At 26.8% G+C, this 112,471-nt stretch overlaps 9 protein-coding genes across 15 annotated transcripts; 6 read left to right on the plus strand and 3 right to left on the minus strand.

The window, feature by feature from the left end:
* The first annotated feature begins 5,404 nt into the window (after window positions 1–5,404).
* Window positions 5,405–14,305, plus strand: LOC113552778. 2 transcript variants are annotated; one of them, XM_026955702.1, is made up of 14 exons: window positions 5,405–5,457; window positions 5,555–5,675; window positions 9,541–9,803; window positions 10,163–10,414; window positions 10,504–10,656; window positions 10,735–10,860; window positions 11,312–11,540; window positions 11,643–11,773; window positions 12,116–12,358; window positions 12,569–12,818; window positions 12,899–13,108; window positions 13,174–13,321; window positions 13,447–13,543; window positions 13,626–14,147. In XM_026955702.1, exons 2-14 carry the CDS (start codon window positions 5,615–5,617, stop codon window positions 14,145–14,147), a joined length of 2,685 nt encoding a protein of 894 aa, XP_026811503.1. In that variant the 5' UTR covers window positions 5,405–5,457; window positions 5,555–5,614. The 2 variants fall into 2 exon arrangements, with proteins under 2 accessions (XP_026811503.1, XP_026811504.1); XM_026955703.1 differs by lacking the exon at window positions 5,405–5,457 and having other exon boundaries at window positions 5,615–5,675; window positions 13,626–14,305.
* A 2,552-nt stretch (window positions 14,306–16,857) lies between these two features.
* LOC113552465 lies at window positions 16,858–19,829 on the plus strand. Its single transcript, XM_026955343.1, has 3 exons — window positions 16,858–16,915; window positions 18,122–18,346; window positions 19,615–19,829. Exons 1-3 carry the CDS (start codon window positions 16,858–16,860, stop codon window positions 19,827–19,829), a joined length of 498 nt encoding a protein of 165 aa, XP_026811144.1.
* Window positions 19,830–20,549: 720 nt separating this feature from the next.
* Window positions 20,550–25,002, minus strand: LOC113554294 (fidgetin-like protein 1). 4 transcript variants are annotated; one of them, XM_026958061.1, is made up of 14 exons: window positions 24,899–25,002; window positions 24,341–24,510; window positions 24,034–24,170; window positions 23,491–23,703; window positions 23,339–23,423; window positions 23,140–23,257; window positions 22,939–23,069; window positions 22,634–22,808; window positions 22,463–22,571; window positions 22,278–22,395; window positions 22,103–22,217; window positions 21,083–21,211; window positions 20,827–21,018; window positions 20,550–20,765 (listed from the first exon to the last, which is right to left on the minus strand). In XM_026958061.1, exons 1-14 carry the CDS (start codon window positions 24,905–24,907, stop codon window positions 20,631–20,633), a joined length of 1,836 nt encoding a protein of 611 aa, XP_026813862.1. In that variant the 5' UTR covers window positions 24,908–25,002; the 3' UTR covers window positions 20,550–20,630. The 4 variants fall into 4 exon arrangements, with proteins under 4 accessions (XP_026813862.1, XP_026813864.1, XP_026813863.1 ...); XM_026958063.1 differs by having other exon boundaries at window positions 24,842–24,980; XM_026958062.1 differs by lacking the exon at window positions 24,899–25,002 and having other exon boundaries at window positions 24,341–24,830.
* Window positions 25,003–25,069: 67 nt separating this feature from the next.
* Window positions 25,070–43,925, plus strand: LOC113554292 (protein O-GlcNAcase-like). 3 transcript variants are annotated; one of them, XM_026958058.1, is made up of 15 exons: window positions 25,092–25,590; window positions 28,477–28,528; window positions 35,391–35,724; window positions 35,787–35,949; window positions 36,034–36,315; window positions 37,271–37,767; window positions 37,834–37,919; window positions 37,991–38,171; window positions 39,661–39,835; window positions 39,898–39,951; window positions 40,460–40,545; window positions 41,982–42,181; window positions 42,240–42,435; window positions 43,304–43,472; window positions 43,562–43,925. In XM_026958058.1, exons 1-15 carry the CDS (start codon window positions 25,533–25,535, stop codon window positions 43,696–43,698), a joined length of 2,670 nt encoding a protein of 889 aa, XP_026813859.1. In that variant the 5' UTR covers window positions 25,092–25,532; the 3' UTR covers window positions 43,699–43,925. The 3 variants fall into 3 exon arrangements, with proteins under 3 accessions (XP_026813861.1, XP_026813860.1, XP_026813859.1); XM_026958059.1 differs by lacking the exons at window positions 41,982–42,181; window positions 42,240–42,435; window positions 43,304–43,472; window positions 43,562–43,925 and adding an exon at window positions 40,031–40,074 and having other exon boundaries at window positions 25,085–25,590; window positions 40,460–40,546; XM_026958060.1 differs by lacking the exons at window positions 35,391–35,724; window positions 35,787–35,949; window positions 36,034–36,315; ... (8 more) ...; window positions 43,304–43,472; window positions 43,562–43,925 and having other exon boundaries at window positions 25,070–25,590; window positions 28,477–30,938.
* A 3,115-nt stretch (window positions 43,926–47,040) lies between these two features.
* On the plus strand, window positions 47,041–52,057 carry LOC113554567 (gustatory receptor for sugar taste 43a-like). The gene is made up of 6 exons (XM_026958466.1): window positions 47,041–47,207; window positions 47,631–47,717; window positions 48,014–48,263; window positions 51,617–51,685; window positions 51,763–51,852; window positions 51,929–52,057. The coding sequence occupies exons 1-6, from the start codon at window positions 47,059–47,061 to the stop codon at window positions 51,989–51,991; spliced, it is 708 nt and encodes a 235-aa protein (XP_026814267.1). The 5' UTR covers window positions 47,041–47,058; the 3' UTR covers window positions 51,992–52,057.
* A 3,409-nt stretch (window positions 52,058–55,466) lies between these two features.
* LOC113554649 lies at window positions 55,467–59,701 on the plus strand. The gene is made up of 4 exons (XM_026958590.1): window positions 55,467–56,490; window positions 58,053–58,121; window positions 59,289–59,378; window positions 59,565–59,701. The coding sequence occupies exons 1-4, from the start codon at window positions 55,510–55,512 to the stop codon at window positions 59,625–59,627; spliced, it is 1,203 nt and encodes a 400-aa protein (XP_026814391.1). The 5' UTR covers window positions 55,467–55,509; the 3' UTR covers window positions 59,628–59,701.
* A 4,375-nt stretch (window positions 59,702–64,076) lies between these two features.
* LOC113551128 (negative elongation factor A-like) lies at window positions 64,077–67,326 on the plus strand. The gene is made up of 11 exons (XM_026953172.1): window positions 64,077–64,227; window positions 64,295–64,529; window positions 64,592–64,775; window positions 64,858–64,943; window positions 65,469–65,634; window positions 65,706–65,885; window positions 65,947–66,171; window positions 66,478–66,548; window positions 66,712–66,813; window positions 66,886–66,985; window positions 67,052–67,326. Exons 2-11 carry the CDS (start codon window positions 64,320–64,322, stop codon window positions 67,297–67,299), a joined length of 1,572 nt encoding a protein of 523 aa, XP_026808973.1. The 5' UTR covers window positions 64,077–64,227; window positions 64,295–64,319; the 3' UTR covers window positions 67,300–67,326.
* Window positions 67,327–67,470: 144 nt separating this feature from the next.
* Window positions 67,471–85,134, minus strand: LOC113551127 (tyrocidine synthase 3). Its single transcript, XM_026953171.1, has 17 exons — window positions 84,919–85,134; window positions 79,024–79,167; window positions 78,271–78,552; window positions 77,657–77,830; window positions 74,990–75,222; window positions 74,149–74,247; window positions 73,314–73,521; window positions 72,764–72,931; window positions 72,380–72,588; window positions 71,656–71,757; window positions 71,466–71,550; window positions 70,815–71,030; window positions 69,361–69,517; window positions 68,274–68,399; window positions 68,052–68,192; window positions 67,806–67,989; window positions 67,471–67,698 (listed from the first exon to the last, which is right to left on the minus strand). Exons 2-17 carry the CDS (start codon window positions 79,154–79,156, stop codon window positions 67,558–67,560), a joined length of 2,658 nt encoding a protein of 885 aa, XP_026808972.1. The 5' UTR covers window positions 79,157–79,167; window positions 84,919–85,134; the 3' UTR covers window positions 67,471–67,557.
* An 18,467-nt stretch (window positions 85,135–103,601) lies between these two features.
* Window positions 103,602–106,861, minus strand: LOC113553800. The gene is made up of 9 exons (XM_026957334.1): window positions 106,802–106,861; window positions 106,502–106,724; window positions 106,333–106,440; window positions 105,956–106,113; window positions 105,680–105,872; window positions 104,884–105,082; window positions 104,560–104,674; window positions 104,209–104,502; window positions 103,602–104,128 (listed from the first exon to the last, which is right to left on the minus strand). Exons 1-9 carry the CDS (start codon window positions 106,805–106,807, stop codon window positions 103,664–103,666), a joined length of 1,761 nt encoding a protein of 586 aa, XP_026813135.1. The 5' UTR covers window positions 106,808–106,861; the 3' UTR covers window positions 103,602–103,663.
* Between the last annotated feature and the right edge of the window lie 5,610 nt (window positions 106,862–112,471).

Consider the following 112,471-nt stretch of genomic DNA (forward strand, 5'->3'; position numbering starts at 1 on the left):
ATAATTTATAATTAAAGGTATTCGTATGCCCAGGCACGGATCTAGAAGAGGGTGCTAGGGTGTTATAGAACTATTAGAACCCCACTTGGGATGTTGCGTCCAGGAAAATAAATACTTTACACAACATGTATTTATCAGTAGGGTAGGCACATTTCTAAACAAAATTGGTACTAAAAAAACCAATACACACCAAAGCACATTAATTTTAAGGACTAAAAAATAGGTAGGTACCTATAACATAGGCATATATATATATACTGAAATACTGAGTGTCTTGTGAGAATTTACCATAGGTGTGCGCACGGGGGATTCTGGGTGTGATGCCTGGGCACCCCCGAGATGTAATTGGGGCCCTAAAATTTAAGTTCTATAGCATTTATATGGGTCCGTATTTTAATGTTACTAGAATAAAAATGATATTTTTTCTAAAATATGTTGTAAAAAATTATGTTTTGAGATAAAAAAAAATTATATAACTTAAAATATTTTTAATTTGCGTGGTAAAACTTATTATTATTATAACAGCTAAATGTTATTATGACTACAAAAGTAAAAATAATAAATAAAAAATATTGCAATTATCATAAAAATAGATTTTAGATCCAACTATCTAATGAAATATTATATAACTTGGTACTAGTAATACTACTGATTAATATATGATATAATTTAAGTAATGTTTATTCAGACGTTAGAATTTATTACAATATGTACATGTCTTGTTAAGAGAGGGCCCAAATTCAGAAATGGGCCCAAAAAAATTGTAGGCACCCCCTAAATTCAGGTCTGCGCACGCCTATAGGATTTATCCATTGCGATATCTCCTGCAATAAAAGATATATCATAATTCTGGGTTTTTAATAAGATTCACAAGGACAACAACTACAAATATTTCATGTTTTAATTTATTTTAATGTTTTGGTAAAAAAAGTTAAAAAATATGGTTTTTTATTTAATTATTTTCAAAAACATTGAAGATACCCACTTTGTAGAGTTCATTTTTTGAAAATATTAATATTTCAACATTTTAATTTCATTCAACTCCTGATTTTTAATATTTTTTCTAGTTTCGAAAAAAATTGCGAATAGTGGTACCAATACATCAAACATATGACCCGCGTGCTTGTACGGTCGGCGAACGCTTTCAGTGTAATTCACAGTTTTTCTCGAAACTAGAAAAAATATTGAAAATCAGAAGATTAATGAAATAAAAATGATGAAACGTCTATGTTTTCAGACAAATTAACACTATAAAATGGCTATCTTCAATTTTTTGAAAATAATTAAATAAAAAAATATATATTTTTAACTGTTTTACCAAACCATTAAAATAAATTAAAACATGAAATATTTGTAGTTCTTGTCCCTGTGAATTTTATTAAAAAATAAAAATTATGATATCTCTATTATTTCAGGAGATATTGCAATGGATAAATCCTCACTGGACATTCTGTATATTTAGGTACTTAGATTGAATCGTAGACATATTAATTTAGTTAATTTAATTAATATATATGGTATAGAATATATTCATAGTATTCATACCACTACACAAGGGTAATTAATAAATCCAGAAGTAATTCAATGGGGGGGGGGGGAGGAAGAGACTATTTCTCAAATTATGAAGTTACAAAGGGTGAAGGTCTTCCAAGGTAATTTTTTTTCAATGCCGCAATGTAATTTGACACTTAACATCACAATTCACAGGGACAATGCAGAAAATTAGAAATGTATTGTAATTAATTAATCATATTATTATGATAGGTATTTAAATTATAGATATTTTATTGAGATTTGCATTCGGGTTTATGCAATATGTTATAACTAAAAATGATTTTAATGATTTAATGAACTTAAATTGTTCAATTTTGGTCTAAATTGTTTGAATCAGACTTATTTTCGTGCAGGATTATTTATTATCCATTTATTTGGTTATTGTTTATATTTAGTTTAGAAATTGTATAAATTTTATTATAATATATTAATATAGCTACCTATTAAAGTATTAAACGAGTAACAATAGTTTTCCACTTCCATATTATTGTTATTAAATTCTATTCATATGCAAAAAAATATTTGAATAGAACAATTATAGATTTGACTGTCAACTATTGAGTTTAATAATACTTATAATTTATTAATATAAAACTATCACACTTATTATAGATATTATTATTTTATACCGCTTATACTGTTATTACATTCATATTCAGTAATGAATTCAAATTTCAGAGATATAATGTTATATAAACAAGACACACACACACAAAAAAAAAAAAATTAACATATTGAAATACTTCAAATTAAAATCCAATAATTTAAAAAATGTGATATCCATGTATAACTTACCTTAGATAGCTTAATAATGAAATTGTCCATAATAAAATTAATTAATTAAATATATCAGTAAACATAAATTACTTTCGTAGTTAATTAATTACCAACCCATTTTAAATTTTTTACTAATGAACTTTAAATATGGAAATTTTCAGGGGTTGAAAATTTATACTCCTGGATTATATTTTGAGGCAAGTGCAAACCCTTACGACCACTAAATTACGCCACTGGACTCATCGATGATCGATCGTTTATATAGATAAGCCGTGTGAATTGGTTTAATTTAAAATTTAAATGTATAATATACGTACATGGAAACATAGTTAGGTATTTATTGTTTCGTGGACGTAATGCGCAAGCGGTCCCCACGACGTCGTCGATTTAAACTTGAAAAAAAAAGGTATTTATTGTTAAAACATGGGTAATTAGTTTTAAATTTATGTATTTTATGGCTGTATTTTACTTTTTTCGTGACAAATGATAATTTGGATACATATTATTCGATATAATATAATACATATATATATATATATATATACCTATTTAGGCGCCTATATTGTGTAGATAAATATTACATAGGTAGCTATTAGAAAATAGATAGATAGATACCTATTTAATATTTTGGTACCTTTATAATAATATTATATGGCTCATAATAATGATTACAATATGATACGAGTATTCAGTTAATGTATCTAATTCTTATATAGTTATAGTTTATTTATGTATATTGTATACAAGGGGTAAAACAATAAATTTGTTTGTTCATCGCCGATCGATCATCTAACTCACACGTCATACTAAACCCATGCTAGTATGACGATAATTATAGTATTTAATTGATTGGTGCATTTCCGAAAAGTACTTGGCACTTGTAAGTTGCCAGACCCGGAAAGCCCGCGTAAATGTATTTTTAACAATATCGATCTACTATTCATGGGCGAAACGCAGAAAGTAGGTACCTGTTTTTTTTTTGAAAATAAAAACTTATTAATTTTTTAACAATAGCCAAAGATTTATACAAGTAACAAAAACTCAGCAGTATTATTAAATAAATAATTGCGTACAGGTACCCTTCACGAGTGACGACCCTATACCCGTATATATTCCTATATTACCCATATCTTGTACGAATTGTGGTGGGAAGGGGGTACTTTATATGTTACTTTATACTTAGTACTTTATAAGTCAGTGCAGTACCATATGGTTAAGCCTTCATAGCTTATTATAAATCATGTAATTTTTTACGAAATTAAATATTTTTAACTGTTATACTTAGAAAAACTTACGGTCTATAACTTTTATTTGTAACTTAATTACATTTTTTTTTATAAAAATGTTTAATTTGTGTTTTACTTTTTTTTGGAAAAATACGGATTTACCCCAAGTGTGAGGTAAATTCGTATGTACCCTGGAGCAAAATCTTGTGAGGATAAAATTGTTGTACAAAAACATAGTTCATCATATCTATTGGAAAATTATCAATTTGTATTGGACTTTCATTTAATTAATTTATAAAGTATGACAAAATATAAAACAACATTTAAAATATCAAGTAGTAGGTAGTCAAATATTATGTATATTTTCAACTTTGTTAATTAAAAATTTACCTAAACAATATTTTTAATCTTTCAAAATGCTAACAAATTATCAACACAATTTAATACAATTAAAATGTTTGGTTAAATTGAACCATAGCAATAGTTAAAATATAAATGTGCTAAAACCATATATGGTGTATAACTATACGATTTTGCCCCACAAGGCTTTTAAAAGAAATAGAGCTTTAGATGAAACATTAAGTAAATAAATGAATGAATCTAAACTACAAATGTAAATTACACTTAATTAGCTATTGAATAATAATAAAAACACGCCTGTACAATTTTTTCATTTGAAAATTCAGTCTTTTAGATTTTGATAATATTTTAGTAAACTAGTTTAAAAACGTTGGTCATATTTTTTTTAAAAACGTGATGACAAAACACGTGCATTATTATATTCAATAAATAAACAAAAAACATTTCAAATTGGTGTATTCAATTTATGTCCACATCATGATAACAATTATTGATAATATTCCGATTATACGATTTTGCCCCACATACGGTAATACCCCGCTTTCCCATATATAAATATTTTAGTGTACCCATTCTAATTATAGGTATATATTAACATATTATCTTAATCCATCAGATTTTTAAATCTACAGGTACGTGCATTTCCTCTTTACACTTTGCATCCCACTGGCCACTTTGAATAGTTTTCTAATTCAAGCCCATATACTCCCTTAGCACATACACCCCATACATCATATGAATGTATTATGAATATGATGTATATTGTATACGACATACGAAAGTTTGGTCGTCGAAATGGATCCACGACAAAGGGCCGTAAAATCCGAGTGACTGCCGGTCCGCAGTATAATAAAGCGTGTGGCGTGTAACGTGCGATCAGTCGATAAAAGTTTGAGTAAAGGTCCGCGAGGTTGCGCCCCTACTGCGCGAGGGTGAATATACCCCAAAAGGAAAAGTTACTCACACACATAATACGTGCACATAGGGGTTGGGAATATGCTCTCTGACGTCCGTCGCGGCGGCGTCCATTCATATTATCCTGCAGTCGTGATGTAGCGTTCGCGTGTGCTGCTGATATGTCCATAATATACGCGTCAATTTATTTTGTTTTTTTTTTATTACTTGTGCAATATAATAAATAATAATTATACTTAAACATATAAATGTATAGCATAGGTACAGCAGTAAATTACCCATGTGCTTTTTTCACTCTACCACTGGTTATATACACGTTATCGAAATGTGTATAAAAAACATGCATAATATTATATCGTATTATGTGTGAAACGAGAAGACTAATATTTTAGTGCAATATCTAGGTTTAAAAAAATTATAGCTCCTATTCTCAATCATAGGTTAATTTTCTATGAAATGTTAAATGTGTAGTATTTTTTATTGTCTATATCGCACTACGAGTAATAATTAATTCATAATAAATCACTAATAATAATATATAATTAATTCCGTCAATCTGAATATATAATGTAGTTTTTTTTCTTAAAATAAATAATTAATTATTTGGTTTTAATTTGAATTAATAGTAAGTATAATTTATAACTTCAACGATTTATCAACTATTAAAAAATATGTGGACAATATTATATTTATTTTATAAATATTTTTCTATTGTATTTTAGAACGATGTTCTACACAATTTTATGAGAAATGTTTGATTAAATAATTGTGAAAAGTAAAACATGATTGATCCTGGAATCACATTTTTCAACACTTTTTATGTCACTTCCTGTCTAACCATCGGTAAGTACGAACCATATTCACGTACATATAATATTTATAAGTCATTGTTCAGTCTTTGTTGATTTTTTTTATTGAGATACCTACCTATAATGTTTTAAAATTAATTATGTTCTTCTAAAATAAACAATTAAAAACATTTTATTTTAGCAGTGATAAATCTGTTTTTAGAAAAGTAAACAATCATTAGTGTTAGGTAATGTCAGTTTAAAATAAAGTATTTAAACGTTGCAATAAGCAAACAAAACGAATAGGCGCCCTCTTGAGACATTATTATGTATGTAGAGTACGTAGGTACATATACATAGAATATTGTTTATACAGTCAGTTGTTGTTTAATATGTGCATAAGTCAACATAGAGCTCGCATGTATTATATTTATATAAAAATGACTGGGACTTCCATTTCCATACTTCCATTCATCTTAATGGAGTTTTACTATACTTAAGAGTTAAGATGTTAGGGGGACATGAAGCAATACAATCAATATTTACACTAGGTTCATGTTAAATTGACCTTAGTAGCTACAAAAAAAAACCTAAAATACATTTAACACGCAACATTAGTTGTTATGAGTTCGTGACCATTATACGATATAATATATATGTATAGAATATATATACATACAGTGTACATTTAAAGAATAGGTATTACAATTTATTATTTCGATTTTTGGAGTAATATATATCGATATCCGTCATCTACGCGTATTATAATAGTTAAGTACTTATATAATACGTATATAAAGTACGCGTATATAAGTACATTGCAGGCTATCCGTATTATCTATATGGATGTTTATTTATTTAGCTAAACGTATTACAGTTTGGTAGTGTTAAAATAATTATTATTTAAATTTAAATTCAATTACATGAACATTTTTTTAGTTTTAAACAAACAAATATTTTGTTAAATGTATATAAATCGTTATTTTAACAATCTATCTCTTCATCTCTTTTATAACTGTTATAATTGTTATTAATTGAAAAATTGAAAATAAAGAATGTATAATGTATATAATATGAGTTCTAAATGTTCTAATACTAACCATAGGTACACCCTATAAAAACATAAATTTATATGTATATAAATACACTATACACTTATATATACTCACCTAAGTTATTATAGTTATTCCATACATTTTATGTTCAAGTACATACACTTAAATTATAATATAATATATTCTAACATAAATGTTTCTAATTTTAAGTTGAATATAATGTTAATTTTACATACAATTAGGTTACGAATTAAATTTTTGAAATTAACTAAAAATATTTAACGAAACATAAACTATAATATTTCATTATTATATAAAAATGCGTGTTAAACATATTAACTTACACATAAATACTGTATATCTAAGTAGTAAGTATAGGCACAAAATATTATATTTATATTCAAGCCTCAGGGTTTACAGTTTTCTCATTAAATAGTAGCCTAATAAACATTTCACAAAAAATCACGTAAAAACTTAATGAAATAATTATTTACAATTTTTACTTAAATATTTAAAAAAATAAATACGTAATTATTAAAATGACAAAATAGATGTATATCATACTTTCATATTTATAATTAAATTATAGTACTTTTAGACAGTAAAATATTATCTACCGATACTCACAAAGTAAAATGATAGTACTTATATCCATTACCGTCTGCCTGTCTGTATGTAGTCAAATTATTTTCCTAATTAAAATTAAAATTGATAAGTACTTACTCATTAATACCTCTTAAGTAATTTTATGCAGAAATTATAAAATATAGATCCATATAGACATTATTAGGTAATATAGATTTAATGATTTTAATAAAATTTTCATATTTTTGTAATATATAAGCGAAATTTAAGATATTATAATTTCATTAGTTTTTGTTCGATATTTTTAATTTATTTTATCAATACATTTGTCGTATTAGATAAATTTATTTTATTTTTATTTGGTTTTGATACTACCAAGTTAGTACTTACTAAATAATTTTATTTTTATCTACATCAACTTTTAGCTATTATCACTCACGATTTGTTACTCTTATTTTTAAATACATTCACGTATAACTTTATTTTTAAATCCAAATATATTCTGTTTCAATATGTAGTTAAGCTTTATCTATGCTTAGGCATGATATATGATAAAACATAAATACTCTTTACGACTTTACGAGTAGGTAACCAAACTTGTGGTCGAGTATATAATATGCTAAATATTTATATAATAGATAGTTGATAATTTTACTATTTTTACGTAAATTTCTTTATAAAAAAATGCTGCTTCCTTAAAATCTAACACTATAGATAAGGGTATATTGTGTTTAGGACACTCTACTTCTTAAAAATATTACTTTATATATTTTTGATGATCGATAATTATTTAATACTTAAACGACTTAATCACCCTCTTTTAAACTGTAATTTAATATTACTGTTGTCCCTCGAACATAAACTCTTACACAGTTGATTTTCTTATATTATACTATCAATTTATTATTTAAAAACTATGCATCTACCTATTATGCAGGAGAAATTGAATTATATAACAATATTATTTTTAAGGTTTCTTATATAAAAATCAATGTTAAGACTTAACTCAAACAAATCATAAATATAATAAGTAAGTAGAATATAAATATTTGGAGAACATATCAAATATAATATATATATACTGGGAAGTGAGTAATTATTAATGACTATACAATATTAAATATACAAATATAGTACTAATTAAGTAATGTTACCATAGGTATTTATTATTATTTATGTACATATTAGAAATTTGTTGGTACCATAATCCATGGACATTTAATTTGAATAAACCTTTATCCATTATAAGTTATAACTAGAAATTATTTAAATGTTTATACCAACTTAAGAACTTAATTGAAACAAATTCACGTATACAAATAATATTAAAACGTAAGTTTTATTTCAAATTGACTAGATGTTGTCATAATAGGTTAGGTAATAATTATCATTAATCTGGGTCAGTTGTTTTTAGCCGGCGTGTCTCAAGCTTTTAAAAGTTTTTTTTATAATAATTATTTTATAAAAAAATTAAAATAAGTCATAGAATAATAAAATATAAATTAATTAATATTAAAATTGTGTAATAAAGTAAAATTTTGTTTATCCAATTTTGATGTAAACAATTAAATAATTCTAAAAAAAATGTTTTTTGTCGAAGAAAAAATATTGTATGTACTGTGAAAATTTTGTGAAGAGCAGTGTGTCGTATTAAAAAAGGTTAAAAACTACTGATCTAAACGTAACCGAAAAACATTTTTTGGGAGGGTAGTTAAAAAAATATGCGATAGTCAGGTGCCAGAAATAATTAATATAAATAATATAATACAAGTTTATTTGCTGTTTTACTCGATTTCGTTAAATATAATTATCCGAGATATTGGTTTGTAATTAAACATAATTTACGACTTGTGTTTATACACATTTTAAAATATCTTATACGTTCATAATAGTATAATGAATTATAATAATATATTAGGTACACATTTACACCTAGCCTAGATGCTTATAGGTTATAACGTATAAGTATTTATTTATAAATGTACAAATATAACTTATAACTATAGATAGTTTTATTTTATTAATTGTATAATTCTACAAAAAACACCGTAACAACAATAAGTTAGATGACTTCGTCAGAAAGTTTAAAAAAAATAATAATAATGATAATTAATAGTTAATAGTGAATAGCTGACTGGCTATATTGATTAAAAAATATTATTCTCCGTACATCAAGATCAAATTCTTAAAAATAAGTTTAGATTATATTTGAATCAATATATTGTTACGATTATTATAATCCTGTGAACTATTAATGATAGTTTTTTTTTTAAATTTTAGTATGTGTAATAGCTCAAGAATGGTTAAACGTAACATCTAACTATACAGCGTTAATGGGTGACCTCAATATCGACATATTGGAGCCAGGTATTGCTGTGCAGCTGTATGAAGCCAAAAATGACAATTACACATTAATGGGTACAATACCTATCGATAAGAATTGGCAAAATGTTACCATACATTGTGGCGTTATCACTAAAGGGGGGCACTATATAATTCAATTAATTTCTAATGACACCACTGAGGATGATGACATAATTCAAGTAAGTAGACTATATTTTATGATGATAAAAATATATTTTAACACGTACCTAGCCTAAAATTAATATAGCGTCGAAATTAGTGTAATTTGAAAACATTTCTGTTGTAATTGTAGCATTAATATAATGAATATTGTATTATAAAAATAATATATTTTAGTATTTTACTTCAGATTGTGTTTTAACATTGATTAAATTTAATCAATGGTTTTAAATTAAAATTATTTTGCCCCTTCTTCCTTTGTCTTGCGGTTAGACTGATACTATAATATGTCTATTTAACAGCTAAAAGTTCAATTTTGTATAATAGCGAATGAATAAAATAAAATGTGCGTAATTACAATATGAATAAATTATTATAGAACGGACAAACAGTTGAACTCGACGTCCGATGGCCGAAAGCCAGTTTATCATTCGAACCAAAACGGATTACTACTTACCCAGACCCGTGGAAACAAGTCGTAATCATAATGAAATTTGAAGGGCCTCAATGTGAACCTGCCGTTGGGTCTGCTGTGCCCATGCTTTGGCTCGACTTGATGTACTGTGGTCTATCTGCCAATGCGTGCAAGAACGTCTCCAGAGAGTCGTCCCGCGGTTCTATGGAACATTTGGTATGCGTGCATACTATATTGATCGGCTTAAATAATTTGACCACAAATTCAACGGATGTATATACGAGCTTGTTGTTTTTTTGTTGCAGATTGTTCATTCTGAACAAATTCGTGGTTACCCGAGATTTAGGAAAATATTTTTAAAATGCGATGTTTTCGGTATCGCCGGTTTTTACACGGCGGTATTAAGGCCACCCAAACGCAGGGCAGCCTTCACCCACATCATGGACGGGCAGTTAGAGGTAGGCATTTTTATAAAATAATATCTTTACTACAATAATATTATTTGTTTAATTAACTCTATTTTGCTTAAAAATAAGGTTGTTCCGAGCAATGAATTCTCCTTGAACGTACACGGGAAATCGATATTCCCTTGTGATAACCTCGGTGGTGGTGTTCCCGTGATGTTTCACTACCCATCGTGTATCTTGCCAACGTCAGACAAAGTAATAAATTTAATTCGTTCTCTAGTGTATACAATTAAAGAAGTCGAGTATTTATTTTTAGCATACCTAGTCAAAGGTTTTTTCTCCCATACATACAAACTAAATACATTATATAAACAAACTGTAAATATCTACTCTCTTAAAATCTTTTGAAAATCTTCCAAGTATATATAATTTCTTGGTCTGGTATTGTAAATATATTTTAACTTTTGAATAAAGTTTATTCAAAACTGATTCAAGTTAAAAATTTGTTCATATCGCATTAATGGTTGTGTTTTATTTGAATTACATTTTCTATATGTTTTAACAATATTATATTATTATAAGTTTTAAAAAACTTTATTATCAGAAAAATTGATTATTTTTGCTTAAAATATTTTCAAATTTAATTTTTTTAAACGTTGATAAGTATTAAAATTTAAAATATTAAAAAATGTTTGAATTTCCATAGATCAGACTATTTGGTCGACAACGCGAAGATGTGTCTACACTGTTACCACCTACCAAATTGCATTACGTATCTGAGCATCGAATAGTTAAAGGCCGTCATAACGTGTACTTCGATTGCGAATTGTTCTCAGAAAAATATATTGAATATTGTTTCGTCTATGTCAATCAAGCTATAAACAGAGCGTATACAAACATCAACACCAACTGTGTGCCGACATTACCAATTACTGGTATGCTACACTAATGATTAATAATTGCATAATAAATAATAGTAATAAGTAATAACATAAATTAATAAATCGAGTAAAATATTTAAACACGTGATCGACTAGATGATGATTCTGGACAATGGAGTAAATGGAGTGAATGGTCACCGTGTTCGACTACGTGTTACGGAGGAACTAGAAATAGATACAGGACTTGTGACTCGCCCCCGCCAAAATATGGAGCCAAATTTTGTCAAGTAGGTGCAGAATTGTAAATTACACATTTGCACATTTGACACATTTAAGTTTAATTTTCTATCAAAGTTATTTATATATGAATTGTGAATACTTATGTACATCGTATACTAATAATATCATACCGATAATTTTAAGAAAAATGGTTATAATAATGGAATCATACTAGAATATATAAATTTACTATGTGGTTAAACATCTATTTTATTTATCACATGTTTATTATGTTAACTCAACTATGAAAATTATTAAAAAATCGTATATCATGTAAATATCATTAAACGGTATAATAATGAATAGGTATACATTAAAAAATAGATTAAAACATTAAATATTGATCTTAGGGTTCATCGTTACAAACCGAACCATGTGGTGAAAAACAAATGTCTGGCAATGAATGTGGCAAAATTGAACATCAAATTCAAAAATACAATAATACACCAACTACCGGTTTTTTGCCTACATATGTCAGTGATGAACTAGGTACTGAATGTCGATGTGGATGCGTTATTCACATGTCTAAAGCTACTCGAACATTATCTGCCACGACGAAAGGATGTCCTGGACGATCGTTTTGGTTAATAAAAGTATGATTAATATTATTTGATATTTTAAATTTTAATGGTGTTCGACTCTTATAATAACATTTTTTTACATGAATATAATGCGGATATGCCATATATGGAGCGATTTTTAGTTATCGTTGTTTTCTCAATTATATACCGTTTATTGTTTTTTGGCTATACATTAACGTTTTATATAATTTTTTTACTAAACTATTAATATATTAAATTTAGGCTGAAGACAAAACTACTATACAATTTGATTTCATTCGACTGTTTTTATCATGTTCGAACCAATGGATTAAACTTCGCGATGGCGACTCGACAGCTTCTAACCTTTTAGCACATTTAGAAGGCACTCCAGATTCTACAAATCCTATTATGTCAACTGGATCATACCTATTGGTAGAATTTTTTTCAAGTATAACTGTACTATCAAATGGGGATTGCTTTGGAGGATTTTTCGCTCAAATAAATCGCATTGGTTAGTTTAAAAAAAATGTTTGATATTATTTTTATATCCAAATGTTATAATATATAAATATATTTTATTTGTTCTCACAGGATTTAATAACGGGTCTTTACCAAATTCAAGCCATGTAGAATTCAATAACAACTTTATTTATTTAATGTCAGATATTGATTCATTTTTAGCTACAATTTCAGCAATTTTATTATTTTTGCTAGTAACTTGTATGTGTTTTTCCTTGCAATTCGCTGAACGTAAACACAAATACCATAAAGCTATTACTACAATGGACAAACATTCTAATAGTACGTAAATAAATTATTAAATATTTTTCGCCACAATACTATATAATATAAATGTTTATTTTTAGTGGGTTCAACTTGCAGTATGTTGAACGATAATGAATGTATGGCATCAACTACCACGTTACAATCACATGTACCACCAATTCTAGAAATTTTGGAAATTGATGAAAACCAAAATGATGCGGTTGAAGGAGAAACAATTTCTGTGACTGGGTAAATTTTATAGTTAATTTTTTATATTTTATATTGCTATTATCGAATATATATATTATTTTTAATAATATATGAGTATACCTACTTATTTCTAATAATGGAAAATTACACATGATTTTATGTAGAAGTGAAACAGTACCAGAAAATATAGTCACATGTTCATCAACAATAGATCAGTGTACACCTTTTGTATCTCAAACGTCGTTATCTTCAAGGAAAATTGTTCGTATTGATATTATATTTTTTGAAACAATTATAAATAATAAATATTATATGATTGAAATTTTTCTTAATTTTTATTTAGATAACTCAGTCGACATCAACTTTGAACGACCGTCCAAAAAGTCATAGACAAAATCCGTTGACTAGTAGTACGGATTCGAGCATTCACGGCCATGATGTGTCAGACTTAGAAATGGATTACTACGATTATAATGTTCAAAACACAAACAGTATGCCTGGATCTTACATAGGAATGGACCCGGCTTATTGCTTATGGATACCTCCTTTATCGAACAAAAGTCCCGGCGATTACTATGAAAGTATGGAAATGTCCATTTTGGATATAAAAAACGATAAGTGCAAAAAAAATTGCGAAATTAGCAATAAATACAATAATAGGTTGTCTGCCGATAGTGAATCGACGTTAGTTAGCGAAGACTGTGTTTCATTAAAAACGCTAACATCGTCACCAAAAGCGTGTTTTTCTAAAAATAAACAAAAGTCTGAGTATATAAATGATTCGAGTATCAAGTTTGTTGACGAAGATGACGGAGTTGATACAAAAGACGTTTATATAGATAATAAAGCAGCCTATATGCATTAAATTTCGCTTATAAAAACCTTTGAAGTTGAATTTTATACAACTATATATGTACATTGTACTTAAATAAGTTATTTTAATAATTGAGTTTCGAAAATATATCTTTTATTGTACATTATAATTTTGATTTTAGAAGAACTACCTAGTTGTTTTCTGTAGTAATAATATTTTTTTTACAATAAATAGATCAATAAATTATTGTCTTAGTGACCTTAGTGTTAAAAATATTTAAATGTATAAAATATTATCGTAAAGTTGAAAACGAACAAATATTTTATAAAGAAATTTTTAAACTATTTTTTATATTAGTTAATACTATTTTGGAAAGTCATTTAATTTTTAATGATATATTATGTAATTTTGACTGATAATTAAAAATTTTAAAAGCTACAAAAACTGGAATATTTATAACAATTATAGATACCTATTTTTAATTTTTAAAACAATCGTTATTCGATAAGATAAATAGCTATATTTTTGATAATTACGTTATCCGATTATTAAAAATTAAAATTAAATAAATATGTCTAGTTACACTGTATAGTGGCGTTGACATGAAGATTAGTTTTTATTTTTTTTTAGTTTACAATCTATAATATATTAACGGCCAGGGTATGAGTGTTATTATGAGGGTAATTGGTGTACCTATGGTTTTTTATTTCAGCAGTTGTATGCAAACTGCAGAGGTGTCGATGTCAGTTTCAAATGGTAAAATAAAAATAAAATACAATTTTAGATAAATATCAGGGCACTACCTATCTCTATTTTTTTCTCAAATAGACCTTATAGTTCTTATAATGAAGTAGCGCTTGAACTTTTGTGTATATTATTAGGTCGTTATCGTTGCTGTTTTTTTGATGATCAAATTGGACTCTTATTCGTTTATTATTTACCTACTATAAATGTCTATAGAAGTTGATTGCGAATTGGAATATTTTTTTTTAGATATACCTACCTGTACAAAATTTAGGGGAAAATTGTAAATTCCTATAAAAGGTAATCTCCTACATGTACACTATTTGACTTCCTACGACACATGATATATTATTAACTTCCATACAAACTTTTATTAAAAAAGTTTTTAGTTTGATTGTAATGTCTAATATAAAAATAACGAATGATTAACAATTAAATAATAAATTATAACAGTGGCGTAAATTGGGCTAAATTGTTAGGGTTGCAATCAGTTTCTAGGTTGGACAGACTTGTGGGGGCTTTGCCCCCTAAAATATTTTATTTTATTCTAGATTTAACATTACAAGTACATAAATTCAACAGATCTATTTTAACCTTAAACACATATTGTATCTATTGGTAATTAGTATATATTGTGAATATACGCCATAAATAGGGTATATAATACTTACTTTCAATAAAATAAAATTTTGACTTTAAGTTAAGGTAGTGTTAAACAAAATATCCTTAAGAGAATGTTAGCGCACTGTTTGTTTTCTCTCTCTAGCCCATGCGCAATATAGACAAAACGAATTTACATAGTCTGAGTAGAACTCGTTCAATTTTGGTTCTAGAGTAAATATACCTATTATAAAATTAAATTTTGATAATATTTCTGAGTATAAGACGATAAGTTTTTTCATTATTCCCAATATAACGTTAATTATATAGTTTAGAAATAGCTATAAATTACAACATTTTTAAATAACCTTTAACCTTTCAAAATTTTAATTTTTTTTATAAAAACTCATCGTCTTGTACTCAGAAATATTGTCGAAATTTAATTTTATAATAGGTATATTTATTCTAAAAACCTAAATTGAGCGAGTTCTACTCAGACTGCGCAAATGCGTTTTGTCTGTTGCGCGTGGGCTAGAGAGAGAAAACAAACCGTGCGCTGACATCCTCTGAAATAGGTATTTAATGATATTAAATTAATATAAATTTAATTTCAATAAATTGTAAATTAATACTAAACATATGATATGAAATTAATTATTAACTATATTGATCGTTTTCTTTAAAAAGGCTAACATTTATCTCAACATTTGTATTAATATTTTTCTAATAATCAGGTACAACAATTAATACCAAAATAATAAAAAAATATTTACAAAAATAAATTTAATTTGCTCAATAATATAATATTAACTTAATAATTAATATAAAAGTTAAATTACAGATCAAAAATAAACCGTTTTATTCGTCAAAATTGTAGTTTTAATATAATATTAGACTCGAGTCGGCTGATCACAATAAATATACATATTGATATAATAATAATTCCAGTGCTTCAAAACAAAGTTAAACATTGGTTCTCAAAATATAAATTAGTTAATTTATTATTATATTGATATTTCAATTTTTTGAAAACTGAAATCGTGATTTTTTGGAGTCGCAAAAAGATACTCTTGCGACCCTATGATATTTTCAAGGGTTGCAAGTGCGACCCCTAGTTTACGCCACTGAATTATAATAATAATAATTATTAAATAATAAGACATTTCTAGACAACATAAAACCAATTTGTTTTTATATGTAAAAGTAAACGATTACCTGATCATCATTTCAGTAACTCTATGGCAATTACAATTTAAATATTGCTTTGTTGCCGCACTGCAGTAATTCCGATGTTCGGGCTCATTCTCGTTCGGAAATAGTTTTTGTTTGTAAATTTGTAAATCTCTCTTACATTTGATGTATTGTGCATTTTATTAACTATTATATTTAATTAAAAACGTGTAAAAATTCATTCACGATGGATAGAAAAATAATTGACTCAATGTTTTATGGAAATGTAAATTACCATCATGAAGGTACATATAATCTACTAATATTAATGACTAATGAGTAATGAATAATGACTATATATATATAATATAATATATTACTTGCTATACATAGTATATCCGATTTTTTAAAGAAGGTATATAGGTATTTTAAGTATTAGATACACTAAGTAGTACCCAGTACTTAATTTCACTGATAATATATCGTTAAATAGTTATAATTTATAAATTAGAATTTCTAAAAAAATTACAAATTGTATTTATTTTGTTTTTAAAAATTGCTGGGATTTAACAATAAACATTAATTGTTAAAGATTTAAAAGTGGCCATAAAGTCAATGGATTTCGTTTTTTTTCTTAAATAGGTGGAGTGGACACTCGTCTTGATGAATTATTATGAAAATATCTTACACTGAAATTAATGCTATATGTTTAGCTTTTTTTTATAGTATGTAAAAAACAATTAATGAAATTTCACAAGAAAAAGCTAAAAATGGTAACAATCGCAATTGGTGAAGTGGCGATTTCGAACCTGATTTTAAAAACAAAATAACTCAATTTAAAGCAATAGGTAGTTACATCAGTAAAAAAATTTCCGATTAAAATTGAACTTTGTATTTACAAATGTTGAAATAGTAATAAGAAATGTATTTCATTGCCATGATTCAATGCAGTGGAGAAAGCATTGTTTTCAATTTAAAAAAAGTGATGGAAGATGTAAGAACAATAGACCTAAGAATATTTCGTTAATCTATTTATTTAATAAATACATGACACAAAAATATGTCATAATTTACCTCGATGGCTATATAGAAGTTTGATCTACAAAATGTGAACAGGAAGAGTTTTATTTATAAATTTGCAGACTTGCAGCATTAAAAAAAGCAAGAAAGAAATTTACTCAATATTAAAAAAAAAAATGTTATATTTTAATTAATATAACTTCCTTATTTAATATTTTGGCGACAAGTTAAAAAGTAACAAAAGGTGGATAATATAATCTGTCCTTGGACGAAAAATTAGTTAACACAGCAATGTGTGTATAGTTAAACAATCTCTGTAATTTTCCTATGCAATTAAAGTAGTTTAAATAAGTATAGTTAAACCTTTGTCTATTTAGATATAAATATATAAAATATAAAATACTGTAGCCCATCCTATATTTCATTTTTTATGTGAATAGATTGACCTTGTATAACATTTTAGTTGTACTTATATTTATATTGTAATTCAGGTTCGTTTGAGGTGCATCTTATAAAAAAAAATAGTACTAATATCCCAGACTGTTGTGGATTTAATATGAATATTGGCACTAACATAGCACTCGTGAATACATGGTGGCCTGCAGATAACTACAATCTATTAAAGCTATTAAAAAAGGATGACATAAAGTGTTTAAAATCATGGTATATTAAAAAAAAAAAGATTTTAGTATCTTTTGAATCATTAAACATTAGTGGTAAGTAAACTATTATATATTTTTTTAGCAAATTGTATTAAAACAAAACATTGTAACCTGTAGGTAAATCTACATTTTCAACTATAAAATAATTTATTAATTCTGGAATTTTCACAAATTTTAAATTTAAAACGGTTTAAAAATATTGTGCCAAGTATTTTCGATATTTATAATTGCTATGAAAGCAAGCTTATGAGGGATCAGCTTTGTATATCAATGAAATTTAGTCAATTTGGATATTTTTCTCATAGTAGGTACAGGGATATTATTCATTATTGCCAATTTGTAATACTACATTTTTTATATTATGATGACGAAGATAAGACTAGACAAAATTAATAAAATTTAAACATACATTGTATGAACTATAGCAGGAGTTAACAATTAATTTATATTGAAGTCTGGAAGATTGAAATAATAAATAAATGAAGCTCAAAAATTGAGATATTTTTAGGTCCAACTTTCTGTCTTCTGTGATCAGTCTGTTGCTGAATGTTATGTTATATGGCTAAAAAAAAGTAGATAGTTGAAATAACTTATTCATGAGTTTAATAATTTAACAACCTATATAATTGAAATTCTAATTTCAAAATAGTTATTTCAGAATCTAATATCTAAAAAGTTAAGCAAGTGGGTACTTTGTAGTACATATTAGGCGTCTAGTGGAACTTGTCATTGAATAAATCACTTTAATGGATTTTATTATTTAAATTCAATGATAGCCCATTGTATACAATAAAAATAGTTCAAATCTAAATTTTAGTAACCATAATTAATTATTTTAATAATAATATTGGATCTGCCATCTGCATAAAAATTCCCATTTATCCTTTATTTTGTGTTTGTTTTTCCCGATAAAAGGAGTAATAATATATTATAAATAGTTATTCAATTGGCTTAATATACAACTATTCTCTTGTGTAATATGTACTGTTAATACATTATACAGTACCATTACACAATACACTATAATCTATACTTTATAGTATATTATTCACTTATCTTATCATCATACAATGAACATTGAACATTTTAAATGGATTTAAAATTAATCCGTTGTCATCATGATTATATAGGTATGAAGGTTAATAAAATTGATTTAATATTTATTAAATATGTTAAACTGATAAAATAAAAAGCAGATATCTAAATGTATTTTTTAGTACAAAATTATAATATAACATATTAATTAATAATTTTTATATTTATTAAATGGTTAGATTAAAATAATTCATATTTAAATATTATCTATTTATATAATCATTTAGGTTATTTGTGTGATCAAAAAAATACAACAATTTCTGGAAAAATACATAATGCCGGTTTTATTAAAAAAATAATTAAAAAAGATTTAATCAAAACAACAAATGGCATATACCATTTAGTTTCACCACCAGCTGAACCAAAAACTAAAATAAATGAAAAATTTTATACATTTTGGATGATAACTGGAGGATTTCCCAAGAAATTTAAGGAATTGTAAAAACTTCAATAAATTTATTTTAATTAAATATTATATTATTATTATTATTTATATATATTTTAATATTTATTTTTATTTTGATACATTGGTTAGAATTTATTACGTAATACAATTTTATAGATTATATTTATATATACAACGTAAAAATTAAAAGTACTTAAAATTATCGAAAAGTAATGTGAAGTAATTACCTATATAACTTTTAATTTATTTATTCAAGCATAATGTATACTCAATTTATCATAGTAAACATATATTTTGCTACACATAGATTAAGATAAAATTTATCTAGGTTGGTAGTGCTAAGAGAAGTAGGTATTTATATGAGTGTTTAGGCTTTAAGTTAAAGCAACTCCTGTTCTGTATAAATTAAAACGAAGGTTAGTTATTTTTTGTTTAAATAATAAAATAAAATACTTAGTTCATATTATGCTATTAATTAGTAGTGCTAAATAAAAGATTATTTAGATAAACATAATACTTAAACCAAAACGTGAATATAATTATTCATTAATATTTCTCCCTTCCTCTCAGAACATTTCTCATCAACTATGATAGTTTAACATTCTAAATCACTTCTTCAATATCTTCAAACAGTCACATAACATGCTTATTATTTAATATTACATTATTTATTATTTTATATATGTATATTTGAATGTTCAATTAATGTTATCCTACCTTAATATATAAAATTATTAAAACACAAGTTTGAAAATCTCATAGCAAAAAAAAATATTATTTTTTGATTATTAAAATATTGATAAACATTAATTAATTTAGCTACATTTAACTATCTGCCTAGACACGACATCCAGTATCACTACACCCAAATTTTTCATTCCATATCACATAATGGTTTAAATCTTCAGAAGATACACTAGGCATGACAATCTTTAATGCAGAAAGAAAATCTTGTAAATTAATTGGACGTACCTATTAATATACATAAATATTATAAAGGCTGAGTTTTAGAATTAGATTTAAATAAACTTACTTGATCGGCTTCAATTTTATTAATCATATCAAACGTCATTGATCGGATAGGTCCAAGAGATGCTTCTTGGCACAGACTTTTCATATCAGCACCAGAATAACCATTGCTCAGAGAAGCAATTTTTTCTAAGTCATCATCAGATAGAATATGGTTTTCAGAATCCACTAACTTTTTAATAATGTCTTTTCTAGCCTATAATAAAATTAAGCAAAATTTAAGCATTATTATTTTTTTTATAAATATTTGAATTAATTACTTGTAGATCGGGCAATCTAATATAAAGTTTTTTTACAAGTCTTCTTCTGGCAGCTTCATCTAATTCTTGGGGTCTATTTGTAGCACCAATTATTAATATTCTATCATCATCACTTGTACCAGCTCCATCCTATAGTATTTTAAACACTGAGATTAGGGTAAAAATTAAATTACATATAATAGAATATAGTATTGACATATTATACAAATTAATTATGAGCAATTATTGATATAAGCTATGTCTTGTGTCTGTTAAAATAATAATGTACATAGTTGTGACTGATATGTATGTTATACTTTCCTCAGTATATAACTCAGAATTTTCATACTTCTCCCATAATTTTATAAATTTTGATTTGATCAACATAAAATATTTATATTTAAAAATTAAAATTTATTTATATTATGTAAACTTTTAATTTTTTTAAATTTACAGTTTGTTTTATATATTGATATTCCTAAAAAAAAAAAAAAAATAAAATAAAATATTTATTTTATTTTGGAAAAAATAGAATCTATATTTGTAATAAGAGTTTATGATAAACTGATAACATATATATAAAAAATTAACAGAGAACAATTCACTTGATAATTAGTTTTTTCCTTTGGCATCTGACATTTAAATTTATACATATATTTATATTTTTTGATACTAGTGTTGCATTTTGTATTTTTAAGGTAACAGGGAGGATTTTTTGACAACATGAATAATGATAATTTTTTTATGAGTCTGTTTGAATGATTTTAGAGACAGTTGTGGAAATTTTTATAGATATATGGCAGACTGATAAACTGTAGGCATGTTGAGATCCTTATGAGTTATGGATAGTTTCATTAGAAAAGTAATGAGCAGCATTAGTATGAAGCAAAGAAATTTATTAATGTTTAAAATCTTGGCAGCATTCCAATGTTCAATTTCGTAGGACTACATTTTGATCCAGGATTTGTAAATTATTAGTTTAGAGTGTAGGTTAGTTTTTAGAAGCATAAATAGATAAAAACATAAAACAGATGTTCATACTAGTTGAATAAGAAACTCAGTTTTAATTTTTCTAGAACTATCATGTTCTTGTTCGCTTCTCTGACATAATAATGAATCAATTTCATCAATAAAAATAACTGCAGGTTGATGACATCTATTCAAAAAAAAAAAAAATTATAAGTTTTTTTATTGTTTTATTTAAAAAATATAATACCTGGCTACTGCAAATAAAGCTCTTACAGATTTCTCCCCTTCTCCAATCCATTTAGATGTAATGGTTGATGCACTTATACTGAAAAATGTTGAGTTGGACTGAGAAGCGATACATTTTCCTAATGTATACACACCAAATTAAAAAAAAAAAAAAAAATATATTTTAGTAAATAATAATTACAATACCAATTAAAGTTTTTCCAGTGCCAGGTGGACCAAATAGTAATATGCCTTTAGGGGGTCTTCGAATTCCCTTGAAGATATCTGGTCTTAAAAGAGGCCAAATTACAGATTCCTTATAAACCAAAATGTATAATTAAACAAAATTAATTAAAATAAATATTACGCATGATATACTTGAATAGTATTTTTAGCAAATTGTAATCCAGAAATATCATCCCAGGTTATTAGATTTTTGCATTCAATTATTTCATTTCTAATCATTTCAACCATTCTAGGATCAATATTTTTTAAATATGGATTTTCATCAATAATTGTTGATTCATTTCTTACTTCATCTTTTCTCTGAAAACTAAAGAAAAAAGTTATATGATACAACTTAATATAACATCTTGTAGCATTTTTTTTTATATATAAAATATTACTGCTATACACTGTACAATATGTTTTGTTAAGAATAAATATAAGCATTGATAATTTACTTTTGATTATCAGTAGACGGATTGACAAATTTGCTAATAACACTACGGGATTTATTCACACCCAGTGATTTTTTAATTAATGTTTCTGAAGTATTAGAATTAACATTGTTTTGTTTTTTAACTTGAATATGCTAGAAATTAAAAATTGATTAAAATTTAATTTCTATATATCTAAGTAATATTTATTATTATTTAACTTGCCAATTCGGTTTTTGCAGTATGAAAGCCATTAAATTGGGATTGATTACTATAGGAAGGTTCTTCACATTTATTTTTTATGCTTGGGTGTATGTGTGGAGGTAAATCTTCATCATATTTACTAGTATTATAAATATATATTTTAATAAAATGTTTAAGTATAAACATATTTACTATGTGGTACATGAATTTCATAAAATACCTTCTTTTTCTATTATTAATAGGCTGAATTGTAATAGGTGTCTTATTAAATGTTTTATGATCATCAATCTGAAATGTCTGAGTAGCTAAAAAAATATATATTATTTAAAAATGAATTATACTAAAAAATATAATGTAATATGGGATTATTACTTGATTCATTTTTAAATGAATTTGTATGAATAATATGATTATTAGACATATTTGTATTTTGAGTAACATTGTTATTTTTTGGAAAATTCAAGTAAAATTCTTTGCTTGGTTCAATCTTACAATTATGGAGATCTGGACATTTAATTGATTTCTTAAAATCATCAACAGGTTTTATTACATCAAACTTGGTCTTCATTTTCCAATTTTTTGCTTCTGTATAAAAAATGTATGAAAAAATATTTAGTAAATAGTTTGGAATAAATCCACTTAAATAGATTATTTTAAAGTTTACAAAAGAACAATTGCCTTAACCGCCCAAGTACAAAGTGTAGTGTAATAATATATAAAAAAAAAACTATGTGCTAACCATAGTGCTAGTATTTGTATTAACATATTTTAATTCTGAATATAGTTATTTATAATAATATGTACACTTAGTATGATAAATTACAATAAATTTTAAAAGTAATTTATTTACATTTTTCCAAAAAATTAAAAAAAAAACTAATAAATATAAAGTATAAAGTTTATTTAGGTACATACGGTTAGATCTTTTTAAAGTCAAAGATAATGTATCAATAGCTGATATAAAATTATTGACAACATTTTTATTGTCAATAAGATTTGAGTAAGATTTTAATTCAGATCGCATGTGGCTCCATATCCAATCAGTTTCTTTTCTTAAAAATCAAAAATATAATTAAACAAATTCATATATTTATAAATTTATATAGGTTCAAACATTAAACTGAATATTATTTATCAACATAAAAATTTAATGTTATAAGTATAACTGACGTATGTTTATGTATATATTAAATATGCACATTTCTCATGTAAAAGCACTTACAAAGAGTTGGCCAAAGAATATGCTTGATACAAACATTTTCTTTTTGAAATGGCTGTTTTCAAATCGTTGTTTAGGTCTTCTTCAAACTTGCTGTGCAAATAAACATCTCTAAATTTGTTTGTCGTTTCATTTACGTCATCGGACATGATGTTCACGATCTCGCTACAAGTCTGAACAGTAAGTGGAAAATTTGTAAGCTCTAAATGGCACGTCTGACAGGTGTAAATAAATATAAATTACGGATAATGGGTATTCAAAAATTAAAATAATTAGCTTATTAGTTAATTGTTATCAAGAACCATCGTCTTCGCAAATTTCGCAAATAGAAACTTTAATCACAGTTAGCATAATAACACACCATACTAATATATTATAAAGCAAGGCTATCAGAGTAATGGCTTTAGATACAGTTAGTACACATAAAGACATTCGATGTCACAGATATAGATAAATATAGATCTTTTCTAGTATTGCGAGTAGAAAATACCACTTTTATCTTACATTTTTTTTAAAGACATCTATGGCATATTGGCGGGAAATTCATATTATTATTATTACTATTATCATCAATGATTTGGTTGGATCCGTTGAGTTGGCAGTGACGGTTAGGCGGCCTCAGTGGTGCCATTCTGCCGGCGAAATGCGTGGGGACATTGTTTCTATTTTCAATTTTCATTGTTTCATAGCAGCTCCCTAACATCAACTACTCGGAGTGCGTCATTCTGACAGTGTTGTTATTATAGCAGTTGTCCGTGGTTGCCGACAACGTCTTACTGCCGAGTGGTATTTTTTACAACTACACTGTCTACCGCGGTGTACTAGTGTACCACTACTTCTACTACCGTCGATCGCCGCTGACCCTACAACTACTGACTACTACCATTACTTCGGTGTATTGCGTAATCCTCGTGTTCGACTGCTCGTGGGTCTTTGGAAGTGTTCGTGTGTGGTGCAAGGAAGAAAACGATAATAATTAACAAATAATATATTAAATTAATTCGCACGAAAAACGCCGTGCGTTAAGGATCCAGCTGCTGCCACTGAAGAGTGTTCTTTCGTCAGGCGAACTACGCGGAGGAGGACTACGATCAGGACGAGGAGGAAGACGACAACGAAGTTCGAACGCCGCGGCAACTGCAGCTCTACCGGCGGAGCACCTCTACTCGACAACTTACTATACACACTTGCCAAGATGGCTGACAATTGCTGCGTTTCGCAGAATGACAATTTTATTTGTGGTGTTGTTGAAGGTACGTTTTTAGTCTTTTTTTCTTTATTTAACACTTGGCGGGTGCTTTCGTCATTGCGTGCGAGACCGGGCCCTCCGGTGTCGCGCGATTGTCATAATAATATAATGTTAATCGGTATTAGTGGTATTATGCTATTACGTCGTCGAATATTTGACTTAGCGCGCGTGTGTTTGTGTTTGTGTGATTAGTGTATACCGTGTGGTAGTGCCTTTATAGGATACAGATACAGCAAACTCTTGTCATCGGTATGACTATATTATACGAGTTGAGCAGTTAAGCTACCTGAACTCTAAAAGAAGTTATGGCGCTCGGCGACATCCCTGGCCCCCTCCCCTCTTCGAGATTTTGATCGCCCGGCTCGTAGTTGTTTCCCGACGGTCTATGATATCGATTTCGGGAGGATATAAATCATAGAAATACCTAGTATAGTTATGTAATTGACCTGAAAAATATTTACGTTATTACTTATTATTGTTACTTTGATCAACGTTTAGCGTTTTCTGTTTTTTTTTTAACGTGTTCAGGTATGAGACTGCGAAAATAAAAGCAATCAACCGATTAATGATTTCACAGACAGTCATTGTATTGTGATTGAGTGATTGTTTAGTTGTTTTCTTGTTGGCTTTCTCATAAAATGTGTTTTTTTGTCATAACTAATTTTTTTTATTCATATTTTATTAACATATCTAACCTATAAAAATTGTAACCTAACACATCTGCACACAGGTTCTATTTATTTATGCAACTGAATAAACAGTTGGAAGTTCACACAAACTACAAATTCAGTTAATGTGCTCAAATGTTTGCAGATAAAAAATTTGAAAAATATAAATTGATTGCCTGTAGAGTAGTTTTATATTTTAGGACAAGGGTCGCCAACCTCCTCAAACAAGTGAGCTACATTAAAAATTTTAAGTCCCTAGTGATTGGCATAGAGAAGAATTTAGGTCTTCAGGAATAGATTTGTTTGATAAGCAAAAAAAAAAAAGGTCCAAGCTTTAAAGAATAATTATTTGAGAATATTTTACATCATCCGATTTTTTTATTACGCAATCAACCGATAGTAATAAAATTAATCGACCAATATTACTAGAAATATTGACCAGTTGATCGCGATCAATTGGTTGGTGACTTGTAGGAAGTACTATTGGTTATTTTTAGTAGCAGTATTAAAATAAGTAAGCATACAGGGCCTGGCAATAAAATTTCTATTTCAAAAATTAGTTATAATTTACAAAGATACCGAAAAATATCAAATACTGTGCAATTTTAAATTGCATGGTTAAATACTATTGCATGAGACCGAACTTCAAATTTATTTAATGAATAGTTTTATTGGACAGACGTGTTTGGGTTACATATATCGTACAACAGAAATATATTGGTATTAAACATGATACCAAGATTTTTGTAGAAGTTTAAGCTTATCACAGAAAAAGTACTATAAGGTCTATGGTAACAATGTACTACTAATACGTACATGTGATAACTGGAAAATTATCAAATGATTAAAATTTAGAGTCGAAATCGACCCATTAGTTTAATGAGTTGGTAATCAATATTTTAACGGCCTAATAAAACTATTTAACGTTTAAAAATTGTTTAACGAATGAATACAATTTTAATCGTTAGGGCGTTCATGTTACATGGCATATGAGTATGTGTGATAAATGGCGTCCGTCCTTCATTGTTGACACATTGATAAGATCCAAAATACGGAAGGATTTTTTGCTTAATCCTATTAGGTATAATTGTACATACTCAAGATTTCTGTAATACATTTTGAACCATTATGGAAAAATATATATTTAATAAGTGTTTTTAGGCTAAAATATAATGTTCAATTTAAATGGATGTTGTGAACAAAATGTATCCATAAGATAGTGTGAACTATCATAATGAATTTATTAAACTAATAATATGGACTAATTACTATTTACTATGAATCAATATAGTCAATATTAATAAAATAAAGTACCATAACATTGTTTTATTATTAATAATAGTGTAGCTATCACTAAAAAAACAAGGATTTTTTATGTAATAAATTGTTGCCAACATTAATTATACTTTATTTGGAATTTTTTCATCATTAAATTTAGATTTTTTGGTTTGATTTCAAAATTATTTTTAGCTTTGGCTATTTTCTTTTGCATTTTACTTCAGTGTTCAATCTATTTGAATACATTATTTATTATAATAACTTATTCTAAAACCTATAATTCTTGGTTTGTTCTAAACATTTTATGTAATAATATAATGTTATGTTGATTATCAAATTATAATTTAACACATTTAAATTCAATTCATATAATGTTATGACAATTTCTTATTTTTATTTTTTTGTCAAAATCTGTAATATAAAATCTATTTTAAATTTGTAATTGATAAAACTTCAAAAATTGTATTTTTTAGTTCTTTCTCATGTATTTTTAAACATCATTCTGGCATTAGTATCTGCTGTCACATATGTTTATCAGATGTTTTGTTTTTAGTGCCAAAACATAATTCTTTTATAATATTTTTCAATTTTAAACCTATCATATTATACCATACATATTATATTTTTAAAGTTAATTAATTAAATATTGTTTAATCTTGAACTGAGGGTGTTTGTTTTCATACTAATTCCCCTTGATTATTAACCAATATTAAAAAGTAAAGTATAGAAGTTATGTGATTACAATAATTATGTTTTTATTTATCTTATTTTGTTAACACAAGATGATGTTTGATAGAACCTTAGGTAATTGTTCTTTTTTAATTTTTGAAAATTTGTCAAGATTTAATTTTGTTTAACTTATATTATTTTATATAATATATACTAAGACTAACTAAGTATTTAAGTAGTGTATTTAAAACAAATAACATTTTAATTTGTTTTAGGATTTTATGGAAGACCATGGACTACTGAACAACGTAAAGACTTGTTTCAAAAGTGAGTAGTTTTCCAAGCTGTTTTGTTATAATTCGCTTTGCAAGCTAATTGTGTTTACCTTTATCTTATCTAGTATAAGTAGGTCTACCATAACTCCTTTTTTCATTAGAAATATATACATTTATAAAATTAAGTGATAATTTAGAATAACATTTCTTCAAAACGCTTTTGAAAAACTATAAATTTTAATTTAAATCCTTATGGACAAACAAATCACTAAACTAGTGTCCTTTTAAATTGTTCCTTGGATTTATTGTGAATTTATTAAATTAGATACCTATATATTTAAGTTGCAGTAATTTCTATTTTTAAGAAGTAACATTTGTATATCATACAATCATTTATTAAACTTTGATTTATAAGACAAAAAATGGCTGTTGTTAACATGAATAGTTTAATGAATGGGAAAGACTCACGGTGGCTGCAACTAGAAGTATGTCGTGAATTTCAACGTAATAAATGTTCGCGTAGTGATACAGAATGTAAATTTGCTCATCCAGCTGCTAATGTGGATGTTCAGAATGGCAAAGTAACTGCTTGTTATGATAGCATTAAAGGACGGTGTAATAGAACAAAACCCCCTTGCAAATATTTTCATCCTCCACAACATTTAAAAGATCAACTTTTAATTAATGGAAGAAATCATTTGGCTCTCAAAAATGCCCTAGTACAGCAAATGGGCTTAGTGGCTAATCAACCAATGGTTCCTGGACAAGTTTCTGCTCCCATGCCAAATCCAGCTTATTTAGCTCAGTTACCCAGTACTCAGATTGGAAATGCATTTAACCCCTACTTTAGTCATACTAATCCACTCATGAATCCTTTGTCACAATTTTTTGCTCCTAACCCTAACAACTTGACAATGGCAATGCAACAAACAGTCGTACAACAAAATCTACAACCACCAGAACGTTTAGATATGGATTTAAGTAAAATTTCTCCTTTTTATTACGAGAATTTGTCATTGCCTGGTTTAATGCCTTTTAAAAGGCCTTCAGGCGATAAAGCAGGTTTACCAATGTTTCAACCAAGTGCAGCAGCAGCAGCGTATCAACAACTATTTCAATTTGTCCCACAACAAGCTGACTATCCTCCTACATCATCTGCAGCAGCTTTATCTGTTATGCCAAAACCACAATCTCAGGCAGTAGCGCAGCAACAACAACAACAACAACAAACTCAGCAGTCTATAGCCCCTCAAAAATCCCAGACTCCTGAATTACCTGCAACTCAAACTCAATTACAGTCACAACAACTTGCTGCATTTCATCAATTGCTTGCTATGTCTCCTCAACAACAATTACAACAACAGCAAATACAACAACAACATCTACAACAACAGCAATCGTTACAACAGCAACACCAATCTTTACAACAGCAACACCAATCTTTACAACAGCAACATCAACAACAACAAGCTCAATTAGCTCAAGCTCAAAACCAAGCTCAAGCTCATTTAGTCCAATCACAAGCCCAAGTGCAGAATCAATTACAGGATCCTAATCAACAAGCTCAATTGCAACAACATCAAGCATTTGCCGCAGTATTCAACCAATTGATTGCCATGCGACCGCCACCACCACCATTAGCGTTCCAAGCTCCGCAACTAGCGCCTAATCCAAATTTGATGACATCACCATCTATGAAACAATTTATTGCAGCACAAATACAACATCACATACATAATACTAATCTAAATGGTAATTTAAATCCAGCTGCTATTAATGGTAATATCAATACCAAGAGTGATGAAGAGGTTCAACAACCATTTAAGAAAATGAAAACTGCTTGACAATTTTGGACTTTTCATTCTTAATAATTGATTTTATAGAATCATTGAAATTTTCTTATTAAGGTCAGATTATTGAATCCCAAGATAAATGTTCTTAATTTTTTTGGAACTACATTTTTCTCCCATTAAGCCTGTTAATCCAGGTAAAACATTCTATTTTAAGTATATTAATCCTTATTATTTTGAGTTATTTTAATATTAAGTTATCTTACTTACGCCATCATTAGACTATTTGTGTTTTTAACATTTATTATTAAATTATTATACTTATTTTAATTCTATTGCGCTTAAACTTTACTCTACTCGCTTATAACCAGTTATTGCAATATTTAACCTACCTATATTATTGTTTAATCATTACTATATTATTGTAATTCATAATTATATTTAAACTATTGTATCGTATAGTTCCTTGTATAAGTGCTTTCAAGCCACATTATTTTTTTAAATTAATAACTGCATTTTAATCCGTTAATAATTAGTTTAGTGATTTGAGTCCATTATTGTTTTTACGTGCATTTGCATTTAGCAAATTAAATGTTTGTGTAATTAAGTGATTATGTTAAAATAAATTTTGTAAACTGTAAATCAAATATTATTTTTGAATATGTAGAACATATATGTTCTAATTAATTTTTTACAAATGTTATAAACAATAGATATTAACATTCTATTTTTAATTAAAATTACTAAAAGTATGTTTTTATGTCTTTTATAATCTGTTATAGATTTTGAACTATAATACTGTGTAATTTAAGAATTTTTGAATTGTGATAAAATAGGTATTGCCTTAATCAATGTTATACTTAGATTTAAATCATCTACCTCTTTTTTTTTTTTTTTTTTTTTTTTCACTTAAATAATGTCATTCCAAATTCCAATCCTAATGTAATCTATAGCAACAATAATGTTTCTAATATATTTTTCATACTTATTGTGCATGTGCAATAAATAAAACACTGCTCTGCCAATATAATGCCCACCAAGCTTCCTTTTTTATGGAAACCTTGTGTTTTTTATATATATATATTTACATATATATTTATTAAATACATTTATTTAAACATACTAACTAAATTGTATTATGAACACTGAAAATTTGGGATTGGAGTTAAGCTTGTGTGGAAATATATTAGATTAAATAGTATTTACTGTTAAAAAAGGCTACAAAGCTTTTACTAGCCATTATTTATCTTGGTTATTGGCTATTTTCAAATAAATAAAACATTTATCTAGGCCTACATGTATGTTGCAAATACTTATGGTAGAATTAAGGCTATTTTTCTATAGTAAAATGCTTAAAAAAACATTGTGAATAAAGTAGCTTGTACTTAATAAAGGTGGCATACCTAAGCTAGTCTTATTTTTATTTTTTTATCATCGTGTGTACCTACCCTTGCACTGGCTTCAACTATCTGTTTTTTAGCAAAACTCATACATGAACAAACATATAGCTTCTTTTATTGGTTGTCTCCATAACAAGGGTTGAAGTGTCAATGTTTTGCTACAAGCAGCCTACAACTACCATTATCATTTGCAATGCCTGTCATCTTCGTTTGTTTTAAGCGGACAACCTCTTGTTTGGATTGCTAGGTAGCAATATCTTCACAAAAAAAAAAAAAAAAAAATGAGAGGTCGTTTATTACTGTCTACCCAGCACTTGAGCTATGTTTTGTAAATTGTTTTAAAAATACTAGGCTTTTGAGTTCAAATGACTTGTTTTTATTTGTTTAGTGGTAAGTTGAAATATTGAAATAGTTAAATATATTTCTGATTTCATTATTTAGGCAGTGTTAAAAATGCAATAATTTATTTGTAGATAGCACTGTAAAAAACTCAACAATCTTTTTGTAAGTAAGCCTACATTTTAAATTCTAATTTATTTCTGTTTGCTTTATCATTAGACCTAGAAATAGTTATATTATATTTTGTTTGATATTAAAATGTTTAAAGTCTATTAAATTGTTAAGTAATACTTTTTCTTTTTTTTTTTTTATCAAATAATAAAGACTAAAAATATTTAAATTACGTTTCAATTTCATTACTCTGTACATAGTACTAAGAAAATTTTTAAAACAACAAGTCCATTAAAATCATGAATAAAGTTTTACTTTCTAAATATCAATTATTTTTATATTTATTTATGATACTAAATCTTTAAGATCAAATGCCAGATTTAAATTTTTTTTTGAACCCTAGTGTCAACCCTATATCAAAGTTTTAAAATAATAGATCAAAAACAAATATGCAAAAATCATTAGTTTCTATGCAATGATTATTATTTAATTACTTAATTTTATATATTTAAAGTACTAATAAATGTATTTTCTGTTTTATAAACTAAATTTAGTTGCTTTACTTCTTCAGTATCTATATTCTGTACACCAAATAAAAAATAACTCACAATTTGTCATGCAAAACCACTGCGATTAGGTCACTGGGTTTTGTATACCAATTTAAGGTGTTAATGTGTAATTATCATCGCTTATATAGTAGTATACTCTGCTGCACGGCTGTGCATAACACTAAAATTAAAAATTAAAATACATATAACTTTAAAACTACTTATTTTTGCACAACTCTTTGCATATTTGTACAATCACAAATTTTTTTTAAAAGTTACCCTGTTAAAAATTTAAGCCATATTAAAAAAAAATTATAAATAACTATTGATTTAGGGGTATCTAAACATTTAATATTTTGCCCTAGAAATATACATAATTATTTTCATGGTCACTAATGTTTTATATTTGACAATTTGTAAATTATAATAAATCTTTGAGAACATGCATATTTAAATTTAACCATTAGCAACCACTTAACCTGCTTGTTCTCAAATGTATTTTTTTTTTTTTTACAAAGTATGCATGTATAAGTTACATTTTTCCAAAAATACGTTGTAATTCAAATTTCTATAAATTATGATAGTGACCAAGAAAATAGTCTAGTGTATAATTTTTATTTTTATTAAAAACACATTAAATTATTTTTTAACCCTACCTAGTTATACAAACATATTAAATGTATTGTTATCTTATTATTTTGCATGAATACATGAGAATTAATAAAAGGTAAAATGGATACCTGTATTAGTTTGATATTGTTTATACTATTATGAGACTTCAGAATTATTGACTAAGTATAAATGAAAGAAATAACTTAATTTATTATTAGGTATTGTTTTAAAAAGTTATGCTGATGGCTCTAAACACATTTGAATGGAGTTTTCATCACATTGCAATATATTAATAAATAGTGCATACTATTTTGTGTTCAAAAATTAGGTCAGTTGCTGTGGAAAACTGTTTGAGTAATTTATTTAATATTATGTTTGATTACATTTCTATTAATTTATGTCATAATGTAATCTTTAAGCAGTTATATAATATATTGAATCTAAATATGAAAAAATCAATTTAATTTTTAATACATACTTCTGTACATTACTCAGTAAGTTTTTTTATTTAATGCTCTTATATTAGATAACTGTAAGATCAACATTTTATATTGAAATTAAGTGAGATCAAACCAGATATTTAATCTTTTTACTTATAATTAAAGTGGTATTTTAAAATAATATGGTTAATTTTAAGAATAATATGTTAATTAACCATTTGAGTCAAGTATAATTCTTAATCTTATTTAACAATGTTAATACAGAACAGTAAAGTTGATAATTGTATTTTAAGTATGACTGAAAATTTAAATAAATTAGAAGTATCAAATAATCAATTTAAAATTGATTAAATGTGTATGAGAACAAATAAATATATATTTGCATAAACAACAAATATTTAAACATTTTCATATACATGTGTGTGTGATTTGTGTATTGTAACAACTTGGTTTAAACCAGGTTCTTAAAATGAACACTACTTTTTTGAACGCATGAAAACAATGTTGATTAGTACAGGTAGTTTATTACATTTGATACTAAGTATATTGAAACTACCTTTAATGAATTGTTGACCATCTGCTGCTCTCACTCTTCATTAGAGTATGTATACAAACAATATGTTTGTGCTGTATTTTTACATTGAAAAGTATAATCAGTGTAAGAACAAAAATAAAACTAAAAATGACAGATTGTATGCAAAGAACAATTCATAAACTTATATTGTGTTTTGGTAATAGATTGTATTGTATTCAGTAACTATAAATTGAAGTACAAAATAATTATAACCTTTCTATTGTAGCTAACAAACTTGGTGAAAACTTGTGCATACAGTCTTAACTCAAATGGTTTATCTTATTTTGTGTCTTATTAGCTGAGCATGTTATTCTGGAGTAAAAATGAAAAATATTCACCCAAGTAATATATATATATATATGGCTTTGGCCCGTTTGTGCTACAAAAAAATGTATATTATCAAACCCAGGCTGCTGTTACAAAACTTGTGAATGGATTCAATTCTAACCTGTCACCTCTCACTCGCATCTGCCTCTGTTTCACCCCAGTCTCCAATCCCTATGCACCAATTTCAGCCTGAAACCCTGCGATGTTTTCAATACTATGTATACTTAATACATGCTATGGTGATTGTTGTTTACCGGTTACTATGCTGTTTTCTGGTCGCTAACGGTGGATTAAAAATAAATTAAAATAAAATATATAATGCCTCGCATTTACGAAACGCTATATCTGTGCATTTTTTTTTCGCCGTAATATTGTGACAATTGCAATTAAAAAGTGTTTCATAGTGAAAAAAAATGTAAAAGAGTGTCGCAGACGAACAGTCAACAGACAGCTATGTTATGATTTCATATCATTTTGATAGTAGACTCATGCTGTGCTTAGTTTATAATTTTGTTTTCTTTTATATATATATATAATTTTTTTTATACATTTAATCACCACCTAAATTAACAGTAGCAGAAAAATAATTGGTGCAGATACAAAAAAAATTTTGGGTTGTATTCATTTTATTTAATACGCTTATTTTATATTGCTGTGTTTATATGCTTATTCGTTCAAAATAATTAAATAAATTCAAAGCTTAAATTTAAAAAATTTTTCTTAATATTTTAACATTACTTATATAATTTTTCTATATCAAAATTATATTTTAGGTTAAAAAAATGGGGAGTAGGGTGTTATGTGTATGCGCCCAAAGATGATTACAAACACAGGGCATATTGGAGAGATTTATATACAGTTGAAGAAGCCGAACAATTAGGTGGCTTAATTAGTGCCGCTAGAGACTGTGGTGTTACACTCTATTATGCCTTGTCTCCAGGACTTGACATGACTTATAGTAGTCAAAAAGAAATAGCTACTCTCAAACGAAAATTGGATCAAGTTGCTCAATGTGGTTGCAAAGCTTTTGCTCTATTGTTTGACGATATAGAACCAGATATGTCACCAGCTGATAAGGAAGTGTTTCAGTCATTTGCACATGCTCAGGTAATTTAACAATATTTTTTAAATATTTTATCTTTGGTTAATTAAACATATTCAATTTTTAGGTGTCGATTACCAATGAAATATTTCAGCATTTGGGTCAACCTAAATTTTTAGTGTGTCCAACACAATATTGTTCAGCACGTGCTGTACCAAATGTTCAAAATTCTGATTATTTAAATACTCTGGGCTCTAAGTTGGCACCTCAAATTGACATAATGTGGACCGGTTAGCTTCTGTAAATTGAATCAAAAGTTCAAAGTTAAAAATTGTATGTATGTTCTTTGACTTATTTGTTTATATTTGTTTCAGGACAAAAAGTTATATCTCGTTCATTGACTACTGAATCTATTAGAGAAATCACTGAAGTATTAAGACGACCTCCTGTTATATGGGACAATTTGCATGCTAATGATTATGACCAAAAGCGCGTATTCTTGGGACCATATCAGGGACGTTCTCCAGACTTAATATCACAATTAAGAGGAGTATTGACTAATCCAAACTGTGAATATGGTGCTAACTTTGTAGCTATTCATACGTTAGCTCAATGGAGTAAATGCACTTCTGATCCCCCAACAATCACACATGACAGTGAGTACAAATGTTCATTTCAGTTTTCATTAATTTTAAGGTAACTGATTAAAATAATAGTCAACTATATTGAATTTTAGTAAATTATTTATAATATTTTGTCAATCTATGAAAATTAAAAATAAATATAATGTGTCTTTACTATTTAGTATAAAGTGTAACCAAAGAATTGAGTATTGCATAATTATAATATTTATTGTAATAATTATCTTTGGTATAGTAATTTTTATGAGTTGTTAATATACTATCCACAGTCATAACATAACGATTGTGTATAACTATTCATATACAGTATTTATTTATATATTGTAGTATTTGTCTTCACTATTTAGTATAAAGTGTAACCAAAGAATTGAGTATTACATAATTATAATATTTATTGTAATAATTATCTTTGGTATAGTAATTTTTATGAGTTGTTAATATACTATCCACAGTCATAACATAATGAATGTGTATAACTATTCATGTACAGTATTCATTTATATATTTTAGTATTCAATAAGTTATAGCATAAAATTTGTATTTTCCTTTCACATAAAGTGGTTAATGCACATTTTCTAGTTTGTTGGTATTTAGTTATTTTCTTAGTAAAAAAAAAAAGTGGAAGGAAAAGGAAAGAGATAAGATCTTTAGTACATTATTTTATTTTTTTGCTACTAACTTAAAATTATATTAAATGTTGTAATAATTACAAATTTTATAATTTTTATACTGCACTTAATGCATATAGTTAGTATAATGTATAAACTAATTAAAAGTATTTTTTTTAACTCTTGAGACTTGTATCGAGTTCATAAAAGATATATTAATTCAATATATTTAATGGACCACTAAACCGTTATTTTACTATTGATTTATTAAATAATTAAGGATATTTATGTAACTTGACATTAATATATTCTTAAAGTACTCATAAAATAAATCTGTCTTAACTTATTTTGGTTTTTTTTAGATGAAAGTATGAAATTAGAGACTGAGAGTGATGAAGAAGGTATCATTGATCTTCCAGAGAATATTTACCATTCAAGAAGAGCATTACGTATAGCAATCAAAGAATGGATTCCAGAATTTCGCAGACAGAAACAAGCTCATGGTCCTATCATCAAACCACAACCTACCATATCTATTATGTCTCCTGTGGCCATTCCTCTTGCATCGTTTAACACGTGTATGGCGACCTCAACAACTACTATTACAACATCTACATCTACTGCACCATTATCTTTGTCTACAACTAATAATGTTGAATCAATTTCATCAGCCAGTGTGAATGGTTGTCCTACTAATGTCTTACAAACTGCAGTAGCTGTCACCATGAATCCACCCTTAGTAATAATGAATTCTTTGGTGTCTGAAAGTAAAGTTATCAGCGAGCCTATGGATTGTAACATATCACCAGCACCATCTCCACAGAGTTCAGATACAGCCATGAACACTGATAATGGATCAGTATGTATATTTTGTTTAAACGTGTATGATATTATTTTATCATAACCTTATTTTTAATTGTTTTAGAGTGTTTCAATGCAAGTGGAAACACCTAGTCCTAGTGCAGATATGGTTGTTGATGTGATTCAAGATCAAAAACATTCATACGAAAGGTATAATTGTGTTAGATTATGAATTTATTGATTTATATTACTATTTTATTTAATTATTTTGTCGATATTAGAGATCTAACAGAAGAAGATTTATTGCTAATGTGCGATTTATTTTATTTACCATTTGAACACGGTCCTCAAAGTGTTCAATATTTGACAGAATTTAATTGGCTAAAAAGCAATGCTTATTTGGTTTCCAATGAAAATCTTCGAAAATCAAAAAAAAAAAATTCAACCGACACTAAACCAGAAGTAAGTTTGATATTATTTATTGAATACATTTTAAATTTATTAGTTTTTCTATACAAATTAAATAGGTATAATAATAATAATATTTTTAAAATAACAAATTACTTAAATTAGACTTATAAGTTATGATTATGTATGTATATCAACTTGTATTTGATGGACATTTTTCTTTTTCTTTTCTCTTTCTATAATTAAAAATATGACTTAACAAACATATTATAAAAGTATAAATCTCAGTTACACACTTCCTATATGATAGAACATTTACCAGTTTTCTTTTCTGTCACATAATTGTTGAATTTGTTGCAAAATATAACATAATACAGTAAATTTCTATTACAACAAATACCAATACAACAAAAAATCCCGTTATAACAAAAGTCATAGAAGTCCCCTGTCAAAAAACAAGGCTTATAAAGAGCTTATTTGAATTTTTGTTACAACAAAATTTCCGTTATAATGAAAAAAAAAATTCGGTCCCCTTTTCGTTGTAATGGGCTTTTACTATATGGTAGATCTAATAAACAACAGTCATATATAATTTTACCCAGAAAATACTTAGTAACAGCAATAAAAGAAACAACTTGGTATATAATATATTATAATAAAGAAATAAATAATATAATATTTTAATACTATATACTATAAAAGATTTTACTATTATAATTATTTTAACAGAAAAATTAATTAATAAAGATTTGAATAAAATAAAACTTAATTTTATTTAAATCAAATAATTAGAGTATATTTATTATTAGATCAAGTTACTTTAAGTAAATTGTAATTTAATATTATTTATTATTTGCATAATATATGCATTAAAAATAATTTAGAGAATTTAATTTTTATCTGAAATAAGGGACTACAGTGCTTACACATCAGTTCAAAAATACGAATAGGATGAAATAAATCAAATATAACATACATTTTTTTATTTTATAAATGTTGTTTTGTAAATATCTATATGGGCAGCATATGGATGTGCTCCAACCTGAGTATATTAACATACTATAAACATTAGAATAATAGAAATAATTAATTTAAAAATTTAACTTACTCAACAACATTGAACATCTATTGGACAAATTTTACTGGATTATGTAATGAAAAATTGAATAAATATAGAATTAAATCAAGTTTAATTTACCATAATATGACAATAAGATAAAATTTACATAAAGCAGTAGTTCCTAAAGTGTGTGCTATAGCATCTTAAGTATTCATTCATTATTGTGTCTTTTAGGGGTACCAAAAAATATTACCCGGTTTAATTAATTAAAAATCCATTTGAGAGTGGTGGCTTTCTTATGATTAGATTGGTTTTACTTGGAGGCATTGGAAAACATTATTTGAATGATGGTGTTACAAGTTTTCACTAAATTACATTTTTATTTAATGATATTTGAAGAATTCATACTAATCATATTGTTTTGGAATTTATTTTGTACACAAATTAATTATTTAATTACTTCTGTTTTATGTTTTTTTCCAGATTGAAGAATGGTATGAAAGAGCAAAGAGAATGGATGAATTGACTGAACAAGTAAATGAGCTATTTCAAAGACTGACATTTAGTGCCAATAGAGAACTTGTTCATGATCTGTATCCTTATGTTTGGGATGTTAGGTGTGTTATATCATTACTAAACTTCTATGTTAAATGGCTATGTAAGTAATTAAAGTTTATTGGTTTTTAATATCTTGATGTATTTATATTTACTTAATTCTAGCTGATGGCCACTTTCCACAATCAATCACAAATTATACTCTTGGGTCTTATACATGTAAGTACATTTTAATTAAAATTACCTCAAAGTAGTTAATATTTTTTTCTTTATTAGTAATTTGTTTTATCTTCAATAGAACTCAATATTGGTCAAATAAAACCAACAACTAGTGTTTTCACTGTAAGTTGTATTAGTTAATCCTTTTTATTATTGTTAATATTCTTAACCAGATTGCCTTAAAATGTTAAACTTTTAATTGCTTAAATTTTTTTTGTTTGCCTTTATTTTATTCTCCTCAGAAAATAAATTTGTTTTTGTCGCTTGTTGAAGATTTAGATAATTTTAACTGTCCAATAGTTGTTGGCTTGTATTGAACCAGATTGAGCTTTCTATATTATATTAGCCATATTTTTAGCAATTTATTTTAATGGGATGATTAAATCACGATAATTATAATTTTAATAAATACATATCAATTTTAATTTCTTTAATATAAATTGTTTTTCATGTTTCATTTGAGCTCTGTTCACTATTAGCAATAGTTAAAAACATTTGTAAATTTTAGGGTTTTCAAAAGGTTGGAAAGAAAGCTTTATGAGTGGCGATCAAGAGCCCTGGGTTTTTAGAGGTGGTTTAGTTGCTGATTTACAAGTAAGTTAAACATTAATTTTTATTTTTGTATACAAATAAAGTAAATAACTTGATTATTATTGCCCAGCCACTAAAACGTATACAATTTATTACTCTACCACTAGGCAACCTTATGTCAGCAGTTTTTATCTAAAGTCTAAAATTGAGATATTCATAATCATTTTTTTTTTTGTATCCTTATGATATTCTATACTCTGTTCAGACATAGAGCGCACCGCCTTGGCCGCGGGCAACGCTGCCTGTGGAGGGAATTCATGTGCGAGTTTTGGCCGGTTTTTGTCCGCCGCCCGGTGCGCTCTTAGTCTGGACAGAGTATATATGTAAATTAGTCTAGTATGCGATATATTTTTATAAAAAGGGTTAATATTTATAATTTTTTGATATTATATTTTAATTATATTATACTAACTAGTTGATGTCAATTTATTACTTTGTATTGTGTTTAATTATGATTTAAAGTAATTTTGAAATATTATTGGAAAATAATATTAAGATATAATTTTTACAAAAAGTTATTACAAAAACAACTAAAATGTAAGATTTAAGAATATGCAGACAACTGTTTTATTGATGTGTAATTATTAACTATACTACTACCATTAAGCTAATTATATGTGTTATTATTTTGTATTATTATTTACCATTATTTGAAATTATTATAATAGTATATAACAAGGGTAGTGAACCTATGGTACGCTTGCCAAAGGTGGCACATTGATTAAATTTTAATGGCACATGAAAAATTAAAATTATTAAAAATTATGCTATTTATAAAGTTTTGATTATAACTCTTATAAGAAATTCAAAGAAACAAATTATAACTACAAAAAAAAGGTGTGCCTACTTAATAAAATAATAATATATAATAGGTAAATCTATAACTTTATTTTTATCCTTAGAAAATATAATTTTCTTTGGGCATGTGAACAATATTCAAAATCTTGATTGGAAAAATTTGGCACTTGACCCCAAAAATGTTCACCACCTCTGGTATATAAATATATAAAAAAATATATTATTATAGATGATAATTTTATGGGGGAGGGGGTTATACATTTTATATGGTGCAGCGTTATGGTGATAACAAACAAGTACCAATAATGAAAACAGTTAATATTAAATTATTTAAATATATGTATAGATTAAAATTTTAAGTACAAAGATTCAGTTGTACATATGACAATAAGAATTTAATTTTAATTTTTTCTAAAAGTAACTGAAACAAAATATATTAAATATATTACAATTTTTTAATTTTTGATTGCCCATAAAATAGTATAAAAATAAGTAAAAAATATATAAGTAAAAACGATACCTTCCTGATTTTCTAACTAATTTTAAAGTTATATTAATTATGCTTACAATGTCTTGAGCTATTATAATATTTTACATTATTTAATTACATAAATTAATAAAAAAAATATGTTTATTTTTAGCGGTTAATGCCAGTTGATGCTGGTTCTGATTTATTTATATATAAACCTCCTGATATACCCACAAATAAAATGTATAATGTCCGGCCATATACTTTTGAAGATGAGTCAGCTGTATACAACATTTGCCGGTGTACTTGTTATACTAGTGTTGATGACCATACTATAAATAAATCTGATCTACCTGACTTAATACCTGACAGGTAATATTTTATTTAGTTATAGAAAATTAATTTATATTTAAATTACATTTTCTTTCAGGCTTGTCGGTTCGTATTTGACACTTAGTCCAGAACTTTGTTTTGTCGTTGAAGATAATGGCACTGTTATAGGTTATGCATTAGCTGCTTTAAATGCAAAAGAATTTTATCAAAAATTACAAGTTTCATGGTTACCTGAAATGTGTACTAAATATCCATTAGATAATTCCAGTGAAGAAATACAGTCAGCTTCGCAAGTAAGTTACCATAAAACAGATCTACTACATTAGATTTCTGCTATTATACTAGTGTTTACCTAAATTTAATTCAATTTATTTTTTCAATTAATCATTTGTATTTAATGCATTTTGTTATTATTTCTATATTTTTAAAATATATTATTTTTTTAATGTTGTATATTTTAGTTTGTAAATATAATTAATGTTCAAAATAAAATGTCCATTTCCATGTACTTTATAATTAAAAACGCCACAAATAGCTAACTTTCTTGATTTTTATAAATTTTGTCAAAATTTTAATTTTAAATATTTTAAAAAAAAATATTGTGACTAGATTTTTTTTTTTATTTATTTAAGAAATTTACAACTTATAAAGAGCTTTGATTTTAATTTTCATATATTTCTACCCAGTAAATATATTTAATCAACATTTATAGAATAAAATCTAAAAATAATTAGAAAATTTTATCTGAAATAGAAATTGATAATATAAACATTTCTTGAAAATTTTAATTATCTATTTTTTTTTCAATTGTTTTTACTGTCTCAATAGGTGATAATAAACCGATAAAAAACTTATCATTTTAAAATCAAACAGTTCCTTTTTCACCTCAGAATCTAAAAATAGAATTCTTTTTATATTTTTATACTAAAAACAAGCAATTGAAATAAGTTTTATTTTTACTTAAACTTAAAGCTTAAACTTTAAACCCCCCTACCAATGTTGTTATGGTTAATAGTATTTATATCCTTATTACAATAATTGTTTACTATTTCTAAATTTTTTTTTTTTCATATTTTGTATACCCAGCTAAAGTATATAATTGTTAATCTATGTGTAACTTTAAAAATGTACTATAATATTGTATGTTTATATTTTTTTTAGGAAATCGTAAATTGGTTTCATTCATTTGATTTAAATAAAGAATTACCAGATTCTAATGCTTTGTCTCAACATCAATCAGTTATGACCTATGCAACATTACCTGTGAATAATGATGCATCAGTATCCAAACGATTAATCATTTGTCTTCTAGCAGCATTAAGAGCTAATGGTATTAATATTGCAATTTATATTAGTTTTATTATTTATAAAATTCACTTATTTGGTTTATCATTATTAATTATGTAAATTCTCATATAGGGTCATTTGGTGTTCATGTACCATTAAGAACCAAAGATCAACAAACATTGGAGTTTTACACGAAATTGGGATTTATGGAAATTTCACAAGGGCCTAATCTAAATCCTGGTTTTACATACTTGGGACGTGTTTTTTGAAAATTTTACCGTCTCACATTGCCTGCCAATAAATATTAATTTATTAATGAAAATGCATACATGGTGATACCTTTATAGTAATAATTTTAATTTATTGATGTTAAATACATTATTATACTTGTTATTACTTATTTCAGTAAATTCTTATACATAAAATAGTCCAGTTTAGGTTACCCAATTTTTTGAAGGAAATTTAAATTTTCATGAGCTTTAATATTTTTTTATTATTTCATATTGATTTGTAAGTGTTAACATTACATAATTGATAATTTTATAGATTATCTCATTTTTCATTATTTAATATTTTAGTTATTTTAAGATCTATTACATTTTGTATGTTGTTTTGTATGAAAATAAAATAAAACAAATTTTCTTTTGTATGTGTCAACAATTTAAAAGAATTGTATCTATTTTTCCTTGACAACATTTTTAGGATTAAATATTGTATTTTTGTATAATGGCCCAAAGTATAAAAATTGGTGATTGTAAACACTAACTGGGCATTATATACAATACACATAATATTTGGGTAATGTAAATTATAAATATATTTTTATTTTATTTTTTATTCTAAAATACAACTCGACAAAAAAGGCCATTAGTTAACATGTCTTAAAAATTAATTACAATTATGATAAATTATATAATTATTTGGCTATAAATATTTATTTCCCATATAGCTGATCATTGTATATAATATTAACCGACTGGTATGGTCATTATGTTTAAAATGTATAAGTTTATTTCAGTATCTTATCACCAGACTAGCGGAGTAGTGGACAAACATTTTGCGGGGTAACCCCGTAACACTCAACTCCGCGCAACTAAACTTTAAATACGTATAACTCATAAACTACTCGTCCTAAATTCGATTTTTATGTATCAAAATACTCAAAAAATTATTCTGCTTTGGAATATGAAATTAAAAATCTATGTTTTCATTCAAAAAGTAAAAAACTTAAAAAATTATAAGAATAAAAAATATAATTTTTTAATAAAAACGTTTTTTAACAATTTGAAACTATGTAAAAAAATATTTTAAAAACATTAATACTTTTTGAAATAATGAGTGTTGTTTGATAAAAGAATCACCCTGTATATTTAGGTAAAATTGAATATGACAAAATTTAATACATTTGAAAGAAATTAAAGAATAATAATAATAATAAAAAAAAAAATACAAACATTTCAAATGATTATAAATTATAAAGAAATATAAAATGATATTTTTGAGCTCTGTAATGTGGAAAGGATTGTGCCAATAAATGAAGGTAATCAAATTAAATATTACACACATAATGAAGAACTGTTCCATATTCTGCATGAAACGCATTTATCAGTATGACGTGGGAGAAAGGAACGTGAGCTATTCCTATAACAAGAAATTAGACATACTAGACATTGGACTGATGGTTAATAAAAATAATAAAGAAAAAAAGTTGAGACAATTTGTTGTATTTAAAAAGGTTAAAAAAAGGTTAAGCTCATTATATCTAAAGAAATAAATTCACGTTATCAAATAGACCTGATTGATATGTGACACTTTTTTTTTCTGTGTTATCGAGAACCTAGGGAGGGACTGGTTTTGGTATTGTTTCTCTCTCGGGATGTGTAGGCACTGCCTGATGGTAATTATAAATTTATCTTAGTCTATCATTTAACCAAATTTGTGAACTTACTCATAAAGCTTAAATACTTAACACAACACATAACTCTTAAACTCTTGCTTATGAAATTGTGCATGTGTTATTGGATATTTTTACCATTTTCGATGCTCCAGCCATATAACAAAGTAACAACTGTAGAAAATTCGCAAAAAAGATAGAAGAGGAACCTATATGCACAATTTTGTTTACAATTTGCAAGGAACAGTTTATTAGTATTGATGATGTACATTGTACACCGTAGTATCCTCCATTCTGTTATCACTTAAGGAAATAGCTAGGCATGTTTCCAACTTAAGAGGCTAAGGCTATAACCATTGCTGATAGAATTTTATGCATCTCTAAATACCAAAGTATCAAAATAAATAAATTTATTTTAGTTGTTTATTGATTTAGGTAATTTAATTGTTAAAAATGTTCTAATGTGTAAAATAAAATACGTATTGAAAATAAATATTACATTTAAACCTAATATTATTATTATTATTAAGTTCAGCTTATTAATTTTTTCTGACACTTTCAGTACTGGTCATTGTATACAATGTCTATATAGTACTCTAGTCTATGCATATAATTATTCATATGGCTTGGAAAACTCGGGCTGTATACAACTGCTGGTCAGTGATTACAATGACCATTTTTCCATTTAACTAGGTACCTACTGTTAAGGAATTCATATTTAGATATGCCATTTTATTCATTCTCAATAAGTATATTATATTTTTATTTATACTATTTTCAATTAATTCTTATTTTGCTCCTTATTTAAAACTCTTATTAGTTATTTTCTTGTCATTCTTAATATTTGCTGATGTCATTCATTTCGATTTGATCATTAAAATCGACCTGTATGTTTATTACGATAAGTACCTACCTACTATTTGTCACTTGGACAATTCAAAATATAGAAATATATTTTTTCTTTGTATAAAAGAGTAATAGTTGATATTTAATAAATAGCTAAATTTTAATAAAAGTACGTTATTTCTTATATCCATGTTTTAGTTGAAATTCCTTTGACGTGCGTGTACTAGTATAATGTTTTAATACAAGGCTTGCATAAAAAAAATTAGTATTGTCTATAAGTATGACACCTCCAAGCGTTTATCAATCATTTCGTCAAATTAATATTATATCCCGAATATTTGGTGTCATGCCGTTGAAAATGGTACCAGGAGACCCGATAAGTGGTCCTATTTGTTTAATATCTACATTTGATTACGTGTATTCAGTTGTTTTACTTATTGTAACCATTGCGCATGGGATATTGGCACCGTTTTATGTGTTGCATACAATCATGCCATACGTTTATCAACACTCAATGTTTTCAGTGGAATCAGATGTACGACATCCCATCACTGAGAGTGAGATTCAATCAGAGCTCGACGAAGACGAAATCAGCGAAATGGCTACTGTCATGAAAATCCTTAATCCAATTATGATATCCTTGTCTAGTATTTGTAGCAGATTGGTTGCACTCACTTTTCTTCACCGGAGGTTAAGTGAGTTTATTACTGTTCTACACAACACTGATAGACTGATGGATGTCACCATAAAGTCGAATGTTTCCACTGCAAGCAAAACCTTCATACAAACTCTTGACAAGTATCTGTTATGATATTTTGCCCTGATCGGCATGCCAGTAAATATTTTTTATCTATATACTGTGTCAGTCGCAAATAGCAAGGCCGGTGTCATGTGGTGTGTCCTACTTGCTTTCAATAATCTAGCCTGTTTTAGTACTGACATGCAGTTTATCCGTTGTGCATGCATGTTGCACTATCGTTTTAGAGTTATTAACAAGGAGCTTGAGACATTTGCATCCATATGGCATTTCAAACGTGGGTTAGTACCTATATAATAATAATAATAATAATAATAATAATAATAATAATATTTGTTGATTTTTTAAATTTTTATATTTTTATGAAGTATTAACAAGGGGTTATCTTTTATATGAAATGTGTATTTGTTGTAGGTACTTTGTACAAAAAAAAAAACATTTGAATTTTACCGCGAATCTTTTAAATTTTAAACTAAATACATAGGTACAGACCTTTATTACCACCTCCCGATTAACATTAAGTAAGAAGATAATTGTATACCATGTATCTTTATATATTTGTATACCATTGTGTATTCATGTTTCGTATTTATCATAATTACCAGAAAAAGTGGGTTTATCAATTAGTTACCTATTCACAATTCACTTGGCTGAATTTATTATCATGTATCGTGATAATTAATTAAAAATAGATCATTTTTCAGTGCTTTGGTTGAAAGAAAAAATTGCCAATCATTTTTATGTGAACTATCATACGGCCACAATATATGTGATTCTATCGAAATGTATAGGTAAGCCGGAAGTTTATTAATAAAGCATCATACCTAATAGCCAATAGATATATTAAATTTGTTGACTATCTAACTAAATAAATTATAATACTATCCCTGATTTGACATCTCGTGTAATCTCTTATATATATATATATAGAGAGAGAGAGAGAAATAGCTTAAAAAAATTTCTATTTAAAGATAAAAGAATCAATTTATAGTGCAAACTGCAAAGTATAATTTACCTTTTTCTACTTGTATTCGTATTTTATATAAGAAGATGATTGTTTGACAAGTGTAATATCTGTTTTTCTTAGATATTGTTATGGACAATTTTGCAATATGGTATGCCAATTGAATTCTACGTATCAATTGCATCTTTTGGGATGCATTTCAGCGTGTTTTTTAAAAATACTGTTCAATCTTTATTTTTCTATGTTTGGATATGTTATTGGAACTAATGGTCAAAGAGAACAAGATGAACTAATACGAGCTATATTTTGGAATGTATTTTATGGAATAAGATTCTTGACGATAATTTATGTAGCCAATGCTACGAGTAAACAAGTAAGTTCGACTTGGGCGAGTGATCAATAAGACTTATACTAGGTACTCATCTCCAAACGTGTGACAAATTACCAAGGTCTTTAGCTATTATTATTAAAAAATTTTTACATTTTTAACTTCAAACAGTTGTTAATCTCGTATACAAGATTGACAAATTATTATATTCATTTTCAAGCTTTTTTATCAAGAATAATGTTTTTGACCATTCATTGAAGAAAAATAATCTGACAATTTTAAATACCTATAAACAGTTTAAATTTAGTCTAAATATTTTGAAAATTGTATTAACAATAGAAAAATGATAATATAAGTAATAGTGGAATGTTAAAAGTTTTTTTAGTTAATATTTTTTGAAATAAAATAAAATATTAAAAATCGTTTAATAGAATAGGTATTATTATTTTGCGTTAACTATTCGATGTTATCAATTTTTTTTTATAATTTTTGTAAGGAAATTTATGAACAACCTTGTACATTTTTATTTTCTAAAACAACTTCCTTCTAGGAAGTTTATTAATTTTTCTAGGTTTTTTACTTATTAATAAAATCTAATAATCAATCGGAAAAATATTCAAATATTTCAAATATATATGTATATGATATTATATATTTATTTATTTATAGCCAGGGCTCGGAAGTTCTAGCAAATGCATATTTTTCTTGGTTCGTCCTAGAACATTCAAAGTAAGATACAAATATGTTTCACACTTCTCTGATGTCATACACGAAATTTTATTTTGCTTTTTTTGCATATTTACGGTTTTTACTACTATTTTGCAAATTTAAGGTTTTAAGTGCTATTTTTGGGTATATTTTCACATAAATACATATTATATGAGCTATTTTGCTAATTTGGAGTTATAAATGCTGTCTATGGGCATATTTTTAAAAACTAAATTTAGTTTACCTACCAAACAGCCGCCTACGAATATGTGAACGAAAACAAATTGTTATATTTTAAGACCTTAGACCGTTGTTATCGTTGATTAAACGGACAATTCCGTTCGTTTCCAATAAATTGCTTAATTTTAAAATCGTGTCAATCACATCGTATTATCGCATTATCATTAGATTAGTTGTATTATCGTGCTGCAGTCGTATTCCTGTCGATACCTACCATCATATTCTATGAAAAACATTAAAAATCTGTAAAATTAAATTTATCTTAAATTTCATGTTTAAAAATATTTGTTGAAAATTTTATTTTGCATATTTTGCAGTTTTTAGTGCATAGCGTTAATATTAATGTTTTTATGTGCATATTTAAGCGCTAAAAATTAATTTTTTTTAGTGCTATAATTTCCGAGCCCTGTTTATAGCAAATAGCTTATATGAATAATTGATGAACATTTCAAATCAAATATTTTTGAATTGCAAAAAAATATAAATTCGATTTTGTCGAAAACCAGTTTTGCCTTTGCGTACAAATTCACGTTTTCCCTGTTTTTTTTACTTTTTTCTGATTAATAAGATGTACTTACTGGAATTTTTAGTATAAAACGTGCAAATATAATTGTAAAATCAATAAATTTTCATCGCTTCGCTGAGATGTATAATTAAATACATTTATTAAAGGATTAACATGATGTTGAAATATATTAATCCGATTAAAAATAACTACTTAGGTTATCGTTTTATTATTTTAATTCACAGATTAACAAAATGCAATCATTCGAGAATGTCCATGATTAATTTTTTTTTAGATTTTTTAATATTTATTATTAGTATATTGTTAATTATTATTATATATATTGACCACATTGGCATATGAAAAATTGTACTTATATAATACGTGGGTTCTATATTATGCTATTTATGCTTAGTAGACCTGTCATAATAAAACGCAATCATTAAAATAGAACCTGAAAATCTATCAGTATAGTAGTATACATACACTACGCTTGTTGTACTTATAAAGAAATTCGGTGAAAATGGAGGTAGTGCAGTTGAACGCGCTTGTTTATTTTAATGAGTAAACAAAATAAGTAGCACACAAGTGATTATTAAAATCGTTGTTTATTTTTATTCAAAAACTTTTTTGTACTTATAGGTAAATACAACGGTCGTTATTGTGTCAAGAAGTGAGTAGGTAGGCACTGTATGAACTTGTGTATGAAATTAGAAGTAGTAATAATTAATTGTATTAATATATAGTAATCTATAATAGCTAGGTTGGTATATGGCAAAAGGTGATTGTGGTTGCGATGTTTTATAATATGTTCAACATAAAATATATATTTCAGTAGAATTTTTCTGATAAATATTAAATTATTTTTTCTATCTTGATAATAATTACATGTATGTTCAACTTAATCAGTGTACCGTTGGTCGTGCAGTACATGGTGGACGACTGGTCTCATGTGTTTTAGACATCGTTGATGGTATTGCAGTCCAATATTTGATCGAAAATGATTTCACCAATCGGTGTTTTTTAGTCTACGCGACGTTCCTAGATATTAACGATGATTTAAACCAGTTTAAAACGGAGTACATTGACCGCGACAAATTTCCGTTCTTCAAGAAAGTTGCACATGACCTGTAGCCAAATGCTGCGTCTGTGTCGTAGTTTACTCTAAAGATTATTACTGTCCAAGGGACAAAACACACACGTTGGTCAACATCGTAGAGATTTTAAAAATCAGACATTGGTTAACCCGCGAAGCCGTCATCGTCATGAACTACTTGTTCGGCAATCATTTGGGACTGTCGATACTCTCTTTGAGTGTTCTTGTATTTTTGGACGTATATACTGGCGTGTTTCATTCTTTTGCAGCTAATAACCGCATGGATAATAAAATATTTCGATCGAAGCTGTTATTTTTTGCGCGTGTACTGCAATACTCGTATAGGTTCTGTGTAATAACTATTCTCTCAAATTTAACGATAAAGCAGGTAAAGAAAAATTTATCAGTACCGAAATTATAGGTCTGTAAATAATATAGTATGATGATCATGTCATGGTCGAATAATGATAATTATTATTTATGACGTATGAGATACGTTTGAGCTCAAAATATACTACTGAATGTTGAGTGCTGACTTTGATCTTGAAATTCCTAGATTTATGATCAATATATGTGATTTGAGTGTTAAATAATCAAAGAAAAATCGGAATTTCAAAATATTAAATTATATTAAATTTGACTGTCATTTAAATAAAGTAAACCCTTATATTTGATTACATAATAAACAGTGGTTATGATTGATTTACATCAACTTAGTTTTGTTAAACTATACTATTGTATTACACCAATATTATCCTATAAACAGTATAAACTATATAAGTAATTTTTTTGTTAGAAAATTATTACCGATCATTACCCATAATTTATGAATTAATCATTTTGTTTTAGGCGGTTAATGCAAAAACATTAATAACTGATATAAACAATAGGTATTTAGATACTAGTACACAGGAAGAGGTGAGGATCATAATATAATAATAGCATTTTTTCATTTATTATTAATTTTTATTAATGATCATTGATTAACTTACTAGCTTCAATTATTCTACTCTCAAATATCTAGTCGCTGCATCCAGTTCACTGCTTGTGATTTGTTCACTTTGAATACCCGTCTAATCACTTCAGTAAGTATACTTTTAATTTATATTAAAAACGAGAAGTGTTCTACAAATTATTTGTTTTTTTTTTTTTTTTATATAGGCTATTGCCGCTGGTGCCACATATCTAGTTATTCTAGTGCAATTTCATTCTGGCAAAAATTGAGTTTTTTAGCATTTTGTCTAATCAATTAAGAATTAAAATTAAACGTGTTTGATTTATGTAGACGAGCATAATTTAAATATTTAATCAAGATTATATATTATAATTTATAGACAATATATATTTATTATAACTAGGAAAGGTATAATTTTATTCTAGGTACCTATTTGATTCTTTATTCACCTATTTGATGATAGGAAAAAAGATAACCATTAGGCGATATTTGATATAGGTATAAAATAATAGGTATGTAGACTGTAGAGGCCTTTTGCATACGTAAGCATTAATGATTAAAAAATAAAATCTCAATCATATAATTATGTTCCTAATGTAAACAAAATTGAGGCTGAAATCTCTATCCTGAGGAAAATAAAAAAATATTATTAAAAAAAATTAATTATTAATAATTATTAATATTATTCACTATTAATAGTAAAGTACTCTATTTTCAAATAGTGAAAAACTGTTGACACAAATTATTGTTTTTGATTTTAATGTAAATGGATTGAGAAATTACAACGTGAATATTGTAGAGAACCGAATTTTTTTTATTGTTTATTATTTAACTTTGATATAAATTGTAATTTAGGTAATATAAAAAGTTATAGCCATTATAGGTAATAGATAATAATTGTCAGTAAGAAAATAATTTTATTTTTAAGTATTTTATCAATCGTTTATTGAAAATTTTATTATCACTGGTTCAACGCCGTTTATACCTATGCAATTTGTGATAAAAAAAACGCAGTTTTTAAACGCGTTAGATGTGTAACTTGTAAAGATATAATGATGGGAAATTTATCTATAGGCTGATAATAAATGAAAAATTGAAATATTTGTAATAAAGCTATTTTAAATTAATAATATATTTTTATTTTTTATTCATCAAAATCTATAGCGAATCTAAAAATGGGATAATAAGTTATGATAGCTAAAGTATAATACATATAAGTTCAAGACTAGAGGTTATCTATGTATATAAAAATACTGTGTCGATAGCTGTTCCTGATCTTGTTCGATCTAACGATCGATTAATCAGCTTCAATTTCAATGTGTTACCTACAAGAAATAAATCAGTGGTTGTGCTTCTTCAACGTAATTTCTATATTTTCAAATGGTGCTTAAGTTTCAATTGGTATTTTATCCCGATTTTTTTAAAAATTAAATGCAGAAATATATACAAGTAAAATTTTGAGTATAAAATTAACGATTCACTAATTTTTATAATTGATGATATACGATATACTATACATAATACACAACCTCAACACTTCAACAGGAATCGTTTGATCACTTTTAACAGTACATGAGCATCGTTCATAGTAACGACATCCATGTGTTTGATGTAAGAAACGTAAGATCAATGTATAACTAGTGACAGTGTAGTGTTATACTATTAGTGAAATTATGAAACATTGAAACTTCGTGTTTTCGTCAACTCTCCCGTCAGAATTAAATTATTTAATCAAATAATTAGAACCTTATCTCATCTTCATTTTGCATTTAAGTCTCAGAATGAACCAGTGTCTATTGTTGATTTTTGTGTCATTTCGGTAATTAAACCAGTTGTATAAAAGTTTAAATTTTGACAGTTTAATGAATAAACTGACAGTTTTAAATTTGTTGAAAGTGAGTACGAAACTCAGCTTGCAATGTTATCACGGAACTTTGTTTGAATTGTTTGTCCATGATAAAAATTGTAATCTTCATTAGTATAAATCCATTTATACTTGGGACTCTAGATACAACAATTGCTGCAAATGAATCATTGCATATTTGATTTTGTTGAAGATTCTTTTTTGTGTCTAATGTATATACCATATAGGTATATTTCATAGGAACATAACAAAGGTTTTGTTTAGCTTCAAAGGATTTATTATTAAGAAATAATAACGTACTATAATAATAAGTATAATGACGTACTTCAATATCGGTACTGTTATTACTTGTTTGACTAATATAATTCTAATGTTTGTATCTAAGTGCTAACTTTTTTCCTAGTTTTACTCACCAATTTTTTTGGGAGAGTTAGAGAACTATAATCATGCACGTGTCACTTGTCCAACCTCGTTAGAATATTAAATTTAATATGAATTAATTTACTAATTTCATCATTAGCAGAGTAATTGGACACTTCCACGTTTATATGGCCATAAGAGTATAATATATGTCTTGTAATATTTGTTTAAAATAAATATAATTTTGTATAGAAAATCGCTGTCAATGACTGGCATTTTGTACAACTTTTATTGGAAAAATTTTTCCTATTATATATTGTAAAGACCAATGAAAACACCTATAATTTCTGATGTAATTTTATTTTCAGCTGAGTTCAAAATAGTTTGGATTTACACTCGTTGAATTAGTGTACCGGTTAGGTCTAACACCATCAAAACAGTTGCATTCCACGAGCCGCGAGGTCTATCAGAAGTCTATCAGCTTTTTATTTTGTGAAAAGATTTCAGTAATTTTAACTCATTAACTTCTTTTTACAATCCATTCCGAAATTCGGTCATCAAATTTGAAAATATTCGATTTTGATTGTCTTGTAACACGAGTCTTATTATATAGTTCAATTAAAAAAAATAATAATCTTGCAATAAAATGGAACCGGATATTTGCTAATTAGGCAGCTAACAAGTTCATAAAAAATATAAATAATTTAGTTCTTATATCCAGTAAAAATAATTATAAATTTATGTTAAAAGAAAAATAACTTACTTAGTACCTATAACCTTTATACTCGAAAACAAAATTAATATATTTATATAATAATGGTATGTAAGCCCACATTGGCCAGTTATGCTATACCTATCGAAATTGTTACATTATAATAACATTAACATTCTACATACATTTTATATTATTTTATATTTACATAAAAATTAAATTAATAATTAATAAAAAGACAAGAAATATGAACGAAAGAAAAAATATATATGTAAAATAACGATTAATAATAATTAGGTATATGCCTAGTGCCTAAGCCTACGTGTGTTATTTCCACATAATACGCGTTGTACTATTTACTGTATATTACAACCACTTTTTAGAGCGCGAAAGAAAGGTGTTTTTCTTAAGAATATATTATAAAGCAAAAAAAAAATAAAATGTAAAATAAAAATTGTTATTATACTCGTCAATTTAATTGTTGACATGTTTGAAGTATTCACAGTATGAGCATTGTAAATAACAACAGTCGAGTGTTTTGATCGGCCAAAAACAATTATTACAAACCAAAATTACATTATAATATATACTTATATATTATGGGTAAAAATGGTAAAATATTTATATTTTTGACAGCGGTTTTAGTTACTCAATAATCATGTCTTACTGTTTACACTGCACTAGCTGCAGTGTCATAATAGGGTAATAATATAATAATGTAATAGGTATATAGTCTTTTTGTCTTAGCAGACACGTCTAGGTGCTTAGAAACATATAATACACATTATATTAATACTAAAATATTTTACACCTAAGCAGGTATATACTGCACTGTATGCGTTTCACACGGGATGTGGCTGATCCGAGTGTTTTGGACACTGTTCGGAGTGTTCACCATCGACATGACGCACAACAAGTTCCAATACGCGTACTCGGCTTTGCTGATGGCCACATGCGTGTACAATTTCGCGAACGCGTCTCAGGTCATATGCAAACTGGACCACTGGTGCATCACATTCTCGTCGACGCTGACAGGCGTGTACGACAGAGTGTTGTCGTCCACTGCGTTTTTGTCTCGGATCGCCGTCGTGTACGAATGCGAGCCGAACATGTCCAGGTATCGGGCGACCATCAAGGCGTTCGAGGCGTATTCGCCACCGTCGCCCGCGGAGCTCCGGCGACACGGGGCGTTTTCACTGACCGTGGTCGCCACGTGCCTGGCCGTCATCGTGCCCAGCAACGCGATCAGCATGTACTATTTGTGCCGGTACGAGCCCAATTCGGACGCGTCGCTGTTCGTCTACCACTTGTTCATGTACGTCCAGAACCTGAGCATGTGTTGCATCGAGACGCAGTTCGTCGTGCAATGTTTCAAGGTGTACACCAAGTTTCGCGGCATCAATGACGATCTGAGGAGGCTGAGGGACGAAAACGTCAACCGCTCCGAGTATCCGTTTATGTCCCCCACGGGTTCGTCGTCATCGTCGTCGCCGCTACCACCGTCGCAATGCCATTTGCAACAGTCGTCGTCCGCTATCATTTATGACAAAGACTTTGATCATTCGCAGTTTGCAAGTCAGCCGACGGCCAACGCAGTCGAGATGCTGAGGATCAAACACTGGCTCATTCGCCAATCAATAGATGCGCTCAATAATCTGTTCGGCGTACACATGGGACTGTCGGTGTTCTATCTGTGGCTCATGGCCCTGTTCGATATTTACTACGAAATGTTCGACAACTCTCGGTCGGAACTACTGGTCTACTGTTGGTTACTACAATACACGCTGAGACTGTTAATGATCATATTGATGGCGCACTTCACGACGAAACAGGTATTTATAGGTATTCTGCATGTCTACAATCTCTTTCCCTCTACTTTCGATTTATAACATATTGTGTTACATAAAAAGTTTTGAATTCCGTAATTTTCTGAACTAGATGGTTTATGAATTTACCCACGAATGTTAGTTAAAGTATGAAATAATAATATTACATAAAAATGATACTTTAACTAGTTACTCCATATAGAATAGCTAGTTATTCTATATATTTTCAGTGCATAATAATCGTTAAAATATAGAATACATTGTGACGTCCAACGCAAATCACACACACACTATATACTCGTTATAAATAGAAGGCTTAATTATAGGTGCATTGCGAACGCGACGTGCGATAAGGCGACTTATCACATGGACCTTGAGTCTCCGTCGACCAATGACCGCACCGCCTGAACAACCCCTCCTTACCAATAATAATACCAGTATTATTATCATTAATTAATCATCCGCGCATATGTGACCCCCTTTGTCACCTGTCGTCTATTCGTGCCAATCACATATCCTGGTATCGGCCGACAACGAAAAGGCATGGCACTCCATTTTCTCTCGTCCAGATCCCCGTTTCTTATTCAAAGAAGGAACTCGCTCCAAATTCAGTTCCTCTATAATAAGAACTCGTTCCAATTATCGTTCCATTTTTTTTAACTTACTCAATCTAGCAGTTTTAGAATATTACCTTTTTATTTTTGATGTCAATAGATGAATGATAAAAATGATAAATGAATTAGAATTTTAAAAAATGAATCTCAACAGGAACTGAGTACTAAACAATTAAATTATATAAATAGATTTAATTTGTCTTTATTTTATCTGATTTTTATAAACTAAATTAAATAAAAAATTTGTTTTTTAAAATTTCAAGAGGAACTGAGATTTTCGTTCATGTTTCTCAATATATAAAGAGTTCGTTCATATTCTTTTTCCTTTATTTTTAAAAGAAGCAGTTCCAAGCTTCGTTCTTAAAAAAAGAACTTGTTCCAGAAATCCGTTAGTTCCTTCCCAACATTGCTCACACCTCGCTGGTATTTGGTAATGTTTTTGGTTAAGACCATCATTTTTTTACTTACATATATAAATATATCACGGTGGCTGGTACTTTACATGTTTTATTATTATTAAAAAAGGTAATAGGTAGCCTATTAATAATAAATTATTATTATTGTCTATTCTGACCGAGTTTTGTGCCAGAGCCGGCACCAACTTACGCTTTTTAAGCAAATATTCAAATAAATATCTAAGAATTTCGTTCCCCCAGATTGGTGTTTTTTTATTATATTACCGATTACACACATGTCACTGTCTAAATGTCCCTTTTATAAAAGCTATTTCCTCGTGTAACTAAAAAAGAAAAATCCACGGCACTCCAGTCTTCGGGTCTAGGTCCGTGGTTGACAACCGTAGAAACTATTATGTTCGAAACGGCCTCATGACTCTCGATTGAGAACATATGTACACATAACTAGTAATATCTTTACAGCACAGACATATAATATAATGTATTAGCTATATCATAAATTTAAGTACACCTTAATGATATTTTATTCACTGTGCAGGCACTTGAAGCGAAATCGCTTATCACGGATACCAACAACGGAATTATGGACAGTAGCACCAAAGAAGAGGTAATATTATGACTGTGCGCTATACTATAAACAACGAATCTGGGGATGATGTCTTATTAAATCTAAATAATAAAGAAGAAAATTACTATATAAATATTTATTCAATAATTTGTATTTATATTTTAGATTCTGAGCAAAGTGATGATTTTACATTGATGTTTTTGTTTCTTTTTTTTTTTGTATACACGTTAAATAGTTAAAAAAAACTTCGATATAAATTTTTGTGAGAGGTTTCTGAGAGAAAATTGAATCTATCTAAGGAAGTTGAAATTGAAAATTTTCATTATCTTTCTAAATAATCGGGAAAAAAAATTATAGTCAATAAAATCAATTTTTGATAAAATCTTTTTTGTTTTTTTTTCTGTGTAATTTTGAAAACAAATATCCATAAAATGTTCATCAAATGTTTGTATAGTCATTTTTTATAAATTATATAATTTTAAAAATAAATTTTAGTTTTTTTAGTTATATTTATGGATGTTTGAAATTTTCTTTTTTAATTTTAGTTTTATTAATGTTGATAAAAATAATTCGGTGGATGCTTGAAATTTAATACAAGCTTCATTCATCAATTAAAATTTAAAGAAAGTTTTTATAGTCATAATATTTTATATAAGCGTTTAAATCTATAATTTTGCAAAATCTCGAAAATTACCTATTATTTAGTAATTGGAAATCCATGAACATTTTTTTATATCAATGATTTTAAAATGTAATATAACGTTCTTAATAAGTTTTTCAACCTATATAAAAAAATATTTCTATTGGTTATGTTTTATGAACATTTGAAGTTCAAATTTTTACAACATAAACTATTCATCTGTAAAATAACTATTTCTCTTTAAATGGTTTTTGATATTGTGTTGTAATTATCAAAAAATTAAAATATTAATATAGCTTTAGATAGTAGAAATTTTCATAAAATGTTTATATGATGATTTTCTATACACAATACAGTTTTAAAAATATGTCTTTTTGAATTATTTATATTTTATAGTCATGACATTTTCAAGTTTTATGATAAATGTCAAGATATTTTTTTTCGTGTAGTCAAAAAACTTAAAAAATTAGTAAAAGATCTAACATAAATTATTTTTATAAAATATAAACATATAAAAATATATAAAATACATACGCAAATTTTCGTATTTCAATTTTTATTTTTAGTTACAGTTATTCATAAATCAAATATGTAGTTCCTCAACAGAATTTAATGCCTACGATTTCTTCACGTTGAACACACAAGTCATAAAATCGGTAAGTGACTTGCCCTAAAAACTGTACAATTTTTTTGAAATTTAAATTTATTGATATACGCTGAAAAACAAATTAATATATTAAATAAACACACTCAAAATGAATACTGTGTAGACATTATATTATACTATTTATGTAATTACAAATTATAGTGTTTCATAGACAATTTAATTATTTTTTCTGCAGGCTATTGCTGCTGGTGCTACATGTCTTGTTATTTTGGTACAATTTCACTCTGGGAAAAATTGAATTAATTCAAATCAAGATATCTACATATTTAATATACACAAAATACCCGTGACAACAAATTATAGTTAATACCTCGGTATTATATATTTAAATATTTAATCAATTCTGCAAAATCTTTTATTTTTATTCCTACTTCTTTTAACTTATTTCTTCCACCAAAGAATAGTAAATTATTTTCAAGCATGTGTCTAATTTAATGTAATATAATCCTATTGAATATTGTTTAATGTATTATGGCTATAGTTTTTCAACAACATTTAATTTACTAAAATGTCCTTACTTTTCTGGAAATTTGTTTAAACTGCACAATTAATTAATAATTAGTATAATTTTTACTCATAACAAAGTCTTTAAATGATGTAACTTTCCAAATTATTTATTGTTATTTTTACTATATTCTCTACTGCTACGTTAAACTTTTTTAAGAATATAAAAGTTTTGTGTATATTCTCTGTATTCTTTATTCCTGTCCTTTTTTTTTTTTTTTTAATTCTTTAATATTATTAATTTATTTTTTCTGTGATATTAAATACTGAAAAATTATATCATAACCACTTAGTATTTTAAACTTAAAAATAAGATTTATGGTTCAAACACAAATAATAACTTAAAGGAGGTATGCAATAAACAATTATAACCTTAATTAAGTGTATCTAATTTCTTTGTAATTTATTTTGCAATAAATAAGTGTATGAAATGTTAAAAAAATATGTAAGTTACTTATAATAACTAATGATTATATGATATTATGAGAAATACATACTAGTATAGTAGAATTTGGATTTGGTTCAAGTCCGCGCATGGTCACACGTATTCATATCTATGATATACACGTAGATTTTATCTATTCTATAACCTGTCCTTATATTTTCATTATTCATTAAGTAACATTATTTTTGAATTATGTAACGGCGTTACGCGTCTATTTATATTGAAGTACTATGCACAAACTTAATATTTATAATGTATTATTATTTATTAATGTATAAAATGTACACATTAATGTTATATCGAGTATAGGAAAAATGGATATGGGTTTTTATAGGTATGAATTTGAATTAATAGACAAGGTTAGGTTAACAATAAAAAGTAACTTTTTTATTTACTCCATATTTACCTAATTACTTACCTACATATTTTACCTTAAAATTATGATTTCATAATTATTTCCTTATTTCTTATTATTGTTTCCTAACTATTTGTGCCTACTTAGGTAACGATTATTTAAACTTTTATTATTTATTAATTTTATCAATTATAATATTTAGTATATTATATTGCGAATTGGCTGCTTATAAGTCATAATGAATATAGCTTACAGGTGACATGATAATGCATATGTATCATAATATTAATAAGATTTAATTATTAAGTATTAAATTTAATTATACATTAATATTCACATATTTCCACTTACAAGAGTTCACTAAAATAATATAAATTATGAGCAGAAATTTAATTATAATTATTTATAAAAATAACTATAATACAAATAAATAAAATATTTTTAAAAGATATACTCATGATTCATTATTAGATTCATTATAAATTTGATGTGTTGTATTAATATTTTGTTTTTAATATTTCATTATTTTAAAAATACTTAAACGTTAGTTCAGCCAACGGTTAAAATAATAAGAATGATAATAAAAAGCTTTTAAGTAGATAACCGTTTTGCTGTACAGTATAGATGTCGAGAAACACTTCGTCATTGAGTAGGTCAATCGTCAATGTAATGTAATGAATATTGTTAGTTGTTACTTCATGTTCAAAATGGTGCCGATGATTTGATATTTTACAATAGAGTATAACACGTTTTGAATGTTTTGATTAGTTTCAATTACATCTTTTAGCGAACGGAATTATTGCGATGAATTAAAATAGATATAATTAGCGAAAACCTAGAACCATTAATTAAATATATTTAATCAATGCTAGGACACTGCAGTAATGTACCTATTTTGCCTATACTATACGCCAGACAACACCACTTCGTGTTTGCATTTTAAGTATTTAAACATTGTAAACTGTAAAGTAAACAATATATTATTTATATTAATATTTTATCAGTTCTTATAATGATTTTTATTAGCGTAGTTTATAAATGATATATATAAAGTACTTTATAAGACTTGTGTTCATTTCAATATGGAACATTACAGTATAGTTACAATCGTATATCTCGCCAGGTCGTCATTTTACTATCCACATTGATATACTTACTTTTGCGATACAAATCGATTTGTTCATCCGTACACTTTAGTTGTTAATCTCGTCGTGTTATGGCTAACTTATTAACTACATTATATTACTACGGTAAATATATATTTTAAAACAGAAATACCTACACAATATTTTTTGTTTGACGTTCTAAATAATTCCAATAATACAACAGAATACAGATAACATTCAAACAATAACAGATAGGTAACATTAAAATATGAGTTATTTTCATAATTTATTATTACATTACCTACTTTATTTTAATTTTAAAATAATTCTATAATTACTTTAGTCGCACAATTGCACTAGTAACTAGTGTACTACTCAAATGGTTGTCATTAGCTCATGGTTATATTTAATATTTTACGGTTCAAGAATTCGAGTATCTACAAACTTTTGCTATGATTTTTTGTTTAGATTTAAAAATTAACTTATAAATAAATACTTTATACTACTAACGTCTTAAATAGATATTAGTTTTTTATATTATATATTTTCAATTACCAATTAAAAATAATAGCTTTATGAATATATTTGCTGCAGTGTTTACTTACTGATAATATCTGCCCTCAATATTTTTTAGAAACAATGGTGATGTTTGTAGTAAATTTACAACCCTTTTTCAGGGAAATTATATGTTTGCAAACGTATTTAACCCTAACATGACATGACACTACGAAATGGGTGAATAAAAAAATATTAAAACGTTGTAATGTTGTAATGTTGTAACGTATTCAACCATTTTTTTTTTTTATTGAATATTTAATAGTTATTATTATTAATTAATTAGTGTATCATTATTAGTAATTATTTACATAGGTATAGCTAAAATATTGCAGATTTTGCTATTTCTATAAGCTAATGGACTACTTTGTATGATTCAATTTGGAATGCGATCAAATACTAAAATAGAAAGATTACTAAGATCAGATCACGTAGTTCTATAAAAAATCATAATATGATTTATCCACAGACCTTAGATTCAGTATAGTTCATTGTAAATTATAATTTATTTTTACCTTTTGTTTTATATGTGCAAACATAAGCATAACAATATCTTCTTCCTCGTATGAATGATGTTGGTGTATTAGGAGAAGCTGCTGCATTCTGTTGACTAATAAAGGGATAAACAAAATATCTCTACACCCTGAAAACAACGTGGATTTTTACTTATACCTATAATTAAAGGACGTTTTTTATTTGCTCTTGTCATGATTACGGCGGCATCTCACATCATCGTCTATAAAAATTCGTAAGACACACAAAAACACGCTCAGACGCAGATGCTCATTCAGTTTTCACTCTAAATTAAAATATTATTTCAATATATTTTCTTGTATTTTTATCTTTCAACACATCAACCAATTCAATATTTAATAAGATAATTCCGAAGTTCAAATTCTACAAAGTGTAAGGTGACACTTGAAAACTCTCGTACTTATCCCCGTATTATGAGTATCATTTAAGTAATAATATTATAGCACCCCTTCCATCATAATGCCGAGTCAGATACGCTTCTGATAGGATAGGACTAATAGGTACATATTATAATGTATTGGGTATATATGTATATATTATTATAATGCGTATGAACTATGAATGCATGATAAGACATTTTATACATCAGATAATGGCGACTGGCGCAGACTGTTCATTATAACGCATTGTCGCGACACAGCGTCAGAATTTCAATATTAACAAAAAGAAAAATAGCGGGAACGTCAGGCACACGATAAGCAGATCGCTGTAAATAATATTTAGGAGGGGAAAATTATTAAATGCCTCCGAAACCGCCGAAACCGGTGTGCATTACACACAATACTACAATAAATTATAGTACAATACACATATTTTATATTGTGACACATGATATTAATGTAATATTATAATCTTAAACGTAGACGGTTGAATGTCAAAAAACGACAGAAAATATAAAATATGCATTCTACACTTCTTCGTACACTGATATGTACATTTGTACACGTACACAAGTTTTTTATTGTTCTATGCTCGCAGTTTTCAATTTGTTGAGAAATAAATATATTACACATTATACAACTAACTCAATTTGTTCGAATACATTCTAAAGGTATAATATTCATTGCATGTTCAATAATATTGTTATAGCTTACGGTGTCTTTTTAAGAACTCTCTAGTTTGGCTGCTTGGCAACACTGTAATCATTCAAGAGATAAAATATGTTGAGAATGATAAAATGATATAATTTTCGTGCAATTTTTTTTCATTTTAAAAAGTAAATAAATAATAATGGTTTATTTTTGTTTAAAGTTACCTAAATCGTACTAATGTGTAGTTTTTCCAACTGTCCTGCTACCAAAATTTTTTCCATTGATGACGTGTTGTAGTAAAATCGTTTGTAAGTGTATTTACCGTTATTAGTTTTCTAGAATTTCAATTGATTTTTGTTTTTTGTTTGTACACAGTTTTACAGAATTCTATTAAAAGATAATGGCAAGTGTCAGGGACAGCGACATATCATTATGGTTGCACAATAAATTGGGCACCACCAGTGACACATGGATTAGTGGCTCGATATGTACACAATTGACGTCCGATGTGTTGCGCAATATAAAAGATTGCTTCCCCGATTTACAGACCCAAGTAAAACTCAAACTGTTACTATCATTTTTTCATATTCCAAGAAGAAATATTGCAGAAGTATTGGTTTATTGGTTGTGTATTATGTGATTTTTTTTAAACAATGTTTGTTTTATATATAGTGGCGAACAGAGCTCGAAGAGATCTTAGAAGTCGCATGTGTAGATAGTGAACAGTGGGTATCTATGTTAGCCGAAATGATGAAAACATTCCCATCGACCGGCAGTCTCAATGTAACAGAATTTTTTCACAATGAAGACAATAACAGAATATTCAATGATTTAATTACAGATTTAAAAAAATTAGGTATGCATTTATACAATTCATCTTTGATTTAAATTTAAAAGCAAGTTATGATATTTATGTTACACATTTTATGTTTCTGTAGTACGAAAAAATATGGATTACACAATGTTGCCTTTAGAATGTCTTTATTTGAACAAAAATGCTCTAATTAATGTTGTAGGCCAACCGGTAAGTTATCGTAAATACAAATTATTAAATCAATGTTACTTCAATTTAGCATTTAACTATCAAATGGCATTATTATTAAGATAGTTGTCATTTATCAGTGTTATTAATACAATTGGTGTTACACAATTTATTTTATAATTTTAATGTGTCATTAATATTAATTAAGAGACCAACAGTGACATAATTTTACACTATTTAGTAAGATGCTAACCTATAATTAATGTAAAAAAATAGGTTACATTGCTGGCTAATTTTTTTACATACTATGAGTAGGTTGTAGATATTAAAAGTATATCAATTGCATAAAAAAATGATGCTATTGCCTGAAATCATAGTTAATGCCTACACTATAAGTTTTTACTCTTCACAACTGTATTCAATTATTTTTTTATAAATATTTTTCAAAACATATTTCTCCAGTTACTTGCTAAAATTATTTTTGCTTGCACCGTTAAATCAATTTCAATTTTTTGAGTATTTATATCTTTTGATTAATTATGAATTGTATTTTTTTTTTGGCTGTAGCCTACTGCAATAAAACATTTTAATTTGAAAAGAAAACCTAAAGCAGCGGCTATTAAAGCTGAACTTTTACAAAAAGCTGCCGATGCTGCTAATCATATTAAGAAGCATGCAGCTCCCACTGTTCCAGTACGATCGAGAGGCATGCCTCGTAAAATGACTGATACAAGTAATTTTTTATTAGTCTATAGCTATAGGCTTATCAATATTATTATTACTAAATATTTATTATATTTATAGCTCCTTTAAAAGGCATACCAAGCCGCTCAATACCTAGTGGTGGATTCCGTTCTAATCCTATAAATAGCACTATGGCAACTCCCGCTAGACCAGGAGTGCGTAAAGACTGTGGTATTAAAATATTAGAAATAACTGAGCAACCTATAGGTTATGCTCAAGCTAAAAAGCGTAAGAAGGCTGGTAAGTTATTTTGTTAATTCAATTTTATTAAAGTTAATTAATAATTTATGGCTTCTTTCAGAAATGGAAGAAAATAAACGTCTTTTGGAAGCTAACAATGTATCGACTTCTGGAACAACTTGTCAGCCAATTACTAAAACTGAAGTTACATCTACAACACCAGACTATGCTGCTGGCTTAGCTCCTCTAAACCCACCAACTCCAGCACCATCTACACCTCAGCATGTACCTAGTTATATAGCGCCTGCTACGCCTATACCAGCAGAACCTATAAATGAGCCTGCAAGTATGTATAACTAATAAAAATAATAATAACTTTATTTTTAAAGTATTTTTTTTTTTTATTTCATGATAAGTTATATTGAAATTCAAAGCATATTAAATAAACAAAATACTCTTTTTTTATTTTATTAATATTCAGATAGTTATCAAAATAACTAATCTTACTAAACTATCTCTAATCAAACTACCTAAATAGTTCGATAATATTAACTTATAATTTTTCTTTTGATGAATTTTAATTATTTTAAAATAAGTTAATAGTTTTTTATTTTATGTATAAGATATTACTTTTTTATTTAATAATTTTTAGGTGTTTCAAGTGCTACTCAACCAGAAGCTGAATCTCCACCTACTGCCCCTGCTGCATCAAAAGTTATTCATGTAAGCAGTAAACATTTTTCTTAATGGATTTTATTTATATTTGCAATTCATTAAATACATTTTAACCTTGCACAATTTTTAGATATATATTTTATAGATTGTGAACAAAGCACATAATTTTTTGATTTAAAAAAAATGTAATTTGTTTTTTATATAATTTTAGTCACCTATGGTACAAATGCAAGTGCGCTCACAAACTGCCCAAGTCGGAGTATCTACAACAACTACTTCAAATACTGCTGCTCCAACACAGCTTTCTCTAACGGTACACTTAAATTTTTTATCAAAAGTTTAACATTGTTAATTTATTTCTATTTTAATCAAATTTTTTATACAGAGGAGTCAAATGGAAGAAGCACAGGACATGTTTAGAAATGCTAATAAAGTAACTCGTCCTGAAAAAGCATTAATATTAGGGTTTATGGCAGGGAGTCGAGGTAATTAAAATTAAATTCTAAAAGAAATATGTTTACATTTTTTCATTGCATTATTTGTTAATTTAGATAACCCATGCCCTCAATTGGGCAGTCTAGTAACTGTTAAATTGAGTGAAGATCATGAGACTGTATTGCAAAATGACCACACCTTAGTTAACATGCTAGTTGAAACACACTTCCAAATGAATTATAATACAGGCGAATGGAAAAGAATAAAAAAATATATTGAGTTGGAAAGAACAAGTATGCCAGTAGCCAGCAGTCAACTTGCTGCATTAGCAGCTGCCGCCACTGCATTGCAAAATCAATCCTGACCTCACAATTTATGTCGACTGCTCCAAATTGACTTGATTGTTTTTAGCTGCTTATTGTTAATTAATTTAAAAAAATACCATTTTTCCATCGTACAAAAAAGACATTTGTTTGTATCAAACAGTAAGTTTACATAATGTTTATTGAATGAGATGACATTTTTTTTTTTTTATACATAACAATCCTAAAATCTACAAACGAATAAATACATTACAAGACTAATGAACGTTAAAAATAAATACACCCTAATTTTTTAACCTTTATTGTATAACTTTCCAACAACATATTGCTCTCTGGTCGTCTGGAGCTTCTCCAAATATTTTGTTACCATCAGGTGTTACATAATTATTAATCTGGTAATCATGAAGTATTTTATAACCAAATACGTTGGCTCCAAGTTGCTAAAAAAAAAAATAATGTATATATATATATATACATAATAAATAAATAATTTTAAAATGTATTTTTCCTATTTAATAAATATATATTATCCTCCTTTCAATCTCACTTGTGTTAAAGGATTAGTGTTTGTTGTGAATATGCCTTCAAATCCATTGGTTTTTCCCAACCGTAAGACTTCTTGTTCCATGTATGTTATGACTTCAACATTGGTTGGTGCGTCTAGGTTTTTGTCCGTGCCCATCATAAAACTATGCAATATACTGCCTTTAGTTTTAGGCAGATGATCTCTCCTGTTCAACGAAAATAGCATTATAGTAGGAGTATAATAAATTATAATTTATCAGAAAAATACCTTATGGGACCTTCGAGGAATTCGAGGAACTCAAAAATCATTGTTAAACGACCGTTAAACTCTATGTCAGGTTCGTCTAGAGCATCGAAATTTAACGCTGCTCCTATTAATTTATTGGACTCTTTGGATTGCACTACAAAACTATATAAATATACACATCGTTTTCGTTATTGCGTAATTATAAAGACTTTGGATGTATTAAAAATATTGAGTTTCATTTACCTCAAATTTTTTTCCAGCAGTGGCTCCCATAGTAATTCAAGAACTTCGGTGTACTCGCTGTAGGGCACCTTTGACACGATCCAGCTTTCGAGATCTGCTTTTTCGTAGAAACTGCCTGCAATTATCCTGCAAAGAATGAGTACATATAAGTTACCTATACAAGTATTCAATTTTTACTTCCCTTAGACTTATCGTTTATATTCAGTAGAATCCGCTTAATTTGGACAAATTGGCATAGTTTTGAACGAATGTATTTAGGCAATTTAAATTCGTTTATTGGTGGCAAACTATCGGTTATAAGGGACAAAGATTAAAGTGCCCAACTAGATATTATATAACCTATAAAGGTACCTACATCCAATTTTCTTATCGAAACTGTAGTTAGGTATCTAATTTTTATATGGCTCAATTATATTTTATATATGTATGTAATAATTTTATTTTTATTAATTAATTCTTTTTCTCCTACTATCGCGTACCTACTTCATTGATCAGCTGAAATTAATTTCATGCATAATGGAAACGAAAATAACTCAAAAACTTCGTTAGACATTTGTGTAAACTTTGACCATAAGCAAAGTTTTAATAAATTACAACAAAGCAAAATGGACGATTTTTTGCAGCTAAACAAAGTATGAGTTAACTATGAAGTGTGTAGGTATGTATTTTGTAAATAAAGTTATTGTGTATATGCACTTAAATAGTTTCGATTTATTAGTTATTATACCTAGTTAATAGAGACATTGGGGACAAATAGGTTCCTGCCTAATGTAGATAATAACCCAATCAAGCGGATTCTACTATACATAAATGGAATGCTGTACGTTGGTATAACTTGGAAACGGATCGACTGATTGGAATATTTAAAAAAAAAAAAAAACATTCGTAATAGTCCGAATATGGTTTTTACAGAAAAATAAACTATAAAATTAAGTTATTCGGAAAATTTGGTAAAAACTGAAAATGGTTTTTTGAATGAAATTTTTGTGTAAGTGTATGACTGCCCATAAAAAAATACCTAATTAATTAAATATTATAATAAGTATAATGTAATACATATTACATATTTTTCTTGGTATTTTCTTACTTGATCACATCATTTTTGTGCTTAGGTTCGAGCATTTGTCTGGTATATTTGTCAGAGAGCCATTCTTCGTCGTTACAACATGCCTTTCGTTTACCACTAAATCTCATTTTGTTAATAACAATACCAAACTTGGGCGCTGTTATAAAATCACTGACGGCTATAAAAAATAAACACGCAGATATTAGTAATGCCGGTAAATATTTTCACTGTTTGAATTGCATTAAATATTTAGATATCAACATTTCTTGTAAAGTTTTATCCTATAATTACTATATCATGTAAGTATGCTAGGTTTCTGGTTTGATGTAGGTACTCGTATATAAAATACTATATACCTATTACATGTAATACAAATAGTTTAATAACCAAATGTTGATGTTATGTGTTTAAACTTAGTCAAATAAAGAGGAAATATCTTATAGAATACCATGTCATGATATTTATAGAAACTTAAAAATAATTTAACAAAAAACCTGTTATAAGGGATAATACTTAGTTATTACCATAAAGTAGGTGCGTACTTCACATTAACACGTTAGGTCGGTGCATAAAAAAAGGAACTGATTAAGATTGAAGTTATTAATAACAAAATAAAAGAGTTTTATATATAAGTAGGTAACTTAATTATAAAATTAACTCATAATTTTTAACTTAATTTTAAGTCTTCAATAGCCTAGACTATATCAGATTTTCTAATTTTTCTATGAACATATAGGTACTTATATCACACGTTTCTTAAATTATTTATTACATAATATTATAAACTAACTTCTTGGGAATCCGAACAAACCAGTAGAAATTTTAAGCGCGAACTGGACGTTTAAAAATTATAGTTAAGTTTGTTCCAACACGTGGTCAAATTATCTTAGGATTAACAGGAGCATGCGCAGTAGAGTCGCACAATAAGTCCAGAAACGTAAACTCAAACTGTCTAACTGTGGTTCCAACGATAAATACTTCATAAGAATTGGTTTCTGACAGTTAAGACGATCCACAGAGTAGGATGGGGAATTAGGAACATGGAGTTAATGAGTAATCCACAGTCCGAAACGCGTTCTAATATACTGATAATATACGCCCAGAGTATATGATCTGTCTACAGTCTACGTTAACGCATGTGTAGTAAATCAATTATGGATCAGTTCAAGTAGTTCAACTATGACCTTACTAGCCCCAAATTTTGTGTTAGAATAAACTTAATTTAAAATCATCAGGTGTCTGGTGTCTCAATTGTGTGACTTATTTTCAAGTGTTCTTTTTTTGTTTTTCAGATCCTACTTATAGATTATTATAAATAAAAAAAATGTATTGTACGTTACTTCTACAATTGTATAAATTGAAATTTTTCAATAATAAAGATAATCTTTAATAAAATAAAAATATTTTAACTATGTAAATATTTATTGAAATTAAATCAATAAATATTATATTAACCAACTGCGTGATGCACTCACCTATAAAATATCCTAGGTCGGCTAGTTTACTTATGGTGTAAATGGCGTTCAATGAGTTGCCACCGAGTGCGAAAAAGTTTGCGGCCGGCGAGATGTGTGACCGCAGCGAACTTCCTAGCACGCTGGATACGGTCTCGAACAGGTATTTAGCAGTTTCCATTTGGCTCGCATCGACGTCAGTGTAGTCAATTTTCGATTCTTTGCAAATGTCCGACACTGCACATTCAAAATATTTTATAAATTAATAAAAACTCTAAACAATCACAATAATTATAAATATACATAATATTATACAGGTCTACTACAGTGACGTATTTACTGTTACGCGAGTATGTGTGGTAGATGGGTATCTGGGTATATAGATACTTTTATCCACTGCAGTAGGATTTTCGAACAAATTTATGTTAATTCAACGCCTTAATGTACTTACGGGCTTACGGCCGCAATCATAAAAATTAATTTTTTAATTTATCAATTTATTAAAAATTGAATAATGTCATCTTTTTCATAGAATTTATATTCTTTATTTACTTTTATTGTTACTATATTTTTAAAGGCCTATAAAACCTAAGTACCTACCTCCACAAACCCCATTACAATATAGCCGTAAAAATTAAACTCAACAGTTGTCTTAGTGTCTTATACTCTTACCAGATATTTCAGAGTATTGGCGCAATAATGTCTGTCTGTCGATTTTTCCGTTCACGAGATACGGCATGGATTCGATTGAAACCACCTAAATCAACAACGTGCAAGTAATTTAGATACAGTTATTAAAACTTTAATGTCGCTGACGTTGGTATCATGTGCGTCAACAACATTTTCCATGATAGGCACGTACTTGTGGCAAAGCGTATTCCGGCAGTGTGTTTTTCAGTCGATCTTCTACGTCCGTGGCCGTCATTTTGGTATTACTATCGAACACGACGAACGCCAACAAAGCCTATACATAAAATAAATAAAATGATTACCTTCGCATCATCGTTATTGATCGCCTTGAAGATCATTTTACGTTTTATTATACTATTACAGTGTCGTGTATACATTATACTAAATTAATTTACGACAAACTAACAACGAATAGGTAATAGGTATTATACATTTATCTTTACAAGTGTATTTATATAGTATTTCATTTTAATCGAAGTCTTACAAGCTATACAACTCAAAAATTATATACCTATTATAAACAGATTTCGTTGTCATTTTGTAATGTTAGTGCAGATTAATGGTTATAAAATAAAATTGTATATCTGTGAAATGATATTACCCATTCATAATATTATATAATTTGCATTATTACATATAAATATATAATCAATTTATTAGAAGTTAAAACTATAAATCATAAATCTACGCTGCAGAATGCAGATGATAAGTGTTGTCCATTCATAAAACAAACAGAACACTAGAAGTCATTCAAAACTTTTTTGAGACAACAGATAATATTGATAAAAAGATATAAAATTTGAAAAATTAAATCAGGATCTTGATTTTTTTTTTAGCTTATATTAGATTAGAAATATAAGAGTTAAATTAACTCAATATTCATATAGTTAATATACCTGTTCTGTTTCGCCAGGTTTGTAGCATTGTACGGTCAATTTGTCGATTCCCGAGTCCTGCAGCTGATGAATGGCCGTTTCGACTTCATTCAAATCGACTCGATGTCCTCTGACTTTGATTTGTGAATCGGTTCTGCCCTCATACAACAGCACGCCATTTACTACTTTCCCATAGTCTCCTGTCTGGTACATACGCTCCATGCCCAAGCCTAAGTCATGTGGACATAACGTTTTCTGTTATGACGATGAGTTTGTATAATTATAGTTAAATATAATATTATATTCTTTATATTATAATACATTGTTTTAGTCAATGTTTTGTTTGGATATTTAGGATAAATATTATTTTGAAAAGTACATTTCATGAAGATATCAGTATATTACCTTGGTCGTATGGATGACAGTTTTTTACGAATCGGTGTGGGTCACGGTTGTTGACATAACCGCTGGCCAAGTTTGCTCCGGCCACGTACAACTCACCCAAACATCCGGGTTCCACTATCTGGCCTTTATTGTTCAATAAATATAGAGTCGTATTGTCTACGGGAATACCTTTAATACGACGATATTAATTATATAGTTGAATAGAAAGGTTAATATAAATTATTTTGGTGATTATAGTGCGATATTTGCGTATTTGTCCACATTTAAAAACTTTTTATGTTAAGGATTCTTCTATACATTTAAATTTTAAGTAGCTATTGGTTATTAGTTTATATTTAATAAAATAATATGTAAAACTAAATGTAAATTAATTTAATTTAAGAAGTGCTGGTGTGTAAACTATATTATGCATTGTACTATTATATTATTTTCTAATAGGTGAGCATGAATGTAAGAACAATAATAAATATAGTGAGACTTGGACTACGTTGTTTTTAAGTGCCCATACCCCATAGTTAATGTAATGTTTGTATAGTGAATAATGACTTACCAATGGGAATTTTGTCACCAAAACACAAATCTTTGAATGACTTTATGGCATAGTATGACACGTCTGCCATGATTTCCGTGCTTCCATAAAAGTTACATAGCGTATGACCAGAAAAAGTGTCCAAAAATTGTTTGGCTAATGATACTGGTAGAGGTTCTCCGCTACACACCCACAACTTCAAACTTGATAGAATTCCCCGTTCGTCATTCTTAAACGAAAAGATTTATGTCTTAATGAATGGACTGTATAGTATGTAATTATTAGTTATTTTCAGCTTCCTACAGCAATGGTAAATATATTATTATTTTAGTTATTTTTCATTGAAAAATAATTATAGATGGATATATTTTTTGATTTTGATGCAGTTATGTAGTTAAAAAATAACATTGATCATTGTAACAATTATACTATATGATGTAAAAAGTTTTAATAGCATTAAAATAATAGAAGATAGACGAAGAAGATATTTGAATTTAGCATCCACTTGGATACTAAAAGTGGTAATTTTCTAATAAAAATAAGTAATTTTTGTGATTGGTTTAACTGAAAAAAAAAATAATAAAATTATCTATAGTGACTAGTGACAACTGATAAGTGATAGGTCATAATAAAAGTTTAATAATAGTTATAATAGTTTAGAGTTATAATACAATTTTAGCTAGATGAACTTTGTAAGTTATGATTAAGTTTTGATTTGTTTCGAAGCAGTTAATCCTTTTGTTAAATGAAAAATTTGGTATGGAGAAATGATATGTTTTTATTATGAAATAAATTAAAAAGAAAATCAATCATAAATTTACGTTCTACAAAAAAACTTTACCACAATAATACTTACTTGATTTGTCATAGAAGATTGTTGTTCGTTGTTGTTAGAAATTCCCAAGTATAATAATATGGCACGTAATAGTGATGGTACCAATACTAAACGTTCAATCTAAAAACCAAGATGTTTTTGTTATAAATGAATATATTGGTGTTCTATGAATAATTAACTATGGAAGTGAGAAGGATTTTTATTTGAAAAATAAGTGAATATATAGTGTTAAAAAGATAAAATGTATATTAAGTGAGAATGGTAATAGAATTCTGTATAATATTGAAGAATATACGACGGAAAACTTATCCCATTATTGAAAATTATTTTCCATATAAGGTATGTCTCGTAATAATTAATTTACAAGCCGTATTTATATTTTATAAACGCCATATCAATATAAACATAAGACTAAAGTGAAAACGTTTGCGCCATGTAAATCTTGTAAAATCAAAAGCTGAAATATATTTTAGACTTATAACCTATGCTAAATATTGAAGTATTTATATATAATATTAATTATTATAGCTACCAGTACCAGATAAAATTACTTGCGATCAAAATATGTATAATTATATACTTTCCTGTTAAAATAAGATATGAAAAAAAAAAAAATTCAATACCTAACCGTTATGACGTTATACCTACTTGTTATATTTATCAAAATTCATTATGAACAGATTTATATTAATAACCTATAATATTACTTGTGTATGGTTATTTCGATCATGATAATATTGTAGTGGGTAGTACTATGGATGATTTATGATTTGTTTTAATCTAAATTTCTTATCGCCTACGTTCATAATTTTTCATTGTCCCTATCGACTGCTATATGTATACACCATGTGTTTTATTTTACCTTGTTTTCGTGAAGTATATTGATCAACCGTTCTGGATCTTTGGTGATGGCCTTGGGAATTACCATCAGGCATCTAGGTGCGTCATGTAACAATGGAGCCCAAATTTCTGCCACCGAATCCACGAATGTCAACGAAGTCTTGAAAACGCACATATGTTCTGTATCACTGTAAGGGAACCGGTTCCATTGCCAGTTCAATCGATTGAAAATTACACAATGCGGAAGTCTCACGCCTGTAATATTATGCATTTCATGTTAATATGTTTTCAGTTGTTTAAATAATTTAAGATATATGCATACACATACATGTATAAATAAGGTATAAAACTAGTTGGGTTGGATTTTTAAACACGAATATAGGTACGTACTATGATACCGGACAATGCTCTTTAAAACGTTGAATTAATTTCAACCATAAATTACGATATCATCATATACTATATATCTAACCTTTAATTGAATATAATTTTCACATTGAATTAATTTTAATATGAATTTGTATGTGATATAAATAATACACAAGGTGCTTCACAAAATATGCTCACCTTAATTTTTAGATATAATATTTTATAACATTACAAGACCATTTCTAAATATTAAAAAATTTAAGGATTTAAAAATATGAACTCTGAGTAATCTAAAAGTTCCGAAAATAGGAATTTAAAAAAATGCATTTTTAATAAAAAAAAGTACGATTATTGAACATTACAATTTTTATAAGTATCGATATCACTTAAAAACAATAATATTATCAGAAAAATAATTTAAATAAACTAAGTATTGGAGATATAATATATATATTACAATCTATTATATTTATTATTCATATCAGAATAGTAAGTGAAAAGTGAACTGGAATACTGGAGGAATTTCGATTTGAATATGATGTATTAAGTTTTTGTTTTCTTAATGAGTTCTAAAAATGCCTATTTCATAATATTTTTAGTGAAAAATACAACTACTTCCTCTATTCACTGCAGCAGGATCTCCTTAAAATATAAATTGTATTAATTTAGTATATATTTCCTTTTAAATTTAAATTAAATGTATATGTTACTATTACAATATATAACTGGATAAATATATTAGCTTTTAACGAACATTAATTAATAATTTAACGTTAATAGAAAATCATAATAATTTATTGGGTGTGTACCATTCACATATTGTATACAGTATTTAGGTAAACAATATATTAAATGCATCTAATTAAATTCAATTAGTGTAACCTGTAAGGTATATGCGTAATAAAAATATTATACCTATATTATCTTATTAAAAACATATTTTTGTAGGAAGTAAAAAAATAAATTATTATTTGCTGAACAAAAATATTGTCTTATGTCGAAACCAGTTTGATTTATTGTTATATTATATTACTAATAATAATATTCATAATAATTTGTGTTACTAAGCAGATAAACTTGGATAAGAAAAAAAGAAAAGAAAAAATTATGTTATACACACGATTATAAAACTCAAAATAATGGTAAATGTATCCTTGAAATTCATAAATCCTACATAATAAAATGAATATTAATAATTTTAATAGCCGTGGAGAATGTTAGCGTAGAATATTAGAGTGTAATATTACAATAATATTATTTTAGATATTTCATCAAACAGGCAAACAGCTATTATAGTTTATTAACATGTACTTAGTTTGCCTATTCAAGACGCCGTCTGATAAATTATATCGACAAAATATTATATGCCTATTTTAGAAAATGTATAATAAATAATAATCATTCTACATTATAATCAATTTGTCGTAGTACCTCCACTGGGAGGCTTCTACAGCCTATCTAATCTGCCTTTTTATTTTTATTTATTTTAACTTATTTACCATCGATTGTTCTTTTTGTAACAGATTGAATAAAAAAACTTATGAACCAAAATAAAAAAAAAAATAATAATCAATAATAATCAATGATATAAATGGTATCAATGGTAAGTTTAAAAATATATCTGTCGATATTTATAATTAATATATACATAATATTTTATGTTTTAAATTTCATATTTTTTTGAATAAATTATAATTTTAATCAATAAAAATTCAAATTTCTTTTTACAGTATTTACGACCTTGATGAATGTAAATAAATAAATATTTACTTAGATTTAACATAATTTAATATATTTAGAGTTTAATAGCAACACTATTAAATTTTTTTTTAGTTATGAAGTTAGAATAATTGTGTTAATTTTTTATCCATTAATAATTGATAATTATTCACATAATAACATTCACCTATATTTCGCTAACAAATTTTATGTTTTTTATTTATAATTTGCATCATTCTTTGATTAATATGCACAGATTTTGTAAGTAATGTTTGATTTGTAAGGTCCATAATAATTGTAAGTACTATTTTTCGAAAAGATGGATACACCTTCAGGCAATATTGCTCAGATAACTGGTTTACATTTTGAAAAATGATCTATATGAGTAAAATATATGAGAATTATTATTCTTAATATTCTTTGTATGTAAAACCGTTGGTATTTTTAGACTCTAGAAGGATTAAAAAATTAATTGTACCGATTACCGAAAGATTTTATATGAAAAATTACATATACAAATAATACATTTTGAAACCCGATGACCTTGAAGTGTCGAAATTTGTATGGAAGGCGGCCCTTAACCTATTGGAAATCTCGTTACCTTTAGGCGTTCCTGTGCTGCCACTCGTGTAAATTATTGTTGCTGGTCTTCTACCATCAACGTAGCCTACTAGTGTTTCACGGTCCTCTAAGTTGGATGCGGAAAGCGTAATAGACTGGCTCTTCAATTGTTTAAGGCTGTATACGATGTGAGATTTGTTGCCATAAACTTCGGCTGCATAATAAAAGATTTAAGTTAATAAAGCACAAGTCAATAAATGTATATAATATGAGCTAAGAAATAATGTCAAAAAAACAAAACCACGTTAATGGTTTTAATATATGAGTATAATTCATAAGATAAAAATACAAATTTAAATTAATATTTTACTGCCAAACCGAATTCGATACGATCAATTATGAAATATTATATGATATATAACTAAAATATCAATCACATATACCAAATAGCATACGACGTATGATAGTTTAATGTACCTATCCGATGCACATACATTAATAATTATTCCCAATTATTGTGATAATTCAAAGGTGGTAATAATGAATAATGATCGATAGTAATACGTTTTAACTTATATTCTGTACACATATACTAGAATGGTTTATTATACATAATACATACGTACATACAAGTATTATGTGTACATAGATTACCTTCTGGTGTACAGGTGATCACTAAACATGGCTTAGCCTCGTCAATTACGTGTTGGATCCGGTGTCGTGGCGCTGCTACGTCGAATGGCAAATAAGCGGCTCCAGCTTTCCAAATGGCCAACAGGGTAGCAATTAGTCCGTCACCCGGAGGAAGTTGAACGGCCACTACAAAGTCGTCGTCGTTGTTTTTAGGGCCAGCACGTGCGATGATTCCTCTGGCCAATTGATTAGATATGGCATTTAGTTCCGTGAAGTTAAGCCGTACGGAAGGTTGTCCAAGTTCTAAAAACAAAAGCCTCGTTAAGACATAATAGATTATGACGCATTTTATTACATAATGTAATACATTTTAAAAACAAATATACAAAAATGTAGAATCGCGATGTTTAATACGAACGTTGTGTCGTAGTGAATTATTAAAACTTTATAACTATTTACAATTTGAATATAATAATACTATTGTCGTCCTCGTCCACATTCAAAAAACAATATCACAATTTTGAGCATATTCTGCTCATTACTATCAGAAATTGTTTCTAAATTATGTTTTATGAGTTGTCCATATACGGCATATACTTATATATTTGCTACGTTTTCTTCTTTTACCGATTTCTAAAAGTCACATGCAAATTTTAAATAGGCACTCTCATTAAACCTTTAAAATGCAAATATTGTTAAAATTCCAGTAAGTATGAGAGCGCTATTTTACTGTATTTAAAATCAATATATTAAAACAAATCGCCATGTACATACCTCCGTGCATTACAGCCATGTGTTCTGGATAAACTTTTTCGTTCCGTTCGAACAATCTATGCAGTTGGATGTCATTGTTTATCGGGACAGACGGTCCTTGGAGGATCGAAGATGCTACCGAGTAAACGCCCATTTCTACGTGTGCTGAAATAACCGGTAAGACAATCCGATAAGTTCGTATAATATATGAAATATATCAATAAACCATATGCGAGATTATAGCAAGTTGATCGAATTTAAAGTTAATATATATATCGCAAAATATTTTTCAGGACGATACTCGTTGTATATTAGTGTGTTTAACCACGAAGAATGATCGGAATTTAAGTCTTGAGTTCAAACCGAATGAGTATATTTGACCAATCTGACCGTGCATCTGGTAGACAAAGAAGAGGGGTCGTTTACATGGCCAGAGGATTATTCAACTAACATAGTATATTTGTATTTGATTGCGTTTTTGTGTCATGGCTTTTTATCTCACACAAATATATTTTTATTATTTTACATTCACTAAGCAGGTTACTGACATTATATTATACGTTTTTTATCATATTGTTTTATTATCGACAATAATTAGTCTTAATTTCAGCCTCGAAAAATATTGTTGTATACACTTAATACGAAAACGTATGTTTCTTAATAAAGAATTACACGAACGTCGCAGATATGTCAACGGGAGAATATTAAGGTGCAATTGCAATATATTATAATTATTATATATTGTTACATCCCCGCGGGAGATTTAAAGTAAAAACATTGTTCGTGCAAAGATAATATTTTGTATTATACGCGCGTAAATCACATTACAGACAAACATAGTGGGTGCCATTCAAGTTTCTCGACGATTCGTATATAGGTACTATTAATAATCGTCTTCAAAGTTCAATAATAGTACCTTACACAAAGCAATGTGGTTCGTCATGCAAAATCCTATATTGCAATTGTTCAAATCAAAGGATCGTTAACGTGACGGTGCGCAAATTCGAGACGATAACAATTCAATAATGGCGTACGTCCTTCGCAAAAAATTGAACACAACGCTCAAGTGCAATATTATTATAACAATGCGTATACAAGCCGATCTGAAACGATTCTCGAGCGTCTTGATGTACCTACATTTTAAGAATAATATAATATAGTCATCAATCATGATATTTGTATCCACACAGCACGGTGGCGGTCAATGAATCATTCGGCCGCACATATATACTTCCGTGGAACTTATACATACTATATTATCGTCTACTGGTAAACACATTAATTCACTCAGAGTAGGCGTTATTTCATTGTGATGCCACGATGGTTGTGATATATCAGATATTGTATGGGACTTCCGTGGGGACGAAAAGTATTAAACGATTAAATTTGCACGTACGTATTCGTAACGAAATGTGCAGCGGTGAACCCAAGGTTGTGTTTAGAATCGTTGCTTCTCCGCAGGCACACAAATTATGTCATCCTTAAGTATGTAATTATTTATAAAGATCCTTCGAAATTTCTTGAAAATTGTTTATATTTTATTTATTTTTGTAATTGATTAATTAATCAATGCTATTTAAAAATTAAAATTTTTTTTTTAACAATTATTTTACCTCTCTCGAAACATGTAATTAGTGTTTGTCCATTCATTATTATTTCTTAAATACGACACTATAATAATATAACGAATTAATCGTTAATGTCTTATTAACATTTTCGGGACTATTTTTCGCATTATTTACCGGGTGAAAGCCTTTTTTCATATTTTTTTTCGCTCGAACGTCCTTACGTCTAATGGAAACTATATGAGTGTGCGGTCATGCGCGTGGCACACATTCAAAAATCGCCGAGTCGCGTAGCAGTTATTATGAAATAGGTAAATGACCTTGAACTGTGGAAACCGTCTCACGGCTTACTACACTAACAACACTTTGTTATATATATTTATATATAATATAAACGACATCCACATAATATTATTCTCTTTAATCTCCCCAAAAAATCAACAAAAATACATAAATGCATATATTATTATTAACTTAGTATATGCGCAATGACGCGTTTACACTCGTAAAAAATCAAGTACGTCCACCAAACAAGTACAAGGTAATTTTCCCTGAACCGTTAGGTAGCTGAAATCTAAGGGGTGGGTGTGAACTTGATGTTCAACGATGTTTAGCTGTTATAATTTATTATGTGTAATAGGTATAATCGAGTTGTGTGAGTATGTGACGTAGGTATTAAAAGTTTAGTTTAATCTTTAATTCCCGTCATGCATTAGAATAACAACGATCTAAAATATGTAAGCGTTGTAACTTCTTACACCGAATTTGCGATAAATCGGACGTAATAGATAGGTACTTATTTAATAAGAAATAACTATAGAAATTTAACTATGATATAGATACATATCACGATTCACGAGGTACGAATTATACAGTCACTATTGTTAATAAAAAATCCTAAAAAGAAAAATCTTAATTTCGCAAAACTACATTTATCGTGTTTGAACCCTTCTTTACATAATTTGACACGACAACGTCTTCACGGGAGCGCATAGACATCGTCTCTTTATTTTATATAGGTAATATTTCTAACGATAATCGCCAAGTGGTTAAAAAGTTCTATTTGAAAATAGCCGGACAAAAATTCCGTGTACATATTTTGAGTCTGACAAAGAGTACATTACTACAAATTTTTTAATACGCAAAATTAAAACATAGTTTAAGCTTAATGTTTATAAGTTACCATAATATATCAATAACAACATATGCACGAACATAATAAAAAGAAAATCGTAAAGAAAACAATACAATATAAATAATAATAATAATAATAATAAGCTACGTATTGTGTGTGTGTGTGTGTGTGTGTGTGTGTGTGTGTGTGTGTGTGTGTGTGTGTCGATGCGTGTGCGTCATGTGGTCGTGCAATTTCATAACAGATCGAATGACTATATTATACTTTATTATAATAATAATAATATTATATTATATACTATGAAATATTAACACATATCATATTTTATATACTTTGTAGGTATACGACTTGTCGTCGTCACCTAACTTTTGCTGTCGCCGTTGCATTCTATACGATTTGGAAATTTGTGCAAAACAATATAATAATGATAATTTAATCACAACCGCCATCTCAATGCCAACCACGTATAAGATATAGACTCGTAATCGTACGACTTGGCAGCACGTTGACACCGCGCGCCGTCCCATTAGAAGTAATAACTTCTAAGGCCGCGTCGCGTTGCGTGCGTGACCCACTAGAAGTAGATGCCTACCTATCTGCGAGTAAATATATATTATTATAATACGAATAAGTATGCGTAAAATGTACGATTGCCCATAAGTGCAGACTCCCTCGGGATCTGTGCAAATTCAACGAATCAAGCCGTATTTTATTATGAGGATGTCATCATTAGTGCACTTTATTTGTTTTCTCTTTATTTGACCATCATAGCGAAATCGCGTCCAATAGAATCGAACTCGTATTGTTCGCTATAGTTTTGGAGTTAATCGATCTATTATAAATCTTAAAATCAAGAATATTATCTATCTGGGTTCTCACTCTGGCTTTTTTACGATAGTTTAATTTTAAAGCGAGTATGGACATTTTTAAATTGTAGCATTTAACATAATCATATATATTAAAATTCGCATAAAAATTAAATTCCATTAATACATTAAATTATGCTCTCTTCAGTCTTCAAAAATTGTATTATAGTGATGGCATACGCGGTACGTATACACGCGTGTAATACCGAGGTACTGCTGCAGGCCTGTGCGTCGGAATGGTGATTTTCAATATGATATCGTGGAATTACCAGCTTGTAATGACGGTGAAAGCAATATCGTTAGTATCGTATCGTACTCGACGTTACTGTATTATGAAAGAAGAATTAAAACGCGATTTGAGATCATTAATCGACGCGGTCCGTTAGTCGTTTATAAACTATAATAATAATAATATATCGTTAGTCTGTTAATGATGTGTCGACTGTGTGTTAATATATAATAATATAATACGGTAATCGTTTAGGATATTGTGATAAATGCTATTTCTATTTGTGTAATTGGTAATAGTGTATTGAGTATAAATGTATCCTTTAAATATACGCGCACGTATATTTAGTTCAATATTATTGGTCTGCCGGCGGAAGACGAAAACGGTCAATTTCGGGCGATAGCCTTCGGGCGGGCCCAGCCACCGCATAAATCACCGGTCTTACAACAATACCGATATTGATTTTAATTAAATAACGAAGACCACGGTGTCGGTAGTAGGTATACTTTCCAAGTCCTTGTATCACGCGAAGTAGTGGACTCGTCAAACCACAAAAAAAAAAAATTATCACCAACCAGATATACATGATAAAGTACGTTACGCGCGTGGATCATCAAATCTAATACGACGTATCGAAGGCATTAATTATACCGAGAACAAAAGTCGATTGGACGTTAATTAATTATCGTTTATACATAATGATTTTTTGATATTCCTTGTTTCGTTTTTGTTCAACGATCATTGTAGAGCATATCTGACAATAGTAATATAGTAAATAGGTAATATAATTATAACTGTTTATACTTAAAGAATTTTCCTACGCATTACATATATGAATACTCGGTAAAATAATTTATACAAAATTATCATGAGCAAAACTTTTAGTAAATTTGGACACGAAAAAAGTTGAAAGTATCTATATTTTTATAATCGCTTATATATTATGATTAGAATTTATACAGCTATTATTAATAATTAGTAATAATTAGTGTATAACAATAATATTAATAACATTATTCTTTGGTTGTTTAGAAACGTAAATATTCTACAATCTTTCTAAAAATGTTGTATCTAATAATTCTTGTTGAAAAAATTATTATTTGTATATGAACTTGACTAACCAATTACATGTTATGTGTTGTTAGATTGTCGTAAAAAACGTGCCGATTGACATATAATTGCACTTTATAGTTGATATTATATATAATAATTTGAATACTTTACTGTCGATTACAATAACATAATGTAATACGAATACAATTTATACAATTGTATTTATTACTCGATAATTATAAACAAAAAAATAATGAGTATTGTTATTGTTTTTGTTCAAAAATTAGTGTGTTTGACTATTGCCTATTGGGATCAATTGTTTCAGATTTAAAAAGGATGATAACCCATACACCTGTGTATACTGTTTTGTAACTTTTTAAAGCTGGCTATAGTATTTGAATATTAATACAACACTGTACCAATCTATATTTTTTTTTACACATCCCCTTGCTTAGTTGTTATAACAGTGTTAATTTTTGATTTTCTTATGGTTATGTGTGATATTCTTTTTAAATTGTCTTCTTAATTATTTTATCTTTATTATAAGATTGTTAAAGGTAATATTTAGTTAAAATAATAGAAAAAATTGTGACCATCTCCATTACTCTAGAGGTTAGGTTTGAAATTTAAATTATTACGATTAAATGGTTTATCAGCAATTATTATAGTGTTAAGGTGATGAGATTTGTGTTGTAGGTGTATTATATGATTTTCTTAACTAAATTATATCTCTGAAAATTGAAAATTTACATTGTACGTTGGTATTTTAAAAATCAAGGAGAATAAAATTAAAACATTTATGATAATTGTCTGTAATATAATGTATGGAATAACGATGTAATAAAATATATAAATAAGAGGTTAGACAATTCAGGAACGGGGAAAATACAATAAGAAGCAGTGAATACAGCATATAGTGAACACAAGTATATTATATATACAATACACACACATATATATGTATATATAGCATGTGTCATTTACATATTACAATGTAAAATAATATGTTTTTGATCTTATGATTTTATGATAGTTATATGAACCGATTGGTGCACTGTGAACACTTACTGTTTTTCAAGTGAACGCTGTTGGTTTCGGATAGACTGGTTTCACGATACAATTATAATAAAATGTTGAAAACAATTGTACTTTTAAAATCGCAACAACAAAAAATGATCGATTTATATTTATTTATGCGTGCGTGTATATATATATACTATATGTTTATAAATGTGTGTGTAATAAATAAAAACAACCCGGAACGATTTCAGCACCCGCGCCGACGTTAAATGTACCAATGGCCATACGATTGTTTTTCAATGACCTTTTTATACGGTCCCCTCTCATGTGCTATATGTATTTTTTCGTCCGGCAAGCTCTCTAGCTATCGCCGGAGAGAATCTCCATCTCTCCATCGTGTCAACATTGCATCGTAGTCATCGCACCATTAATAATTAGTGGCTGTTGCATCTGATGGCCCCCCCGTCGTCGGGTGTTTCTATGCCATCTGCTCTATCTCTACATATATTATATATAACGTGCAATAATAATATTAATATTAATATGACTTTTATTATTATTGGTAGGTACAAGGTCGACGGCGTGCAGTAGTACAAATGATATTATAAACGAGTTTCTTTTGGTCAACACGATCTTATACTATGGTTTGACCAAGCAGACGGACGTTTGCACTTCTGCAGTACAAGAGAGGTCCCTATAAAAAACATCGTCGACTTTATTTATACATGGCGGTGAGGTGTTATAAACACTATACTACTGACTATATAAACTGTATAATGAGGTGGTGATACGACAGTTGCAGGAACTTTTTACCACTTGAAATAAAAATCGTTGGCTTCCTGGCTGTGGAATATCTGCAGGTAGAATATATTACATAAAATTCATATTATACGATTTTTTTCTTATCGTATTATGATATATGCATATGATATGCATACGTTTGTGAATATCTCAAAGAAAAAACCCTGTTCACATAATCCAATTACGTCTAAAAGATATCCAATGACCATGCTAGTATGCATGCATAACTGGGCGTATATTATATACTCGTATATTCCATAGTAATTTAATTTGTATTAACTATTTAGCTATTATTTTAAACTAAAGAAATTATTTTATGAATTTGATCATTTTAAGTACGTATATACTCATGTCGTTTATTAATATCTGTACACTTTTGTGACTTACCGTGATTAAGATGTTTGAGTGCATTCGTGCGTAAAAATTAACAAAATACTAAATATCGTTTAATAAGTTATATTAATTTACTATATGGTACTATTAAACGTTAACTACCATACAATATAGCTGAAAAATACACAAAAAAATATACATTAAAAATTACTTTTCACATTGATTTAAGATTTTTAATAACATACTTTGAAAGTGCTAATTTATAAATACGAGTACTCTACAAACTATTTATTTCATCATTATTATCGGTGAAAAAAATATAAAAATGAATATGAAATAAGTACATTTTGACATAACAATTAATTATTAAATCTTAGATTTAGCAAGAATGAATTCTATAAAACCTCAATTATTATTATAAATATTATTAACCCATCAAACAAATGGAATTCAAGGATATTTTATAATGAGAATATTCATCTCTGCTGTTATATTATTATTTTTATTATTCACTTCATACTAAATACTTAGGATTTGAATTAAAAATTTTTTAATAAAATAACATAAGTATAATTATATTGTTATGGACGTTATATAAATTCATGTTTTTGCCAATGTCATTTATTAAATAATATTATATAAAACTTTTATTGGGGTATCAAAACGAGAATATTATAAAATTTTCTTTATAAATAACAATAATAGAATTTATATCAAACATAAAATATAAATAAAAAATACAATTTTTTTTAAAGTTGGGAAAATAATAATCTACAAATTATTCTGTTTAATATCAAGGGTACATACTCGATTAAATCTATTAAGTTCATAAATCAAATTGTACACTCACGATGGATTACAACATTTTTACATAATTTTAGTTATAATTTTATATTTAATTATATAGAATATTTATTTACTATTAAATTAAAAAAAAATATAAAATTATAATTGTTGAAATTGTTGATTTAGATAAATCAAAGACGCAGTACACGTCTATATCTTCGACTAGGAAAAGACTAGGTTGGATGTCCGTATAATGTATATAATATATATTTTCGGATTGATCTGATTTTGAAACACCCCACTCATTAAAACAAAGGAATAATAAATATACATATTAAAATACTTTCATTTAAGATTTTTTGATAATCCTTGACCCTTAGAAAAATAATGTAGGAAGTGTCAACAATTAGATGACAATAAATTAACGAGACATTAGAAGGGCAAAAAATAAGAGTTACAAAACAATTTCCTATATTTTACAACTGTTCAGAGTTATCCCCTACTTCAGCTCTATATAATATGTATAATATTATTTATTTAATATACTAATGCTCTACAGTCTACTTATATTAGTTTAATGTATTAACATTGATCAGTTAACTAAATTATGTGTTCTTTGATGAATACATCACGTTTTAATACACATCAATATCCAATGTTCGGATGTTCTATAGTAAATATTATAGGAGCAGACTACTGTTTTTCTCATATAATTCACTAATAATAAACGTCGGTCCACTTGTAAATATGTATCACATAATATAGGTACAAATAGTACAATAGGTGAATATATAATGAAATAATTTATTTACTATACCTATATTTCATATACTCGTAATTTATACAGTCTTAAATATATGAGGTTAATAGTGAATCGATGTGATGGTATAACATGTAAAAAATAATAATAAATTCATACAAATCTGTTATTGACCTTCTAAGTTCAAAAATAGAAAAATGATTATATTAATAATAATAAAAATCAAATATTTTAATATTGTAAAATAATTGTATTAATATTTTATATAGCCACACCCAGTGGCGTGACGAGAGGGATTTTAAGGAGCTGCCGCTCCAATTAAATGTTTGGGTATAATCTGTACTTTACACAGTTATAAAAATGCAGTAATACAATAATTAAGTTAAATTGATTATTTATCTATTTTTTTTTTTAAATCTATACGTAAAAGTACAACGAATAATTTTTATTACAAGGTAAATCATAAATACTACCACAAGAATACAGAACCGTGAAAACGTTTAACATCGCCAGTGTATCACCCAACTTAAACAATTTTAATAGTAGAAAACTATTAATAATTGTATTATGGTAGTTTCTTTTGTTAGTATGATAAACATTTTGGTTATACGTAAGTATAGATATTAGCATTAAATTTAGCATTTAATGAATTTACTAAATTCATTTTAGAAGTTTAATTAATTTCTTAATATTGATAATTCTTTAATCGTAATTTTTGGTAGAAATTCACGAAAAATCGAACAACTTATCAGGTGTAGGTAGTATTTATATGAATAATATATATATATGTAAACCTATGGACTATAACTAATAGAACAATTACAGAAAAAATATAACTATCTACCACTACATATATTTAATTAGATTTTTTTAGCTATTTTTCACTATATTTTTCCTTATAGTACTTATATAGTCTAGATTCTAGAGAAAAAAGTCTTTATTTAGTTCTTATTACTATTATATTATATTTCATTAGATACGAGTATTTTCCATAACCTCAATTTTAAATAAATTAAAGTTGTAATTAACATTGTATGTACTTTAATCAATTACAAAAACATCACATAGAAAGTAAACTTCTCTTGTCTAACGTCAAAGACAAAGACCTTAACATAGAATGTTCGAGCTATTAATCAATCGATAGCCAATATGTACACACATCATTTATAACTATGATATAGGTAAGAATATTGTGTGTAGTGGTTGCATTAAATATTCTAGACAACTTTTTATCTACATTAAATATATTATAATAATGAAATGAGTATGAGAATACATTATATTATATTATAAAGTATAATATATAGTTTTTATAAGTAACTTATTTGCTTAAATAATAACTATGTATATTATTTTTTAATATTATAAAACATTTTTATAATGTTCAAAATTTATAAAAAATAAAATACCCTCATAACTAACTTCGTAAATGTACACAGATTTTGAGTTCAGGTCTGTTGTACAAACAGTTATGCAGAGCTTAAAAAATATAAATTTAATATGTATCTAAATAGTAATATTTTAAACGGAATTTTATTCAATTGCAAAACATAATATTTTAAAATTAATTTAGTCAATGTATCTTTATTATAATTATTAATTTCAATGTTTTTGTTGTTTTTTTAATATTAATTAAATCACGTGGATATTTTAAAAATTATTTTAGGTGTAATTAATTGGAATTAAGATGACCTCAAATAGCAATAAAGCTTGGTAAAAATAAAAAAAAGATATAGCATGTCGAATAATACCATAAATTATTCTTCATTTATGTTCAACTTGAATAAAATACTCGAGACCATTATGCATTGTATAGTTATTTGCTGTTTTTGTACATTGTCCCTTCAGCATACGAGTATACTCCATTAATTGTATTAATAATAAATTAACGGCCATGAGCAATTTTTCATTATTTATTCAATGATTAAAACTGTGTAATATATATATATATGTTTATAAACACACACTTACGGCCTATGAGTGTATTCATAAATTTACTATACAATTTGTCTGAATAATAATTGGTAATAATAGGTTATAATTTATGCATTGCATGTGTGATTGTTAGTTAAAAATTTAATTAATTGTTTATATTATTATATCCGTAGAATTAAAGAAATACGAATTACTTCGTTTATTAAAATTAATAAGTTTTGACACCAATATTCTATAAATATTATAATATATACCTAGTTATGTATCATAAATAATGATTTATTATGATGGTTCATAATAACAGATAACCAATAAACAGCTGATTGGATTTTATTGACATGATAAATTGCTTTTTATTATAAGTTAATTAAATATTAGTAAGATATGTTTCACTATTTCAAAGATGTACTGTAATAATATATGAAATTATTATATAAATATTGTCAATATAGAATTCAGTAATTTATTCGACCAGCTGCAACTTAATTCTCAGCATGCACTCTCAATTCCCTCGCGTCTTCTTCATTACATACTTATTTGAATAAAGCTGCTTAAGTTCAGGAAATGTTTCCAAATCAGAAATAATTAAATATTTCATAAAAACTCGACAAATAGCCATAAAAGTATTTTGTTTACAAACATAAAACAATTGATAAATCAATATATTTAATTGGTATGACTAAAGCAAAATTATAAAAAAAATATTACGATTAGATTGTTAATATTTTATTGTTAACCATGACATTTTACTAAAAATAAATAATATTAGTTAATTATAAACTACAATATTGGGATTGCGTCAAAAAATTAATTGCTTCCATTTAACTTCGTTTATAAATAAAAACAAACCAACAATGCATAATATATAAAAATGTTAAGTAATTGAAACATGTGTTATTTATTTGATATCATAAGATTTACTTAATAATATATTAACTTTATAAATACTAAGAAAGATGTTCAAAATGTCTTTAAATATTTTGCTTATTAATTATTATACTCGTTTAAAAAATCAGTTACTCTTAAAAAAAATATATAATGGATTTTGACACTTTGTTATTATGTAATATTTTTGAGGAACTATATACTAAAGTCCTTGTCCTTTTTTTATTATTTCAATGCTAGTAATCGTTGCATATAGATTTTCAATCCCCCAATCCAATGAACATGATGCAGTACTGCAGTTTGTCTGACATATTTATCACTTAGGTAATGTGTGGCTATTGTGACCTTCGAATATTTTGATACATGCACTAATAGCTAAATGTTGATCTAATCTTTTATTTATTTATTTAAAAAAATATCATTTGAATAATTTAAATTAAGTATATTTACGCACAGTAGGCAAATAATAATAAAGTTTAATATACTTGATGAAATAAAATATAAATTATTTACGTCGAAATTACAGTGACAAATATATAAAATAGTATCTAATATAAAGGAATAAAAACAAATATGATTTATACATAGATTAATATTAAATAATATACAAAAAATTATATAAATAATAAGTATAATAACAAAAGTAATATAAATAAAAAAATCATATAAGAACGTGAGCATAATGAGAACGTATGCATTATGTACAAATATTTTTTATAATTTATTACCTAGAAAGTATAAGCACCATAAATCTTTGATAATCGATTTTAAGTAAAATTAAAAATAATATTCATTTAAGTTTATTAATCTTATAAGCTAAAAATGAATTTTAATTTTATTTCTTTTTAGTGCTCATAGATGTTATGAAATCGAATACCGATTTACAATTAGCTTATGATAATTTGGACAAAAATATTGATACCCTTAAAAATTAAACTTGTGACGAACTGGCATAACACCACATAACTTGAGTTTAAGCATAAAAAATGGTAATAACATTCATTCAAAATAATGTAATCTTATTATGTAGTTATTATATAATTAAATTATAAGTTTAACATTCCATGATATATTTTTTTAAATAATTGTTTTCTCTATGTAAGCAATCTATTGAAATTGATATACAATATAATAGTACATATGCAAAAGGGTGGTGTGGACTCACAGAGTATAATATATTCTATTGTTTATTTTTTTTCAATTTGACAGTAAATATTTCCAAGATTGTGAGGATATCAAAATATGAGTTATTAGATATTACGTATTACCAAATATTACTTCTTAATGAGTAGTGACTCGATAAGGCCTAATAATAATAATAACTAAAAAATTAATATATTATTCCGTTAAGTATATAAACACTAAAATAATTATGTAACTAATAGGCAACTTCTACAACTTTTGTATAAATACAATATAGTACTTACTCATTAATTGTTAATGAAGGAATTCATGATAAAGCACGCACAATAAGCCGACATTTTAAGTGAATAATTAGTCTTACCACTTACCACAATCGTAAATTAGGTAATAATAATAAATAACCTCTGGGCACCTTTTTTTATTACTCTTATTATTTAAGATGTGCATCAAGGTTACGAAGACAGTTGACGGAAATTTGAATACAAATATCGGCAATATCAAATAAAATAATAAAATAAAATTATGCAATATTTATTTTTTTAAATGAAGTAAGGCAGGGCCGTTTTCAGAACAGGACAAGGGAGTATGGGCCAGGGACGCAATTCTAAGAGGGGCGCAAATTTCAATACTAGTTATGTAATACATTTTTCACGTAATATTTGAAAAATGTATATTTATTTTAACAACTTACTACAATAGAGTCTCATTCTATTTTTATGGTATAATAGTTGTTAATGTTAAAGCTTTTGGAGCACACAATTTTATATATTAATGGATCCATAAATACACGGAACAATTAATATCTATGTATTATATGGTTCGATATAAGCAAAAATTTTTTTTTATTTAACTCAAGAACAAATAACTATTGATTATATTTAGTGTTTTCATTAGATTGTTATATTAGAATTTTCTGTATCTATTGATAAAATTTCCAAAATATTTTAACTCTTTTTAAGTAAATTATAGACATTTTAAATTTTAAATTATTTTTAGTTTTAAAAAGATTGTGATTTGTCTATATTTTTTTATATATGTGTTATCACTTTTTAAGATAGTAAAAATGTTTCGATTTTCAACTTTTGGTATAGTTTTTAGCAGCAAATTGGAATTAGGTAATTGGTAACTTACAGAAATCAAAATTAAAACTTTTTAACACTTTTAAAAATAATCGGTTGGACAAGTAAGGCCTATATTGTTTGCGCATCGCTATTGTTTATTTAAAGCTTTTTTGTAAAAAAGTTGCTCATTGTTGAATTTTTGGGATATGTATCGTTTGCGCATTGTGATGGACTATAGAAAGCATACATTTGACTACATTTTTTATGTACATACACATAAAAAAAACACATTGTAAAATCTATACATTCATCGCTCCGCTAAAAAATTAATATTAAAAAAAAATTTATCACATGAAGTCAGGTAATACAAAATATAAAAAGTAGTAATCAACTTATATAATAAATTAATATAAAATATGTAGTTAATTTTGAAGATATTCAGAAATTATACAAAAGACCAAACATTCTAGCCTTTATCAGGAATAAAATACTAGAGTAGTTTTGACACACTTGGAGAACGGATGGTCGACTAATAAAAAAAGTACTCGTGGAAAGAATGAATAAAAATAGACCCCTAGGAAGATCCAGGACCCGGTAGATCGATGTGGTTGCCAAGGATCTGAAAACCATAGTCCAGAATGTGACATATGAGTTTACTTACAATAGAGAGAAATGGGGAGATCTGTTAAAGGCAGCAATGGTCCTTAATGGACCGGTAAGCTGAGAAGAAGAAGTTAATTGTGGATTTTTATTCAAATGCACACCAAAAGGTAATATTCGTATGTTATTATTTATAGCTTTAAAAACTCTAAAACTAAAATATGAAATGCCTATATACCCTACACAAAACGTTCATATAAATAAAAAGAAAGAAACACAAACGCTGATATCGCATTTTAGGTATATGTGATAAGAAATGATAATACATTATAGCTTATGAGAACCAGTGACGTAGCAAAGGTAACTGTGTCTACTCCAGGAATTCAAATTTGTGTTTCTAAATTGATATTTATTCTACCTTTAAAACGAAATTTTTTCATTATACATTTTGAAATGTGTATTATTTTGTTTATCTTGTTTATCTCCAGCCATAAAGCAAGAAAAGAAAATTTTTCAAAGTTTGAAATTTACATTGTAATAATAACTGCAGATAATTATATAATGTTTTATTAATTATATAGGTATACATAAAAAATAAATGTTAAAAAAATATAATTTCGTCAATTTTTTTAATCGCTAAAAAGGCACTTTTTATTACGTTTGCCAGAGGTGCTAAAGATTCTTTCTACGCCACTGATGAAAACATTATGATTTTATGATCGAATTATTGTTATTAGTAAATTTAAATACTCGTATTATAACGCAGGTCTATAGATTAAATTAAATTAAATTCGTTTCTTGTATAACGACTTCTATGAATAATCTTGTTATGTACGGATTATCAAATTAATTAAACATTTACACACATAGTTACTCTAATATGTATGACTTAATGTAATATAATTATGCATAGTGCCATTATATTATACAAAGAACTATTATAAGCAGGGCAACGTATTGTTAAAACTTGATTTTAAATCGATAAAGATCCTCCTCCTTGTATGTATAATAAAATTGCTTTATTTTTAATTACCTGAGGCAGAAAGCATAAATCATAATTTATAAATATTATACCTATGTATTGATTAATGATATATAAAATACCAGGATATATTTTTAATAGTAAGGACACTTTGAAACACTGTTTTATACATTTAATTAAAATGTGAACCTTATTTATGCTTATATAAAATCCGAAACAGAGTGTTTATATTTTTATAATACAAACAATAGTAAATTGATTTTAATTCTTCAATAAACATGTCATAACGTAAAAAAAGAATGCATTCATTTGGCAACTGTTGCACTAAAAACCTTTCAAAATGATCGACTGCAGTGAAGAACAAATATTAATTTTATATATGATTAATAACTTTCGTAATATGTATTGCTAAAAAAAACATTTAAAATTGCAACAAAATAAAAATCAAATCAAAAAAAAAAAAGATAAACGTAGAAAAATATACTGAATATTTTTAAAATATGAAATTGTATTGAAAAATATTATTTTATATTTTTAATTCATAATAATTGTAAGACTTAGCAAACTTTATAATTATTACATTATCTTATATAATACTATATAATATTTTTAACGACATTTGAAGTTAAAGTTGAACAAAATTTTATATTTAAAGAATTAATAACAATATTAATTGTTTTGGTATAGTTCGAAAATATTATTCACAAAGACTTGTTTTATTAATAACAATAATATTATAAATTATAATATGGTATAAATGCATTGTTATTGGCTTAAATTAAATCAGCATACCGTAATACTAATGGTAAAATTAATCACCTCTATAATAGCAATATAAAAAACATATTATTGACTGACACGATCTTCTCCGCTCAAAACCATTTTACGTATACAATAATATATAATTGAATTCCAATTTAACACTTCCATTAAAGAGACCTTTATTGTATTTACAGACACCTTATATGCAGTAGAGCGGTATCCATCTATCCACCTTTATAATAAATAAATACATTTTTCTAATTTTTTTTTTTTAGTTTATATATAATTTAAAAAAACGTTATGGTATTATTGTACTGTTAAAATTATTATAATAATTGAAAATTTACCAGTACAATCTCGTAGATATTGTTTTACAAATTCCAACTATAAACATTGGGCGTAAATAATGATAAAGTCAAATGAATTAATTATTGCACAAAACAAAAAAATGTGTATCTATTCAATATCTAACTAATTCATTGTAAATTTATACCTTTTAAATATTTTAAATATTTCAATTTCACCACTGCAAGTGTTGACACAAACAACTAAACGTGACAACATTCACCAACAACAGTGAACTTGCATTTTTCTTTAATATAATAAAGATATCAAATGTATGACCTTGAGGACTTAGGTTAGGTTATAGGAACATAAAAAAACGTGAGAGCTGAGATCAAAATGTATGATGTAATATATTTTATTTCCAAACCATAAATAATAATTTAGTGGCGCGCCCAACATATTATTTGAGGGGGTTCAATAAAATGAATTATGTAGTCTAATTGAGATATATTCATAGACGGAGATTTGATTGAATTTTAGGGGGGCTTAAATATTTTTTTGCAATACAAGCCGTGGGGGCTTTGCCCCCACACCCTCTCACTAATATCAATTTATACAGGGGACACCGTTTATAAGACTCACCGATATAACGTTCAGTGGCTTATTTGACTCAATATCGTCTGAAACGATCCGGACGTATCCAAATACATTATAAAAAATTTGCTTATAAAAATCACCGCTTTATTTATAAGACTTAAATTTCGTAAAAAGTAAACATTTTTGGTTAAAATTTAAAAATAAATTGGTTTTTAAAAATTACATATTTTTTTGGTTATTTCTGGTTTCAATTCATGCTTTATAATGTGTGTATTTACAATAAATTTTACCGCATGCGATAATGTGCATTTCACATTTTTTGCAATTATTGTTATTGTAATATGAGTACGAGAAATATATTTTCGAAATATTAATACTCAAAACAAACCAAAATTACAATTTTTTTTCATAAATAAATAATAATAAATACATCATACATCTTTTATAATTTTTTATTAATATGTAATAATTTTTATAATATGTATACCTATGTATTATAATTTTAATTTTTTTATCAGAATTTTTAAATTTATTCAATAATAGATATGTGATTATGTAATATTATATGTATTAAAGTAAATTAAAATTAAAGGAAAATATATAGTAAGATAAAATTCATAAATATGTAATTTAATTTTTATTCCTCACTTCGCCTATAAGATTCATTTGGTTATGGTTATAAGACTCACTTCGTGCTGGTCCCAAAGCGAGTCTTATAAACGGCGTCCACTGTATTACCTCCAATACGCATTAACTAACTAACTATTGTTTATTTCGTAAAATAACCAACTAAAAATAAAACCTACTAAATATGCATTACTAACTACATACATACTTTAAAACCATTAATTTATAATACAATAAATATTTTATTATTTTAGTATAATAAACCTATTTTGATTAGCAAATATATTAAAAATTTTCTCATTACTGATATTGATATCTTTTTCAATGTATAATATTGAAGAGTTATACAATTTTTAATCCGTCGTGACTATAGTAGGTATAATATGTTGTAATAATATTATTATATTGATTAAATTTCGGAAAAAAAAATATTTTGTAAGGTTCCAAGATTTTGGCAGTTATTGTAAAATAAGTTCGACGTCCGGCCTGCCATATGACTGAATTATGTTCAATAATTTTACGGGGGCCTTCTTTCTTTTTTTTTGGGGGGGGAGGCTAAGCAACCCCAAGCACCCCCAATCTCCGCATATGGATATATTTTTCATATAACTAATAAATAAATTACTTACATGTGTTTTATCATTAATTTTTTTGTGTATGTAATCTATGATAAATTAATAATAATAATAATTTATTGTCAAAATTATATTTCACATCAAAATAACAAAACTAAAAATAAAACAATTAATGACGCTGCCCCAAAAGCATAGCTTGTGGTGAGTGCAACAAGTTAAATACAACACTAATATATTACATTTTATTATTTACAATATACATGTAATATTTATATTATTTACGTATTACATTTGACAACAAACATATTTCCTGTAAGTAAATATAATGAGAAGAAAATACAATTTCAAGTTTTTGTTCATAATATTATGTGATTCAAATTCAGATATTTTAAATATATTTTATAATGATACTTATTTTTATATGGTATTAAATTAATATTAAGCACAATACATAAACGAATACTAACATTAATAACCATTTTTCTACCAATATTCTTTATGAGATAGAAACTGATGATTGATTTCCGTGTGTCTAATTCGGAGTCTATTATAATATAATTAACATTGAAACCTTTTATCGCGTTTTTAAGTACGATACGGTTCCTATCTGTTCCACAGCTTCGTATATGTATAATAGTATACTTACTAGTATACAATATGCACATGTAATATTAAACCTATTAGCTAGTGGCTACTACAAATATCATATTGGTGTACACAAAGGCTGGCTTTGCAGTTGACCTTCCGTCTTCAATAATCTAATATGCTCTGGAATTAAAATAGTATTTAGGTATAGCTGGTACGTATTAACGTGATTGTACAATTATTTGATTTATGAGAATTAATAAAAATAGGGTATTACTATTAAATTATAGGCACAACATTTTAATCGTCAATACAACGGAAAAGAAAAAAAATCGATTAGCATTTGAAAGGTTACATGATTCTATACTATAAAAACTATTCAGCTACCAGAAGAATAAATTAATTTGAACTAGACCCGCTTCTATAAAAGAGCCACAAGCTTAATAGTGCCTATATATAGGGGCGGAAAATTCCAAATCCGTCGCTGCTTATGCTTACTCCAATATATGGTCATATACTCATACGCATGTGCATACATGTTTAGGTACATACCTATAACCTCGAATACCGTGCATGGTCAGTATAAAAATCGTAACAATAGTAGCTATTATATGTGTAGGCGCGATGGACGTCGGCCCAATCGGATCGTACCGATTAAACAATGTCAGACGCATTAAATTATACCACGACGTGTACCGTGGAAAAAAGATTAAACCGTCTATAGGGTTCACATAATACCTACCGCAACATCCACAGTGAGTGGGGGAACGTCAACTACACAAAAAGGTTAAGGTCTGAAAAAGGTCAGACACCTCAGGCGCGTTTTACATTTTATATATATAGTATTTCTAATATTTTCCAAGTAGATAATATCATGTATAACCTATACCCGACAATAATTATATATGTATAATGAAATTAAATATAAAATCGAAGAAACCCCATAATTTAATGGCTCTTAAAACGTAGCGTTTAACGTAATAATAACAACTACAATATATAAACACGCCATTACAGTAGAGCCTTGGCGATCATTTTATGTATCGATTGTTTGTTTGACGCTTCCTGATTCTGACAATTATTATTATTATTATTATTATTATTATTGTTATTATATATTATTGACTATATAATTTCGATATTGAATCTAAGGCATCTATAAATAAAGACTGATTATTTATTGTAACAAATTGACCTCAGCGTTTTATAACAAAATTAACTAGAATAACAAAACGATATGCAAATTATGTAGTTCCAAAAATCCTTGTTTTTACGATCAGTGGGCAGTGTTTTTATGCCTAGTAAGTTGCACCTGATCATGATGTATACATTTTAAGTTGGACTAGGTTAATAATTTAACAGCCATCAAGGACAAAGAGAGTTGTCATTATTGTAAACAAACACGTCCTCCGAAATATTAAAATTTTCATAACAATAACAACAACAAAAAAGTTTAATGGATTATACGAATTTAAATATATGTTTTTAAAAACATTTTTTTTTTAAAAAAAACCCTCCCAAGTGATAAAACATTGACAAAGACTGATAAATTCGTTTCAATGAATAAAGTAATGAAAAAAAAAATACGTAGGTATAACAAAACTTTTCATACAATTAAAATACAATTATTCAGTTCGAGTGGTTTGACTATATCATATAACGATGTTGATAATTATTTTTCACAATTTTAAATTAAATCAGATCATATTAGTTTATACAACAGACTGTTTAATAGGTATAATAGGTTTATATACTTTTTATATACATAGTACCTACATTTGCGATGGTGAGTATAATTATAGGTTCCACGTCCTCCAATCACACGAATACGAATATAAGATAAATTAATACATTAAATTTATATTATACCCATGTATTTTCCAGTCTATTTCATCGATTAATATTACCTATATAATTAGAATTTTTTAATTATTTTACGATACAACTCTTACACTACCGATAACCTTTGTTTATCATTATTTTTTTTCTGTAGATATGTGTATACGATGTGTATAGACGTGTGTCGATTAGTATCGATGATCGATTATATATTATAATATATCTTAAACATTAATTTCACTAATTTTTTAAATTATACAGCACGATAGTATACAACTTGTGAGTCAAAGTAATTATCGAAAAATTAGCATTTTCAACTCCAAATAAACGGCATTGAACAATATATAATCGTATTTAAAGACTTAAAACAATATCAGTCGGTAACGCTATTCAAAATACTTGATTACCCTTAAAAATAAACAAAGGTAAATATTTATAATAGAGTACTATGAACTATGGTTTTAATTTTGATGTGTTTAAAATGTATATGTAATTATCATAATTTGTTTTCAAGGACTTCTTTTTATTTTATAGGGCGAGGGCGTGGATATTACCTTAATCTGTATTATGGTAAAAACATAAATCAACATTTTGACTAAATATACAGTTTTTTGATTGTCTTCAGTGTAATAAAATTCCAGTAGCATATATTTATCATAAATAATACAGTTATGATATTATACTATATGGTAAATATAAATGTATATATTAGATAATATATTTTTACACATTTTATATTATTATTATTGCTACTCTATACAAAATAATAAGCTTTGTCCATTTTTTTAGCTAATTTTATGAACTATACAGTATATCTTTGTCCTACATACATAGAAAGTATATTGCAGTATGATGTATATTGTAGTGTATGTAGGTAAAAGGCAAATCATAAGTTATTATGATTGTGGATCTCTTCTTCTTAATTAATTATACTTTTGGCACATAGTATAATACAATTATAAGATTATGTTGTACTTTGTGTTATTTAAAAAATGTTTTAAATTTTAATCGGAAATCTAAATTTTTATATTTAACTATATATATATCCATAGAATTATGGGCCCACGCTCGTATTTTAAATAAATAAAATGAATAAAATTTAAATCATTATATTATAATATCATTGTAAATGTTACTTCAAACTTGTTTTGATATCTAAAATATAATTTCGTATAATAATTCTATTATAAATAGTAATTTAATAGTTAATTTAAATACTAGACAACTGCATTAAAAATTAATAATTATTCATTAGATCAGCTGTGATGGTCAACTAGTTTATTAGACTAACTATCCTAGAGTACCGTTTTTAAAAAAAGTTAAATGCTCGTTGGTTAGAACGTATCTATGCGTTCAATTATTATACGGTATATTCGATGATAAAGGTAATTAGATAACTTGAACATTTTAAATGCATGGCCTTAAAATCTCAAATATTATAAAAATGCATGCTACATTTTGAAAAATTCATACTATTTATATTATTTAACACGCGTTCGCTAATTTTTTTAATTGTATCTTTTTTCTTTTTAAATATGAATTTCATGTTTTTTTTTAGCAATTTTGATTTTTAAAATTGTATTCTATCTTAAAAATTGAATGATTTTAGAGCTAGTTTAAATTTTAAAATTATATAAAATCGCATAAAAAATTTTAAAATTATAAGTAGACTATTAAAAATTTAAAAACATGATAAATTCATGCAAAGTTCAAAACTAAAACTCACTCTCAATCAATCAATATTCATGATAAAAAAAATGTCATTCAAATCATTTAGCACTCATTACATTCGGAGTTCCAATTTAAAAAAAATTTTCGCTGCATATGCACAATGAAAAGTTAAAAATTCGAATTTTTTAAAATATAATATTAATGATAAATATTTTATACGGTGAAAAACATGAATCAAATTTAAGACCATAAGTTTGAAATATTTTGTAGTACCAGAATTATCTTTGAACACAGTTAGATTATTGATAATTATTATTAAATTATACATTCGAGTATTTTTAGAAATCAAATTATTTTTTCTAATGGTAATGGTAATATGCATACAAAGTAAAACAATTTATATTCAATCAGTGTATTTGATAGTTATATGAACATTTACATTTAAAGTTTAAATTGTATCTTATTCATATATAATATGATGTATTAAAAATAATTTAGCTTTTTAAGTTTATGCGCCTTCTACATTTTTCAAAATATAAACATAAAATAATAAAAACAAATAAAATTATTGTATTGGATTATTGCTATATGTATATATATAGCTATTAGTATTAGTATTATAGGCTCCTACAGCCTGTAATATACACAGTAAAAACAATCTTAAGTATTGGCTAATGTCTGGTTATTAATAACAATATAATAATTATTGTTATTATAATTAGCTATTAATAATCTTTCAGAAATGTTATACTTTTAATAAAAGCTTACTGTTTTATTTAGTGTTTATTGAAACCTATACATGTAATAAAAAATTTAATTAAAAAAAATGTTTGCAGTTTCAAATGTTTTATTATTTTTTCAAATGGTCACATAAATAATATAAATAATGGCCTATAAATATAATCATAAATAATATTAAAATAAGTACTCATTTTTAAAATGTATTAAACTCATTAACCATTCAGTGCCCATTTCAGAAAATAATAGAAACCAAAAATTAAATTAATTGGGCACTAGGGGGTTAAATTATATGATAATGATGTAAAATAAAACCATTTTTATTGACAAATTACAAATGTAAAATGTATACTGTATATATTATTATTTATTGTTAATTGCCTAACAGTAAAGTTACATTATTTATGATTTGGTTTTCTATGCCATAGGTAATTACTATATTTATCAATCGGCATCTTGAAACTTCACGTAAAGACCATATAATGGTATAACAAAAAATATAAACATTATTAACTAGGAAATCTGTATCATGACTTTCCAGCTGACCAAGGTCAATTTGCTTTCAAAATTCCTCCCGGCTACGCATAGACTGATCGAAATAAACCAACATGTTTTTTAAGAAAAAAAGATCGTACTTCTTCATGTCAACAATTTCGAATTCATGAAATGATGTCTCCTACTGTTTAACGTCTTCGTCCTTGTATGAATGCTTGATATTTTTCTTCTGTAGGTGCTCACTTTAAACTAAGTATATTATATTATATGAATCCAAGGATTCCAGGAAATAAAAACTTAAATCGTGTATAGGTATATACAGAGTGTCCCGCGAAGATTTACCCATTACGATATCTCCTGAAATGATGGAGATATCATAATTTTTTTTTTTTAAGATTCACAGGGACAAGGAATAGAAGTATTTCATTTTTATTTGATGTTTTAATAAAAAAGTGGTAAAAAAAATGTTATATTTAATTATTTTCAAAAAAATCAAAGATATCCATTTTGTAGAGTTTATTTTTCTGGACATTTTAACATTTCAACATTTTATTTTCACTAGAATCGTGATATTTGATATTTTTTAGTTTTGAGAATATTTTCGCATTATTATACAGGCACATGTTTGATAACATTGGCGCTTATACATGGTATTAAATAATTAGAATTTTTCTCGAAACTAGAAAAAAATGTTAAAAATTACGATATTAATGAAAATAAAACGTTGAAATTGAAATTGAATTAACTTTTTTACCAAAACATTTAATTAAAACATGAAATACTTATAGTCCTTGTCCTTATAAGTCTTATAAAAAACAGAATCATAATATTTCCATTATTTCAGGAGATAATCCTGTATGGGTACGTACATATAGTTAAATAATAGTCTAAAAATCTACTTCTAATAAATTGAATGTAGAAAATACTTGTTAAGTTACTATTTAATCCATAGGGCGGCATAGATATAGTATTAAATTTAAATATTACAGAATTTTACTTATATAAAATAAAAATCAACTATTATTTAACCATATAGTACAGATTCAATAATTAACCAAGTCAGTATATCCAAATTATGCTTTGACTACATTTCACATATTATATTATAAATATTAAATATTATATTGTAGTTTAAAAATGTTAAAGTTTATTATATAAGATTAAGTTAATTATGGTAAAGTTGTTATGTATTACGCTATTGATATACTTATACTTATATTTAAAAATTAATATATAATATTCAAATATAATAAATATATATATATATTATATATGTTTATATAAATACGCATAATAAAGAATAGGTATTATATATTATAACAAATATAATGTCTTAACGTGATCGTGTACTTATAATTGAACTGACTCTACTTAATCTTCTGCTAGTTATAGAACTTGTTCTTCTAGGTTTCTGTGCCTTCACCGACTTATTCCTTCTCCTATTAGATGATTCGTCATTGCCTTGTTTGAACTTGAAAATATTGTACAGTATGCGCATGGTTACTATCATAAATATAAGGAAACCAAAACCTATACACAACATAACAACAATTCCTTGGTAAGTAGATTTGGTGTTAAGGTTTTTTTCTACGCTGGGTAAAAACTGCCAAATTGGTGACCAATCATCTTCTTTTGCATCAGTTGTATCTTCTACCGATGAAGTTGTAGCAGTTTTGGTTTGTTTGATCTTATGCGATTGACAAAAAGCTGTACGGTCAGATCTGTTCGAACGAATTGAGGCGGGCAAGAATACATTTTTCATGAAATTTAATCTATCACCATTCATTATTGTAGCGATCTGTAATAATAATTATCTCTAATTTATTATAATTGAAACAGTAAAATATAACTATTTTATATAAATGGTACTCGTATTACCAAATCAAACTGCCTTGTAACTGTGTTCCACATATATATACTGACATGGTGTGGTATTTCCATTTGAAATCTAACTCTTTTTGGTCCTTCTGGACCATTCATTATTGTTGATTGAGTCCTCAGTAATGATGCCCATTCCATTGGTGGCATGGATTGAAGATTACGGCAAATCCCTGGAGAATCTAAATTATACTTACATTTTTGATCTAATGACATTTTCAATGCATTTGCGAATAAATGCACTGCATATGTTATTGGGATAACAGTTGAATCCAATTCATCTTCAAGCGAATCCTAAAATTGTATATTTTTAAACTTAAAGTATATCAATATTTGTATTATCGTTCATACTAAACACATTGAATTATGATTGCAACTTCTTTTGTATGTTCTGGTTTGCTCGTGGTAACTAATTAACAAAGAGTCGTTAAAATACTGTTTGATATCGTTTTTCACTATAAATTCCCTGAAAATAATTAATAATTAATATAATTTATTGAACCTAGATATATTGTAAAAAGTAACAACGCCCAAGTTATATAATAATATAACTTTATATTTATATATCAATTAAAATAACATAAAACAATTATAAATCAGAAAAAACAATGTACTCAGAAGATTTTTTTTTTTGTATACAAGTAACAAGTAGATATATAAAATAAAAGTACTTACGTGGCTTCTTGCATAACTATAATTTTCAAAGAATCAGACCTTGGAAAATCCCATAGCTTTAAGCCAACAGAAATTATATATATGACAAATGGAGATTTTTGAGAATTAACATTGTTTGATAGAATCTTCAACAGAGGCTTTAAAGCTTCTGGTTTTTCAACAAGTATAAGTATACCGTCAACTGATGCATGAACTTGACCTAAATATTCGTATGGGACATTTAGTACACGTATACCTATTGTATATAACCACTATTTAATGAGTTAAGATAGTAAAATTGTAAGGAATTAATAAAAAAAAAAAACAATTTTATAAATATATAACCTAATTATATGTTAATACTTAGTAAATAAAAAATTGAATTATAAGTTCTATATTTTTAGAATTTTTAAAGTATAAAAATTATAATATACTATAATGATTGACATAATTATTTGAACATTTATAAAATACAAATTATATTTATAAGTAAATAATTACTAATAATTTTAGAGATTTTTACCGCATCTTATGATATTTCATTATAATCAACATATTATTTAGTAATTTCCCGGCCTTGGAAATTAAAAATGCTAATATTATAAATTGTTGTAAAAAAGTTACTTTACCGCCAATTCCTTCCCCCATTGTATTTAACTAAGTTAGTTTCCATAATAATGGAAATAAAATATTTGTAATAATTAAAAGCTTAAAAAAGTATGTTAGAGTTGTTGGTTCCATTGTTAAATTTATGCATTCACATTTTGACAAACGTATCTAAAATCTATTAAAAACTATCATAATACAAATATCATACTTTCAATTATTTCTTTGTACACTGTAGTATACCCATTTTCCGATTTAGGTAATATGATTGGTTTTCCAACTGGGCAGATTTTTCCATCTGACAAATCCATAAGTATATCTAATAAATTAGTAGTTTGAATGGAATCGTCTACTACTGATATATAATTTTCCCATCCTAAATTACTTAACATTGTAAGGATGGCCTATTAAAAACAAAGCAATTTGAATAACATTGATATTAATAATATTTGAAACAAACTATAGACATTTTATGACATTTTATTACTTTTGCTCTGATTCCAGTCTGATCTGTCCCAATAAAGAAAACATTTGCAGGTTTTTCTTTCAGGTCAATTTTGTATGGCAAAACGTGAGTTTTGTTTAATAAAAATGTTATTTTATGTACGTTGATAAAAGATTCTAAATCGTCTGGTCCTACGTATCCTAAATTATTAAATTTAATATTATTTTTTAAACCTGTATAGAATAGTGGTGTCATTTCGAATTTTTCTATAATATATAACGTAAAATAATGGCAGGTCCGATAATCGTGTAAGTAATAATCATCTTGAAAACCACTTGTTTTGATCGCAAGTCTCTATAGGTATGCCCTAATAAAATTACACCACTACTTAAAAGTAAAATTACATGCTAGTTTCAAACCTAAAAATAATGGAGATTTAATACACGTTTGATCGGCAGAAACCAGTCCTTTCATAGTGGCTTTTACAGCCCTATTCGAATTAGAACAAGTGTCCAAAATCTGTAAGCCTAATAATAATTCAAATATTTAAGAAAAAAATTATTAATACATATAAATAATTTTACTTACTGATTTTTAAGTCTCCATATTGACTAAGATCTGCATTTACTTTACTGAGTCCATATTCCAAAGCAGCCAACTGTTGTATACCTCTAATTTGTGTTTCGGAACAATCGTCGCCAGAATGCAATGGTAAAAGTGCACTTAGTACCGCATAGTCTTTTATATTCGGTTGATTGGTACATATTGGTAACGCAATCACCCCCTTCAGTAAAAATATAAACAGCCAAATCTAAAATAAATAAATAACACATATATAGTGATTTATTAAAATTCATATCCAAAAATTTGAATTGTTTGTATACATACAATCATTATGTCTTATTATATTATTATCTTCAAGTTTTGATTTATTTATTCTTATATTTTTCCACTATAACAACATTTCTATAAAAATATTCATCATATTACGTGACTCCCGTATGAAAAGAAAAAAAGGAGTGTATTTCGGGGGGGATTTTACAGCGATGTTCTACATTGCAAATTGGATTGAACAGTTGTAATCGTATTAGTATTTGGCTTCCCGGTGCCCTTTATATTAATAGATCAATATCAAAAGTTAATGACACAATTTAAATGGTAAAAGTAAGTTTATTTTTTTGGTAAACTGGTATACTATAATTTGATTGAGATTATATATGAGTAATGCACTACTCTGAACTCGTATTTTATTAATAGTTAAAAATATTAATATTTCTTACAGTACGATTTTAAATATAATATCCATTGTATTGTAATGTACATAGCGTTCATTTTTTAGGTATTGAAAACAATTGAATGTTAAGATAGTTTCGTGTTGTTTCTACTCTTTTAAAAGTGGTTGTATTCCGCGTTATAGGTGATGTATTTTGTCGCTTAGGTTTCAATTAATTGATTTACTTGTCGCTATAAACCGCTAACCAGGGAAGAATGTGAAGTCCTTGATCAAACTTCAGACCCTAAGTAATAGCTTTTATTTTTCAAATCCACATAATAAAGATATATGTACTTATTACAATTTACTGTAAAAAAATAATTCAATGAAAAGTATGATTGGAAAAAAAATTGTATTAAAATAATTAACATAAAAAAATAAATAATTCAATTCAATAACAATAGTTAATTATATTAAATTATATTTAGTTTATATTGATATACTCTTCGAGATTTTATCGCTAAACATTTTCCAACTACTTGAGGAAAATCATATGATCTAAGTATGTCTACTTCAACACTTAAAAGTTCAAGGTCTGATAGTCGACTTTATGTAATCAAAGTTCGTAATTTGTTTTTATCAACTTCATTTTTGAAAATGATTGTTCTTCTATCAAGACCAAATACATACGCAACACTATTTCTATATTAAAAGAAAAATACACTGTAAACTATTTTTCTCAATAATACTGTAAAAAAACATTTCTCATTATTCATTAAAATTAGACGGAAAAAAATCACGTCATGTGATGGCCTTCATTTCGTGGTGGCCAGAGCACCCTGTCCCTCTCCTAAAATCTGGCCCCAACGCCAGCTATAGCTAAACACGATTATATTTCTTATCTCGTTTACATATATATATATAAACATAGCAATATAGCACAAAAACATTTGTTTTTATCGTATGTACCATAAAGCATATTAAAAGTCAAACAATAGTCATATAGACAATTTACTATTTAAGTCAATGGTGCTAATGAGCTGAGATAACAAAATCTTCATTATATTTAAAGATAACATATATGGAGTCTCTCCAAAATTATGGTACGGGTATAAGTATCATCGTAAGAAGACTTTTATACGTATTTTTATAAATAAAGTTTTTTAAACATGTTATGAATTGTTTGTGTATCCATAACACCTTTGTGTTTATATAATACAACATACTATACATTCGAAAAGGATTATTTTTTTACTTGCAAAAATACTATCCGATTATTTATCATTACATATTTACATAGGTATTATAAGATTAGAGAACATTAGACTACCAATGATAATGAACTAGTATTTACCAACATTTTTTAAACCAATTTAAACAGATATTTATCAACAAATCATAATTTGGTTAGGACATAATATTATCTCATTTTTAAATATTTATTGAAAATGTTTATTTTAAATCAGGTATTGTTTTTTTAAGTGATGGAAAAATAGATGAGATGCTACTCTATTCATTATCATCTCATATAATGTAATATAAATCAAATATTTAAATAAAAATATAATTTTAGGAAGTTTCAAATTATACAATTACTAATATTTTTAAACTACATCGCTACTTGTAATAAACAACTGCAATAAGATTGCACACTTATTCCCTTTTTGACCCGATATTTACAAGATGATTGCTCTGTTATTCTTAGGATAGATACTTGAATAGTATATATATATCTTGATCTAATTTCATACATAGTTTTAAATTTAAACCATCGTAGTCGATCGTTAGACTTATATCTTAAAAGTGTTTATCCGATTAGTTTGTCTTTATTTAGGTACCTACAATTATGAACTAAGTACAATTAACATATTCAATATAATTTTTTGAACATTAAGGATTACGAGAAATAAAAAAAAAAACAAAACAAAACCTGAACACACTCGAAATGATATCCCCATAAATTCTTGCACAATTAAGGCTGCATACAAATTGCGTCCCTGATATTTAAATTTGCGATTAGTGACATACTAATTGCGTCCCTGAATTCAGAATTTATAAAAAATAATATTAATGATAAGGTTATTTAAAATTGTTTTAAAATTTAATAGAATTATGGTAGGTGGGGGGCAAGTTCATCAATAACCTCTGTCCTAGATATAGGTATATCTCTATGCCTCTATGGATATTCATTATTGCTAAGCCATTCAGCCTGTTTTCTCCAACGGTATTTCTTAAATAACTTTTAAGTCTACGGAGTGTTGAAAAGGAGCGTACCTTCACTCTCAGATGTAGAGTCAAGAACCGTTGCCGATATAACCAACAGCCTGTGAATCATAGGAAAAATAATAGAACTGAAATTAATTATGAATGATTATTTTTTGCACTCGTATAGAGCAAATTACACTGTAAGTTTGGAATTTGGTCAAATATAACAAAATACAGCTGATGGGGGGGGGGGTGTTCTAACACCCATATCAACTCCCCTCCCCTCTAAATACGTCTTTGACGAAGTGAACAAAATAACAAGTTTTGATTATATCAAAACAGTATCATTCAAAAGTTTACCAATCTATAAATATTATTAAAATAATAGAATAACCTAATCTTACTTATATATTTTTATTATTTTTATTAGTTTAACGTTTAACGAGTAAACGATAAAAAACAATATTTTTAACCTAATTTTAGCAATATAGTATATTAATATGTAATATTGCTATTGACAGTCCTAAGTCTGTATTAAATGGAAAGGAAAATATAATGTATTTACATTGGATGCAAATTAATGTAGTTGATAAATAATATTTTCTGGACGCAATTAGTGTAATTGTTAAATATTATTGGGATGCAATTCGTATGAAAAAGGGATCTTAGGACGCAATTCGTTTGCTGCGACAATTAACATATTGCACGCTGATCCCTTTTTACTTGATAAAATCATAACACGTTTGTACACCAAATTATTTATATACAATATAGTATGTATATAATCCCTATTTTTGTAAATTTTTCTACTACACACTTAACCATTTTTTTTTTTAGCATATCTAGATAAACATCTTTTAAGGGTTTTAACACTAGTAAACATAGACTTTTTTTTGTCTATTTATCATTTGCTACTGCACACAAAAATAGGGACTAACCTGGTACGTATTATTTACAAAAAAAAATATAAAATGCATATTTTACAAATTAAATATTTTCTATACATTTACTTAATAACTAATTATTAATCCCTAAATACAAATTTTTCCTTCCCGATTATAGGTTTAGCCGCTTAGGTCTATTAACAAAATATGATCATTGTTAGTTAAGTTAAAAATTGTTTACATTTTTTTTTCTAGGTTTTTATTCTACATTTTTAATCATAATTATATTATTTTCTGTAACATTGTAAATTATTATACTGTGTCAATCGACAGACACATTTAATGATAGTATTAACTATTATCGTTTTTTTGAACACCTATTATTATTATTACCAGATGCAGACTGGTTCGAATGTTTGGATGCTACAACAACATCCCTCAACCTAAAATATATTTGCTTCAATTTGTATGAATGTACGATGTAATTTAATTAATCTATATAAAATTAATGTGCGTTTTTAATGACAAAGTTATAGTTTTCTGGACTCTGATTAAATCATAGATATATATTATTTACAAAATAACTATAATATAAATAAAGAATACATAAAGATATATCGGAATATATATTTTATAGTAGTCAGAAAGGATTTATGTAGTGGCGTATTTAGAGATTTGATGCCTGAGTATATATTATTTGTTGCCCCTAAAGTTTAAACATTTATTTACATTTTTTTATGATCATTGAAAAAATATTTTGATATTCAAAAATAGCAACATAATCATACATAGAAGTATATAACATAATATAATATGAAGCATATACATTAAAATAATTAATATTATACAACAGCTTTCGTGATTTATAAATAACCAATTTTTATTTCTGAAATTCCGCGTTATTAGTCAAGTATTATTTATATAATAATTGAGGCAGTAAGCACGAATAACATATTATGTAACACTATTATTATTCTATTATTACTTTTTCAAATAAAAACTTGATGCCCCTTGAAATTTGATGCCCGGGGTGTGCCCCTTCTCGCCCCCCTCCCTAAATATGCCACTGGATATATGTTAATCAATTTGAGCAGCTATTTTTTATGTTTACTTTATTATTATGAATTAATATTATTAATAATTTAATTTTAATAAATTATGTAATATACCGTGCCCTTTTCCATCTGTCTGCATCTGGTTTTATTACCTATGGGCTATTAATTATTATACAAAATCTTTACATAAGTATTACTTTGAAGTAATGAGTAAGATCAGTCTTCCGCCTGAAGTTTTTTCTTCTAAGCTCCACATAAAATTTTTTTTTACTTTTTTTTTCTAATTTACTTTAATTTTTAACAACACAAAGTAGATGACATATAGTCATATAAAAAAAATATGTAAAAACTAATAAAATAATTGACTTTGCATAAATATGATGCTTTTTCAAATATTTGTTCAATATTCTAATATAGACAATAAAAAATATTTTTTTGTTCATATAAAAATAAAACAAATACCGTATAAAAAAATTAAATTAAATTATAAAATTAATCAAAATATTTTAAACTATTTAAAAGCAATGCTAACTTATTTAGTTTCTGAGTGAATTCTTATAATGTTAACGTTAAGTTATGTATTTAAAAATATAATATATCATTATGTATGAATAGTATACATTATAATATATCATTATGTATGAATAGTATACATTATAATATACATATACTATATACATTATACATGTGTATCTTTTGATGTACAATTAGGTTGCAATTGTCGGGTTCAAAAAAGGAAAAAGTACTCAATCATTAACAAAATATATTCTTTTAGCTTTTAATTAGCAATATAATTTACTAACAGCAAAGGTATTTTTTTTGAAATGAAGAAATAAAAAAATACTTTAAAAAAAAAATTAATTAAAATCAATTCGTATTTTTAAAATATCTCCAAGCAAAATATTAACCATGACTTTATATAGCAAATATTTTCACACTTATTTTTTTTAATTTATGAAAAAATTTATTAAAATTCTGATTTTTGGAATTTTCAAATATACTTAAAGACAATAATTGCGCTTATTATGAATTATTTAGCGGATATATTTTTTTAATGTTATTATACCTAATTCAAAATTTAAAGGAGAAGTTTTTCATTATTAAAATGTAAGGATAATAGAAATAAAAAATAGCTTTATTACGAAACTATAAAATAAATTTAATACTGGATATTATCTACTTGGATACTTGGACCATTATT

This window comes from Rhopalosiphum maidis, chromosome 2, assembly GCF_003676215.2.
Source record: "Rhopalosiphum maidis isolate BTI-1 chromosome 2, ASM367621v3, whole genome shotgun sequence".
In the NCBI taxonomy this organism is placed as follows: Eukaryota; Metazoa; Arthropoda; class Insecta; order Hemiptera; family Aphididae; genus Rhopalosiphum; species Rhopalosiphum maidis.

What these genes read in the sequence shown, in the direction of transcription:
- LOC113553800 (XM_026957334.1), bottom strand. An exon ending in TAAATCTCCATTATTTTTAG is followed by an intron (nt 106,114 to 106,332) that starts GTTTGAAACTAG and finishes TTAATAATTTAG; the next exon opens with GATACGTAGGACCAGACGAT. An exon ending in GTACAAAGAAATAATTGAAA is followed by an intron (nt 105,083 to 105,679) that starts GTATGATATTTG and finishes ACGAATATTTAG; the next exon opens with GTCAAGTTCATGCATCAGTT.
- LOC113552465 (XM_026955343.1), top strand. Translation starts at nt 16,858, where the DNA reads ATGGATAGAAAAATAATTGACTCAATGTTTTATGGAAATGTAAATTAC. An exon ending in TGTAAATTACCATCATGAAG is followed by an intron (nt 16,916 to 18,121) that starts GTACATATAATC and finishes ATTGTAATTCAG; the next exon opens with GTTCGTTTGAGGTGCATCTT. An exon ending in TGAATCATTAAACATTAGTG is followed by an intron (nt 18,347 to 19,614) that starts GTAAGTAAACTA and finishes ATAATCATTTAG; the next exon opens with GTTATTTGTGTGATCAAAAA.
- LOC113551128 (XM_026953172.1), top strand. Translation starts at nt 64,320, where the DNA reads ATGGCAAGTGTCAGGGACAGCGACATATCATTATGGTTGCACAATAAA. An exon ending in TAAAAAGCGTAAGAAGGCTG is followed by an intron (nt 65,886 to 65,946) that starts GTAAGTTATTTT and finishes GGCTTCTTTCAG; the next exon opens with AAATGGAAGAAAATAAACGT. An exon ending in GTTTATGGCAGGGAGTCGAG is followed by an intron (nt 66,986 to 67,051) that starts GTAATTAAAATT and finishes TTGTTAATTTAG; the next exon opens with ATAACCCATGCCCTCAATTG.
- LOC113554294 (XM_026958061.1), bottom strand. An exon ending in TATTCTTTGGCCAACTCTTT is followed by an intron (nt 24,171 to 24,340) that starts GTAAGTGCTTTT and finishes TTGATTTTTAAG; the next exon opens with AAAAGAAACTGATTGGATAT. An exon ending in TTCATTTAAAAATGAATCAA is followed by an intron (nt 23,424 to 23,490) that starts GTAATAATCCCA and finishes ATATTTTTTTAG; the next exon opens with CTACTCAGACATTTCAGATT.
- LOC113551127 (XM_026953171.1), bottom strand. Translation starts at nt 79,156, where the DNA reads ATGGGCGTTTACTCGGTAGCATCTTCGATCCTCCAAGGACCGTCTGTC. An exon ending in CATGGCTGTAATGCACGGAG is followed by an intron (nt 78,553 to 79,023) that starts GTATGTACATGG and finishes TTTTGTTTTTAG; the next exon opens with AACTTGGACAACCTTCCGTA. An exon ending in CACAAAAATGATGTGATCAA is followed by an intron (nt 68,400 to 69,360) that starts GTAAGAAAATAC and finishes CATTCTTTGCAG; the next exon opens with GATAATTGCAGGCAGTTTCT.
- LOC113554567 (XM_026958466.1), top strand. Translation starts at nt 47,059, where the DNA reads ATGTGGTGTGTCCTACTTGCTTTCAATAATCTAGCCTGTTTTAGTACT. An exon ending in GATTCTATCGAAATGTATAG is followed by an intron (nt 47,718 to 48,013) that starts GTAAGCCGGAAG and finishes TGTTTTTCTTAG; the next exon opens with ATATTGTTATGGACAATTTT. An exon ending in ATACTAGTACACAGGAAGAG is followed by an intron (nt 51,686 to 51,762) that starts GTGAGGATCATA and finishes TTAACTTACTAG; the next exon opens with CTTCAATTATTCTACTCTCA.
- LOC113554292 (XM_026958058.1), top strand. Translation starts at nt 25,533, where the DNA reads ATGGCTGACAATTGCTGCGTTTCGCAGAATGACAATTTTATTTGTGGT. An exon ending in CAAAAACATTCATACGAAAG is followed by an intron (nt 37,920 to 37,990) that starts GTATAATTGTGT and finishes TGTCGATATTAG; the next exon opens with AGATCTAACAGAAGAAGATT. An exon ending in AAATACAGTCAGCTTCGCAA is followed by an intron (nt 42,436 to 43,303) that starts GTAAGTTACCAT and finishes TATTTTTTTTAG; the next exon opens with GAAATCGTAAATTGGTTTCA.
- LOC113554649 (XM_026958590.1), top strand. Translation starts at nt 55,510, where the DNA reads ATGTGGCTGATCCGAGTGTTTTGGACACTGTTCGGAGTGTTCACCATC. An exon ending in CGCACTTCACGACGAAACAG is followed by an intron (nt 56,491 to 58,052) that starts GTATTTATAGGT and finishes TTCACTGTGCAG; the next exon opens with GCACTTGAAGCGAAATCGCT. An exon ending in ACAGTAGCACCAAAGAAGAG is followed by an intron (nt 58,122 to 59,288) that starts GTAATATTATGA and finishes TTTTATTTTTAG; the next exon opens with TTACAGTTATTCATAAATCA.
- LOC113552778 (XM_026955702.1), top strand. Translation starts at nt 5,615, where the DNA reads ATGATTGATCCTGGAATCACATTTTTCAACACTTTTTATGTCACTTCC. An exon ending in CGCTCAAATAAATCGCATTG is followed by an intron (nt 12,819 to 12,898) that starts GTTAGTTTAAAA and finishes TTGTTCTCACAG; the next exon opens with GATTTAATAACGGGTCTTTA. An exon ending in GAAACAATTTCTGTGACTGG is followed by an intron (nt 13,322 to 13,446) that starts GTAAATTTTATA and finishes GATTTTATGTAG; the next exon opens with AAGTGAAACAGTACCAGAAA.